Source organism: Pseudorasbora parva, chromosome 16 (genome assembly GCF_024679245.1).
Source record: "Pseudorasbora parva isolate DD20220531a chromosome 16, ASM2467924v1, whole genome shotgun sequence".
Taxonomy (NCBI): Eukaryota; Metazoa; Chordata; class Actinopteri; order Cypriniformes; family Gobionidae; genus Pseudorasbora; species Pseudorasbora parva.
In genome coordinates this window covers 34,383,302-34,505,197 of record NC_090187.1, presented here as the reverse complement: position 1 = coordinate 34,505,197, position 121,896 = coordinate 34,383,302, and the positions used below count along the sequence as shown (strand labels likewise).

General features: G+C 39.5%; 2 protein-coding genes and 2 long non-coding RNA genes across 6 annotated transcripts in view; all 4 read right to left on the bottom strand.

Moving 5' to 3' along the window:
* Positions 1–476: 476 nt before the first annotated feature.
* siah1 (siah E3 ubiquitin protein ligase 1) lies at positions 477–22,642 on the bottom strand. 2 transcript variants are annotated; one of them, XM_067420449.1, is made up of 3 exons: positions 22,300–22,642; positions 10,512–10,568; positions 477–2,485 (listed from the first exon to the last, which is right to left on the bottom strand). In XM_067420449.1, the coding sequence occupies exons 2-3, from the start codon at positions 10,519–10,521 to the stop codon at positions 1,635–1,637; spliced, it is 861 nt and encodes a 286-aa protein (XP_067276550.1). In that variant the 5' UTR covers positions 10,522–10,568; positions 22,300–22,642; the 3' UTR covers positions 477–1,634. The 2 variants fall into 2 exon arrangements, with proteins under 2 accessions (XP_067276550.1, XP_067276549.1); XM_067420448.1 differs by lacking the exon at positions 22,300–22,642 and adding an exon at positions 14,131–14,921.
* Positions 22,643–27,140: 4,498 nt separating this feature from the next.
* Positions 27,141–41,435, bottom strand: n4bp1 (nedd4 binding protein 1). The gene is made up of 7 exons (XM_067420446.1): positions 40,906–41,435; positions 35,166–36,694; positions 30,528–30,658; positions 30,318–30,414; positions 28,560–28,667; positions 27,897–27,998; positions 27,141–27,814 (listed from the first exon to the last, which is right to left on the bottom strand). The coding sequence occupies exons 1-7, from the start codon at positions 41,212–41,214 to the stop codon at positions 27,508–27,510; spliced, it is 2,583 nt and encodes an 860-aa protein (XP_067276547.1). The 5' UTR covers positions 41,215–41,435; the 3' UTR covers positions 27,141–27,507.
* Positions 41,436–46,739: 5,304 nt separating this feature from the next.
* On the bottom strand, positions 46,740–66,794 carry LOC137043490 (uncharacterized). Its single transcript, XR_010898496.1, has 3 exons — positions 66,447–66,794; positions 65,351–65,422; positions 46,740–46,857 (listed from the first exon to the last, which is right to left on the bottom strand). It is a non-coding gene; the product is annotated as an uncharacterized lncRNA (long non-coding RNA).
* A 5,204-nt stretch (positions 66,795–71,998) lies between these two features.
* LOC137043488 (uncharacterized) overlaps positions 71,999–121,896 on the bottom strand; it is a 160,005-nt gene continuing 110,107 nt past the window's right edge. For both annotated transcript variants that reach the window (XR_010898493.1, XR_010898494.1), the window contains 4 exons: positions 101,642–101,891; positions 78,442–78,567; positions 72,157–72,324; positions 71,999–72,081 (listed from right to left, as the gene is read on the bottom strand). This is a non-coding gene — a long non-coding RNA (uncharacterized lncRNA). The remainder of the gene's footprint in view (positions 72,082–72,156; positions 72,325–78,441; positions 78,568–101,641; positions 101,892–121,896) is intronic.

Genomic DNA, 121,896 nt, shown 5'->3' with positions numbered 1-121,896 from the left:
GGTTTTGCCGTTTCACAGAATCAAGATATACAGTTGTTGTAATGCTAGGTATAGTAACAGGCTGACTAACAACAAAGTTTTGCTTTTATATACTCTTGTGTACAGTAGCTACTTTTCTGTTCTTCCATGACAGTTGAAAGGTTTCTAAGGTTAAAAAGCAAATTCCCTATTATCAGTCTAGCTAACATGGACAATGTAAAGTATTAAATGACAAAACATTTAGTTGGTAGAGCAATTGTTTGCTTCAACCATGCTCACCTGATTAGGTGGAGGGGGAACCAATTGAAGTCATCATCACCATTAGCTGCAGCTTAGAATGAGGACTGAGAAATGGGTATGAAAAAGATAGATTTATTTACTGGCAAAATAGAACAAAACAAACAATAAAACAAATAAAATTAGAGATCAGGACTAGCAACAGTACAATGTATCCACAGAGATGTTTGGCTTTGCTTCACCCTATCCTTGCAAAAAAAAAAAAAAAAAAAAAAACACAGACATACAAAGAACAACAGCAACAAAAATATTGACTTACAAAAAGAGAAAAAGAAGACATTGAGGTCTTCCGAAGAACAACACTATCTACAAACACTGAAGATTAGCCACAAGGTTACAACAGCCTTTTCATTTCATTTTCTTATAAGTCATTAAAAAATGATAATTATGACAATAATCTCATTATAATAACTGTATTAATTGCCTGTTCCTAGCCTGATATTCAGTGCAGTGTTTACTCCACCGTTTGTAATGGAGGGCTTCAATCTCAAAAAACAAAACTTCTCACGCATACTGTACAACATGAATCTAGCCATTAAGAGTTTTTGATATTAAAACAAAAGTGTGGCATTGATAGTAAAAAAACAACAACAACCTGGCTTGATGTGCGAGTGCCAGGTTATGAAACTATCCCTTCAAAAACAAACAGGAGAAACACTGCAATGATAGGCAGAAACAAACAAGACCTCTAAAATGAAATCTGGACTTGTTATAACTTATCCAGTGGTCATGCACCAATTATCAGAACCTTTCTGTATCATACTCGGGGAAGGACAAATTAGAGGGGGGAAAGGGGGTGGGGGCAAAAACAAAATCTAATATTTGAACATAAACGTTAGTGTTTTATCGAAACTGAAATGTAAAACGTCTTGGGGAAGCAAAAACAGAAAAAAAAGGAAGAAAAAAATTTTGCTCCAAGGGTTACAATTTCTGAGCACACCCACCACAAAAATCGATCAATATTCCCGACCGCCATCCAGCTCTGCGTGCTGTTCCTCAAACCCTTGTTCCAAATGCCACATTCGCAAATGTTCATTCCACAAACGTAGCTTTCCTATACCTTCGAGGGCAATGGATGTTGCTCTCAAAAAAAATGTAGAATACATTAATTATTTAATTTATATAATATTGTAGCATAAAATTGAGAACCCAGGAGTAAAGTCCGGTCGGATGTGCCAAGCTCCAACCAAATACAGTTTTTTTTGATGACTACTTGGAACAAACAACAGCAAAACGTTCCCTAGGTTAGCTACTCCCCCGTCCCCCAAGCACAACTCAAGGTAGCCTGCGGTGTTTTGAAATGTCTGGTTTCATGTTTGTATGTGTGTGTGTGTTCAAGTATGCATGGCTGTTAGTCCTCAGCACATGGATATGGTGACATTGATGCCCAGGTTGCCGTTCTCTGCGAACAACTGGGCAATGGAGGTGTCAAACACCAGGCAGTCACTGTTCATGATGGCGGTGGCAATGCCCTCATGGATGGAACGTGGCGTCGCCTCCCAGGTGAGCCGCCGCCGGTGGCCGTTCAACTCCAACCGGTAGGCAAAGTTTTCCGCCTGTTTTCTTGTGCCGATCAGCTGCACGATGGCAAAGAACTGCTGGTGGCCGTCATATTTCTCCTGCTTCTCCAGCACAAGCATAAAATGGAAGCCAAAGCATGACTGCATCATGACCCAGTCCACTGCCCCAGGCAAGTTGATGTCTGTGGCCAGGAAGACAATATCCTCACCTTGTAGCGTGGTTATGGACTTGTGCTGGTGCAGCAAGTGAGGCATGACAGCATCAAGAGACCCCTGCCACTTGCAGGAGGCGCCAGGACAGGGGCAAGAGTATGGCCGGAATTCACAAAGCTCCTCGTGCTCAGCCTTGTCTGTATGTGGTAGGGTAACTTCACAGCCGGATGAGGCGTACTTGCAAGGGAAAAGGACCGAGTTGGCCACTTTCTCCATGGCCAAATTGCGGATTGACCCAAGTGGGCCTCTGCAAGTGGGGCAGCAGGTGAGTTTGGGCCGGCAGTTGCTACAAACCAAATGCCCGCTCTGGCACTGCAGGATGGGCGGCAGCACATAGTCAAAACAGACCGGGCACTCAAAGAGGCTGGCGAGGTCACTGTTGGATGCGGTGGTGCCCGACAAGGTTGGGACACGCTGAGAAGGGGGACACTTAGAGGTTCCTGTGGGCAACGCTGTGGCAGTCTGCCGACTCATTTCTAAAGAAAAGGAGATAAAGAAGAGAGTTAGCATGGCTAACAGACAACCAGAAAGAAATGGAGGAGCACACATTTACAAAGAGCTTCCAAGACCAGCTAAGCAACTGCATTATGCATGACAGCAGAGATCAGCTGGCATCTAATGGACTTATCTGAGCACTTCTGCTTCCTGAACATAAAGTAGACATTTTAGAATGCAGCCTCGGGATAAAATGTACAGATTTCTGCTGATTTCACCAGTATAAACCCCAAATAGAGTGACAGTGCTGTGAGCCAGGAAATGCCTGTTCTCCCTGAGTGGTTCAGAGATATAGCCATCTAGTGCCACCGATAAGTCAGACAAGAGCCTCTGGGGAAGACTCGGGGCAGCTATTTCTGGCATGAGTAAAATGCACAGATCTTCATGCCTCGCCCTTTAAAAAAAAAAAAGCCAGACATGGAGGGTGGACTCAGACGGCCAGAGCGCATGTCTGCTGCAAGAGCGTTCCTATGGCAACAACCTGCAGTGAGAAGTGTGAATGTGTATGGGACGACCTGTGGAGAGAAGTATAGGACTTAAGATGGATTCTTTCCTAATTCATGACAAAAGGAATGGAGTGACCCAGCTGTAACACCCTACCGCTAGCTATATATATATATATATATATATATATATATATATATATATATATATATATATATATATATATATATATATATATATATATATATATATATATATATATATATATATATACACACACACACACACACATATCCTACATCTAGAACGTCATTTAATAGGAAGCACAAGAGCAACTGTAAATCAGCACCAGGGAGCAAATGAAAAAGACTGATTGCAGATTTAACATGGACATCAATTAAGCGAGGAATAAAGAGACTACAGAACAAAGGAGCAGTGTGGCAGGATCAGAGCATAGTAAATCGTCTCATGCGGGGGAATAAGGACAGTGCCAAAAGGGAGGGTGGGGGTGTGGATAGACGGTGAGCTGTGCGTGTATGTAGGTGGCTTAGAATCTGCTAGTAAACACATCTGCTCTGATAAAGCCAAGTATTTTTAGCCCCCTCATCGAGCAGCTCTCAGAGTATAACAACCGAGGCCAAAATTAGTCCAGGCACAACAGTTAACACCACGTCCTCCCTGCCTTTCTAAGCATGTAGTCAAAGACCAAGGGATTAGAAGTGCCAAAAAAAAAAACTTGTTTCCAAATGTATCACTGCAAAACATATGAATTCTTAAAACGATTTACACATGTTCCTGGATCAACATCTTTTAGTCTTGGAACACCATCTCTATCAACCAACCAGAAGTCTCAGATTTTGGGAGAAGGGATAACCTTAGGTCCTAGAACAACAATAAATGATACAGGAACAGATGTTTTATTTAAGATATACATTTTTGTAAGTTCATGAGAATCGAACCCATAATCGTGGTGTTGCTAGCACAGTACTGCACAGTTTAAACAGCAGGAACACTTTCCTACTTGGAAGCCACAAGTCCTGTTGTGCATTTATAAATGAGCCCATGATACAGGAGGTGTGGTCAAATCCCAGACGAGCCTACAATGTATGTTCTCTACACAACTATACCAATTTTAAAGAAACAATTTTCAGGTGACCTGTCAACTTATTCCAGGCGTGTCCAATCCTGTTCCCAGAGGATCATTGTTCTGCAGAGTTTAACTTAAACCTCAATTAAACACGTCTGAACCAGCTAATCAGGGTCTTCAGGGTTAGTAGAAACTTCTGGCAGGTGTACTGGGGCAAGCTAAACACAGGGTTCATACACAGTTCTAACTACATTTCTATGACTTTCAGGTAAATATTCATGACCGAACCTTCCATGAAATGTAAAATAGGAATAATAATCCATATTCAAATGTCAAATGTCACAGCATATCTTAACAAATTAACGACAAGTGGTTTAATAACACTGACATACCAGTAAGATGGTTAGATAAAATACTGTCGGGCCCTAGCAATGGATTAACACACAATGGGAGGCAACAATGATAAATAAGTAAATAAAAGTGTCCAGTAACTTTACACGGTATTCATTTAGGGGCTCCTGATGCAATTGATTTCCAGGAGCATTTGGTTTATTTAGTAGAATGTTTAATGATGTTGTCGTTTGTCAAATACTTAAATTTAGTACTAATTATAGACTATATAGTATTATTACTATTAGATCATTACTAATATAAGTATATTATTAACAAAAGCCATCTTTACACTGATAAGGTGTAACAGAAGCAAATTTTAACAGGAACTCTGTCTAGCGCCCTCGCAAACATTACGGAAGCTGAAGACACTGCGACATGAATATCTTGCATCCAATCTGCACTTTGTTGTTTATGATGATGGGAGAATTTGCAAGTTTCAGTCAGAATTCTGCCAGAGCTCACACACTGAACAAAACTCTTAGTTTCAGTGATGACTAATCTGAATGATTCTGATTGGCCATTACACTCAACAGAAACGTGTGATTGGTTATAATGCTCAACGCACAAAAGGAAATCTGACTAAGGGTGCTTTCACACCTACCTTGTTTGGTCCGGATCTTCGGACTTTTCAGTTTGGTACGAACCAAAATTACAGGTGTGAAACCTCCCTCGGATCATGGTCCGGACCAAACAGACGAAATTTGGTCCGACGTCAAGAGGTAGTCTCGGTCCGGACCAAATTGAACAAAGGTTCGGTTCGTTTCTTGTGTGAAAGCATTTTCTGTATAGTTCGGACTTTCAGACCATTTACAGGAAGTTCTGGTGTAGGATTAGTGAAAAAACACAGATTAAACTCACAGCACATGCAGTGATGGAGCGCGAAGCATTTTAAACAGAACCGCTTGTGTAGTCATGTCAGCTCGCGTGAGCAGCGTGCTCTGCTTGACTATATGACTTTCGGTTTATTTATGAGACCGCTCCAGTTCATGTGCAACACAAATGATCACTCCGTCACGGGATGTTATATTATTTATTTAAGCTTATTTATTAAATTCAGGCAAATGATGAAACATTTATTAAAATTAAGATACAAAATAAAGCTTTCTACAAAACAAATCTAATGAAGTGGTCAAAATAATTTCTGACTCGATGTCTTTGCACATCTGTGCACGTTTCATAATCAATATAGCCTAGATGAAATTTTAAAATAACATTATAATATTTAAACATAACTAGGCTATAAAATAAAATACATTGTTTGGTTAAAAAGCCTATCTTCTAGGAGCTCCTCCTTTCCTGTCGGCGCCGATAAAATGTTTGCACAACGAGGACGTTCATTTGGTGAATTTGCCTCGAGTATAGTTGGTGCTGCAGATAGTAATGCCATAATATTAACATTATTGGCAACGATGCGTCTGTTCATTCATTCTTGTCAAAGTTTTTTTTTTTTTTTTTTTTTTTTATTCTTGTCAAAGTTACCCGCTGAATTGACAACACACTGACGTCAGACGCACGTCCGCTAACAAACCAATCAATGTTAAGATGCAGCCCACATAGATGATGACGACAGGACGCCAGTGCGTCATGTAAAGTTCTTTGGTGCGCTAACATAACTGCAATGTGAAAGCAAACCAAAAAGAACCAAATGTCCAAACACAAACTTTGGTTCGGACCTTGGTGCGGACTTTCAGGTGTGAAAACGCCCTAAATGTGGCAGTCGGGTGGATCAAAGAAACAAAGTTCGTTTACAAAGTTTTTTTTTTTAACCAGTAGTATCACTTAAACATACAATCTATTACATTTTTATTTCATATTCCAAACCAATTTCTATGACTTATCCAGTTCTCATGACTGTACAAACACTGACCGACCAGGAGCATGACTTTTGTTGAGGTGTGTGTTCACATCCAGAGCACATGTTCCCAATACAATGAGAGAAGCAAAGACTGTCTGCTTGAAGAGACAGTAAGCCAACCTCCCACCACGAAACCGAGCAACTGATGGCTTGTCGTACACTACTTTTACAACAGTGCTGGTCCATTAAGCTGAGGTTTTAACAACAGCTGAAGTAATGCATGTGCATCCCAGAGAAAAAAAGTGTAAATTAATTGAAATCTAAAGGGAAAGGAATAATATATGTCCTGTCAAGTTGTAGAGTTACAGTTTGAGAGACAGTGTTTGATTTGTGAGAAAGGATTATTTATGGACACTGACTTTTGTAAATGGTGGTTGGCAAGTAAGATATCCTTCTTCTGCCAAAGCTAAATATCAATCAATCATTGGGGAGAGAAGCAGCATTCCAAAGCAGCATGTTTAAACATCATGTCCATCCATATCATGACTAGTCTTATCTTAAATAACCTTCAAAGTAATGAGCAAGAGTCTCAATTAATCATTTAAAAAAGGTTTTATATCCAGTATGGGTTACTCTTTAGGCACACTATAATGTAAACCGTGAGGGTTTGCAATTTGCTTCTCTTGTCCACTGTGCCAAGAGTAGGCTCCCTACACATTTTTTGTGAGTCTAGAAAGCACTCTGTAGAAAAATTATATGACACATAAATAGTAGACTAAAAAAGAATTTTGACTTCACTAAGGATTCATTAAAGCAAAGTGTGGTAAGAGCCCTTGTGGCATTGCTGAATTTTCTCTGAATTTTCTATTTGTAAAGTTCTTCGTCTGGGAATCAAAAGAACAGTGGTGTCTTTTCTCCAGCAGTGCTGAGCTGCTATGTCAGTGGAAAGTTTGCAGTCCATCACATATAACAGGAAATCCTGTAACCCCAGAGGAAGTGGTTAGAGCAGACTCGTTGTTAGGTCTTCTAATGGAGTTAGGAAGAACAAAAGGCAATGCAACTGGCCTACGCTGCACAAGCTGAAGTTTAAAAATGCCGCAATATCCAAGACTGTTATTTTGTTTATCAGGTAGACAGTTAAGCCAGGTAACCTCTACATCAGATTAATGGAGCCTCAGCAAAAACATCAGCATTAATGCTAAGGGTAACATCAGCATTAGTGTTGTGCTGAGTCTAAGGAAGGCAGTTGGACAACTCCAAGGACCAAAAAAACTAAGCAAGTATGTGAACAAAAAGCTACATAAGGTCAATTATAGCTATCTACTTAAAAACAGGTTTAATGGCACAGACAATTACGATCCAAAAATCTGCATTATGTACAATGGCACTACTTCTAGCAATGCTTTGGCCAGGACTTTGTACCTGTGTTTGCATACTTGCGCCTAGGGCTGTGCAATATGGACAAAAACAACCTATTGTGATTTTTTGTTTTGTTTTCAATTTTAATCACGATTTCGACACAAAGAGACATGCTTTACAGTTATAAATGCATTACGTGTGACGTTGTAACACTTCCAAAGGAAACCAATTAGAGCTTTATCGAAAAGTTAACATGTCTCTAGAACAGACAAATGGCCTAAATAAATAAAATATATAAATTAGGGGTGCAACAGTACGGGTATTTGCACCAAACCGTTTCGGTACAGGGCTTTCGGTTTGGTGCACATGTGTACCGAGCGGTTCCAAATCTTTAGCTTGTTAACATTCGGCTTGTTTTAAGCGCGGAACACACTTCAGTCAAGAGTTCCCACATGAGCATATTAAATCAGTCCACGTTAACATGAAATAGAAGCGATAAATGCCATTTTGACGCTCTTTAATGTGACGTGACTGATCACAGTATAGGCGCGTCAAACGGTTAACAGTTCAAGGCGCGCGAGTGAACGCGATCATCTATTCCTAAAGAATAAACATGAATTAATGTCTCAAGGTATTTTGAGGATACATTTCAACTTACTGAAATGTAAGCTGTGTTGTGTAATCACTCAATCTGTGTTTCAACCGCGGAAAGACAAATCAGCCTGCAATGTCTCGTAGCATCACATTTACTTCAGAAGCCATGCGGAGTCATGTGGAGTCCACACTCCACAGCTGAGAGTTCACTAGAGAAACTAACTCTTTCGCTAAAAAGATGCACTATATTAGCCTATATATTCACAATATTAGCCTATATATTCACTATATTAGCCTATCACTAGTCTATATATTCATTATATTCTACTGAACCTGTTAGTGATGTCTGGATTATTTAATGTATGTTTATAAAAGTGTATAAATGCAACAACAAATTGGAAAACAATTATAATTAGTTTTAGAAGTTAATGCAAAAACTGCCTAATGTGAAGCTTATGAGTGTTGATTATTATATCTAAAAATAAATAGCTGAATTGAGGCTAATAGTTGGGCTCTGTTGTTAACCTTTAATATTTAAATGTGTAGCCTAAGTAAAGGCTCCCTATATTTACAGCATTATCTTTGAGGAACATTTAGTTATAATTGAATTAATTTAAGGACAGACACTTTTTTTCAGTATATATACACCACTGTTGAATAAAAATAAATAAAAAGCAATTCTGGAAAACTGCTGTACCGAAATCATACCGAACCGTGACTTCAAAACCGAGGTACGTACTGAACCGTCAGATTTGTGTACCGTTACACCCCTAATATAAATATAATTATTGATGAGACTAAATGAACTTAGCAGTGCTTAGGTCGCTCTCTCATATAGCGGTCTTTGAATTTGAAATGAGCTGCTAATAAAATGCATCATAAAACTTTTGATTTTGTGGATGTGAACTCCGTTAAATGAGCATATACTGCGGGTGAAGGTATAAGACAACCTGCAACTATCTGTGAATGCATATTAGATATTTGTGGATCTCACCTTTCAAAATTTCGCATAGACAAAAATTCTAAAGAGAGACCTCTAGCCTAAAATAATATTTTAATAAAACTTACAATTTTGTCATTTCATACTTGAAGCATTTAAGACCACATGAAAAGATTCATCTGTAGAAAATGTAACAACATTTCTAAGCAGCCAACATGATTATTTGCAAGCCAAGATATTGCAAGATGTTACCTCAAACAGTCATTTTCAATGACACAGAATGGCAAACCTCTACTACAAACATCTACATCAATTAAACGCTTAAATATAAATTTCTTACAATGCAGCACTTTGCAAAGCAAGAGGCATAAGATGCATTTGCCGCTGCACAAATTAATGGTAGTGCAGTGTGCTTTAATACATAAAAAAGGTTAGCAAATTCAAGTTTTATTAAACCCTGTCTTACAGTTTTATCAGACTCATGGATATGTTTGTGGTCAAAAGCTTTGTTCACTCAGTAGGTGTTACCCTTGGATTTAGGCTTGCTGCAGTGCCTGTAATGTGGTTAGTGGTCTGCAACATTCTGTAAAGGGAATTAGTTTTATTCCTGAGATCTAAAGTCAGTACTCAAAATGGATAATAAAAGCTTTGTGAGCTATTAAGATTTACAATTAAAGTTTGACTAGCTCTTTCACCTTCTCTGTAAGGCTTATATGTGCTGTGGAAACAAGCTTGTACAGTACACATGTATGATTGCAGAAGGGTTTTGTGGGATATATTCTGGGATACGTTCCAATAAAATGAACTGCTTTTGGTTTAGTTTCATTTGTAAACAGCATTCTGGTACACAGTTCTCTGGAAGAAGTAATTCTAGAATTGATGGAAGGCAGACAAGAGGTTCAGTATTCACAGCTCTGGTGGATGAAGAGATAGGAGATGCCTAGGAGGCCTAGAGGATGGTAGCATGACCAAAAGGCATAGTTTTTGTAGAGATGGATCACTCTGCAATGTCTAATGGTTCTGCCTGTGGTAACAGGCTCAGAGGGAATGGGAGTTTGAGGACAAATCTGTCCAGCAATTCCAGATGGGGACTGGGAATGAATACAGGCAAACCCTTACCATTTATTTTTGCTCAGATATTTCTCCATTTTCTCCACTAAGATGTTTTCCACATCCCAGTGAACTGAAGCTGAACTAAACATCAGCTGAACATGAATTGAAGCCTCACTGCCAAGAAATACTCAACCCTGTTGCAAGTTTCAACGAACCTACATTTCTAAAGGTCTGCACATTGGCAGAGGATTCTGCATGAAATACCCAAACAGTGCGAGTTCTGTTATTGTATTTTAAGAACATGCACAGTTGCACAGTGAGAACATAAAACAAAATACTTGCCTTCGTCCATATGATTCCCAATTACGTCTTTCTTTTTTCCTTGAAATGTGTGGACCTCTGGAAAAAAGAGAGAGAGAGACGTTTTGTTAGTTCTGTAACAGACTATAGCTGTTTCCATTCAAAGTTGCAAATGTAATTAGTGCGCAAAATTGTAATATCGCATAAAACATTAGCGAACAAAGCACTGTTTTTATCCAGCGAGTCAAAGAGAACATCACTTCCTGGTAAACAACCGCTTAAAAAACATAGGATTAGCCACCATATATAATCATTTTCATATATAATAAATTATTTGCGTCTCAGAGAAACTTGTGCGTCTTAAACTTGTTTTCAGAGGAAGATGCTGCTGTTTGGGAACGCAGTCATGCAAGACAGTTCTAGGAGGTAAATATACAGAACATCTTTGACAACAGACTTCTGAATAACCAAAGCAGCACTTCAGATGCTTTGCAAACCAGATGTTTCCACTGGTTGGTACAGTTATGCCGTTATATCGCAAAAGCCACGTAAAAAAAAAAAAAAAAAACTGCATCGAGAAATTTTTTCGGTTAATGAATTTCCATTTTGGTTTATGCGCATGTTTCCGCATCGGCTAGAAAATTTATACGACTCACATGAACACAAATGTTTGTTAGAATGCATGTGCATCTTGGCGCTTCCATTTAGCATTTTTTGACTTTCTAAATGACACCTTTATTTATTCTATATCCACTGTACAATACAATATGATAACAAGTGTCAATGAAACAGAGAACAATACAGGTACAAAACAAGTAGAACAGATATTTCTTCATACCGTGATGTTGAGAGAAACAGACACACCCGTTTAACAACCTCCTTTAAGTGCCCCTATGAATACAGCTAAGGCTATAGACAATATATCGATATTGTATAAACAATACAAAAGGAGGCAATACTGTTTATATTGATGTACATAAGTTGGGTACTACAAGCACCTGAAAAAAATTGACAGGACACAGAGTGAGCGGCTGTGGGGAAAGTGCATAATCCAAACAAAATGTGAGATGTAATTTATATTATTCAAAATAACTTGTAAGATTTATAAAGTTTAATTCAACGCAGCTTTCCCCGGCAAATGCTATGACAGATATTAGTGCAGTTTATTGCTTTAAGATGTGGCGTTTTCCTCTGTGCATAACTTACATTTCACAGGTATATTCTTCATCTGTAAATGTTGAAGCCATGCAAATATTTCCATTTTGCTATCAGGAGTGAAACAGGCCTTTAGCAAGCAAGTCTCCGCTATACTTGAATGAGCATTCTGACTAAAATATAGCCTATATTTTGCTAAAATATTTGTTGTTTTGGACACTAATAGATAAGTGTAATTTATTATACAGTATTTTACAGTAACTGTAAATTGACTATTGACTGTTATAATGGGGTAATTAAATGTAGGGTAATTTAACAATTAAGACTGTGCTTTTGTTTTTATTTATTTAATTGTTTTAATTTAGAGATACTTTCTTTTTTTTTTACCTTTTTTGCACATATAGCATAGCGTACATGATATTTACAGTCAAAACAAAATGTATTCACAATTATCACAGTTTATTCTGTATAGTTTAGAAAATGGTTATGACAAGAATTCAGAGTTAAACTGCATCAGAACAAATTTATCTTGATAATGTCAGATTACAATACCCCAATCAGCTGTCAGCTGTTAAATTTAAGTGCACAGTTAGATAATATCAATTCAGTTCAACCAATAACCGAGCAATGCTTCATTTTGTTCAGTGTGTGGTGTAAAAGGTTGCATTAGTAATTAAAGAAAAGGAAAAAAAAAAATTAAGCAAAACATGGCAAGGTCAAAGTGTCTAAATAATTTATAAATTTTACTGATAGTCCACAAGATGAATATTTTTGGGTATAATATGTCGGTTTACTTTATTTTGCCATCCTCCCTTACATAAATGAACTATAGTGTCCTGCGCACATTAGGAAAAAATATCTGGTGTCAATCTTTTTTGGTTTGACTATATTTAACCATATATATATTTAAAATCCCAAAAAGTAGACAATACAGTGTTTCTTAATTAAGGGAATATATATATATATATATATATATATATATATATATATATATATAATTTATTTATTTTCTAATGTGAAGCCTGTTAAAGCAGATGCTCACAGTGTGCAGGACTAATGCAGAGGCACAATGCCAGTTGGGCTTCACATTGATTTCTCCACATTAGGCCACACTTCAATATTTCATCAGAAGCCATTCAGAATGGAAGGTCGATCAACATGCATTAAAGCATCTGGTGAAATTATTCCGCAGATTAGGTGGTGTAGAAGTCCAAATCTGGCAGCTGGTCAATAGCATGGATCAGCATGCCCAAAAGCCAATGGACAGGGACTTAAAAGCTGAAAACTCAATTTAGTTTTGATATCAACATTTGTAATTGACTCAGCCGATAGCATGAGAACATCATGATATGGTTATGAATCCTTTAACAAGTCATAAAGTGACAATGTCATACAGAAAACTAATGCAGTCATTTAGCCCCTAGCAAAAAGCGTAAGACTGGGGGGAGGACACACCTAAATATGAGATTAAGTAAAGAAATATAAATGCATTACATTTCTTGTAGGGGATTATTGTAAGGGATGCTGTAACAAGTCAATGGAAGGTGACAAATTAATAAATACAATTATTTGAATAAACTTTGGGAGAGTAAAACAAACTTATTTAATTTAACAAAATAAGATTTAGAAAATTATAATCATGGCATTCCAATAAATATAATTCTTTTTTCCCCATCTGATTTTCAAAAACTAAATACATTTCATTAATTGAATACAATTCTAGCCATTCAATTACCGGACAGGCTTTCCTTGAGTCTCAAAATTGCATAATGAATTAGAGAATTTGAAATTGATAATGAAATGCTAACTATTCTTTAGCATTTACGCATTTATATTTGTAAAATATTTTAAAACTTATGAAGAGACATTGAAATCATGTCCCATGTATAAGCCACAGAAACACATGATCCTCCAGTCGGTGAGTCATAGTTCCCTGAGCAGGCAGACGAGTCACAGCCTGTCCTCACTGTACCGTCCCCCTTTAGTGTTCAACCCTCCACACCAGCCCAAAACTAATAGAGTGAACAGAAAAGCACAGCTGAGTACAAGACGCTAGAACAATGTACACAGTAGGTCTGATGACAGCTCAACTGAAGATGCCATAGACTGAAACTATGACTAGACCACAATCTCACACACAGACAAAGAAAACAAAATCAAGGATGAAAGAGGTCTCAGCATTTCATAACAGAGAAAAGAAAATGTGTGTTGTCTCTCAAAACAGACAACTTTTCCTTTATCTACAGTAGAAAGCATAGGAATGTAACCAGAAGCCCAAAGAAAACAAGGTTTATGTCAAAATGTCTGTGTTTTTGGGTCCATACAATGAAAAATCAATGGGGCCCAATGTTAGTTTAAACTCTGCTGACTTCCATTCTATGGACAAAAAAAAAACACACACATTTTTGGCTCATTTTAACACAGTGAATGAGAGATAAACTAAATGGCCTAGCTTTCACATGTGAGTTAGTGGTGGTAGTAAACAATGAAAGCATGTTTCTGTTACCTTTAGGTTTACTAGCAGTCCGGGCCGCTATGCAAGAGAAGAGCTTGAGCACTCCCTTCCATGAGTACACAGGCTGTAGTCTAACAGTAGCAGACATGGGGAGCAGATTGATTCTTCATCATGCACTTTACATAAAAACAAAAGGTCCCATAAGACAGGGTGCCTCCTTTCCCGTTTCACTCTTGTTGTCCTATAACCTTATTATAGTGGCACCGCAAGATAGAAACACAGCTCCAACAGGTCGCCTAGGGCCACTGCAAGGTATCCCCACCCCTAACCCCTCCAAAGGAGGAAGGGATGGGTCCCAAACACCAACACACTCGTGCAATTTGCGTAATTCCAGAGGAGAGCAGGAGTTTTTCTTCTTAAGACTTTCTCTTCACTAAAGAACAGCCAAGGGTGAGCATAAATAGTCGGTAAAGCGGGATGTGAAAAAAGAAAGAAAAAAAAAAAAGATTTGCTGTAATCTATTAATGTTACACAAGTAGATCCAGTTTCCAGAGCCTGGAAGGAGACTTAAAGCAACAATCCCAAGGAACAGGGGAAAAAAACTAAAAACTAGGCCCCCCCAACCCTAAAAGCACATTCCAGAACTCATTTGAGAGAGACCACTCCCAAGACTTTCGGAGTACCCCGTCAGCTCCGCAAGTGAAGAAAACGGAGAAGGAAGAAACACGCTGTTGCGCAGAGGAGCCGACTCTCAGAATGACCGCAGAAAGGAGAGTCCCACCTGCACCGTCACCACTGTTGCCTGTGGGTTGAGGAGTCAAATGTAAGCCTGAAGTCAGCATGCTCTCTCTCTCTCCCTCTGTCTGAGGACGAGAAGTGGGACCGGTTCATGGGCCCAGCCGTGTCAGATTACACAGCTCCTCCTCCTACTGCTGCCTCTATTCATGTCAACCAGACAAAGAGACTTTACAGCATGGCACCTCTACAACAGCCGGTAACTTAAACACAACAGTCCAAAATTACACATGCCGCTCATAAACAGCACTAACAAAACCACAAATGCATTGAAACGCAGCTTTATGGGCACTTAAATGTCTTTGAACCTTGAGACAGAGAGTGGCACATTACAACAAATCCAATATCGCAAGTCTTCACTGCTATAAAGAAGCCCAAGAGTGTAGAGCCACATCATACACCACTAAGTATCGCCTCTCACCACTACCCAAAATACCCCAGGACATACCCAAATGCTTAGAATGAGGCGGATTAAAACAATCTGACCTTTCGGCTCTTGAAACTGACTTTACGGCCCAGACGATATAGCCCCAAATCAGTATCTCATTGTGACACTACAGGGCTCTGACCATCTTGTGGCCTTTGGTCCCCTCGCCTTCATCAAAGCATGCACTGTAGAATTAACTAGTGATAACATTACAATCAAAACATACATTCCACAGTGCTATGCTCATGAGACCTCTTATTAAAATCCTTGCCATTATAGTCACAACAAATGGCGTTCTTCTTTGGGTTCTTAAGACAGTCTTTTCCTATTTATGTAAAAACATCTGTTAATCATAGAGCTGCTAAATTCAATGATGGACTTTGAAGCCTTTGAAATAATCAAAGACCATTTGCCAAGTCTTTTGTTTCAGTGTCACTACATTAACATTTGAAAGGGCAGATGTGAGGGGTCACGCATGTAAAATGGTTTTTGAGCGGTCCCGCTCACGTACTGTGTGCCTGAAACACCTGCAGGCATCCTACACTGTGGTAAAGGTGCTTTTTGTCATTTCTCACCAACTTGCGGATACATGGAAAAAATTCTTGCCATGTCTATAGGCAACAAAAAATAAAAGTCTTACATGATAAAATTGGAAAAATATTTTTAAAAAATATTTTCACAACAACAAAAATGGCTTCTTACATGTTAGTTATAAATGCATCAACTAGTCACTATTAAATCAAGAATTAATACTAAAGTAATGTAATATTGAATAAACTACTGTTCATTAATAATGAACATTTTTGTTTCTTCATAACACAAAATATACATTTTAATTCAAAAATGGAAAACAGGTCAAAATGTGTAGGCATCTCAATGAGACATTTTAAATACTGTCAGTGACTATGATCTCCATCTTATGTACGAGTAAAATAATAGATGCAGCTAGGGTGATTAAAAGTAAATCAAATTAAATAATGCAACCATACTCCTAAATCTCCAACCTGATGACAATAAATGACTTGTATGCTCCCGTGACAAGACGAGTATAGTTCCTCTCTGGAAACAAACACACCATGTGCTCCGCACTGCCCCCATGGGCCCAGATCATATGCTGACAGCAGGATGTTTTGTTAATGGTACAAATCTGCAATCATTGCAGGACAAGCACTTGTAAACAAAAGGGCTGAAGGCAGGGCAGAGATTCTGCTCAGTATTTCCATCTAAATGAAGACGGAGACATAACATTTCCATGCAGGTCACTGTGCTCCGGGTAAAGTAAACACCATAGCTCTTCTCCACTATAGCTGGGATGCAAAACAAGTTTCCAGTGGAAAATAATATAGGATTTTAAAAACAACAACAAAACACACATTACATGTGAAACCCCCACAATCATCAATACAGTTGTTTTGCATGAGACAGCTTTTGCCCTCACTAAGTCTGTCTAAACAGATGGCCTTTACACACTCCAAGAGCATTGTAAACACAAGCACTGACAGCAGGACATCCACAGTTGTTTCACATACAAGTGGTGTGAATATTAATACCACAGATAAATCAAAAGGCATACAATAAGCAAAATTGAAATTATCTCTGGCAGAAGGCCCTCAAACTCAATCTTCCACAGCCTATAATTAATATATTATGGATTACTACGACTATAGTCTATCATCTAGGGGTAAAGGTGATGTGACAAATCTTAAATTATGCACTTTTAATTCCAAAGAATTTTCATAATTCTCATCACAAATTTGTAGCATAACTAACAAAAGTTTAAAAAAAACTTTAAAAAAAAAAGTGAACAGTCAATGATAAAATAAGAAAAAAATAAAATAAAAATGTGCTGTCACTTTAAAACCAAATCTGCAAATCTAATGCTCTCTCATGCGCTCTCAACTTTTTATGTTCCCTTAATACATAAACAACTGTGTGCATGTATACAAGAGTGTGAATTTGACCGTTCAAGCCCAATAAGGTTGCAAAAAGAACCCAGTTCAGTACTGCATGAGCAGCAGTTTCAGGTAGACGGCATGGACATATACTGTTATTTCCAGTATGTCGCACACCTATGCTCCTCCAATTGGGCCACTCACTTCAAAAATAACACAGAAGCTACACATGAACACAAACAGGGGGAAATGAAGCATAACAAGCACATTTCATTACTGATTCTATCCCATCCATTATCTCTTGCTCATCGCTACGAGATCTTCTCAATGGACAGAGTCCATTAGAGCTCAATCCTGTAACTCTATATACAGCTCTGGGCAGGGACTGCCAATATAACTAGCAGCTAGAACCATTAAATAGATATGGGCACTCTGGACAAATAATGAGGCATTTTGTGTAATTGTGTTGTCATTTACACTAATGCAAGTGGGTTTGAGTCTTTGTTTAGCATCAATATTCATTCATACTGCATTTGCACTAATACCACCTAATCTATGACCAGAAGAGTTTCAAAGGCCACAAAAGTATGTTACTGTGGTAAAACCAACTAGTAATCGTTAATTTGAGCCATTAGTCGACTAATTGCATGTTTATATTAATTAAATTACTTAAATATATACTGGGGGCAGAATATAAGCCTATTCCGTATGTCAAAAAAAAAGCAGGGTCACATTTTAATTGTTTATTAGTGGTATAATTAGTGTTTTCTGAGTCATTGTTGGCTGCAAAGATTACGTTGATGATGCTGACGCCAACTCTGCAGTAGTGGACCTTTAGAGAGAAATGCACCTTTCAAACGGATTACATAATCAGAGTTTTTGTTTTCCATTTCAAGCTTTGTATAGATATATATCATGCCTGAGACTATGAACCTTAATACAGGCTGCGTTTCAGTTTATTTGTGTGATGCGCTCCAGTTCAGGGAGACGGAATGGGCAAGATTAGCGAGATTAGCAGAAAGCACATCTTGTTTGTTTTCATTATTTTACAAGTTTTGTTATTGTGAGTAATACACAAGTGAACATACACCCTTTACAGTTTGGAATGATGCATTACTCTTATGCGTATGTCCAAAAATAAAAGTTAAAAAAATGTAAGTTATCACGTTGGTGCCTCCATATCGTGCAGTAAAGCACACCATACTTTAGCTTCCACAAACAATTATATGTGACTAATAATAGCGTGCATTTATAGGTTAAGATAAGAGTAAGCAGCAGCCAAGTAAAGTTGCTACAACTTACAAGTTTTAAAATGATAAGCCATATTTGAGGTTGATGGATGATAGGCAAACATATGGATTTCCTGCCCAACATACAAAACATATGGATTTCCTATGGATTTTCCTTTAAATTGGATTAAAAACCTGCAAATGATAAACTTGTGTGATAATGCAGCACTAGACAAATCAGGGAAAGAGATAGTTCAGTCAACTGTCCTGAGTGTCATTTGTGTTGGCCCCAGGCCATTGGGCAGTCCATACTGTCGAGCCCTGAAACTATTTGAAGCAACTAAAACATGCTAATCTACAAAAGTGCAAAAAAACAAAAAACAAAGACGCATTGTGAAGACTGAACCCACCCACCTCCACGCATGTACACAAGCTCATACACAATGTAAACAATTAGGCTCCTTGTCTGCCACACTCAGACATATGTCCAACCAGAATTATGATCCTGTAGTCATGCACAGGTTGTTGTTTTTTCAACTTGGAAATACTGGTCTTTTACTTTTCGTTTTGCACAATTAATGTTTTTTTTTTTTTTTTTTTTTTTTTTTTTACAAAGGCTACATTAAATTACAGCCAAGTTAATGTTACATATTAAAATTAATCTATTTAAAAAAATGTATAACTGGAGCAGAAAACAAAAGGTTTTAATTTTTTTTATTCAGATTCAGATTTTTGCATGGATGTGATAGTTTTCACTGATGACAGGTTGAGAGAAATGCCCACTCGAAGATGAGCAAGGTGAGGGAGTCTCCGGGTGTTGGGTGAGACTTGTTGGTTGCAAAATTTCCATTTAAACATGAATGAAATTAGTTGTTGCAAACATCCTTATTGTGCCTTTAACTTAAAAGAAATAAAGATTTGACATTTATCGTAAAATGCATTGACCAACTGATATGAAAAAAATCGAATTGTGAAATTCCTAACAATACCCAGCTCTACTTCAAAAGAAGAAAATGCACTATAACGTCTGAGTTTCTAAACTACTATAGTAATGAATCACAGGACAGTGTTGACAGACGAGACTAGGCTCTCTTTTCCCACAGAAAAAAGCTTGCGAGCACTAAACTGAGATGTTGTCCATGTTATTCTTGAATAGTGTAAAGTCGCTTGAATATTCAAACTGAAATATTAAATTGACAGACTTTCATGAAGAGGCAAGCAAAAGTGATCTCACTTAGGTGCTTGTGCACGCTGTCGTGCATGTAGCAGTGCATATAAGAACGTCGATTAACTTACCTGTAAAAGAAACTGTATACAACATGCAATTGCCCTAGCAATACTGAGCATTCAGATTGTATAAACAAAGATAACTGCTCCTCAATATTTCCATGTGTGCAAACTGCACTTGATGTGACTGGATAGGGCAGAGTCACTAACTACACACGGGGAAAGTATTAACAAGATTTTAAAAAACTAAATAACTGACATGGGGAAAATGACATCGATTAGAGGCTCTGGGGCAGCATGTTGCCTGTTATGTCGTTTGCACTGCCTTGTTGAGCGCAGAGGCACTGAGAACATTATAATTATTTGGCACGCTCGTATTTTTTCAAATGTAACAGGATTAGTCCAACGAATCATTCGGTTCATAATGTGTACCCCGCCGAAAGCCTCGTACCAAATGGTTCAATACAAATACGTGTATCTTTACACCTCTAGTGCCTATGCTGTAGTAATTATTCAGTAGACATATTGGTGGCACAAGGGAGTAAAGAGAACAGTGATGTGTAAGGAAGTACAAGAGGTGGAAGAGATATGCAATGGGATAGAGAGTGTGAAACGGTCGATCTCTGCACTATACTCCTGTTTCAGCTATTCTAACCAGGGTCAGGTTACCTCACCATTACACAGAAACTGTGGAGTCTAACTATAAAAGACAAATGCGGTTTCTGAGGGGCGGGGAGTATAGGAGGGTGGGTTGCAGTGCAACTGCCCCATAAAGACTGAAATTATCCAAATTTATTATTGATCACCAACCAAAAATTATTAAGCAAATATTAATTTTCATAATACAAAACCAAGATGATTTAGTCAAACTAATATTTAGCCTTTTCTGCTTTTTTGGGGTTTCATTGGAGACTCCAATTCATGTTACAGACACTGGAGTTAAGGGTTGGGGGTGGGGGTTGGTCTCTAAAGAATAACACTCAACAATACACTTTAACAGAAAAAAATGTCTTGCAGTCAACACAGTATTTTAAATTTAGGCATTAGCCCAAAATAATAATAATAATGTGACCCTTTAGCCTGAAAAACAAGCCTTCTAAAGATCTGACTAAAGCGCACAAATCTCTACAGAAATAATCAATAACTTTGCGATGAACACTCCATGACATGAGCTCTAGTTCACTGCTGAGGTGTGTGAGGAGAATGAAAGTGGATGGTTGCATTTGAATGAAGCACCTGGAGACAGAAACACAAATCGAATCCATCCTAAAGCCAAGGCAGAAGGCTTTTTACATTTTTAACCTTCTGCGTTTCTAAAAAGCATTGTGAGCCCAGCTAGTATCCATTTAGGTTTTTAATAAATGCTGCCCGGGACAAGCCATTAATCCAATAGATATGTTAATCTGCAAATAAGATATCATAGAAACATGAAGGTTGATCTACAGTGCTTTAAACAAGAAGCCTGAAGGTTCTCTTAAAATGTTTTATATTTTGCAGTAAAATATCCCTACAGTACCTCTTTAGTGTTTAGAACAACCGTACCGTTCTAAAGACAGTAGAATAAGGTTAACGTTAGTTACAGAAGGGATTTGACCCTCTCCTATCTAGCTATTGCTTCAACCAACTGCAACTTAACCTCAATTACTGCAATCGATAGGGGAGGTGCTTAAATGGATCTTTAAGGATAAAGAACAACGAAAACAGTACAGCTCAATTCAGTCGACAAAGATGCAAGCAAAACATCTTCAAATAGCAGTCGCTTTGTAAACAGAACGGAGTGATGATCCAGACGCCAAGTTCAAGGCGGCTGTGAGCGCGGAAGCTTAAAATACATCGCGTGTGTAGCAGAGACACTGGCATTCATTGACATTAAGCTTCTTTAGGTCTCAAAGCAATCACATGCACACGCGCATCTGATAATGTACTGTAACATCTTAAGTTTGAGAGAGAGAGATTGTCGTGCCCAGACTCAACACCAAGTGTTGGTTGACGGCTAGCTTTATGCACGTTACCTTTAGGACTGATTTCTAAATCATCATATTACAGGTTATACTGACCATAACGGTGATTAAAATGGCTCCTACACCACATACTTACCCAGCTAACCCTGTACATGTGTATATAATGCCATGCTCCTTTTGCAGAGAATAATACATTTTCTCGCAGCCAAGCCATCTCTCTTACGCTTAGAAATTGTCCAGTATGATTCAATTTCAATTAACAAGGCCTCAAGCTTAGAACTACAAAAAATAAAATAGCATGTCTGCATGCATGTATCCGATTTATATCACCGGAAAGAACTCCAATGGTTGTATTATATTCAATTTCAACACATTTAACAGGGTCTCCCTTAGCACAAGCACAGAGAGCTAGCAACGCCGGGCTAATAATGGCTAACGTTACATGGACCAAATCTCGGCGTTTAAGAGAATGTTTTATTTTATTTTATAACTGACTACGAACGACACCAGATATCTTAACGCATTAACAGAAAAATAGGTCAAATACAATGTGCATTGATGAGGAACACAGTAAGTTAAAAAGGTTGATAGCATGGTCGGCTAGCCGCTTTTTAAGCTAGCTAGCTCGCTCGCTAAAATCAACAACAGAGCCATTATCCTCGAATGAGGGATTTAAACACTGCACGTACCGCTGGAAAAATATCCTTCTGCTGCCAAACGGAACAATTAAAAAAATAATCCACTACACGCCGGTCTTCGTTAGGTCCTCGTCCGTTAATCGTTTGGATGTTTGTGTTTCCACATTCGCTAAAAGGAGACGCTGCTGTCGCCCGGCAGTCTCGGTGTCGCGCACTGACTGAAGCTGTTGAAATATATGTTTTCACGGGAGCGGCGCTACAAGTCTACGTGAACGCGCTACAGCCACATGAGCGCGGTAAGGAGAACAACGTAGGCCGTTGGGTCCATCTATGATGTCTATGGTTGGGTCAACAACAGACTAGCGATGGGAAGGGATGCCCGTCTCATTTCTACGAATCGGTTCCCTTTCGAACAGTTCACCTTAAAGAACCGGTTCAGAAAACCGTTTCAACGATTCTAAAGCAACACGTGGTGTAGTGTAAAATAAAATAAAAGTAATACAATAAATGAATAAGTCCACCCGCATAAATAGCGTACTGTTTTGTAATTACGTGTTCTCAATGTATACTATTGGGTTATATTAATATTCAGCTAGATAAAGTCATTTGGATTTAAATTGCAAAATGCTTTTTTGCGTATCTCGGGTGAAAACCCTGGATGTTTTGATACAATATGCATCAGGTTACTGTTTAGTTGGCTTTAATGGCGTATGTTAGTTTGTCGGCTCCGGTGAGATGTTCGTTGCGAGTCGGAAAGACCTGATCCGACCGGGGTACTCTTTTACTGACATAGTGAAGTTCAGTTTAGTTCTGAAAATATGTTATATATACAAAGGAGGACCCTTGTTCGACACAAAAATATATTTGACTACTTGTAATGATTTAATGTGTAATGAATAGGCTACAGGAATTCAATGGATCAAGCATATTGGTAACAATAACTGTTATTAAGGTGTGTCAGGGATTTAAATAGTCTGTGACGTGCTGTAATTAAGCAAATAGTTCATTTTCCCATGCATGTCTATTTTTTTACTGTCTGTCTTCTTAAAGGTTCTTAAATTATTCATTGGAGGACTCCTGAGAGTTTCCCATCTAGAATGAGCAGAGATACCTTTACCTGCCATTAGGTACTGTGAGGTGTCCTATTATCACAATAATGTGTTCTACGTGTCACTTCTCATGAACAGACAGTGGTTTAGTGCAGTTAACAGCTGTTTTCTTTGTCATTTATATCGGGTAAATTCAGCTATAAATTTGAGCGCTAGTAACCTCAATGTTAAAAAACTAACACAATTTATCTGAATTCACCCCATATTATGAATAATATAAACAAAAACATATTTATTTAATTTAAACATATTTATATTTAATATTTGCATACAATAATGTAATTTTAGCTTGTATTCCATAGGCTATTTGTGGTCCATAGTTACAGACGGCAGGAAAACAATAATAGTTATTCATGCTCTGTCAGTCATTACCTGAAAACACATTAGCAGTCATCGGTAATATATAACCACTGTATTTACCTGAATTGTGTAAAACAGGTGTTGAAAGGTGAGTGTATAATGTGCTGGGGATGGAAAAAACACGCCTGTCTGAACCAAAATTCATTACTAATACAAACGTGGCAACCATCATCTATGACTAGACTAGACACACCTATGGAAATGTGTGGATAAATATAAACCTACACCTGTAGTTGTATATTAATAATGACGAATTATGAGTCATTTGTTAGAAATACATCACATGCATATTTGAGCATGCTTGGATTAGCTGCAAGGCACTCTAAAATAGGACAGTAGCACTCTTACTCTAAATTAGCCCAGAGCTCTTTTAAGTTTCCAAAATTGCCAACTCAGCCACTGAGAGGAAATGACATCATTGTTTACAGCTCTGCAGCAGATGGAGAAATAGGAGTGGCCCCTCCCTCAGCCACGGGAGCAACCAGTGTGCCACACACTGATGATTCAAAACAGTATTTAGTCGGTCTGTTTTTCCTCTATCCCTTAATGCAGCACCCTGTGTTAAAATCCCAGAGTACTCCTGCTCTCGTATCCCTGCTTGAAACATGCCCTGTCAGTAAACTCCTGAATATAGCCATTCCTTCTTCACATTAAAGCAGATATTTTCACATATAAAGATCCATTACTGACTTTTATATTGTCATACTTTAAACTCTGGTTCACAGACACTTAAGTTAATCCCAGGTAAAAATGCATGTTTGAGTTTTAACTGAAGCTTTGTTACAATATGCACACTAGTAATAGTTTTCTTCTTTATTTCTTTTTCTAGGGCATGCACATTTATGAAAGCTATTTAAATATCCTAATTGAAGGCCTAATCCTATATCGTATTGCCCTGTCTGTGAAACCATGCATATAAATGTCTTAATTCCAAAATGTGCATATTATTTAAGGGATATTATTCATGCATTTACTTAAAAATACTTTTTAGTCATAAAAAATCTACTAAAACACAGATTTCCACATTTGAGAGCAATCAATAGAATTAAATAATCATGACTAAACTCTAAAATTGTATATATTTAAGGGATATTATTCATGCATTTACTTAAAAATACTTTTTAGTCATAAAAAATCTACTAAAACACAGATTTCCACATTTGAGAGCAATCAATAGAATTAAATAATCATGACTAAACTCTAAAATTGTATATATTATTTTTAATCATTAAAAAGGTATTTCCCTGTTTTGAAAAACACTTGCAGATTTTGTCTCCACATTTTGGATACAGTCCATGACCACCAACTATCTAAACTATGACGTTTGTCTCTGGAACTAATATTCTCCACATTCCTCAACTCACTTCAGCCTTCCTACTAATGATAATCCGTGTTAACAATGCCTCTATTCAATGAAGTCTATCAGAACCAAATGTTGCATGCATACTTGTGCGACTTATGAATGACTAGCTGATTTCTTCTGATCTTCTGTTTAGTCAATCTTGCTTCCTTTATGTGCAATAAAGATCTGGCATCTTTGCCATGTTTGCAGTTAAAGATTAAAGGGCTATATGACTTCCTCACTGGTAATCCCAGCAGATGCTGCTTCCATCATTGCTGGTTTATCTTAAACCAGTGGGTTCAGGACAGTGGGGGAGGGCCTGTGGGGATTACTTTGACAAGTTATGTAAGCACACAGTCACACTAAAGGGAGAGATAATGAGAGAGAGAGATGGAGATTAACAGAGATGGTGGAAATATTAGCAGGTATAGGGAAGCAAGCGAAGCAATATTGGGGAGGAGAAATTCTGTGTTCCTGAGAATGCTGAGCTTTTCTGGAATGTTGATGGTATTTAAACCACCCACTCATGACTGGACAAAGAAAGTTTTTTCTCACTATGTTCTGCAGAAAAGGGGACAGACTGGGATAGGATGGTAAACAGAACGGTTTAGGTCTGGGAATTGCGGTCGAGGCTTCCCTAATCAAGCCCCCATTTTCTTCAAAACTCTTTTCACTCATTACTAATTACTGGTGGCTAACCAGATGACAAACAAATAAGAACCATTCAAACAGATGCAGACAGAAAGCATCTGCATAGCACAACATTTTTCTATAACGCTTTCACTACTTTTCTTAAAGAAAGATTCTTTCCCAAACATTGTAACAGCCTGCAATTGAGCAGTCAAATTAACTTAAAGGCATGCAGGATTTGCATATCGAGGGAGGTTTCAGTTTCCTCATCTTGTGCAACCTTAAAGAACCTGAGACGCATGTAAGGTCACGAAGGAAGGACAGGGACACCCCTATTGTAACGTTGCTAAACACTAGTTTCCCAAGACATGGTGCTGTCATTCATCTGTTGTCAAGTAATCGTGTCCGTACTTCAAATGGGGTTGGGAAAAGAGATATTTGGAGTATATTCAATGTTGGTTTAAGTCAGATTCATTACTCGTGTGAAGGCAAAGAAATGTGATAGCGTCACTGCTCATAAATGCTTCTCAAGGACTGACTGCTATGCATTTGTATAAGCTTAGTCTTTAAAAACTCTGTCGCCCCCTACCGTCATAGATGGTATTATGCAGATAAACCTAAACAATCCAAAAAGCTCATGCTAAAAACATGTAATCCTTTAGTATGAAAAAAGACAGACTATAGATGTCCTGATAAACATATAATTGGCCTTTATTAACACTGCCTTCCAGAAAAAGCAAAAAAGGTATTCAGCAGCCATACTGTGAGATACCCACAGTGCCTGCCGAGAGTGACGCTTCCGTGTTTAACGTCTATGCATTTTCATTCCAAAAATTGAATACCAATTCACAAAACGCAACGCTAAGCATATTTCAGTGATATTTTAACAACGAGTGAAAATACTGAACTATATTTTCACTTCAGTGGAAACAAAATGGTCAAAAGAAAACTGTTTTTCAACTGTGCATTGCATTTTTGTTCTCAATGTCCTCAGTCTTCCATTACATAATGAGGTTGGTAGAAGCTGGTAATCCCACAGCGCCCTCTGTTGTTCGTAACTGGGACAAAGGTTTAAATCAATGATGGCTCTGGTTTCCTGTTTGCTACAATATGATGACTTGCACAACAGGCAGAGAAGGGCTATGGAGCAATCTGGATTTTTTTTAGCCATTTAACTGTTTCAGTCTCCTGGGTCAAACAGGGAGACTCCAGGGATTCCTACAAACAATATACCATTTTGTCACCCTCTCCAGAGTTAACAGGAACTAAAATTAGTGGACAGGAAATGAGCAATTCTATCCTTTAAGCAGATGATAGGGCACTTCAGTAGGGCACTTTGAGTGACTGGAAACTAGAACTCATTTGGCTCAATTATGTCAATATTTACAAAACAGAAGTTACAGAAAGCACAACCATATAAAAAAAGCAAATTAACATTTGTCCTTCAGCAGTAATTTTAGCAGAGCGAGTTTAAAACAACTGTGTAGCCAGAACACCTTTTAGATTAGAGATTTCCAAATGAATAATTACAGGAAAGGAAGAATATTCTTCATGAATATTTACATCAAAAATGTATGCCTTTCTGACTGTACAGTCTCGAATATTTAAAGTTTGCGCTTAAACGATTTATAACTTAGGTTTTTTGTGCTTGCAGTCATATCTTTATCTAAATTAGTTGACAGAACAGAGTTCCTTGAACAAACCTTAAAAAAAGTTTGTAGCAGTGCTTTTCCATCATGGTATTCCTTAACAATAATTTAAAAAAAGCCCTGCGACCTCCATGCACAAGAGTGAAAACTAAATGTGTTTAAGTGTGCGTCAGCCCAGCAAGAGGCCCGACAGTGCATTCAGGTCCCTCATGTATGGGTTGTCACTGAGGATACGGTCAATACGCTGCTTTTGGTCAGGAAAGATGTCGTACAGCTTTCTTTTGAGCTCTGTAGTTTCAGAGGGCGACCGCTGCGGGGGTGGAGAAGGGGACGGTCGAGGAAGGTGCCAGTCTGGAGGGCCGGAGTGTGGCCAGTGGGAAGGGGAAGAGGGATGTGCTGTGGTCTGTGCTGCCGGGCCGTAAACTGACGGGGTTGCCCGAGGGTCTGTCCTCAGGGGGGGCATTAACGGACTACTTCTGTGAGAGGACAGAAAAGTTACGAGGAGTTACAGAAAAGACAGCAAATATGTGATAACCACTGGAGTGCTGTTAAACTCACCGACTGTCTTTAAAAAGAAACTCGTCTAGGTGAGGTCCATGCTTTCCAAGTGGGTCATCTGGGATCATAAAATGATCTTCTACGAAGGTGAACTGCAAGAGTCTGAAGAATCCATAAAAAGAGGGGTAAATATAAGCAGGGCAAACAGTAACTGAGCACACTAAAGGAGCATCCATGTACACTACCATTCAAAAGTTTCTTAAATGTATCTTATGCTCAGTAAAAACATTAAGTTTACTGCGAAATTTTGTTACAGTTTAAGATAACTTCTTTAAGATTAAATTCTATTTAATATATTTTTAAAATGTAATTTATTCATGTGATGGCAAAGCTGAGTTTTCAGCATCATTAGTCCAGTCTTCAGTGTCACATGATGCTTCAGAAATTAATCTAATATGTTATATTATGAATATTTTTTATTATAAACAATGTTGAAAACAGTTATGCTGCTAATATTAATCGTTAATTAAATTTATGTTTACAGGATTCTTTGATTGATAGAATGTTAAAAGAACAGCAATTATTTGATTAATAATTAAAAAAGTAATTATATTTACATGTTGGGTTAGCCCTTACTGACCCCAAACCTGGGAATGGTAATGTTATTAACATTAGGATTTAAGAAAAGATGGTCTTCTAGACATCTTGTAAATATGTTCTTACCTCTCCTGAATAATCCGTCTCCACGCTTCTGACTGGCTTACAAAGTCCCTCAGGTTGTCATTGGTGACAATGACCCCTCCGGTCTTCTCAGCCAGATGAAGCAGGAACCTGTGAAGAAAGTCATTGATCAAGCAGGGCTTAGAGAAAGAACCTGGGGCCTGTATAATTTGTGTAGAATGTATGGGTATGTAAAAAGGTTTTCCAATCCTGCCCATTCCTGAAATAACCAGAAATGAGCATACAACAGCAGTTAATATTATTCATGACATCAAATTTATATTTCCATATTCATACTGGCTTTCAGAAACATTAATAGCATTTAACGCTGCTAGAAAATAGAAAAAAAAACACAGATCAGGCATAACATTATAACATTAATATTGTGTTGGTCCCCTCTTTGCTGCCAAAATAGCCCTGACCCGTTGGGGCATGGACACCACAATGGGTCAGGGCTATGTCACTAGACCCCTAAAAGTGTGCTGTGGTATTTGGCACCAAGATGTTAGCATCAGATCCTTTAAGTCCTGTAAGTTGCGATGTGGGGCCTCCATGGATCGGATTTGTTTGTTCAGCACATCCCACAGATGCTCGATTGGATTGAGATCTGGGGAATTTTGAGACCAAGTCAACACTTCAAACTTGTGCTTCTCAAAACATTCCTGAACCATTTTTGCTTAGTGGCAGGGCACTTTATCCTGCTGAAAGAGGCCACAGCCACCAGGGAATACCGTTTCCATGAAAAGGGTGTACATGGTCTGCAACAATGTTTAGGTAGGTGGTACATGTCAAATTAACATCTACATGGATGGCATGACCCAATGTTTCCCAGCAGAAAATTGCTTAAGCCTCCGCCAAGCTTGCCTTCTTCCTATAGTGCATCCTGGCGCCATGTGTTCCCCAGGTTAGCGACACACAAACACACTCAGCAATCCACATAATGTAAACGAAAACGTGATTTATCGGACCAGGCCACCTTCTTCCGTTGCTCCGTGGTCCAGTTCTCATGCTCACCACTGTTGCCACTTTTGGCAGTGGACAGGGGTCAGTGTGGGCACCCAGACTGGTCTGCTGCTAAGCAGCCCCATACGCAACAAACTATGATGCACTGTGTATTCTGACATCTTTCTGTCAGAACCAGCATTAACTTCTTGAGCGATCGGAGCTACAGTAGGAACACACAAGCCAATTTTTGCTCCCTACGCGCATCAATGAGCCTTGGCCGCCCATGGCCCTATCACCGGTTCACCACTGTTCCTTCCCCTTTTGATAGATACTGACGACTGCAGACCGAGAACATCCCACAAGAGCTGCAGTTTTGGAGATGCTCTGACCCAGTCGTCTAGCCATCACAATTTGGCCCTTGTCAAACTTCCTCAAATCCTTACACTTGCCCATATCTCCTGCTATATCCCACCCACTGTAGTTACTGTGATGAAGAGATAATCATTGTTATTTACTTGACCTGTCAGTGGTCGTAATGTTATGACTAATCTGTGTAGAAGACACGCACTGTATATATCTGTCTGTAAATATATGTGCAGATATGAGACAGCACATATTTTTACACTAACTTTATTTTTTACTATTTCTATATACCTTTTGATGTCCTATCACTATTTCTGTGACTGTGCTTACACAACTATTTAACATTTGTGTAATTTCCAGAAACATCATTGAACATCTATGCAAATCAATCTAATCCACAAGCTAAATACTATTTTGTCTGATAATGTGTTGAGGAGCAGCTGGATCTTGTACCTGTCATCATGGGAGGATATTCTCTGTCCACACACTTCTCTAGACGGGGTAAAAGAAAGGAGTCGCAGGTTCTCCAGCTGGATCAGAAAGTGTTGTTCTGTAATAATAAGGACAATGCATCCTATTTTTGACTGGAGATATAGTATGTATGTAAATAAATAAAAACAGATGTTTTGCTGAGCTAATGACAGGAGAAAGCTGAGCTCCTACCAGTGATGTTGGGGTCTTTCTTCTGTCTCCACTGAGGAACAAAGACAGTGATTTCTCTGTGCCCTCTGCGCCAAAAGGCCTCAACAGCGATGGCAATCCCACGGCAAGAAAAGATCCGATGGAGTCCATGTCTGATGAGAGAAAATAGAGAGGGCAAAGGTCATGATAAGTTTGGAATAGCATACCTTTAAATTAGCAGCATGCAGTATCTACACGTTGTACAATGTGTGAACATTTTCTATGTTCACAGTATGTTTGGATGACCGACTGCTTATGCCGAAATGTAGTCCACAGTGCAACACTTTCCACTTTGCTCTTCACTTATGGATGTGCATCCATAAATATCAACCACAACTTGTGTTTTTAATCTCATTCTAGATTTATATTTGACATAATTGCAATTAAAATGCTACATTACTAAGATGACAAATGGATGACAGTTGCTAAATTAAATAATGTAGTGAGGTCATTTGTAAACAATGTAACTGATGTTTATCATTGCATTCTGCATAAAGAAATTTAAATAGTAGGCAGTTTACAATACATTCAAGAGTGTAACCAGTGTAATACAATCACATTCAAACATGTAAAATTCACCTAGAAGGCTGATTAAATAACCAAAGACCAAAGTTCCCTCTTGAATATCAATTTGCTCGATCAGGAAACGGCTCTGCATTCAATTTCACAATACATCTACCACTGATAGAGAGATAAGTTCATATGTAAATGCATTCGAGAACAGTGGTCAACCATTTTTACTTCCTTTTACATAGACAAGTCTCGATTAGATGCAACTGACGCAAAAGGGTGCAAAAATAGACACACATCTCCATCTATTCAGAACGCTCAGACAGAATAACACGCATACAGATGTGCCGCCGTGTACACACACACCCACCCGTCCACACACAGACACACAAATGAACCACAGAGGGGTCACAGGGAAGTTCCCTCTACGAGAGAAAGTTATTTTAAACAGGAAGTGTTACTAAATCGACGACCGTCGACCGTTGACGTAAAGAGTCAGATAACTTTCCCAGTCTGGAAATGTAAATTGCTAATATGCAAAAAAAAAAAAATTCATTTCTCCCTTGTATTTTTGACAAAAAACACCAAATAAAAAAACCCATGTGGTTCACCTCTACTCATCCATGAAGATATTATCCAATGATTGTAGATTCTGGCATAGACTGCGGAACGTACCAAAAGAAGGGAGGCACTAGAGTGGTGTGGTTTGCAGAACTTCGCACATTAGATGAAAAGCACAACGTCTCTAAAACAAGAAAACATTTCATTATCCTACATTATAATTGTCCCAAATCCTTGTTAATGTAGTCCTAGTCTGTGAGATTGTACATTTTAATATTAGAAACAGTAATAGTATAAATTAGATGCCAGATATATTATATATTCATTCTTTTAAACTTAAAGCTGCAGTCCGTAAGTATTGCCTCTTTGTCGCCATCTCTGTTTGAAACCTGCATTTAGAGTTATTTGCGGAATTATCATTTTTGCGTGGATTGTGCGTATGCGCAGATGAAACTAATGTTTCTGTGGCTGTTCATTCATCTGAATGTCATTCATTTAATGCACCGGTGTCGATACTGTACTTCAGAATCACATACTCTACGTCTTGGAAGTATGACCAAAACAAGAACTTTTACCTGAAAATGTCCTCAAGTAACATGTCTGCCACTTTTGTTCTGACCAAGTGAGAAAAAAGGCTTTACAATAAATCGCGCTACCAATGGTGACTAAATCTAACGATCGCATAGCTCATATAACAAACTGTGCGTATTATTATTATTGCTGTTATACTTTGTTCTCAAATTGTTAATGTTAAAAATATTAGCATTGCGTGACTATTTAGTGGTAGTTAGTCGTTTGACCGAATCTCTTGAACGAATGATTCGGTGCTACATCAAATACATTCTAACAGACACTGGTCGCCACCTACTGGCCTGACAATGTAATTGAAACTAATGTTACGCTTCAAACAAAGTTGGTATCTATGGTCATTTAATCGTTGATCAATGATTGTTGCTGCAACATTAGTGTTTATATGCAGACCATAAACTTTTAACCCAATACTTTATTATTATTTAATGTTTGAAACACAGAAATACCAATACTGTGTAGTTAAATAGAGTGTTTGTGAAGAGGTTTCAAACATATACCCTAACTTACATGACCGCGGCTCTCTCTGTGTCATTTAAGAATAAGATTGCATGTGTTTGAATTGAGATTGCGATCTATTAATGATTAATCATGCATATTAATAGGCCTATAGCCTATGTATTTTTGTGTCATATATTTGTACCAGACCTTAAGTAACCTAGGGTTACAAAATCTTGCTAATCTTTGAGTGGACATTTCTCTGAACACACCGCAAGTAAAAAACAATGCATAAGTAAATTATTTTGATAGATATACAGTTAAAAAAAATGTATATTCAAATGTTCAACCAATGTTCAACCATTGTTATATTCAAACATTAACAAATTTAAATGTGCAAAAAAAATAAACAACCGGTATTTCACAGTCAAGTAGCAGCAGCACTGTTTAATCGAATAGCCTCACACGTCCCGATTCTACATAGGTGTGAGGAACATTTCCTTCGAAAACAATCATACCACCTGAGAAAACAGAGATGTGAGAAATGAAACTATAACAAAATCCTAGATATATGCCAGACCAGAGTAACATCATTACAGCAATATCAGTAACTGTACAAACGTTGCCCCAGTTTGAGCCCAAGACCTTTGGCCTCTCCTTCACAATGACGCTATCTGTCAACTGCAGGCTATTGAGATCCTTCCTGACCTGCTATGACAGCAGTTCTTGGTAACTGCATATTTGGGCTGCTATGGCAACAAGATTTCACCTGAGGATTCAGATCTCAAATATCATGCAAGCATACAAATCAGCCATGAGAAACCCTGTGTGAGCTGTTGTCTTCAAGACTGGCTGAACATGTGATAGAGTTACTGTTCTGTGATCTGCATGGATAATATGCTGTAATTAGTTACACATACACCTTTTGTTTCTTACTATTACTTGAGTGGGAACGTTTCTTCAAAGCCAAAAAATACTCCATGTTTCACATCTTTCTAAGTATATGCCCACACCATTTGTTGAAGTAAAGGTCTTGAGTTATAAAAACTCCCACCTAACAACACCTTATCCCACGATTTCTATCCTCAGTTTGACTTCACCAGTAGGGTCTAAAAAGAGATTTTTCCCTTTATAACCCTTTATAACACCTCAGTTTCCACACTAGTATTTCAAAGAAGCACAGTCACCTCCGGTAAGCCACTTAAAGGGCAAAATAAGGGGCTGACAATGGGAGAGACCCACTGAGAGGTTGCCGTTTAGGTGGGAGGGAGGAAGGGGGTGTGATCGAGAAAGACAGAAAGGAAAGAAGGGGGTTGCACCTGGTTTTAGGTTGTCAAACACAAACATTTACAGACTAGAGTTCATAAACACTCACAGACCTTACTGGAAGTGACTTACTTTAACCTTTACTCACACTCAACAACACAACATTTTCACACTCCCTCAAATTACCTCCAAAAAAGCAATTACATGTGTCCATTAAAATGGTTTCATGCTATAATTGCGTCATTTAAATGCTGAACTTGAAATAATGAATACATCATGCAGTTTTAGTAAGTCTTTTAGTAAGGTTTTGTAGGGTCACCTTAGATGCTGTCATTTACCCACTCATCATTTTCTTTCTCCCAAGGAACACAACAGGAGAAATTTTAAAGAATGTTCCACACAGTCCCTTTTTAAACAATGCAAGCAGCAGTGACCGGGATCTGTCAAGCGCCAACGCAAAATCTTTTTAACAGTTATACATTACCATCAAGGCAGCCGTAGTACATGTGTGGCACATAGAAGGCCTTGGGACTAAGAAAACATAATGGTGGTGTAGTGTTTACCTCTTAAGAATAGTATGGATCATTTTTATATTTTGCTCAATGTAATTAAGTACTAAAAACTTACTCTTATTATTTTAAACTCTCATCATGAACACAAAAAGTTAACTAGTAATTTCAAAGCTTTTTTCTACACCAATTATTTACCAAATGATAACATTGTTTATTATGAAATGCTATTAATATACTGATTAATAATGGTAAATGTATGGGGGGGAATCATCTAAAGGCGCCACACATTAACTTGTCACAAACATGGTTTAGTTAAAATGTTTTCTGTAGTGTTTTAGCAAATGTATGCTTCTTTGTTTCTGCTATTGTTGTTAAAATAATTGTGTCATTTGCAGGTCTAAATGTTGTGCTTTAGTGTCTTTAGCAGAAGAGAGAACAAACACACATGGAGGGGAAAGGGCTTGAATAAAGCTTGTTTGGCACTAGATAAAAATATTAGAGTATGCAGCGCCGAAAGACCATTGGCGTAAACCACCCGGCACGCTTGTGGTGTGAACCACTCTGTTGTTTGACACGCTGATTACTTTTAGAAAAAAAAATGGCGTAATTATGTCACACAGTCCAAATGGAACCAAATCAGTCCCTGGAACCGGACTGTGGCCCGCCATTTGAATACCACTGACCTACATGAAAAAATAAGAATTGTCATTATCCCCAAAAATTATACAATTTGATGGAGACTTACGCCATTGCCACATTGCTGCCATCAATGATGACGTGTCGCAGATCTGGGCAGCCTGGTTCGTTCTGTAGGACAAGTCGGTAGGGGGTTCGCAGGGACTGCTGAAAACGAGACATGCCGGTGAGGGGTGCAGGTTTAGAGGTGCTATGTGCCTCAGGGCGAGATAAAGGTGCCCTTCCAGGGAGCGTCTGGTAAGAGCAACCTGGTCGTGTGTCGGTGGTCCGGAGAGGAGGGCCTTGAGAGGAGCTGCGGAGATTGGTCACACTTTCCATCCGCATAGGAACCATTGTTTGAGAGCTACCGCGGGGTAGGTAATCAAACCGGGACTCTGATTTCAAATCAAGTGTAGCCATTCTGGGCTTCCTCTCGATCTCTGTGAAGTCGCCATCATCGTCATCGATGATGATCACTTCACATATGTCGTTCTGTGCACCATTGTTTCTTTTAAGAGTGGATGAGGCCATTGGTATGCAGCTTGTCTGGTTCTTCTGAACTATGCCATTAGTACTAGGAGGTCTAATGTTTTCATTGCACTTGATCTCTGCGAGAGCTCGCATCTGCACCCGTTCCTTCTCTTTGAGCCTGGTGGAGGTCAATGTAGACGAGGCGTTTACGCAGGGGGATAGGCTGGTTGTGCAGGAGGTGCTTTGGGTTCCTTGCGTGCTCTGGGTCTTATGGGTCTCCTCCACAATGCGTTCCAGCAGTAAAAACGTGTCCTCTGTCTGCCCCGTCTCCCGTACCACCCGCTCCACCACCTCCTGCTGGTAGCCCATGGTTCGGAAGAAGTTAACAAGACAGCGCAAGTTAGTCTCAGGACTCACTGCCTCACTTTCATTTGTTGCTTCACTAGCAGCTAGTGTCCCCTTTGCAGGCGTAACAGCAGAAGTTTGGCTCGGCTCTCGCTGTCGTTCTTCCCACTGCTCCTCTTCTCTCCTTTCCAGCGAGTATTGCCGCTTAGTGTCCCTTTGCTCGCTTTCAGAGGACCGTCGCTTGTTGCAACGTCCGTTGAGACCAGGCATAATGTCAGGAGTGATCACAGGACCTGAGGTTTTGTCCTCAAAACTGGCGTCAAGGATACGGTTGGAGAGGTCAGTTACGGGTGTGCTGGTCTGAGAACGGTCCTGCTCAAGGTCTATGATAACTATAGGCTGCGTGGGGCTTTGAGCCAAGCCCAAAAGTTCCTCTTTGAGGGCACTGGGCAGCAACAGCAGCTCCATTGCATATTTATCAGCCCGGTCCTCCACAAAAGTCTTAAAATTGCGCTTAACCAAGGGCTCCCTGTCAGCAGGCAAGCTTCGCTTCTCCTGAAAGAGGGCAACAAACTGCTGAACGCGACTTTGAGCCATGACGACGGCCTCCGCAGACCCGCTCAACCTCAAACGGCCTGGCTCCAGAACTTGAACCTCTGCACTCGTGTCTCTAAGCAGTCGGTCCAAAAAGAGTCCACGAGCACCAGTGAAAATGCAGTGCATGTCCACTGGGTACCATTCTTCTTTTTGAAGTTCTGGGTCACACAGGCCTTTTACATACTCCTGCAAAACAATCCCAGCAGAAAAGGATTACAACACATACATTTGTAAAAGATTCAAACTTCACTTCTACATGCAGTAGGGGTGACATAACACAAGTATAAATGCTTTTCTCTAGAAAAGTTTCTTTAATTTAAACTAGGATGCATATATGATTTGCCTTGAGGGCCCAAATGACCAAGAATTGCATCATCATTCTAGGGAGATTCCACATGTCTATTATCATATTGACGAAAGTGTGAATACATATCCAAGTATGCAAGTATGACACTGCACCCAAATGTAGACTGCTACTGGCTAAAACACTGATCTACTCTGTTTTGCTTATAACAATGTGCCAACACTGAGCATAAGTGAATGCATAATGCTAAAATATTGGTATAAATATTAGTGAAATTACCAAATCCTAAAGGCTGATATTATATATGTGTGTGTGTGTGTGTGTGTGTGTGTGTTATTTTATAATGAGATAATTTTTTTAATGAGATGCACGTATAAACCTTGCCAACAAAGGTGAAACTTTCACCCTGTGTTTTTCCACCAATAAAAGCGTAATGGAAAATAAGAGATTAAGACACATATATTAGTACTGTTGTAGTGTAAAATAACAATTATATTATTTTTTTATAATTTTTATTTTACAGTGAAAGTCTTGAGTAACTTTTCATATATTTATTAGGGGTTCAAGCACGAAGTGCTGAACACCTATTGTATTTGTGCTGATTTTTATTATTATTATTATTATTATTATTATTATTATTATTCTGCCGTAAAACTCATCGTGCAGACCAAACCGTAAATGCTAGAGACTTCAAACTTTGTCAATAGGTAGTCCAAAAATCGAGGAGAGGTTATCAAATTATGAGCCAGATTGGCCAATAGGTGGCGCTACAGCAACCAAAAACGCGAAATGGCTCATAACTCCTAAACCGTTCATCCTAAGGGTCAAGTGTCTTATATCATTGGAAAGCTGAGACCATGACGAACAAAACGTATATCTCCGATTTCATTTCCGGTATGCAAATTTTTCCGCCATTTTGAATTTTGTCAAAAACCTACTTTTGCGAACTAGTCCCTGGTTTTTTGACATATCAGAACCAAACCAGTGCCAAAATGTTCTCTCTAGTCTGAATATCAATAATTATCAAAAAAAGTTGAAATTTTGACTCATGAACGAAAAGGGGCGTGGAAATGTACATTTAAGGCGGAGCCTATTTTACTAAAGAGGCTATAACTCCAGCAAGAAATGAGATATCTTCACCAAACTTGGTACACATGTGTATGGGCTCAGTCTTTGGTCACGATAAAAAAATCGCGACGATTGGCCACTTGGTGGCGCTATAACATGGAAAAAACACAAAAAGGGCTATAACCACGCGACCGCTAGTCCGATTGACTGGAAAATTGGTATGCAATGTCTTGGCCCAAGGTACCATGTCTGTCTATGAGAACATTGGCGTATCTCAAAAAACATGGCCGCCATCGGCCAATGAAATTTGAGCACCTATTAGACAGGGTTAACGAAGGTCGATCGGAACAAAACTCAGTGGGCATGTTTAACTCATGGTCCTAGAGGTCTGTAAGAATTTTGAAAGAAATCGGCCACTAGCTGGCGCTAACGAGTTTTATGGCTCTGCAATCACGTGGCGTTGCACACATCGGCAAAATATGCATATCATATGATAGATCTCCTCATGTTGAACAACTTTGCCTCCAGAACCATTGCTGTCAATCAAATCATTAAATAAATATTTGCAATTATGTTAAAAACCTACTTTTGCGAACTAGTCCCTGGTTTTTTGCCCGACCGGAACCAAACCAGTCTAGGACAATTCTCTGGACTCTCTAGATCAATAATTATCAAAAAAAAGTTGATTTTTTGCATTTGGATGGCTATAACAGAGCCATTTAGAAAAGAGGCGTGGCAAAATACACTCAAAAGCCTATAAATCCTAAGGGAAAACTCAAAACTTCACGGAAATTGTTGGGTATATGTGGCATACCATGTTGAAGACACATGCAAAGTTTTATGGAGATCGGAGTATAGGGGGCGCTATAAGTGTTAAAAAGCTTTGAAAACCATGTATTCCCTATGGTGAATTGCCTGTAAATGGTATTTTCCATCTTTGTAATCAAGTGGGGTTAAAACAGCCACATAATATGCATATATTATGATAGATCTTCTCATACTGAACAACTTTGCCTCTAAACTAGTCCTAGGATTTTTGCCTGATCGGAACCAAACCACAGCAGTATGATTCTCTGCACTCTCCTGATCAATTCATATTTAGACTTTATAAAGTCATTATTATAATATTTAAAATCACATTTTGTCAGTTTATCACTTCATTTCACCTGATATCTCTCAAATTCATTCAGTGCTTAAAAGCCTTCCATGCAAAAGGTGTCAAATGCTTAAAAACCTTAAATGGCTTGAACCCCGCTAAATGCTGCTCGCAGCTTTAATTATTATTATTATTGCTACTACTTTATAGTCATATTGATATAGTATAAAATCACAAATAAATGCAATTTTTTTTTAGAAAAAAATGCTATTAGATATTTCCCCAAATCACGTAGCCCTAAAAGTACTATATTCTAAAATGCTCTAATGTGGGTTACAAATGATGAGCACACCTGGGCTTCTATGGTATTTCTTAACTTAATAGTCATCATATTGACACGATTGTGTGGCTTTCAGTAAGTGGGTAGTAAGTGGGCCTGGGTAGCGAATAACTACCAGCTGAAGAGCATAAGTTGGAGAAGAAACAACAACAACACAGGAACCCCTTGGGGTGGACCATTCTGCCACATCTCTGCTGAACTTTTAATTTCTTTGATCTGAGTGAGCACAGTTACGGTAAAAGAAATACTCGTATTACAGTACCAGTAATGACACTAGGTTAAAAGCCACTACACTTAGTAGTAACTAAAACCGAAAGTGAAATACACTGGGGGCATCCCATCTTGTCCTGACTAAGCAAACAGATCTGTTAAAGACCCATGAGAACATTCATGACACAGTTTGGAAGAGAAGCAGACATCGGGTTATTTTAATTCAAACAGGAAGAGATATTCAAAAGTCAGTGAGATGTGGAGACAAGAGCTTTTTTGCCTGCTAATGTGATTTGAGTTTTGTGGTCGGGTGTTGTTATATTTACACCTGAGAAAATTTATTACAAATAAATCAAAAAGTTTAGACAAAGAGGAAGCGGACATGGTGGCGAAACACATCCACTGAGTGGTTTCCGTTTCATGGCTTTACAATAAGGATATTCCAGGATTACTGGCACTGGTGGTTATAATTTCCTTATTAGATCGGACTAGAATTGCAAACAATGGGATGTCAGAACTAGGTGATGACGTCGAATGTGCTCAGTGAAAAACCACGTCTTTTTTTGCTGTATAGCTAACTCATTTTTTAGACACCACATTAACGGGAAACATCTGTGAAAATGTACAGGGTTGGATCATCTATAAACCTTTGGAAAGCTTAAGTGTTCTTCTGTCTGATAAGACATTATGAAATACACTGATCTATTTGCATTGGTCATGTTGGATCTATGTCGTTTAGCGAGAACTTGAAATTTGGCCATTGTGATTCACAGGTATGAATCACAGCCTTGCTGATGTTCCATCAATGATACATCATGATTGGGAATGTGATATTACTTTTATACATCAGAGCTATAAAAAAGTAAATAATATCGATTAACTAATGTTTCAGACAAAAACTGGCCACCGTTTATAATTTCCGCAGAGGAAAAATGGATTCAGTAAAGCCAAATCATCAAGCTTTGCGTCTCACCAAGTAATGTGAAGACCAAAAGACTGAACTTAAATGGCTGAGGACTAAATATCAGTCCTCTTTGAACTGTTGTATAACTTTATTTACATGCTCATTTGTCTGAAAATGATCATTATTAAAGTAGGTTAAATAAAAGACAAATCATTTTAAACGCAAAAAAATGATTTTAAACACATAGCACACAAGAGATACCATTAGTCTTGGTCTAAATGTCTAATAAAGACAAACATGTTGTCAAACGCAGCTGAGTTCAGTCTGACATTAGCTTCCTCCAGCTATTATGTTGCAAGTTTGCCTTTAAGGTCAGCAATTTCCATTCAGACAGTCAAAAAAAAAGAAGAAGAAATAAATAAAAACAAGCAGTAACATTGTGTTTGAATGTGAGTAACACACTATAAACATTTACCTTTGCTTTAAACACATCCTCCTTTTTCCCCTTCAGCTGGAGCCAGATCTGTCTTGAAGCCTTACTTCCGTGGGCTCCAGTGTGATCCAAGAGCCCAATGATCGTGAAAGTCACTTGGAAAACCTGTTCGACCTTCGGTTTGCTGCATCTGAGCTCGGCCTGCTTGTCCTCATGCACCGTGAACTCGTCTACGGTGAGCGGCTCTGACTGCGTTCTGCTTGTGGTCGGTGACTGCCTTCCTCCCGGCGGCTCAATGCAGGTTACCTCGGTGATTCGCTTCATCCCGAGGAGGGGCCGCGTTGTTGACATTTTATTTTCAGCTTTATCAATCTATGTTGCCCACAGCGACTTCACTTTCAAAACCACTATTTGTAAAATGAATCGTTTACCCCTTTCATGTTAGCTTTCCACCCGCTGTCTCCAGGCGTTTGTCAACAGCGCTGTAGTAACTGTGTTTTGACGTTACTCTCGGTTAGCCTGCTAGCCTAACATCTCAAGCCGTCGCACCCGGAAAACCCCGCGCACGTCATCAGCAGACGACGACGTTGTTGATATGTCATTGCATTGATTGCAGATAAGAGTCTGTTGCAAGTTATAACCATAGTTTATGCAAAAATACCATACTTAAGTTATTGTTACTACTGTAAAACTGTATGTATTAAAGTTTTTATTATATGTGGGTTGTTGACATATTTATTTATCTATGTTGACATTTTCACTTTCACACAAGATAAAAAAATATATTAATATTGTTGTCCTTATTTAAAATGTTGTAAGTGGTTAAACATTTAGTTGTCTTACATAGGCTTATTCATATAAAAATGCCTTTGTCTTTAGATTTTTTGAGCCAAATCTTAAAATTGTCCTATGGTGTGACGGTCTCAGGCATGGTTCAATAAATAATATATAGTTATAAAGTTATAATATATAGTTTATTTAATTAAAAAAAAGTTATAAATTTTATATATATATATATATATATATATATATATATATATATATATATATATATATATATATATATACACACACACACACACACACACACACCCTCCATAATTCATTATAATTTTCTAATTAAATAATAAAATAGTAATTCAATAATTATTTTATCATTCATTAGGAGAACTTTGATTTCACCTTTATAATTATTCCATCATTGTTAGTCTTATTATTTTTCATAATTAAAAATGAATTAACTACCAAATGATGTGATTCAAAAATATTTTTCGTTACACTAGTATATGATTTGTTCCTTTAGCAAATACTTAACACCTGTGTTTCATTAGTTGTTCTGGGCCTTCATTCTCATAACAAGCAGGTGCAATGTCTTCATCTCTCAAAAGACCTGATGGGCTTGTGGCCTTGAAAAAATGAAATGTTGTTCTGGGCCCTTATTCTAATCTCTCTTCATTCCTGGGAAATGTTGATACCCTGCAAATATAGTTTTTTTGTTGACAATGTGTTAGTGGATAGAAAACACATGACCTTGAAGAGGCTTACTGGATGTTAGAAAGGTGGTCTAGACCCTGAGTTACTGCTTAACTATAGCAGTATAGTTACTGTTTTAGCACTTTGAGATTTTGTTTAATATAAAGTGCATTATAAATAAAATTTATTATTATTATTACATCGGTTTAAACATCCTTTCTGACAGAAAAGTCCAGAATCAATAGTTCACATGATAAACTCACCCTCATTTGGAAGCCATCCAAAAACTTTGATAAATCATAGCTATCACATAAAACATCAAACTTACGGCATACTAAATTAAATATACATCTAAAAGTATATTAAAGGGGTCATAAGATTGCTCTAAAAATAACATTATTTGGTTTAATGCAATGTGTTTATGTGGTTTTAGGTTAAAAAGCCATTATTTTACACATACTGCACATTATTTTGGAACAGAGCTGTAACTAAAGCTAATTTTCTAATTCCCCTCCTTTGGAAGGCCAAATAAAGTAGTTTGGCTTTCGCAATGAAATGACTACAGCGAGAATAAAAGTTACGCCTTATTTCTTTGCCTTTACAATTGGGCGGTGTTATAAAACTCTGCCCACATATACTGATGTAGAGATGTGGGGGTGTGTTTGAGCGAAGTATTTTAGGAATGGCTGAGCCTTAACTTTTACAAAGAATACATCTTTGGGTTTGAGACTTTAAGCTTTGTAACTCTGATTTTATAGATGCACAAACAGCTACATATCACACTAAAGAAAAAGGAAACCAAGAAATGACATCATATTTTCCCATTCAGTCATAATTATGACATAAAAATTAAGGTGTGCTGTGGTATCTGGCATCAAGATGTTAGTAGCAGATAATTTAGTTCCTGGAATCTGCGAGGTGGAGCTTCTATGGATCGGACTTGTTTGTTCAGCACATCCCACAGACGCTCGATTGGATTGAGATCTGAGGAATTTCAAAAGTCAACACCTAAAACTTGTTGTTGCACTCCTCAAACCATTCCTGGACCATTTTTACTTTGTGGCAGAGCACATTATCCTGCTGAAAGAGGCCACAGCCACCAGGGAATACCGTTTCCATGAAAGACATGGCCTGCAACAATGCTTCGGTAGGTGGTACGGGTCAAAGTAACATCCACATGGATGGCAGGACTCAAGGTTTCCCAGCAGAACATTGCCAAAAGCATCACACTGCCTCTGTCGGCTTGCCTTCTTCTCATAGTGCATCCTGGTGCCACGTGTTGAATCCCAGGGGGATGATGCATGCACACCCGGACATCCACGTGATGTAAAAGAAAATGTGACCAGGGCACCTTCTTCAATTGCTCCATGGTTCAGTTCGTGCTTTCGGCAGTGGATAGGGGGGGTCATCATTGGCACCTTGACTGGTCTGCGGCTATGCAGCCCCATACGCAACAAACTGCGATGAACTGTGTATTCTGACACCTTCTATCAGAACCAGCATTTACTTTTTTGAGAAATTTGACCTACAGATGCTCGTCTTTTTCTTGGCCGCTCGTGACCCTGTCGCCGGTTCAAACCGGCTCCTTCTTTAAACCACTTTTGATGGATACTGATCACTAGGACCGGGAAAACCCCATAAGAGCTGCAGTTTTGGAGATGCTCTGACCCAGTTGTCTAGCTATCACAATTTGTCCTTGTCACACTTGCTTAAACCTATACACTTGCCCGTTTTTCCTGCTTCTAACACATCAACTTTGAGGACAAATTGTTATTTTGCTGCCTAATTTATCCCCACCCACTAACAGGCGCCGTGATGAAGAGATAATCATTGTTATTCACTTCACCTATCAGTGGTTGTAATGTTATGCCTGTTCAGACACAATTTTTTGTCCATATAATAAGAATCAGTGGGGTCCACTGTTGTTTCTGACTTTTTGTAAGTCGCCAGTGACTTATAAAATATCTTCTTTCAAAATTGCAATATTTCATTTCTAAATAAAATTGTTTTAGTGAAATCTTGAAAGTTACTGTGTGATCCCACCTACTTACGTAATCTGCATTTACATAAATGATGGCACACTCATCCACAGAACTGGCATAAAACTTGAACACCTGAGTTTCTGGGTACAATTAAAACTTGTGCATCAAAAGAAGTACTTTTTCCTTTCAAGCTCTCAGGGACAGAGAGTGTGTGGGCACTGCATCTGTGCAGAGGAGGGAGGGGCTGAAGAGGAACTAGAACAAAAGTAGACTGTTGTAAGAGTGCAAGGCCATGAGGCAGTTCGCTACACAAGCAGAGGCAGTAGTTATACAGACCATTCACGACAACAGTCTGTTATCCACTAAGGGCCATGGCAGAGCGCTCTCTCTCTAGAGACGAGAGATGACAAATATTCAGACAGCACAAAAGAGTGCTCACATTCAGACACATGCAGTTATGTGAGCTCGTGTGAGTACACCCACACATGCAAAGTTGTGAAGGTTACTTAGGAAATGTAATAGATTACAGATTACTGTATTCAAAATGTAATAACGTAACTATTCCAATTACTTTATTAAAGTAATGTTACTGATTACATTAGATTACTTTTCTAAATTTCAAACGAATGTTTTCAAACGATAATCATTTTCAAACATTTAAACCAGGCAGGGTTAACCTTACATTAGTACTCAACACTGATTACTGTCAGACTTTCTAAGTCATTCATCACTTGAATTAATTAGTAAATATTAAATGATAGACTACAATGCTGAAATTATTGTAATAATAGAACTGACATGGTTACCAACCTTATTCAAGGAGGACAAACATTAGCTATATTTTCTGTAAATAGAAGTGTGGCTAGTAAAGATGTCTTTAGCTAGCTAGCTATAGCAGACTAGCTAATTTGTCATGAATGGAGATTAACATCGTCAAATAAACTACAGGATATGCACCAAGCAATACAGAGCTAAAATACTACATTAGTAGCACGGTGTGCAGGCGGGAGTAGGCAACACCTTTCCTACTTTATTTAATGACTGCAGATGCTTCCTAAGGTGAAAACTTCAATCTCAATAGCATTTTACCAAACTGTTATATTTGTGCCCTTTTTGATTTCTGGATGAAATTATTTTATCATGTTCAGCACTGCAACACATTTTTATCACTCACCATGGCGGCAATTTTGAGCTTTCAGCTTATTGGCAGATGTGTGCTGCAAATGAAAACGAAAATCAAAAGCATCAGAATATCACTTCTTTATAGTAGACGGCCTAGTAACAGGCAAACAACAAATTAATATTATTCAGCATAACCTAGCTTTTCACAAAAACATGTCCCCCTTTGAAATCATTAATATTTCCATCAAGTAACTGTAATTTAATTACACTTTTTTTTTCTCAGTAACTACACTTATCTTGTAATGAAATTATGTCATGCCATTAAATGTAACTAGTTACTTCCAAACACTGCATGTGTCATACCACAGACAGCAATAAAGTGTTGGCCCACATTCAGGCTACATCTTGTAGATGTGTATTTTCAATCTAAAATTCTGTATAATTCTTAAAAGCAAATCGAAATTAAACCTGACACAAGTTAGACCAACATCACATCCATTTTGGAACATATACTGCAAGTAATAAATTAATATTGAATACAAATTAGCCTTAATCAACAGCAATTGTGGCATAATGCTCATTATACACTCACTGGCCACTTTATTAGGTACACCTGTTCAACTGCATGTAAACACACATATCTAATCAGCCAAAGACATGGCAGAAACTCAATGCATTTAGGCGTGTATACATGTCAATTGGCAGAAACTCAATGCATTTAGGCGTGTAGACATGTCAATACGATACGATCTGCTAAAGTTCAAACTTAAGTGAACCTGTAATGGTTGTTGGTGCCAGACTTTTGAGACGGTTTGAGTATTTCAGAAACTGCTGACCTACTGGGATTTTTACACACAACCATATGGCTAAAGAGAATTAACTAACAAAGAGACAATCTTCAGTGATTGCAGTTCTGTGGGTGGAAATGCCTTGTTGATGTCAGAGGACAGTGGCCAGACTAGTTAGGGCTTAGAGGCAACAGTAACTCAAATATCACTCGTTACAACCAAGGTCTGCAGAAGAGCATTTCTGAATACACAACACGTCAAACACTGCACTGAAGCAGATGAACAACAGTAGCAGAAGAACACACCGGTGCCTCTCCTGTCACATAAGAAAAGGAACCTGAGGACACCATTCACACGGGATCCCCAAAGTTGGACAGTAGAAGATTGGAAAAATGTTGCCTGGTCTGATGAGTCTTGATTTCTGCTGCAACATTCAGATGGTATGTCAGACTTGGGTGTAAACAGGTGTGGATCCACCCTGCCTTGTATCAATGCAGCATGAAGCAAAAAACAAAGGCTCAGATCTTCTCAAAATGGTTTCTTGAACGTGACAATGAGTTCTCGATACTCAAATGGCTCCAAATTGGGATGTGGTGGAACCGGAGAGTCACATCATGGATCTGCAGCAACTGGGAGATACAATCAAGTCAATATCTCAGCGGAATGCAGCACCTTGTTGAATCTATGCCACAAAGAATTAAAGCAGTTCTGAAGGCAAGAGGGTCTGAAGGTCCAACCTGGTACTAGCTATGTTTAATAACGTGGCTGGTGGGATTATATATACATATTTAAAAAACCTGCCAATAACATAAGAAACAACAACAAAAAAATCTGTCTTACTGCACAGTCTTTTTAAAGGCTCAAAGGTGTATTTTTGTACTTTTATTATTTGTCCACCAAGCTATCATTTGTCATGAGTGTTTGTTTTATAACCACTAGATGGTGCACTCTCTCTCTCTGTCTCTCCACATGCATTTTGGACCACGTCTGCCTCGATTCCCTTCCAGCTGCAATGTGTGTATTGAGCGAGATGCAATTCACAGATCGATATGTTTCATTATTTGGAGTCCAGACGCACAGATCAGGGGAATACAGTTTTTTATTAAAGTTCACAGAGAAGAGATGTAGTGTTAAACAGTACAGGAAAAGGAAAGTGTGTCCATCCAGTAGGAGATGGGGAGAGTGACTGTAATATCTATGATACCAAGCTGTCTTTCCTCCATATAGACACACGCATCTGAAATATTGGCAAAACTACTATTTAAGAAGAAGGCACGGATCAGTTTGTGTGCAAAATATTACTTAATGCTGCTGTTATGATTTTGACATTCTGCCAGGCAGTTGGTACCTAAACACACAAACACACTCACACTCCTCATACCCCCTCTTATGCACATTATGAATCACATCTGTGTGTACACAATAACAAAACAGGACTAATGCATTTGCCAAATCTTCTTTCCAAAATTCTCCTCATTTGCATACAGAAAACAAAACAGTAATTTATAATAAAACCAAAAGCAAAAGATTTGTTCAGCAAGATTGTAAATGGACCATTGTAAGTTGGGCATTACCTGCTATAGGGCATTCATTAAGGACACAGTGCAGGCTGTCTCTCTGGCTGGCTCTCAAGCTGAAGGCAGCTGGTGGCCTCTCGGCCGCTGGGCCCGGTCTGTCTTGACCCTGAACACATGGTCCACTTAAGCTCTGATTGGCTGGGCTCAGGACACAGCTGTGCACAGCACAGGTCAACGGCTGAATCAGCTGTTAATCACGGGAATCAAACTCAGGCAAATCTCTGCCTTAACCTGTTAACTGTCAGCGTCCTGGTAGCACTTATTGCCTTTCCCCCTATTTGACAAATTTTTAGAAACCATCATAAAATAGGTATCATTCATCTTGTGAAAACCATTTGGAAACTGGACATTTCCTTATCATGGAAGCGGTTTAAAAAATGTGGGCGGTGTCATGTTTAATGCATTATTTTAGAATTAAGTCTTTTTCTGACAAGCTGCATATTATTGGAAAGGTCTGAGAATCAAGGTTCTGTATTTGGCCATGAGTCCAGAAGCGGTGTTTCCTAGCCTGTGGTTTTCCCGCTGATCCAACCCTCGACAGAGAGAATCACATAGGGCTATTTTTGATTGGCCATTGGGTTTTGCTGCACAGACCTGGCCACCCCGGATAGAAGTGATATTGTGACGGAACAGGGGTGGGTGTTGGGGGCCTGCCCCTTTAATCGTGAAAGTGCCTTTTTCGATTGCACCGCAGTGGCCCCGCGAACGTGATTTTTATTTTAAAATAAGTGATTCTTAGCGAGGGAGAATATCACATCAAACTGTGCAAATGATTATTAGTGTTATACTTTGTTCTCAAATTGTTAATGTTAACAACATCAGTATTGTGTGACTACCTGTGTTTAGTGTGTATTCTCGTTAGATTTCAATTTATGTACAGTCTAATCTTTTGCTTTTTACTACGGGTGAATCTCCAGTTGTCACTGATGATTGTCGTTTGGACATTTCTGGACAACAATCTGCCATCAAAATGATAAATTGAATTGTTCCGGCTGCTGTGAGAAAAAGGCTGTAAATGTTCCTCACATGCCAGAGCCAACTAGCCCGGACTCCTCCTTTATGTATACAGAGACGTGACATGATGCAAAGGCCACGGAAAATCCACCAGTACCACTCAAATTACACACATTATTACAAGCTCACCATTATGAATTGGCCTAATGTAAAGAGACAGTTTTGAACACTGGCTGGTTATGTACGTGCTTTGAAATTTCGATCATTTGTAACAACAAACAAAAAGTAATGGACTGCAGCTTTAAACTTTTAGAGCTTTTTTACACTTTCAATACTCTGTCTTCTTTAAAAAGAGTCCAACCATTGGTCTGTTTTCCAAAGCATTCATGTATTACAATTATTTAAGTTTCACATATGATCATAAAGGGGGGTGGCAGTTAACAAAGTATGTCAGCTACTCCAAGAATAAAGGTGAGTATAATAAATGAGAGCAGAAAAAAAATGCGGTTTTTAATTAGCGGTTTTCACTCTTTTTCCTCAGAATCTTTTATTGTGATCTTCCACTTGCTATCTCAGTCCCATTGTGAGTGAGAAAAGAAGGAGGTGGGTGGTGACTTCACAGTCTCTCTTATAGGAATACAAGGCAAAGCCACCTGCTGCTTTTTGTTGAATATAAAGGGAAAGCTAGTGGGGTAGTGATGCCATGTCACATGTCCAACTGGAGCTGTGTGAATCCTCCAAGCATTTTGGGCCCGACCACCGAAGGGAGCTCTCGAGAACATGAAACAGCAGAAGACTGATTCGATTATTTTAAGAGGCGGCCAAACACACACACACACATGCACACTATGGCAGAAAAATCTAATTTGCTTCTCCGACATGCAGTGGTGTACAGAATACTGACGTACAATAGTTAAAACAAGAGAGTGACCAGAGAAGTGTGTTGTCCCTGTAGGTGTGTGACTGTGACAGCCCAGATGTGTGTGTGACAGGTGTGATGGACAGCCCACTAAACCCAGCTCAACGTGCCCGTCCGGTAGAGAGGGAAATAAATATAACACCACATAAAAGGCAGATCATGAATAATAAAACAGCCATAAATTCCATAATCTGGCCAAATGATTTATGAATTTACAGTGTGAGATGGCCCCGGCCAAACTGTAAATATTCATGTGACAAGCGCTAAGCTCTATTTAATTGTGATTAATGGTAATGCATGGAATGAGGCCTCATAACTGCCAGCCTTTATTACAGGCAGCTGGCTGAATGCAAATGTTATTTCGAGTAAGATTAGGGAGACAAATAGGGTCTTTCAGGCGGTCCTCAGCATCCCGTACAAGAACAGGCTCATAAGATTCTAGAGAAATTGTACTTGGTTTTCCCAGCAGGACGCCTGTTGATAAAAAGTAAATTGTCACACTACGCCTGGTAAACGCTTATTGGAGTGAAAGTACCAATTGCAGTGGAACTACATGTGGTTTTGTTTTTGACATTTGACATCACACTTCAACTACTTTTGCTTTAGTTGGTCCTGCTTCAAACCCAGATTTTATAATGGGCATCAAGTTGTATACACGGTCCTAATACATTCAATAGGCCCAACGGTTCTTCACAATGGAAATTGATTAACACGACAGGATGAGTAGGAAAATGAAACATTTTATAAATGTATTAACAATAGTAGACATCTGATACCAGCCTAATATTAGGTTTATCCATATTAGGTGACAGATGAATTGGAGCTAAATACTGTCATCAAAACACATTGCAAATGTTGTGTTCCTCCTTTTAAAAGTTGATAAGGCTATTTATTTAGCTTTTCTAAGAACTATGCATGATTATATGGTTAGTTGCATTTGATTAATTAGCATTAGTTTTTTTCTTGTGACCCACTAGTTGAGCTTTTAGAGAAATATTTTAGATTTAAATATTTTTAGATCTTAAAAAAATGAAATGTCAAGTTTTTTTTAAATCACCTGTATACTTATTGAACTCTAGGTTGAAAACATTTTTTTCATTGCCTTTGGTGTTGAGATGTAAAGTTTTTTTGTTTATGTATGTTGTATAATGTTTATTTTCTTATATTTTAATTATTCAGTCAAATTTTCTCGATTTTAGTTGTTTTCAAACATTCTTTATTAATAACTAAAGAACTCCTGTCTTCATACTTTTGGTTGTCATTATAAGATCTTCAGAAATGAGCTGAATTATGTGAGAGTCTTTTAAACTTTGTCAAAGACATTTAGGGGAAAAATGAATTGCAGCACACCAACGCAGATCGCAGAACATTCTTACACCTCGTTTTCACCTAATGAGGTGTGGCTCTACATTAGCCCCTAAACACATCATCTTTACTCTGTTCTAACATGGGAATAAAGCAAATATAGCAACATACCTCAACCAAAAACAGTTGAGGATGAAGCTGCATGGAGCTGTGAATCCAGCATCCACAACATGATTATCTCGATCCAATCGATATTCACAGAGTAGCAAACAGCCTGAGGTGGGTGTTAGAGTGACGTGGGAAGGTTAGACTTTGGGATGGTATCCTCACTCTTGAGGGAGTCAGACATCCACCAGTGGCGGCCCACCCTGCATCCTGTGCTCAGGGAGTAAAGGCTCTGCAGGGGCTGAATCAGCAGACATGCCTCTTCTCCTCAGCCACAGATTTAGATCTGGCAGCTGAGCTGGAAGGTAATTGGCAGCGTTGCTGGGAATGGCACAGTGCTCGCAGGTGAGGGAGGGGAGGGGAGGACGGTGTGTGCCTGCTCGCTGCTCACGCCAATTGCAGTGGTTAGAGGAAGCCGGCCACGGACGGCAGGGGAGGCGGCGACGGTGCGCACTCGTCAATGAGCGTGCAGGGGAGTCGCCGGAATGAGAAGTAAAAGTCCTCATGTTACCTATTCTAACACGCCAACCCCACCCTACCCTTTTTATTTTTCACTCCATCCCTTTTCTCTAAACTCCTACTCGCTCATTGTATTTCGCATTCATCCATTTGGTTTCGGCCGTCTTATATGTTAACCCCACCGTGTAGCTTTTAATATCGTAGATGGCTTTTTTAAACCTGACACTGCTCCAGAGTGACACCCCTCTGTGAACTGCAGGTGGACAGAATAAATGAAAATGAATAACCAAAAGGAACTAAAGCATGTTCATTTATGGATATCATACCACTTCACATGACAGGTTTTGAGTTAAGCACAGAGAGAGTGATTGCCGATTGCTCGCTGAACTGCTGTAAAAGCGGAGACGTACAGCTCTAACAGGTTATCAAAACAGCAGCTTTTAGTGTAACAAGCTATTTTTCACTGCATTGCTGTTTTTCTTCTGATATAATAGGAGTGAGGGGTAACACACATGGTTTAAAATGTTACACACATGTCAGAATGACAAAACTTAGTGTTTTTAATAGCTGCCATCTCAACACTATATAAAGAAAAAAATAGGCAAAATTAAAAAATCTTTGGAAGATATCACTGAACATTTATTGAACCAGCAAAAGTAAATTTCTTACTGAAATACATTTTTGATCATGTTTTTAGTGTTATATAAAAGAGGCAAAACTGCTATTATTTTAATTTCCTATCTGTTTAGATAGTTCTTTAATGCTGATCTAACCAACAGAAGACACTAGCCGAGTTTAAAATCCCAGTTGCACATGTGGAGCATGTTGTTACACTGCGTTACATTGTGCCCATGCTATTCTGTAATGTTAGCGATATAATTCACATTAACAATTTATATGAATTCTACTGAGAAACCATGAGTTAAAGGTGAATACAAGACAAAATTAGCCTGACAAGACCCACATCAAGATGTTTGGTCTGGAAACTCACCATAGACAGGGCTCAATCCAAGGGGCGGGATAAACGGTTGTCTATCAAACTCCCTCTGCACGGCGTGCACGCAATTGGATAGCGCTACAACCAACCAGACCAACGAAGGTGAAGCAGAGCTAGTTGACAGATTAAACTTTCGCCGTATCCGGTCGGCAAAACTCCGAACACATCTTCCCCTTTTTAAGAATGACTTCAGTGCCGTTCTGTTCTTTTCTCAGAGAAAAGCTTAACTCCAAGTCTTCCAGAGTCGCGGTCAAAGCTGATTCGAAAGACCGCCGTTCGCCAGTTTCTGTGTTTACTAGAAGCACGCAAGCGCAACTCGGCAGCCATTATGTTAAGCTCTGCCCACCAACTCTATACACAATGTGTTTGGCCCGACCAGAGTTTGGCTTTTACAGCTCAGAACTGTATTGAGAGTTGCTAGATGACACTCGCGGCAGATAAGATTTGCTGCCGCTAGGGATTTCTAGGCTAAGACAAAATAACAACACCCCCCAATTAAAAAGTGTGTTGGCTATTTCAGAGAGGCTAGCAATAGCAAGCTCGCTTTGAAATCCTAGCCCTACGGCAGCAAAGTTCCTTGATTATTACGCAGGAATAAGAGTATAGTTCCTAGCCATGTTGACCTAGAAAATTGCAACTTTTCATTTTCCGTCGGTCTTAGTAGACAATGTAACTATACACATGACAACATGTAAAAAGGAAATGTTGGCGTTATTTTGTCACTTATTGAGCAGTAGGCTAGATGGAGCAGTCTTTGTGCAAAGCTAGGTGGGTGCGTCAGCAGAATCATGACATGCACAGAGATGGGAATGGTATGTAAGGACTAATCTAACTCTGGGGATACCATGAATAAGCTAAAGTCTCAAAATGTCCTTGTGTTCCTTTAAAGAGCACCGACTTATACCACCTGATTGCCAGAAGTTCATTTTAGCATTGCCAAAGAGACATGTAAATCCCAGTCTAAGACAAAAACATCTCCAAGTAAAACGTCACAGTTGGCATCTTTTAATTATGGTAGTTATGGTGTGAATGCAGCATAAGCTTGTTGGTTTGGTTCAGGATGAACTCTTTTGGGGGCACTCAGTGACTGAGGTCAAACACTCTGCATAGCCTTACTGAACGGCATGTGAAGTCTGCATGAAATACATATATGTTGACAGGCAGACAGAACATCCTAAAAATGCAGTCAGATATTTTTTTGGTTCTAGGACTTCCATAGAAGATACATGTACATTTTCTTCTATTATTAATTGCTATCAGAATGTGAAGGATAGCAAAGAAGTGTTTATGAAAAACATTGCCTACCCTACCTTTAAGTGCCATACTCTGTAAGGATAAGAGCAGCAGAGTGGTAGGGAAATTTGCACGCGAATTTGTGTCACTCAAACCATCAACACTCGTTCCAGACCACTCGACCTAACCGACCCACTCATCTCAGACCCCCTTCCCAAAACAGACCCTCTCGCCTGTTTTTCCTTCTGTTATTTCCTCCTCTTCTCAGGGTCCAGCTCAGCATGGAAGAGCAGCCACTGGAGCCAATTAGCAAAAGCACTACAGAGGACTTTTACTCAAGGGTTGATGGGCTCATTAAGCATTAAGAATTCATGACATTTAACTCCTCAACATGGCGGGCAGAAAGCGTGGATGGCTTTGATTGGATGGACAGTCTTTTCCCCCCAGCAATCAACAAAAATAGCCCTCTCTCAGCTTTGAGAGCTCAGGGATAATTAGGGGTGCACAGATCATTCTTACCTGGGTGAACAAAGTGTGTGTGAGAGAGATATTTATGGCACACAGGTGTGCAATTCTGTACTGATGGAAATTAATAATCTATGAAAACAAATACGCTTGCACATCCACGTGCAGTTAACTTAACTGACTGATTATTGACTGCCTATTAACAGTTAATGGAAGCTTGCAATAATGGGAGGCTATAGAGGTTATATTGCGCCCTGTGGAATTCAACATAGAGAAACAGTTTTAGGATTTTATGTGATGGTAAGGTCATGCTGATTTCATATGGTGAAAGAGCTGTCCCCCAACGTTTATAAAAGGCATCAACACCTATAAGGCATCGCATTATAACCTAATATTATATATTCCTAATATTGTGTTCGTCCCCCTTTTGCTGCCAAAACAGGCCTGACCCGTTGAGGCACAGACTCCACTAGAGCCCTGAAGGTGTGCTGTGGTATCTGGCACCAAGATTTTAGCAGCAGATCATATAAGTCCTGTAAGTTGCGAGGTGGGGCCTCCATGGATTAGAATTGTTTGTTCAGCACATTCCACAGATTCGTGATTGGATCTGGAGAATTTGGAGGCCAGTCAACACATTAAACTCATTGTTGTGCTCCTCAAACCATTGCTGAACCATTTTTGCTTTGTGGCAGAGGGCATTATCCTGCTGAAAGAAACCACAGCCACCAGGGAATAATGTGTCCGTGAAAGAGTGTACATGGTCTGCAACAATACTAAGGTAGGTAGTACGTGTCAAAGTAACATCCACATGGATGACAGGACCCAAGGTTTCCCAGCAGAACATTGCCCAAAGCATCACACTGCCTCTGCCGGCTTGCCTTCTTCCCATAGTGCATCCTGGTGCCATGTGTTCCCCAGGTAAGCGACGCACACTCACCCAGCCATCCACCTGATGTAAAAGAAAACGTGATTCATCAGACCAGGACACATTCTTCCATTGCTCCATAGTCCAGTTGTGATGCTCACGTGCTTGGTGCTTCGGCAGTGGACAGGGGTTAGCGTGGGCACCCTGACTGGTCTGCGGCTTTGCAGTCTCATACTCCGCAAATTGCGAAACACTGTGTATTCTGACACCTTTCTATCAGAACCAGCATTAACTTCTTGAGCGATTTGAGCTACAGTAGCTCGTTTGTTTGATCAGACCACACGGGCCAGCCTTTGCTCCTCACGTGCATCAATGAGCCTTGGCCGCCCATGACCCTGTCGCTAGGTCATCTCTGTTCCTTCCTTGGACCACTTTTAATAGATAATGACCACTGCAGATACTACACACCCCATCATAAGAGCTACCATTTTGGAGATGCTCTGACCCAGTTGTCTAGCCATCACAATTTGCACTTCTCAAACTCGCTCAAATCCTTACGCTTGCCCATTTCTCCTGCTTCTAACACATCAACTTTGAGGACAAAATGTTCACATGCTGCCTAATATATGTCAACCAATAACAGGTGCTGTGATGAAGAGATAATCAGTGTCCTTTGTGGTTCTGATAAAAAGAAAATAATAATGCCACGACATAACCTATTGTAAGTCATCAGCACTGAGGGTAAAATTAGTATATTCAGGATTTATGCATGCGTGTGCTGGTTTTAAGGAGGTGGCAGGCTATGTGGGGGGTACAACAATAATCTGACAGAGATTAACCACTTCATTTATCTGTTCCATCAGCTCCTACATTAATGATGTTACCCACAACCAGGCACCTAGGGAGTTTTGGGGGAAAGCAGCAGTGCTATATTATATTATGCATATTCTCATGCCCCCAAGAGATTGATATATCAAGGATATCCGAAGTTTGAATTATTTGGTTGCTGTATTGTGTGTGTGCTCGCTCTAATACTACCGTTTAAGAAATAACACATACAACAAGGTTTTCTTCAGAAATCAACTAGAGAGAAAGACTCAGATGAGAGAAATATGATAAAACCGCTTGCACCTGCATCGGGTGGAGGATGCTGTGGGATGGAGGGATGGCAAATTATGCAGTCTTTTCCAAATTAAGTTTTTCAACGTGCTTGTAGAGAAACAAGTTCTTCTGAACAGTAAATCTCACTTTATGTTTCCCTCAGATGTCTAGAATGATATTTACAGCTTTTAAATATTAAACATATATTATTGAAACACCAGATGTCGGCAAACAGGATTAAACTCTCAAAAATGTCCAACTGTTCTCTTTGTTACACCTCAGAGCAGATCTTTTCATCTCATTTAATTTCTCATCCATGTCTTTCGTTTGATCCACCCCCCTTCTCTTTATCTCTTTTCATACCTCTTTTCCATCATCCTCACTCAATCACTCTCTCTGTCTGTTAGCAGTTACCATGTTTGTTTTAAAGATTTTCCTCACTGCAGCTCAAATGGTTCGGATTTACTTTGCCGCTGCTGTCATTCCACCTGATTCACTCCATCTAAAACTCTAACAAAAGGTGTAAAGATCCTGATGCTGGTGAGAATGAAATAATAACAGCAATGCCAGCAAATCTTTTTCCACGCGAGGAAACACACAAAGAAATATTCAATAATCCTTTTCCACATGAGGAAATATATTATACAAGATATATTCAATGTTTAGAGAGTGATGTTTTCACCAGTGAACAGCATGTGCAAATAAAAACTCTCCTTTTTAAATATTTATTTGCGATTAATATAACATATAGTTTGCATAAATATAACAGTTCAATAAACAAAAAGTAAAAAATGAGAAACTTACATTTTAGTGAGCCAATTTTTTTTTGCATGAATCTGCAGAAAAACACTGTTTTGCTTGTGCTTTGGCTCTTCGTGACTGTGCATACAAATATGGTTCTTTCTCATAACTAAATAGAGAGAGAGTGATTATCCTACTGCTCACAAAACATTAATTATTAGACTTAAAGGTAGGGTAGGTAATTTCAGTCGTGGCCTAATGGTTAGACAGTCAGACTGGAAGGTTGCAGATTCAATTCTCAATACTGGCAGGAAATGACCGAGGTGCCCTTGAGCAAGGTACCTAACTCCCAATCGCTTCCCAGGTGCCACCGCATGGCTGCCAGTGTACCGGGTGTGTGTCCACAGTTTGCAGTGTGTGTGTGTGTGTGTGTGTGTGTGTGTGTTCACTACTCCTATTGTGTGTGTTCACTAACATGGATGGGTTAAATGCAGAGGTCAAATTTCAAGTATGGGTTACCATACTTGGCCATCACATGTCACTTCTGGATAGGCTAGTAATAGCAAGCCAGCTTTGAAAAGTATAAGATCCCTCCTTCCTTTCAGAGCATCTCCAAACCACCGTCCTCCAAAACATATACACTCACCTAAAGGATTATTAGGAACACCATACTAATACTGTGTTTGGCCCCCTTTCGCCTTCAGAACTGCCTTAATTTTACGTAGCATTGATTCAACAAGGTGTTGAAAGCATTCTTTAGAAATGTTGGTTTTTAGTACATTGAACTCATTGTCATGTTCAAGAAACCAATTTGAAATGATTCGAGCTTTGTGACATGGTGCATTATCCTGCTATAAGTAGCCATCAGAGGATGGGTACATTGTGGTCATAAAGGGATGGACATGGTCAGAAACAATGCTCAGGTAGGCCGTGGCATTTAAACAATGCCCAATTGGCTCTATGGGGCCTAAAGTGTGCCAAGAAAACATCCCCCACACCATTACACCACCACCACAAGCCTGCACAGTGGTAACCAGGCATGATGGATCCATGCTCTTATTCTGTTTACGCCAAACTTTCTGACTCAACCATCTGAATGTCTCAACAGAAATTGAGACTCTTCAGACCAGGCAACATTTTTCCAGTCTTCAACTGTCCAATTTTGGTGAGCTTGTGCAAATTGTAGCCTCTTTTTCTTATTTATAGTGGAGATGAGTGGTACCAGTTGGGGTCTTCTGCTGTTGTAGCTTATCCGCCTCAAGGTTGTGCGTGTTGTTGCTTCACAAATGCTTTTCTGCATACCTCGGTTGTATCGAGTGGTTATTTCAGTCAAAGTTGCTCTTCTATCAGCTTGAATCAGTTGGCCCATTCTCCTCTGACCTCTAGCATCAACAAGGCATTTTCGCCCACAGGACTGCCTCATACTGGATGTTTTTCCCTTTTCACACCATTCTTTGTAAACCCTAGAAATGCTTGTGCGTGAAAATCCCAGTAACTGAGCAGATTGTGAAATACTCAGACCGGTCTGTCTGGCACCAACAACCACGCTCAAAATTGCTTAAATCATCTTTCATTCCCATTCTGACATTCAGTTTGGAGTTCAGGAGATTGTTTTGACCAGGACCACACCCCTAAATGCATTGAAACAATTGCCATGTGATTAGATTAGATTGTGCCATTGGTTGATTAGATCATTGCATTAATGAGAAATTTAACAGGTGTTCCTAATAATCCTTTAGGTAAGTGTAAATGCACACAGCAAAGTGTCACAAGATAAGAGACGGCGTTAAATTACCTTATGTCTCAAAGCACATAACATTACAAAACTAATGAACATAAACAACTTGCAAAGATCTTACTTATACCACCTGACTGCTGTAGATTAATTTTGGCGTTGAAAGCACTGACATTGGCAGCACAGCACTACAAGAACCATGATGAAATCACCCTTACCAATGCATAACACTTTAAAATATATTCTGTTTGAGAGCTATATGGCAATTTAACAGTTCAATTATATGACTTAAAGGTGGGGTAAGTGCTATCTGGTAACCATTGTTGGTATTTCAAATTACCAAAACAAACACGCCCCTACCCCCAAAAGGGTCTCGCCCCTATTTTGATAGCTCCGCCCCACACATACGTAAACCCAGAGGCATCAACACCTATGGCAGAATCTCTGTGTATCTAATCCAGGTCGAATATTCAATGAAAAAGTCATCCTTTCTATCACAAAAACACAAACCGTTCTTGTGAACAACTCGATAGTACACGAGCAAGACAGTCCAGCTAACGAACATATTACAATTATGACAAGATTAGAGCTACAGCAATCACAAAAACACACAAACCATTCGCATGAACAACTCGATAGTACACACGCACACAGTCCAGCTAACGACATATTACAATTATGACAAGATTAGAGTCATAGCGATCACAAAAATCACAAACTGTTCTCATGAACAACTCTATAGCACGAGCCGACAGTCCAACTAACGACAGATTACAATTATGACAAGATTAGAGATAGCGATCAAACCGTTCTCATGAACAACTCTATAGCACGAGCACGACAGTCCAGCTAACGACATATTACAATTATGACTGGATGAGGGTTATATAGATCATGAAAAGAGTAAACAAACATATATTAGGAGTATAGTATCTTACTTGTCGGAGACATTGTGTGAGCTGATGCTTGAAGCACACGTGAGGAGATTTAGACGCTCCATATGGTGTGGAAATGAACGGGTCTTTATCATTGCTGAAGTGAGCCACAATGCGATCGCAAATGGACTAACAAGTGAACATGACACACGAGCATAGTCAAGGAGCATATATTAGGCTAGTTCTTGGCTAATGTCCGTCATGTGTGACTCGTGTGTTTTGAATAATGACGTGCACAGAGCGAGAGCGAACGCACTTCTCACCATCAATAGTAGACACGCCTCTTACCTGCTGATTGGCTAATTCAGGCAGGTTTTGCTAAAAAGTTTAAGCTCAGTACAAACTATTCGTAAACCAGCGTATAGTCTCCAGAGCGATACTGGTCATGGAAGTAATAAAAGGGAGAATGCACACTTTATGAAGGTTGTTTTATGGATATAAAGTTTACCAGTTTATTAAGCACACCCTAAATGCGTACAGTATGTATATATTCGTTTACTGTTAGTTGTAAGGAATTTTTTGTTGTTGTAATTTTCTGTGTATGCTTATAATGCAAGGGAGAGAGAAAGTTTATGGATAATACTTTAATGCGCACTTCTTGTACTGTGTTTTATTCAGCTACAGTAATTTTCTGAAGTTAAAACAGATGCTTCATCTTTTGTGCGATGAACAATAAACCTCATAAAACTCATGAGTAAAGTTTTGGCCATCATTCGGACAGGGTCCGCTAGTGTTTGCCAACCTTTTTTCAGTCATGGCACCCTTTAAAAATTTTCAAAATTTTGTGGCACCCCATCACATACGTTACAATAGGGGGGTAAGGGTACAGACTGCTCACGGTTTGGTTTGCATCGCGGTTTAAGGTTTTCACTGTTTTAATACGGTTCTGTATTTGCTAAGTTCAGGGAAAAAAGGACTGCTGTCAAATAAAAATTAAGAAAATAACAAATAAAGAACAAATAACTTAAATACAAGCAGCAGCACAAATAAATACTATCAAGCAAAGATACCGATAAAATAAACAATGCTTTTCAGGTTTTCTTAGGTAGGTCTAACATTAGATTTTAGGTCCAGAAACTGAATAAAATTGAATAATCAAATGTAAAATAACTGCATTTTAAATTAAAATTAATCCTTATTAAACTTACAAAAGCTATTCATTCAAGAGCAGTGAGGGATGTCCTTATCTTTTGTTTGACATTAAACAGACAACAGTAAAGGATACTGCCCCTTTAAGACCTAATGCACGGATATGCGTCATCTTTATCGACTGTGTGTGTATACAGTTCACTTAAGGCATATACTTGGATACTTATCAAGATGGACATGTTGGCATACTTTTTGTGTGAGTTTATCCGTTCAAGTGCAAGACTTGAAAGAGACCTCAATATTTGGGCGCTGTGAGACGTGTGCACGCTTTCGGATGAGTGCACAGAGACAGATCTTCTCACAGTGCCCGCGAGTTCTCACTCGCGTCTTCTGGCACTACGCGCATGGGATGAAGGCAAAAATGACTGGTCATATTCGAACATACGGCAGCACTCGCATGCATTGAACAAAGTTTACTAAGAAAGACTGTTTTGCCACGTTTTTCTTTTATTATCGCTGTTGTAATGTATCACTGAGGAGCCAGCACATGTATCCATCAACAGAAACATACATAAAGCATTATTGTCATGTTACAGTCCATATTAAAGATACGTCATCAGATGTGAGTTGAACCGCGGTGCAAGTGCATGCCGGCACCTTTAACACGGCACCCCTACTCACAGCAGACAGCACCGCAGGGAGCCGCGGCACCCGGGTTGGGAAACACTGCGCTAGAACATGCTTGTACTAATAGTGGATACAAGCAAGATTGCATAAGTTTTAACATAAGTTAAAACCAGAATTAAACTTAACTATACCTGTTCTATCTCCATGGAGCAGATATATTCTCTGGCTCTGTAGGCATTGTTATCCGAGTCTGGTTCGAACTGAACACCCTTCTGACATGTTCGGCTTCAACAATTGAAGCTCCGCCCTCTTCTTGAAAGAACAGGCAGGGAGCACCAGGTCATTTGTATTTAAAGAAACACACACAAAAATGGTGTGTTTTTGCTCACCCCCAAAAAGTGCTATAAAACATGATCTGTGAGATATTGTTTGCTAAAACTTCACATACACACTCTGGGGACATCAGAGACATATTTTACATCTTGTAAAAAGGAGCAATTTTTGATGGAAAATTTAATTCAGTTTAACAGTTGAAATACTTTTTTGAAATACTTTATTTGATTCTTCAAATACATCTACACTGCGTCCTTTCTTCATACTAAATCTCACCATGCAAAGGCGACAGGACCCTGGGGCAGTGTTTATTTCAGAATAGATGGGAAGCAATTAAAGGGATGTTCACCTAAGTGTCTCTGTGACAAGAATAGGTACTTGCTACAGACAAACCAAAGACAAATCAATACTGCTGGGAAGACGAAAACAGCATGAGCCAGAGCAGTGGAAAAACAACCTTATAGCACAGCCCTCTGCGTAATTGTGTGGGTGCTTGCATGAATTGAATGAACAGAGAAGATAACATGTGAATGTTATGTGAACTGTGAGTGTGTGTGTTTTGGACAGCTGTAGGCTGGTTAAGCAGTTCCTCTGTTGCCCAGGATTGTAATTGAGCTGTCAGGAGCGGAGAAAGAAGTGAGTTCTGATGGAGGACATAGACTCAGTGAGATCTGAAGGAAAACTTTCTTTTACATTTTTTGTGTGCATGTGTGCGTGTTGTCATAATGCAGAATCATAGCAGTGAATTAATGAGTGATTTAGTTGTGAATCTTTCCATTAAAAAAAATCTATCAAAATTGGTCAAAAAGACAGGTGTAAACAGGGTCTGAAGGACAGAAATGTAAAATTCAACACACACACAGCACACACACAGCACACACACGCACACACGCACACGCACACGCACACGCACACACACACACACACACACACACACACACACACACCCTCCTGTTCGAACCACCCTCTCTAAGCAGGACTCAAACCCGAGTTTGCCGGCATGAGAGTCTGACACACTAACAAAGAGGGTAAAGGCATAAACAGTAAAAGAAATGGACATATCGATCCCATAGACTTCAACGGTGGAAAATGAATTGAATTAGAAGCATTCACTTCCTGATGGCTGAGCAAACTGCACAGGCTCAGACTGAGCTTGACAACGTAGATTTCACGTGAGCAACCTGTCTGACAGTTGTAGGTCTTCTAGTAGTTGTGGAAAGTGAAATCTGAATTACGTTGTTTAAATGTTTTGTCCTGTTGCTTTTGGCTCACTATGGGCTTCTACCCCCTTGACTTTATTGGACTTTATGTCTCCACGTCCTCCCGACTGCCTCATAGACAGTAAAAGATTGCTTCTGAGCATCTCCTCCTGGTAATTTCTCTACTGTGCGACAGAGTCGCGTTGGTTATGACGCAATCGTTAGCCTATTTTTTACAAAAACAGCTTCTATGCGGCAATAGTGTAAGATACAATGTAATGGAGCCTTTTATGCATTGTTGTGTTTCTTTATAAATAAACAATGGACAAATAGAGTCTTTAAACGTCTCAAATGTAAAGTTATTCACTGTCAAAGTGACTCAAAAATGAATGGGATGTCAATGGGATGCTAACAGCAGGTGATGGCTTGGTTAGCAATGCCCGCCCCTATGGGTGGAACGCTTTCCGAGCGCTAGATTACCCCCTTGGGTAAAGGCTGCAACCTCTAGTGTCAGTCGTTAGAGCATATCTTGAGATCAGAGGAGTGAGGTTTACTCGTACTAGCTGGCCTCCGTTATACACACACACACACACACACTCTGTAACTTCAAAAGCGTTAATTGAGAGTTAAATTGGGGGGAGAGGCCGAAGGGAAAAGGCTGTTTTAAACTGAAGGAGCTGTCTGCTCTAGTCTGACCTGTACATGGAGGTGAGTGTATTAATACTTGGCTTGTTAATGCATCTGTGCAGTGGGAGAAAGTGACCTTTTCTCACAGGAACTAAAAGACTCTAATTAGCTGCTGAAAGGGAAGATCAAATCAACAGCTGCTATACACATGGAAGGAAAATATGAAACCGTGCTCAGAATCCACATAGAGACGACAATATTCTCAGCATGTTCACAACCGTACTCCATACCAATGCCATTTTGAACTTACAACAGTAGAATATAATAACATTTTACAACTAGCAGCTATGTTAGGATATAATTATTTAGCAAAAGGATTTAAATTCGGCATGAAACAAGTTACAATCCTTTTTTCTTCCCTATTGTGACTTAGCAAAGTGAAATGCCTTCTCGAAAAAAGAAGAATTATAGGGTGGAACTTGATTTTGACCATTGGGAATTGATTGGATCATTGCATCGTTGTGGTTTGCTATTGGTCGATCTCACGTGAGTGACAGATTAGCCCACCCTCACACTGGAAAACGCATCATCAAAGAAAGGATGTTGTTGCAAGAGGGAGGGGAAGCTATTTTGATTAAAGATTTCAATGGTCATTTTTTTATAATTATGTGCACAAATTAATAATTTATTGAAAAGCTGCAATCTTCCATAGGAAAAAATATGTCAATTTTTATTTCAAAACTGTTTTACAAAACGGACTCGGGCCGAGTCCAATAACAAACTTGTAGCCAATCAGCAGTAAGGGGCGTGTCAAACTAACAAACTAAAATAACAAACCTTTTACAATCCTTTTGTAAATAAAATTTTTAGGCTTTAGTGCTAATTTAATTTATGTTATTGTAATTATGCTTTCAAAAAGTTGATTCTGCGCTAATTTGATCAAATATTTTTTTTCTGTTGGAGATTTAAGTAGCAAATGAGAATCACTAAAATGATTTAATATATTTTGAGACTAAGGTCTTGTTTATGATTTCTGTTCAAAGTAAATAAAGCAACTGTTTTTTAATAGCAGAATATGTAAAAGTATGGTATTTAAAAGGCATATTTAACATGATAATGAACAGCTGATGACTTTAACATTTGTTGACATGATGGTAAATATCATATTAAGTTAGGTGTCCGCCTTAGAGTTAATCATCATATGTATAATAGAAATATGATAATAATCATATCATATAATACAAATATATTTAGCTAGATGTTACTACTGTAAAACTGTATTAAATTATTATGGGATCTCATTCATTCAGTGTTTTCAGATTATTTACTTAAAAATAGTTTCTGTACTCTAAAAATATTTTTATGTTAACATTTTAATATTTACTGAACAATAATTAATTATTTTATTCATCAAAATAAAAATAAACTGCAAACTTTCCGCTTTTGCAAAAGTATAAACTTTTTCTTTGTATTGCACCCTGATGCAACTCATTTATATTTATAACAGAATTTATTACCTTTATTAAATGGTTTATATGATTAATATGGTCTTAATAAAATATCATAAATATGATGTATCTTATAGATATTAGTATTAACTCATAAAATTGATTATAATCTGAAATACAGTATTTAAAGAGTGACAAACTGTCAGCTAAATATTCCTATACAGTATACACGCTGGCAATGCTGGAGCTTTAAAACCATGTTTGCAATGTTGAAACAAACAAACTACCAAACTATTAATTCCGCGGATCAACACCTGCCTGTAATGTGGATTGCTGTTCGTAATATACCTGTTAATGGGACGACATTCTGTAACTTTCGTCACCACAGAGAGCGGACACAGCCAAAGACTTTGAGCGATGCTGTGGAGAGAGTGGGAAAACACAGAATTTTTAGCCAGCGGAACAGAGGGCTTTTATGGGAATCCCCTGGGGGTGAGGAAGGGAAGAGGGCAAGAGCTTTAGCTGATTAGGGCAAAGGGGAAGTGGCTCTAACCACCGGGCCACCCCCCTGTGCACGGCCCTGCTCCTAATATATGTTTGTTTCCTCTTTTCATGATCTATATAACCCTTATCCAGTCATAATTGTATTATGTCATTAGCTGGACTATCGTGCTCTTGTACTATCGAGTTGTCTTGAGAACAGTTTGTGTTTTTGTGATCGGTATAACTTTAATCTTGTCATAATTGTAAAATGTTAGTTTGGAACTCTAATCTGGTCATAATTGTAATATGTCGTTAGTTGGTTAGTTGTGTACTATCGAGTTGTCATGAGAACGGTTTGTGTTTTTGTGATTGAAGGAGTGACTTTTTCATTGAATATTCGACCTGGAATTGAATTTCTGTGAATTGATGCAATTGAATAAACAGAAATTCATTTTGACCAACTAAAAAACTCAGATGTGATCAGTCACTAGGAAATGTTCAATTGGAGACCTGAATTGTTTTTTTACAGTGTAACTTTCAACCGCTTTTAACACACTCAAATGTATCTAATGTGATAAAACAGTGCTGCGTTTCCCCACATACACATGACTGAACGAAGCGGAAGCGGCTGTCTGCGGCATAATAAAGCTCTGCAAAATTGTTTTAAATAAGCAACCTCTAGCGGCGTAAAATTACATATTTTGGCTTTAATACGAAATACACAATCGACTTGACTTTACTGCAAAATTATCATTATTTTAATTCAGCCATTGAACTTTTCTATACTGCACAAAAGGTTCTTGTGTAAAAATGTTCTTTAGATTGAATGATTTCTTTAAAAAAAATAAAAAAATCTGCCTATGCAAAAAACAAAACCTGGCGTAACCTCTCATTTAAAAGTCAATTATTCAAAAGTTCAGTCTCATGTGGCAATAGTTCATTTGAACCAAGAGCGACTTACTCAATCTGTGCCATCCGCCTGTTCCCATAATGACTTGCTTCTTCACAGAGCAGTGCCGCAGAGTAGTGAGAGATTGGAGGGAGTCTATAAGCAGTGTGCTAGCTGCACTAGGACTCCCTGAAGTACGGACAGGAGAGCCTGGAGAGCAGAGAGGGCCTCTGTCAGAAACCAGGAAAGTGCCATGCAGATATAAATTAGCCTATGTTGTTGAAGGGGTCCCCAGCTGGCTGCCTTGCACGCGGAGAATAATTACACCGATTTCCTCTTCCCCTCCCTTCCACTGCCACACATCAGAGTCACCAAGTTGGAAATAAAACCCTGTTATCCTTCTCTCACAGCTGTGCACCTTAGCCTGTTGATTTATATCACACACACAAACACAAGTTACTAATTGTCTGTTGTTCTCGTGAGGTAACGGTTCAAACGAGGGTAAGCCACAGGTGAGGAGAGCTAAAACAAAACTGCTATCTCAGAAAATGTATTTAAGTTTAGACTGTTTCAAACTCCCACCGTCTTGCCGTTCCCACCTGTCAAACATTTTAATTATCACGTCTCATGGCATCACAGACAACACATTCAAGAGGAAAAAACGCTATTCTTTGAGTTCAAACACCTGGAAAAGAGGTGTTGGTTGTTAAAAGTACTTTCGCACATTTTAACTGATTTTTTTTTTTTACTAAGAATCTTTCACATTTAGAAACGGTTGTTAACCGAGAGTCAATTTTCTTCTGATTTCCTTTTATCAGGGGCCAGTTGGAGCCTCCAACATTTGATTATTTTTATTTAGTGAAATGCAATATTTTTTTACAACAATTACAAATGTTATCTAACAAAAAAATCTTATTGGCTAGCCAGAAGATGGTTTTGTTACATCCATGGCATGCCCAAAGAAATTAATTGTTATAAACCTGCTAATAACAATTATGTCATGGATGTAACAAAACCATCTTCTGGCTAGCCAATAAGATTTTTTTCCACCCCAATCACAAAAACATGAAATAATTTTTTCCATCTTGATGAAAAAACGCATACAATAACTTTTATTTCAGCATTTACTCTCCGTATCTAGTAATGTACAACGCATGGTGGGAAGGGGAAATCCTGTCCCTGGTTTCTATAATGCAGTTTTAAAACAACTAAAATCATTTATGTACTCTCAACTCAAATTGATTAAGTAAAGTGGCTAAAAATAATTGCTTTGGATTAACTTATTTTTGGCCTGTACTTAACTGAAACATGTCCTTTCAAAATAAAAATATTGAGTTGAGCTACAATGCAACTGTTTCAAGTCTGTTTAACACAATACAATTATGTTTGAATGAGAAACCTTACAATGGCGTTAAATGAAAATGATTTTTTAAATAAAGTGAACAGTATTGATATTTTTTTTGAGTGAACCACACAGAGAGAATGTTCTTCTCTCTTATCTGAAAAAAAAAACTATTTGAATCAGTAAGATTTTGTAATTAGTTTTTGTAATTTTTGAAAGAGAATATCACCAAGGCAGCATTTATTTGATAAAAAATACAGTGCAGTAAAATTGTAAAATATTATTACAATTTAAAATAACTGTCTTCCATTTTAATATATTTTAAAATGTAATGTATTTCAGTTATGACAAAGCAAAATTTATTCCAGTCTTTAGTGTCATGTGATCCTTCAGAAATCATTCTAATATCCTGATTCAGTGTTAATGAAAAATGTATTATTATTATCAATGTTGAAACCAGTTGTGCTGCTTCATATTTTGGTGGAAACCATAATACATGTTCATGACCCTTTAGAAAGTTTAAAACAGCATTCATTTGAAATAAAATGTATGACACTTATTTTTTTACTCATTTTTGACATAAAATATAATAAGTTATATGAAGTCTTATGTTCTCCAAGGCTGCATTTATTTAATCAAAAACACAGTAAAAACTTTAATATCGCAAAATTGTATTTCAAATTAAAAGAACTGTTTTTTATTTGAATATATTTTAAAATTAAATGTATTAATGTGATAGCAAAGCTGAATGTTCAGCAGCCATTACTCACTCACTGTCACATGATCCTTCAGAAATCATTCTATTACTATTCTAATTGTTATTATTATTAGTAATGTTAAAAAGTGATACCTTTTTCAGATTCTTTGATGAATATAATGTCCAATGAACAGCATTTATTTGGATGTATTACATGTATTCATTAAAGCATCTATTAAATATCACTATATATCACTAATATGTCACTATTGATCAATTTAATGCATCCTTGATCAAAAGAGCATCCTCTTTATTTTAATCTTACCACAAATGTTTGAATGGTATCGTGGTTTCCACAAAAAATATTAAGCAGCAAATACTTTTTTGGCAAGCAGCAAAAAACAGCTTTGCCCTCAAAGGTTAAAATTACATTTTTAAAATAGAAAACAATTATTAAAATTTCACAATTTTACTGTTTTTACTGTATTTATGTTTCCAAAGTTTTGACAGGTACACTATTTCGTTTTTTCCCCTTCTTTTTACACATGGAAATTAGTCTTTTTAGTTTGTGTTGTGTTTCAGTGGAAGCAATCATAAAGGTAATTATTCACAGAGATCGTATGACTCGATACCTGAGTCACCATGAAATCAAAATCTTATTTTTTTATGGAATATTACTGTATTCATTATAAATTATTTATCTGTACACAAAATTCTGTTTTACAAATTAATGTGCTCATGTAATCTTTAATCCAAATAACTTCCCTTCTCTCTTGCAGCGACATCTCTTCTATTTTCTGAAGATGCGTTTACTGGCGTGAGGGCTGGACATCCTGTCACTCACATGACATCACGATAGCAAACCACAAACATCCAATCAGCTCTCAATGGACAAATTTAAGTCCTGTCCTACATTTTTTTCTTGTATGATAAGCCGTTTCACTCGTATATATACACACATCACAACAGAGAAGAAAATACTTCTATCGAATTTAAGAACAAATGGTGAAACCTAATTAAAACACATCTACTTAAAAACCTAACTTCCGAGCCCCTTGTGTGAACTTTACATGGCAAGCCAAGAAAGACCACAGATATAACCAAACCAATTACAACAACACTTTTTTGACTACTCAGTCAGTGTCTTGTCCAGTGGTTGTCCTTTAATGGATGAGTTTGGAAAAAGGACAAAGGCAGGACAAAGGGACAGGGCTTGTGGTGAGATGGACAGGGAACAGGGGCCACCTACCTCGTCCCTCTCCTCCCATCACCGATTCTGTTCTATTAAAGTTATTTATTCCTTCTTTCTATTTTAAGCCTATTTATGCAGCAAGCAACTCCTCATTACCCGCCAGTGGCTCTGCAGGGATGACAGGAAAGGATCCCCTAAAAACAGAACGAGGGATGACCCCGCCCTCCCTCTCATCCCCCTCTTCTCTCCACGCATCGCTAAATTGCCTATTATTTCTCCATTTCAGGCCGTCCCGTGTCCCCTCTGACGGCACGTTAATGACAGGCGAGGAGAGCGTCGACGCGCTTCTCCTCGCTGTGCAGACGCTCATTAAACAGAGAGGATGCTTAATGCTGTGGAGCTGAGCAGTTTAAGACAACGCAAAGAAGATTCCATCTGCCTGGACTCCACTTCGACTCGCTCAATGACTTCTCAAGAGCAAAGCAGATGCGGCACCAGTCCGAGCCCCAGAGGACAACATCTCCCACAATTCCATGTGAATATGCAGATACAGTTAAAAGCACTGCCAAGCTGTTGATGAATATTGAAAAGATTAGTGTGTCGGGCATCCCTCTGTCCTCTCGTGTCCCTGCTGACTCAAAGTTTAGAATTAAATGTATAAATGGATTGAACACTCCTTAGAGTACGAGAGTCTATGAGAGAAGTATAGCCTACTGTTGGTGACAATTGGCTTTGTGTCTTAATCAGTATCGAAAAAAGAGCCCCTTCCCACTATAGTCTCTATAACTAAATATAAATTCAGGCATAGGGAACAAATACACACAGATATATGTCTATGTGCCATGACAATGAGTCAAAAAGTTATTACATATCATAAACAACAACATTTATTTTCATATCAAACATGATTGGATCAAACATCTAATATATATATATATATATATATATATATATATATATATATATATATATATATATATATATATATATTTATATATAAATCATTCAGGTGTTCCAATCACTTCCACAATGAATCGGTAGGCCACGTAAAATCACAGAGCAGGGTCAACACATGCTGAGGCGCACAGTGCGCAAAAGTCGCCAAGTCTGCAAAGTCAATAGCTATAGACATCCAAACTGTATGTGGTTCAGATACTTCAGATTAGCAAAAGAACATGCTTAGAGAGCTTCATGGAATAGGTTTCCATGGCCGAGCAGCTGCATTCAAGTGCAATGCAAAGCATCGGTGCAGTGGTGTAAAGCATGACATCACTGGACTCTAGCAGTGGAGATGTGTTCTCTGGAGTGACGAATAATGCTTCTCTGTCTGTCAACCCAGTGGGCAGCGCTGCATTTGAACCGATTTGAACGCAGAAATGACGGGAAGCTTCACAACATCGCTTCAGTCGCGTCTCAAAGTGGATTTCCATGCCACTGTTGTCACAGGACTTTACCAAATCATACCAAAGAACTGTGTTTTTGACGGAGCGGTCCCAGCGATAAAGGTTCGGTCCTGCTTTGAAAGCAGCCGGTGAGTAAAACTGCTTCAAATGTCTGTGCTGTTGGCTATCGTCGCGTGAGTAAACATGTAAACGACACGATCGCGTGCTTTGTCATTCAAATGCGCTAACGTTACTCCATTGCTGTTCTCTGTATAACGTTACGTCCTGCTGCTGCTGTTTCTCCTGTTCAATTTATTTCAGCCTCCGAATGATTCTGGATCATTATCTGTATTAGCGGAGCTCGATAGCCATGAGTTTCTCCACGCTTGAGGACGTCACCGCTTTGTTCGCGATCGTCATTCTTTAGCTCCGCCCACTCGATACGCCTCCAGGCGCTCGGTTTTTTCCGGAAAGACTCGGTACCGCCTATATTTCTTTTATAAATATAATAAAACTAAAGACTTTTCGGAGATATGAAGGATGCAATACTACTCTATAGGTACTCAAGATTGACATGAGATTGACTGAGTGTTTCACCCCCCCCTTTAAAGTTCATGTGCATGTAAGGGCAGTATATATATATGCATTTGTATGTGTGTGTGTGTGTGTGTGTGTGTGTGTGTGTGTGTGTGTGTGTGTGTGTTCTTGTTTAGATTACATTGTGGTGACCAAATGTCCCCATAAGGATAGTAAAACCTGAGATCAGGGACCAGCCAGCGACCCCCACTTTTCAAAATGCTTTTAAATCATACAGGATGAGTTTTTTTGAGAAAGTAAAAATGCAGAATGTTTCCTGTGATAGGTAGGGCCAATGTAGGGGGATATAATATACAGTTTGTACAGTATAAAAACCATTAAGTCTATGGAGAGTCCCCACAAAGATAGTGAACCAGACGTGCGTGTGTGTGTTTGTGATGTAGTTTATATGAAATGTATCAACAATACAACATACCTCAACAGAGTCACTCAAGTGCTGTCTGTTAATGACGTTTTTTGTTGTGTGTAACTTCTACTGATATCCTCTGCTCAGGACCCTGTTCAGGGAACACAGCTTATGTTATTCAGCAGTGGGTTGGACAAGAGCATCACAGAGTAAGTAAAAATCATACCTGCTGTGTCAGCCAAGTGCTGCATCAGTTGACCCGCTGTAATGCCACACTATGCATCCTGACCTGTGCTGCAGAGACATATCCATCTGTCAATCACAATGACCGCACTTGCATGACCTCTGACCTCTGCTGGGTTGTGTACCGCAGTCTGCATCATCACTGTCAGCACTGTAACGTGACAGGAGGTCCTTCAGGGTGGCAACGACACTCATTTCACTGTCAAGTATTTTCATTTTAATATATATGTAGGTCTATATATTTAAAAAATATATATATTTTCCAGAAAAGCTGTATGAATAGGTATGTAAAGTTCCACAATGACCCTTACAAACATAAACAAATATAGATTTTATTTATATGCAGGCACAGTCTAGACAGTTTTCCTAGTATAGAGAAAAAAGTTGTATGGACTAATTTTCAGAAGTGGCAATTGTGCAAATAAGTGCTGGCAACTACCTGTGGTATGATTAAAAACCACCACTGGGCAAAATTACACAGGTGTCTAATCAGCCAGACTGCTGAATATCAACTGGGGTCGAGGTGAAGTCTTTAAGATTTATTTAACCACTAGAAAAAGAAAAAAAAAGTTTCTCAGTCCACAAATCATTCTTAATTATTCTGCTGATTCATAACAAAGGGAAAATATTATAATGAGTCACTGCTGTTCTTTGTACTTTGCGAGAAGGTGAATACTCATATTTCAGCCATACATTTGCATTAATTCATATCTCTTTAAGCTTGCATTCCCAAATGTGATAAAGAACTTGCTGCAAAATAAATAAAACAGGGACGAATAAATGAGAGGGGTTAAGGTATAGAAAGACAAAAAAAATAATAATCACAGGATAAAAAAGAAGGATAAAAGTGCACATTGAAACGGGAGAAAAAAAATAAAGCTGTAAAGCTCACATTGATACTGAATATGAAGGAATAAATTAATATGATAAGGATATTTATGAAGTGGAAGGGGAGCAAAGGAGGAGAGCAGATTTACGAGGTATCGAGTGGAGGGATCAGATGGAGGGATGAAGTGATAAGTGGAAAAACGAGTGAGGCACTCTGTTTTTACAGCGGCAGTCAAACAATGGCGTTCAACAGCGTTTAGAGTCGAGCGGGGACGGCCCAAGGCATTTAACTTTTACAGCACAGATGATGGAGGGAGTGTGTAAGTGTGTGTGCGAGCAAGACATCTTACATCCCGTCTTAAAGCACTATGCTTTCGCTCTTAATCTTTCATTCGATACGCACATGCAAATCTTTACCCTCACCGACATAAATACACATTCAGAAGGTATTGCTGCTCACAGACCTCTATATCCATTTCTATTACCAAGACAGACACACACACACAGAATCCCTGATGAAAGTCTCCCACACTTCAGGGTAGATGTCATGTTTCAGTGTAGCAGAAATATATGGCACATTAAAAATGAATGGAGAAAGGTGGAATGTCTTGGATGGAACGCTGTGTTATACCTTGCAGTGCTTCCTCTTTGGCGTACCTGCTGAATTTTTCACTTCTCTGTGTATCTCTCACTTTCATCCTGTATCTTACATTTCAACAGTCTGTTTGTTTTCAAGGGTCACGGTGTGCCCTGGCATTATGATCAGCACTAACACAGCGAGCTCCCTTTCAGCTTGCTCTCACAACACCAGGTGACCTTTAGAAAATCTGTAAAGATCACAACAAATATCTCAAAAGGATTTCCATATATAGAGACCTTCCAGGTCACATATTTCTTTATGTAAACTGCAGCGGCAATCATCTACATCATGCCTCCCCACCTCCCTCGCTTTTCGATTGCTTCCATCTTGTTTCCTTTCTCCTATCCGGCTGAGGAAGTGTCTTTCGGAGCATGCGTGACCAGGACATTTAAGAGAACCGTGGCAGCGGGGGGCAATTTCAAATCTCTTTCCTCTCATCAAACAGTGAGAGAAGGCAAAGAAGGTCACAGAATGATGGGAGAGGGGAAAGAACAAGGGTTGGTCATGATGATTGATCCAGGAATGAGAACTGGCAACAAGAAAGTAGGAGCCCATCAGAGGAATGGACAGAAGAAGATGGGAGGAGGAGGAAGGCAATAGATTATCTGATACATATTTAAACTTGCCCCACTTCATTCAATTATGAGACTGTGAGAACTAGTGGTGTCACTCAAGCCTTATTCAGACTGCCTGATTTGATGTGCTTATCCAATTGAAATCCAATCAGATTTAGAAAGTGTGAACAGGGATTCCGTTTCGAGCTACATTCATATATTTCTGGAAATCCGTTGCTGCCGCATAAAAAGCAATAGTCCAGCGCGGCAGCAGCTACACATTGTCATGTTGTAAATAAGACAACATCTGCATTGTAAACTCCTCTATGTTGTGGTTGTTGTTTCTGGTGTATAGGCCTACATACCAACGCAACATCATTGCCATAGAAACCAATGTAAAAAAGAACAAAACAAAAGAGCAGCATGGACAGACATCTGAAAAGATGTGATACACAAAGTGGATGGTCAATGGGCCATCATGAAATTTTCACGAAAAAATACAAGCAAATTTGTAGCGTAAAATGGACCTTTGTGAAAACTCTCCTACGGATTCGGTACTTACACGTGTGTATATTAATGAATTCCAAACATTTGTAAACAGGGCGCGCGTGCACGCTCATTCATAATTAGCATAATCCCCGCTCATGACTTATAACTACAAATTACATTTTCAGGAACGCTGTGGAATCTTCTTAACTTCCTTCTCAGGTTTGGCTCCAATATATTTCATCAATTCTTCAAAATGTGAACATTTTCATGAATCCGAAAATTTGTCAGAATGGCTTTACAAACGATTTACACAAAAATTCACTCTACTTGTGTTTTTAATGAATGAGGCCAAATAATTTTAGATCAGATAAATAATTGAATTTGGACTGACATAATGAAAGTGGTCTTAGGCCCTGTTTACACCTGGTATTAAGATGTGCTTTGGTTAATCGGATCACAAGTGGATGACTCTAAATACAGGTGTAAACGAGGTGTAAAAAGTTTTGAGCTTGTCCTCTTTTGACCACTTCCAGAGGTGGTCAAAAACTCATTAGACCAGATTGCTCTCATAGTGTAAACGCTTGTGTGGTTCACTTTCCACCTACTGACTTAGTGTAAACATTATGGAAAACGCGCTAGCCATATGGGATTTAAACTTCGACAAGATTGTCACTTGAAGACATTAGTTTGGATTGAAGACAAATGCACCAAGCACAATGTCCTCTCACCATTCCTGATTTCTAACACGCACTTACCACGTTCGCCATGCCCGTCATCTACTTTTGCGTTCATATGTAAATTGCGCAAGCTTATTTTGTTTATTACACAGAAAGATCTGAAGAAATCAGGACATGAAATCAAATGAGTAAAATAGAACAAAACATATCGCAGGGACTTGGTTCTATTTGTTGGTTGTTTATTGGATGGAGGCAGATCTGAATGTGAGCTTGCAGTCAACTGTAAGAAGGTTTTCTAATTAAAATACCCAATAGGGTTTAGTTTATATCATAGCTCAGCCAGAGCCATTGAACCCGGTAAGACCGCAGTTTCCCCCTAAACATCTCCATAATGCTTTAAATGATAGTATTCTGTGCAGTTCAAATAGGTCCAATGCATTTTCTGGTCTGCGCAGACTTGTGCATTTGATCCACTCTGTGCTATCATTTCTTTGGACTGGAGCAGACTGTTTTGGTTCGCGTGAAACCGGACTTCATACACCCCAATGGAAATCACACTGTCCGAATCATTCACCATCCTCTATATAGAGCAAAACTATTTTAAGTTAAACAAAGACTGAAATCACTACATTTGGAAACATAGATGAAATTCTCAAGATGAATGCATATCTTAAGGCTAAAGGTATAATAACAAAAAAATCAAGTCAAGAATCTAAGTGTGATTTTGGAGTCAGACCTGAGTTTCAGTAGTCATGTTAAAGCAATAACTAAATCAGCATATTATTAACTGGAAAATATTGAACAAATTAGATGCTTTGTCTCCAGGTAGGACTTAAACTCGTTTATGCTATCATCACCAGCTGGGTGGACTATTGTAATGGCCTTCTCACCGGCCTTCCCAAAAAGACCGTTAGACAGCTGCAGCTCATACAGAACGCTGTGGCCAGGATTCTGAGCAGAACCAGAAAATATGACCATATCACACCAGTCCTCAGGTCTTTACACTGACTTCCAGTTACATCTAGGATTGATTTTAAAATACTATTACTTTATTGTTTTTTTTTTAGTATTACTATTTTGTTTTTCAAAATATTTACTTTTTGTTTATAAATCACTCAATGACCTGGGACCGTAATACATGGCAGATATGCTGATTAAATACAAACCCAACAGATCACCCAGATCATCAGGATCAAATCAGTTAGAAATACCAAGAATTCGCTCAAAGCAAGGAGAGTCTGCCTTTAGCTATTAAACCAGCGCAGTTGGAACCAGCTTCCTGAACGGATCAGATGTGCTCCAACAGTAGCCACATTTAAATCCAGACTCAAAACACATCTGTTTATCTGTGCATTTACTGATTGAGTATTTCATTTACTGATTGCACCTTATCTTATCTATGCATCATCTTTTTATTATTTTTATACTGTAACTGTTTTAGTTTACCTTTGCTCTTATCTTTGGTTATTGTTATTTTATCTATATATCCATATACTTCCATCTAAGATTGGAGTCCCCAAATTTAGAATAAGGCAGATATGGATCGATTTCTCACCATTTTATTTTTTATTTACAACTCTTTAATTGTCCTTGTTTTTAGTTTAATTCTTACACATGGTAATCTTATTTCTTATGCATATGTTACCACTACTGTAATTCCTTTCTATGCATTGCCATTGTGTGTGAAATGTGCTATATAAATAAAATTGCCTTGCCTTGCCTATACATTTGCCGTTCACCATGTAGAAAATGGTAAATATAAGAACATTTCAGCCGCAGCTTCAGATTTTATAATGTACATGGTTCAGATTCTAGAAAGCATTTGACTGGACAAAAAAAAAAAAATCTGATGAGAAGCTGAAGAGCAGTGTGATGTCATCAAAATCATTGATGGCAAAGTGAGAGACTGTACATTTTGAATGCTTATATCTTCTAGAATTGTTTTGGAGCACACTAGCTTACAGAGTTACACACAAACGTATTCATACTAAAAGCCAAGAAACTTACATTTTGATTTCATAGGGACTTTAATATCTGTTATTTTGATGTTTGCAGTTTTGTATTTCAATGGTGATAGCTTAGATTTCCATATATCATAGAAGAAATGCAGTCATACAGGTTTGGAATTTGTCGTAGAAAATGGTTATCCTAATTTGCATATTATATAGTGAATAACTGCTTCAGGGCACGTTTTAACAATATGGGAGCGATGTTGAGAAAAGATGTCACACCGGTGAGCGTATAAGGCCAAAGCAAATTACAAACGGTGGCAACTAATAATCCTCTGCATTCAATACCATGTCTCCTCATCTCACTCGCTGAAGGCTTCAGCCTAAAGCAAGTCCTCTGAGAGTGTGTACATTTCTTTCCTTTGGTCCGTAGACATGCGCCCCCCCTCTCTGATAAAGACTGATGCTCTGACTGAGGTTCTTAATGGTGCTGGGACACATACATAGGTCAAGAGACGCCTCTGTTGTTGCCGACTCATCTTGACAGGCAGGTGACAGAGATTAATAGCACCTCTATTGACTGACTAACTTGCAGTTCCTTATCGTTGGCTTGGCCCAAGTGCACAGCGCTGTTATTAGAGGTATAATTGCAAAGACATTTAAAGCGTTTTCCCTTCGGGGATGGTGGAATCCAATAAAGCTTTCATAAGAGTCAAGGCAAGACGAGGCATTGCGCTCCCTGCGCACACACAAAATGACTACGGAGGGCGAAAGACGGGAGAGATCCAGTAAAATTGTCTGCATCAAGACAATAAGTGATTTATGGTGCATTGCACAACTGGTAAAAGCTGATTTATTAAAAACACGGAGAATCTGTACATATGACAGCTGTCATCATGTCATATACGTAGTATAAATGTAAGCTCTGTCCCACATATTGTCTACATAAAATAAAAAAAACAGAGTATACGGCATTGTTTTAAGGTTGGTAAACATGAATATGTATCTGAAATAGTGTGTGTGTGTGTTCAATTTTGTTTTGTGTAGGTGGAAGATGAAACAGGGAGGGCTGCTGAATATGCAGGGATAATCTGGGCTCTAACTCAATTGTGCAGAAATAAAGTTAGCTACCTCAGGGGAGCGAGAGCCAGGGGTCAGGATGGGCCGTGCCCTCTCTGTCAGCAAGCAGACAGGACGTAGGGGACACAGGGAGCCGCCGACCCTCTCTGTCCAGCCCTGCGAGGACATCAGTGACACCTGAAAACCAACAAAAACATCACATTTTATACACTTACCCTGCAGGGTGCTAACTATCCATCAAAAGTGAATAGCGAGTTATTAAGAACAAAACTAATCCTAACAGTTACATTAATAATTATTTTTCTAATTGTACAGATTTTTTGTTTTGGTACAACTCCATTGTCAAATGATGAGCTATTTTCAATTAAAATAGTTCTTGCAAAAGGTGTGTTTACAGAGACTTTGCCAGCGTTTTTGATCATTTTCACAAAAATGTCATAGCCCCCAGAATATTTTGTTGTATGAATATCTGAACATGCAATACATCAAAAGAACAGACCCTCTGCTTTTAAAAAACAACCGTTTTATTCTAGCTTTTTTTTATGACCACTTGTGGGTATTTTTTTTTTATATAAAAAAGTTACATTTTCAGCAAAAGGCTGAGAAAATTATGTGTTTTAGACTACATCCAGAACGATGAACCAAACATATGGGGTAGATCAAGTTCATCAACACTCCCAACAGCTTCAGTCCTATAGCTCGTCCTGGGTCATTCAGTAACAGTTTTGAATTATATGCGGTTTAATGTCGCGTTATTTTACATGTGCATCTTCAATATAATTATGATATTGCTTGTTTCTGCTGCTTCTTCGCAAGTTTTTATCAGGAGATTCAGTAATCTTTCAGAAGATGTGTAAAAGTGCATGTTCAGTGCTGTTCATGAGTGTCACGACCGCAATCACCGACAAACCACTGTTTCGTTCTTCGCTGTGGGGTAAAAAAAAAAAGTTTGAAATACGTGAGCAGTGTTAGGCCCAATACTGTTAGCTAACATCCTGATGCTGCTGACAGCGGCATTCAGATGTAAATACACTCACCTAAAGGATTATAAGGAACACCATACTAATACTGTGTTTGACCTCCTTTCGCCTTCAGAACTGCCTTAATTCTATGTGGCATTGATTCAACAAGGTGCTGAAAGCATTCTTTAGAAATGTTGGCCCATATTGATAGAATAGCATCTTGCAGTTGATGGAGATTTGTGGGATGCACATCCAGGGCACGAAGCTCCCGTTCCTCCACATCCCAAAGATGCTCTATTGGGTTGCGATCTGGTGACTGTGGGGGCCATTTTAACCCATTCACACGGGGCGTCAGCATTAACAATTGCCATTTACTTTGAATGGGTGAGGTCATGCATTGCCGAACTGAATTGTGCGTTCCATTGCATCACGTCACTGGCATTGCTTATGGTAGAAGTTGAAAATGTTTCGTCAGCCAATCCGATTGCCTTTATGCAAATACTCTAGTGGGTTGCAGTCCCAGCTGGAAAGTAATGTGATTATCTGTTGTCACTATGACGTTCGTGTCAGCAACAAGCTTCAAACACCCCCGTCAAGCGTCTGTACCTTGTGAATGCAGTGTTACTGCATGAGGTGGAGGTGCAAACACGATTACTTGTAGTTTTTTCCCTGATAACAGCAGAAACAACTTTAAATACTTATAATCATTTTTAGTCATACAGACAAGAGTAATGTGAATGATTACATTAAAAAAATAAACAAACTCATTGTTTACTTGCCTCACAGAATCATATAGAAAGCTTAAAACTAATTAAAGTGGAAAACAACTGTTCTTAGATTATGTAATCCATATGGTTGTGTTTTTGAATCACAAAAATAAAATAAAAATGTGTTTGTCTCATAACTGTCTTGAATCAAACTACAGTGATTGCATTGTATGCTTTTTATTCACCAATGAGAACTGCCTCAAGTCATCCGTTCTGTAATTCGACTACACTGTTCGGCATGTCTGTTTTACTCTGACAGATCTTCCCGCGCTATTTATTCAGTGAAGCCGAAACACAGCATCTTAGTACTGTGTTTTGTCTGCAGTGATGGAACAATGCACATGTGAGAACGTCATTTGGTTCCGGTATCCTTTTTGAAAATGGAACTGGTTCTGAAAAAGAACCGGTTCTTGGTTCTTAATTTTACTATATGGTACAGTATACGGCACTATATAAACATATTAAAAACATGTCGTGTAGTGAAGCTCACAAGGACATACAAGCAGACAGTCTCATCATCCCGTGGTTTAACACGCACTCCACTGAACTGAGAGCACATTTCTCAGGCATCAGTTGAAACGCGCACGCTTGCCTAATTTCCGTGTAATCTGGTTAGACTGAGCCCTGCTCCGACCTTGTCACACTCTTCACTGCTGTCGTTCTGCCACTGACAGGAGGTGAAACGCCCGGCATTAATATAATAAACTTGACGTGTGTCTGTAAGTGTGTGAGGTAGATGCAGAGGGATACTGAGAAGAGGGCAGGGACAACCAAAGTGCAGAGTTTGTGCAACTACAGCCTCATGTTCGAGCCAAGACAGACATAATCAATCAATCTCAGGGTGTCAGTGCTTGTAGTTTTGGCTGCTCCCTTGGTGCAGTAGCTGTCAGATCTTGTCATTTCTTCTCACTTCAATCAGGGATCCGTGCTTGAAGGGTAAACTGAGCTACTTGAGGTTAAAAGCAGATTGTTAATATAATCGGGTCAAAGTGTAGTTTTATTGAACCCAATAATAGGACCCATTGGTTCAAACAGTTTGATCAATCAAATCAAAGTAATATCGTTGTATTATTGCTCATAAAGTACTTGCACCTGGAGGAATCAGAAGAAAGCTCTATTTTCACAGACAAAAGCTGTCGCTCTTCAAATTCCTTGCCCCTTTATTTTGTCAAGCTCTATTCAATTCCAATGCTTTTCATACATATGACTTAAAGTTTCCCTATAAAGTTCTGGAGGTCTCCAACAACAGCATCAAAGGTCAAAAAATTGTTTCATTTGAATTTTCATCACAATGTTCAAGGATTCTCAATTGTCTCGATGATGAATCAGTCTCTCTCTAAATAGTCTTGTGTTAGTGAGGCCAGCAGGGGGTGCTCACCCTGTGGTCTGTCCTTTTCCACCAAGGCAGTGCTGGTGCCAGTTCGGAGCCAGAGCCTTCTTTGTGTTTCCACCAAGCGGCAACCTCCCGCTATCTCTCTTGAAGCCAATACAGAAGTAATGTAAACTGCAATTTATCGACTGGCCACTAGAGGCAGGCTCCAGAAGGGAACTTTACAGCAGAAAAAAACATGTTTACAGCCTGGTACAAATTGTAGTTTTGGTCTATACGGCTAATTTTGACCTTCATGACAGCTGTGAGGGGGGGTGAATTTTTTGATAACTCATTCGTTTTCGTTATAAAAAGCCTTAAAAGTTCTGCATAATTAAGGGCGTGGTTACTTTGAGTGACAAGTGGATAGCCATTTATCCGCCATCTATAGTCATTGCGTCACCTAAGCTCCGCCCACATCCCACCCCTTTGCCCATTTTCTGTTATCCGGGAATGACACACGATGACTCGCTCGCAAGATGGCGATGTCCAGCTCGTCTCTACTTTAAGCTTCAGAACGGCTTATCGGAATCCTATGGGTGACGTCACGGACACTATGTCCATATTTTTTTTACAGTCTGTAAAAAATGGTTTCCACACCCAAAGCACCAACTCAGAGCCAGGAAAAGTGGTTCTTAAAGGAGTACTTCAGCGCTGGGAAGATTAATCTGTATTTAAACTGGGTCATTAACGTAGTAGAAATGTGAAATTATTTTTTAATTTAGTGCTTTCTAGACTGAGAAAAGACAGAAAACGTATTTTTGTCTCATGGGGATGAAAGACAACAATTCCCAGAATGCTTCGCTGCCCGGTGAGGCCATTCCCAAAGCCACCTACTAGATTATTGAATCACTGATCACTTTCCCACCGCGACCGTGTTCATTTTCATAAAATCAGTTCAGTTAGAGAACAGACACTAAAATTAAAATCTGAACGTGTCTGTTCAATATGTGATTTAGCCGCTGAGGGAGTCTCACAGCCCAAAACGCTGCAGGAGTCAGATATATTGACAGTCATGGATGAGCTCGTCATGAGAGCTGAGATAAACGCGTCCACGCCATAGATTCACAGCGCATGTTCAGTCTTCCGCGTTTTCAGTTCATGCCTTTGAAAGCTTAACTGTCATAGGAATTAGTACTTTGAGAAGTTGTAAGACTTACTTTGCTCTGCTGGCCGCACTGTTTAAACATGAATGCCTGAGGCTGCAGCTGCATCTCCCATCCCCCATACGTGAGTTAAAAACATGTGGAAATGGCTCCCTCTGCTGACTGTAGTCTTTAGCCTCTGGCCAACAATTCCTCCGATAGCGCAAATTGATGATATTTGCGTCATGGGAGGAATTTTTCCAGAAATAAAATGCATAAATCTCTTGTCTCAGAGGAATATGAGGGGGAAAGCACAATCATTTGAATATACTCCAGGGTCTCTACTGATACAAAGCCATATGCTAATCGCTGAAGTAACCCTTTAAGTAGCACCAAAACATTGCTGGGCTAGAAGAACCGATTACTTCAGGCGCTGGGGGCAGGGTCAACAAGATAAAAAACTTGAGAACCGCCATTTTTTAAATAGCAGCTAATGGAGCTAATAGCTGCTGTTCGTTTGTAATCAAATTACAGCAAACTGCATCAATGCGTTGGATTCGCTGTGTTTTGATGCCAATGATTTAAGTTGTCTTAAAGCCATGTGAATCAATAGTGATGCAATGTTCGCCATTGTTGATGGAAGGCTTGTTCGAGATGCATCGGCGCTGTGTAGACTGATTGTCGTATGACAATGAGTTCAGCGAGAGCATATGACTCCTTATGCTTTTGATTCACTCATGCATTTTTTAAATATCATACGTAGGTAGGTCTGAACAGCGTCAATGCATCTAGAACATGCCTGGTGTGTTTGTGTTTCCTGCTGCCTCGCTTGCGTTGCTGAGAAAGGTGAGAAGTAAACAGTGACATAAGACCTAGCTCTGTTTTGGCTCTCAGCATGTGGAAAAGCAAAACAGTTATTAGAAGGCTCCTCAGTCGAACCAACTATGAACTGGCACTAGGGTCCTAACACCCCAGTATAGTGATTGGGACACTACACTGTAACAAGCACCGTCTTTCAGATGAGATTTTGAGGTCCTTACTCTCCATCTTCATTAAAAATCCCAGGATGTCCTTCGGAAAAAGAGTAGGGGTGTAACCTGACATCCTAGCCAAATTTGCCCATTGGCCTCTGTCCATCATGGCCTCCTATTCATTTTTCTATCCTAATTGGCTTCATCACTCGGTCTCCTCTCCACCAATCAGCTGGTGTGTGGGGAGCGTTCTGGCGCAATATGGCTGCCGTCGCATCACATTGGTGGTGGTTGAGGAGATTCCCCCTTCATTCCCTACTTTCTGCGAGCCTACTCTGCTCTGATTGGGATTGGTCTACCGCGTACACAGTGAATTTAGAAAACAAATGATGAAGATGTAGATTTTACACCAATCCCAGGGTGAGTCTGAATCAATGATGAAACATCAGAAGAACTAGTTATTCAACCCAAACCTTCGCGTGTAATAAGTGGATGGCAATATGTTAATGTTTCGTTGTGACGTCACAACAAAACGGCTTGTAACTCATTTGAAAAATGATTCGTTTAATCGACTCTCAGCCAACTCTTACTTTTGCGAGACAATATTATATACGGTGAACTTTCAGATTTAAAACTTTGCAGGTTTTCATTCACGTAAAGGGGGGGGGTGAAATGCTGTTTCATCCATACTGAGCTTTTTACACTGTTAAAGACTTGGATTCCCATCCTAAACATAGACAAAGTTTCAAAAACTAATGTTGGACATTTGATGGAGTATTTCTGTGTCAAAAATACTCCTTCCGGTTTCTCACAAGTTTCAGAGAGTTTTTTTCGAGTATGGGTCGGCTTGACGTCGATAGAGCAGAAGGTCCTTGTATGGGCCGTACGGGCTCTTCTCCCGGAAGGGTGCGCGCGCGACTAGAGCGAGAGAGGAAATGCACGGCCATAAACACTCTATCAGCTGCAGATCCACTCATCCGTGAACACTTCTGAGGCGCCCTATGGTCGCGCCACGCTCCACTTTATTCCTATGGATGACATCAAGCGACTTCAACGCTTCAGCACAGCATTCCGGGAAAGCAGCGCTGCATTTGAACCGATTTGAACGCAGAAATGACGGGAAGCTTCACAACATCGCTTCAGTCGCGTCGCAAAGTGGATCTCCACCATTCACTGCTGTCAGGACTTTACCAAATCATACCAAAGAAGTGTGTTTTTGACGGAGCGGTCCCAGCGATAAAGGTTCGGTCCTGCTTTGGAAGCAGGCGTTGAGTAAAACTGCTTCAAATGTCTGTGCTGTTGGCTATCGTCGCATGAGTAAACATCAGTAAACGACACGATCGCGTGCTTCGTCATTAAAATGCGCTAACGTTACTCCATTGCTGTTCTATGTATAACGTTACAGTAGTCTGACGTGCAAAACCGGTTTGCTTGCTACTACTATGGTTTAGTCGCATACAATAGTCCATAAACCGAATCATGTCCTCATAAACTGCGAGTAAAGACACACAAATGTTGACAGGCCACTAAATACAGTACATAACACAGAGACGGATGTCCTGCTGTTGCCGTTTCTCCTGTTCAATTTATTTCAGCCTCAGATTTGATTCTGGATCATTATCTGTATTAGCTGAGATAAATAGCGATGGGTTTCTCCACGCTTGAGGACGTCACCGCTTTGCGCTCGTCATTCTTTATCTCCGCCCACACAATATGCTTCCAGGTGCACAGTTTTTTCCGGAAAGACCCCGTACAGCCTATATTTCTTTTATAAATATAATAAAACTAAAGACTTTTAGGAGATATGAAGGATGCAGTACTACTCTATAGGTAGTCAAGATTGACATGAGATTGACTGAAACTGAGTGTTTCACCCCCTCTATAATGAAAGGTTATTTTCACAAATCAATTATAGGGGCGATTTAAATACACATCCTCTGTGATGTGATGTTTTTCAATTCTGATTAAATAAAAAAAAATGCTTAAGGAATTAAATTCTTCTAAAATATCATGTAGGATGACTCCCCAAACATAAATAATTCATGATACTTGTTTAAATAAATAAATCTACTTTGCCTGAAAAAAAAAACTATTTTATAAAATGTTTAAGAGAAAAAAAAAGAAAAAAAGATTAGGATTTGTACACTCTTATTTGTCATTGACCCAACTATTTTGGCTATCAAAAAGACTATTACCCTCACTTCTGGTTAATATACTTTTTTACATCCATTTCACAGAATTCCACACATCGTCTGTCTGGGCTTGATGATTTAATCAGGAGCAAAAAGTAAACAAACATAAAATCAATTTATACAGAGCTTGTGACCTTTAACTGGAACTTTACCAAAGGTGAATGCTGCGATGTACATAATGAACAGAAAGCCATCAGGAAAGGATTTCATTATGTTGTAGGAGCCATAACATAACCATAATGACACATAAACACCAGTATGACACGACATCTGTTTTAAATCCTATAGGCATTGGAGTAAAAGTACTGCAGATCCCTACAGGAATCACTCACAGCAAGTGAGACAGAGAGAATCTCACATTTTTAAAGATGTGAAATAGAGGGCAATTGTCAATGCCAAAGCATCCTGGAAAACAGCCTGTTAAAGAGCTTTGCAAATGAGTCTATCGACACACTTGCACACACACCGTCACTTCGAGGTGAGACAGATGGACAGGCAGTCTGGATGAACGTTTCTAGGAGTTTATCTTCATACATCTTAATGCAAAAGCCTTGAGACATCATTGAGAATCATTTACACCCCCCAAAGATGAAGGTGATTTAGCATATTCAGTGATTTCGACTACTGTAGCTTTCATTATTGTCATGCGATACCACAAGCTACCTACAGGAGGTGCATATTCACTGTGCCCACAGCATATTGTCACATAGGCTGCACAAAGCTTTTTGAACAAGTCAAAAATATCGACAGGAATTAATAACAACCCCTCCTAAAATATATGCATGGACTGCATGAAATAAAAATCACTTGTGAGAAATATTTAAGAATGGTGCTGCATCAAATTTGTATTTTAAATTAGAAAAAAATAATTGTTGACTGATATGGTTTACGTTAATTCTTATAAAAAATGTTGATGCATTTATGTGACGGTCGTACTCGTACCGTTGCTGCGACTTTCAAAAGGCACTTAAGAAAATGGTCTCATGAATGAACATGGTAACAGACAAACTTCACAGTGGCCACAAAATGAATGAACCTTTATGAAGCAGTTTCATGTCTGCAATAAAGCCTGGCCTTGTGGAGATGCTACGTCTATTGTTCTGTTCACATTAGCTGCCCCCTGGCTCCACTGCAATGAGAAAAGTGTAAGAAAATCTCACCTCTACCCATCACATCTTATGAACAGCTGAGCTTCCCCTCCCTGCTACTCCTACACAATCATACACACACACACAGATGCCAACAGATGTATGAAGGAACGTGTGAGATATATAAGAGAATAAAGCGATTTAGAGCGGAAGCTCAGAGAAGGTGAGGAGAGTAAATGAAAATGGAGGAGGACTGTGAACAAGTGATAGACAATGGTGAGGAAGAAGATAAGGCAAAGAGGTCAGGTAACCAATTAAACTATGTGCACATGTACATTTTTATTTAGCAAGGATGCATTCAATTTATCAAATGTGACAGCAAACACATTTACATGTATGTGTACAATGATAAAAAAGATTTTTGTAAATGCTACAGAAAAAAAACTTGTAATTTCTACATGAAAAAGATAGTTTAGGCAAGAATTTAAACAAGTTAAATCTATCAATCACCTAATAGGATAGCGCTACAACCAACCAGAAAAACGTGAATTTGGTTGTAGAATGATTTCAGTGCTGTTCTTTTTTCTTTTCTCAAAGAAAATCTTAACTCTAAGTCATCCAACTCTGCCGTCATTATGTTAAACCCGCCCACCGACTCTATACACGATGTGATTGGCCTGACCAGAGTTTGGTTTTTCCAGCTCAGAAGTCTATTGAGAGTTGCTAGACTACACTCGCGGCAGATTAGATTTGCTGCCGCTATAGGGTGCGTCTAGATTTCTAGGCTAGCAATGTTATGCAAAAGGCATGAAAACAACTAATATTGCGTAAAAAAATGAATGGAGATTATCGAACTAACATAAGATTTGTGAGTAATTTTCAGCACTTTAGTAATTTAAAGTGAACTCGGTCAGATAAAGGCTTATCAAGGAATGTTTCTGTCAAAATGTTTTAGTTAGGATATAAAAGGCTAGAAAAATGTCATTGTTGAGCAGCAACGTTTGAAACTGCTGGTGTCTCTAGAGTCTCAAGAACCCCTCCAAGCAGGCAGGCAGTTGCGCGTAAAGTTGCATTTCAGCCACCTCTAACCAAAGCTCACAAAGAGAAATGTCTTCACTGGCTATAGAAATACTTTGTCAAATGGTTGTATTGCGGTTTTGTTTTTTGCAGCATAGGATAGTACATTGTAAGGCACTATCCTTCTGTTTATGTCATAGCAGAAAATGGTCATATAAACATATCATGCAGAAATCATTTTGACAAACTTAGAGACCCTAAAGGGACCTTCCATCGCACTTCCAAATATTCCAGCCCAAATCATCAACCACTAGTTCCTTGTCGAAATGGGGTGGCCTTTCACCAACCACCCAGAATTCCATCCATTGTAGTATGTGTAGTACACGTCAGTTAATTAAAAATGATTTTAATGTATTTCTACAGCCAGTGTAGACATTTCTCTATGTGAGCTTAGGTTAGAGGTTGCTGAAATGCAACTTTGCGCACAACTGCCAGCCTATTGAATTCAAATAAATTAATTAACGAGCGAAAGAGAGAGAAAGAGAGAGAGAGAGAGAGAGAGAGAGAGAGAGAGAGAGAGAGAGAGAGAGAGAGAGAGAGAGAGAGAGAGAGAGAGAGAGAATGACCTGCCCCTGTACAGCGTCTCTGTAATAGTAAAGCTGTGAGTTTAATCACAAAAACAGTGAAGTTATCACCTTGTTGCTGAGAAATATAATGTAGCTTACAGTAGCGGAGCTGTTTTATTTATATAATTCACGGGGCAGAGGTTGAAAACATGTTTCTGTGTGCACAAGAATCAGACAGACACAAACTGAACAGCGTCGTCTTCATACTGGTGTGATAAATCTGAGGCTTCAAGCAAAGGAACTAGATGAAATATTTGAATGCTACCGATCCACAATCTCTATATAAATAAAGGTGACTTGACTAGTCAACACAGATCAACACAATAGGTGAGTGCCGACTGGTGAGTGCCGACTGATCGTTGCTGGCAAATGCATTCTAGTTTGAACATTTTTTCTGACTTTGATCTGTGCCATCATGTGTGCCATCATAATACCACGAGATCAAGATGACACCAGTCGCCGCAGTTGCCCCATGATGACACATTTATTACCAAAATAAAAATGACTGGTACACTTTATTTTAAGGTTCAGTTATTAACTATTAACTAGTTGCTTATTAGCATGCATATTACTAGGATACTGGCTGTTTAGAAATTAGTAATTATAAAGCACATATCAATGCCTTATTCTGCATTATCTTATACTACACCCCTTAATTCTACCCAATACCTAAACTTAATAAGCAGTAAATTAGGAGATCATTGAGACAAAAGTCGTGTTCCTCAAATAAATGTTAAACGGCCATGAATCAGTGAATCGATCAATGATTCGGATCACCAATGTCACGTGATTTCAGCAGTTTGTCACGTGATCCAAACTGCTGAAATCACGTGACATTGGCGATCCGAATCATTGATCGATTCACTGATTCATGGGCGTTTTAATCTTTACTTGAGGTTTGAAAACAAACACGGAAGACAAGACTGATGCTGAATAAAATCGTTTTTGTCAAATAGTTTTTGTTATTTTTGGACCAAAATGTATTTTCGATGTTTCACGAGATTCTAATCAACCAACTGATGTCACATATGGACTACTTTGATGATGTTTTTATTAGCTTTCTGGACATGGACAGTATAGTGTGCATAGACTGCATATGCTCTGGGACTAAAATATAAAATATCTGTGTTCCGAAGATGAACAGAGGTCTTACGGGTGTGGAACGACATTAGGGTGAGGCATTAATGACATCAATTTCATTTTTGGGTGAACTAACCCTTTAATAGTGAATATGTGTTCCCCATACTAAAGTGTTACCTAATGATTTAACTCCTCCTCACCTGCAACCGGCAAATCTCATCTGCCAATATAGTTTAACTTAAACACTCCTAATGACTCAAGGCAGAACTAAATCAACTAGTTAGTTTAAACTATATCTTTCAAGGACACACAAGAATAGATAAAGAGGGTGAATTCATGGACGTTCTTATAGATAGAACAAAAAGCAGTGAAACTTAAAATGCATGTTTAAAAGGCTGTTTTAAAATGTCCACCTTCACTGCTATTTGCGCTGAAGGTGATCTAGATCACTGTCCCTGTCTGCCTGCTGACCGAAGACTCAATTAAAGCTCAGTGCTCACTAGTGAAGCACCCGGGCCATCAGACCAGCTAATTAAACTACAGGCACTTACCATGGGAGTTAATGGCCTTCAATTATGAATGAAGAGCTGAAAGCTCAATCAGTGGGTTGAATGAAAACCTTGCTGGTCACAAAAGGGCACAATGTCTTCCCTGATCTTCAGAACCCAAAAAGGACCATGTTTTGTTCAAAAAGAGCAGCCTTGAAGAGAGAGAGAGAGAGAGAGAGAGAGAGAGAGAGAGAGAGAGAGAGAGAGAGAGAGAGAGAGAGAGAGAGAGAGAGAGAGAGACAAAAAACACAGCAGAAAACATACAGTGGGTACAGAAAGTATTCAGACCCCTTCAATTTTTGACAGAGAGAGAATGAAGTTAAAGTGTGTAAAGACCAGAATCAGCCAATTTGAATAATCATTAAACAATATTGTTGATATAATTGTCCTGTTTTGATGGATGCTGGATACTCACAAATCAGTGATGAAGTGTGTTGCTTTGCTTGATTAGGCATTGAGATTTCAAGAGTTAGTAGAATGATTTTTGCTAAAAAAAAAAAAAAAGAAGAAGAAAAGAAAGAAAAAAGGACCAGGACCAGAGTCGGGAACCACTGGATTAAGGGGTCAAGGTTAGGATAATTCACCCCTTCTGGTAGATGCTGTAGAACTACACCGCCTGACTCCTAAAAAACATCTTTCCCCAATTGACTACCAAAAGCACAAAAACATCTTTGGTTCCCATGCATCCAGATGCTAATGGATAGCTTTCTCCAGGTATTACCTTTTCAGTTTGACAGGATTTTCTACTTTAAAAGTACCATGGGAAGTTTACCTTCACTTAACATTTTCTCCTACTGAAAAAGCGTATTTCCTACACTAAACAGACATTGTTTTCATTTCATGAGACTCTTAATGATTTATGTAATCTTTTTTGGATAGCCTATAAGAAAGGCAGGTTTTTCCTAATATAATAATCATTAAAATAGAACACTTTACACATAGAAAAAAACTCATAATTCATAACAGCTCTTGATATTACGGTAACACTTTACAATAAGGTTATGTGTTAAAAATAGTTCATTTATTAATTAACATGAACTTACCATGAGCAATACATTTATTACTATATTTGTTAACGTTGGTTCATAAAAATACAGCTGTTCAGCGTTTGTTCATGTTACATCACAGTACATTAACTTTCGATTTAAGATGAATAAATATTTGAACTAAGATGAATAAATGCGGTAGAAGTGGTTCAATGGAACTAATGAAATTGTATTGTAATGTGTTACCCATTCTACTTTATACTTGCTGTTATAAAATTGTATCAGTTATTGTAATTGCAGCATTTGTTATATAGCTATAATTGCATACAGGTCCTTCGTAAAAGATTAGTATATTGTGATAAAGTTCATTATTTTCGTATATTTCGTAACTTTCATATATTTTAGATTCATTGCACACCAACTGAAATATTTCAGGTATTTTATTGTTTTAATACTGATGATTTTGGCATACAGCTCATGAAAACCAAAAATTCAAAAAAAAAAAAAAAAAAAAAAAAAAAAAAAATGTATATTTCATCCGACCAATAAAAGAAAAGTGTTTTTAAATACAAAAAAAGTCAACCTTCAAATAATTATGTTCAGTTATGCACTCAATACTTGTTCGGGAATGCTTTTGCAGAAATGATTGCTTCAGTGCGCCGTGGCATGGAGGCGATCAGCCTGTGGCACTGCTGAGGTGTTATGGAGGCCCAGGATGCTTCGATAGCGGCCTTGAGCTCATCCAGAGTGTTGGGTCTTGCGTCTCAACTTTTTCTTCACAATATCCCACAGATTCTCTATGGGGTTCAGGTCAGGAGAGTTGGCAGGCCAATTGAGCACAGTAATACCATGGTCAGTAAACCATTTACCAGTGGTTTTGGCACTGAGAGCAGGTGCCAGGTCGTGCTGAAAAACTAAATCTTCATCTCCATAAAGCTTTTCAGCAGATGGAAGCATGAAGTGCTCCAAAATCTCCTGATAGCTAGCTGCATTGACCCTGCCCTTGATAAAACACAGTGGACCAACACCAGCAGCTGACATGGCACACCAGACCATCACTGACTGTGGGTACTTGACACTGGACTTCAGGCATTTTGGCATTTCCTTCTCCCCAGTCTTCCTCCAGACTCTGGCACTTTGATTTCCGAATGACATGCAAAATTTGCTTTAATCCAAAAAAAGTACTTTGGATCACTGAGCAACAGTCCAGTGCTGCTTCTCTGTAGCCCAAAGAGGCTTGTCCTGGGGAATGCGGCACCTGTAGCCCATTTCCTGCCCACGCCTGTGCACGGTGGCTCTGGATGTTTCTCCTCCAGACTCAGTCCACTGCTTCCGCAGGTCCCCCAACGTCTGGAATCGGTCCTTCTCCACAATCTTCCTCAGGGTCCGGTCACCTCTTCACATTGTGCAGTGTTTTTTGCCACACTTCCCACAGACTTCCCACTGAGGTGCCTTGATACAGCACTCTGGGAACAGCCTATTCGTTCAGAAATTTCTTTCTGTGTCTTACCCTCTCGCTTGAGGGTGTCAATGATGGCCTTCTGGACAGCAGTCAGGTCGGCAGTCTTACCCATGATTGCGATTTTGAGTAATGAACTAGGCTGGGAGTTTTCAAAAGCCTCACTAATCTTTTGCAGGTGTTTAGAGTTAATTAGTTGATTCAGATGATTAGGTTAATAGCTCGTTTAGAGAACCTTTTCATGATATGCTGATTTTTTGAGATAGGAATTTTGGGTTTTCATGAGCTGTATGCCAAAATCATCAGTATTAAAACAATAAAAGACCTGAAATATTTCAGTTGGTGTGCAATGAATCTAAAATATATGAAAGTTTTTTCTATCATTACATTATGGAAAATAATGAACTTTTATCACATATGCTAATTTTTTTAGAAGGACCTGTATAAGACCACTGATGGCTCCTTATTGCCATGCTTAATATAGGCAAATGTATATTATTATAAAAACTAATAAAAACAATCTATAGTAGTTTCTATCAAAAATCACAGCCATGTGTGTGCTGCTGTAAAATAACATTCATTTCCTGATCTGCGTTGTTCACTCTCTTGACTTGAAGAGCGTGCACTGATCGGACAGGCCAAGTAATACAAAAATAATATTCCAACCAATCGTGGGTGGATGAGGGATATATCACTGTTTTTTTTGATAAATACGTTTTAAGAGCCCTGTGAGAGTCATTCCGGTTGCCGCTTTCATAACAATCTCTCACGTGAACTGACAGGGGAGCTTAAGCTCATTAAATATGCAAATCTTATCCAATCCTAGCCGTGGGCGTTTACTTCCAAGTCTACAGTGCGGCACACCCATCAAAACTCAGCGTTCTGGAGAGAGCCTCAAAACCAGTGTAGAAAATAGCCTATTACTTATTCTTCATGCTGTTTTTAAGTGTAAAAATTGACATCAGGCAACAGTATAAAATAAAAAAACCAGTTCATGACGCCTTTAAATGAATCAGGGTTTAGTTGCTGCAGAGTTGTGTGTTTCAGGTGAACTACTCCAATGATTGAAAGGGAAGCAAGGATTGCATTGCTCATGAAAGCAGAGGAAAAAGCTAACTAAGTCTAAGGTTGGTCTCCTCATTAGAGAAGACCACCCACCTCAACCCAAACTGGAGAGCCTTTAAAGAAGACATCAATTGAAAGGACTCTCCATCATTTTTCTGGCTCAAATGCCCCCACGTGGAGTGCCCTCTGTTTGACGATGCCCCATTGTGCCCAGGATGATCCACACACACACAAACCACTTCACTCACAGACAGCATTCAATACGCCCAACTTGGCATTAAGCTTTTTAAAGGTCACACGGCATTATGAGCTATATTTATTTGAAAAAACGGAATGCATTTTTAAATGGTTGGAATTATAAGTAAATTTCAGTGTCATGAAACATTACAAATATCTCAACCAATCACAACTATTCATAGCAAATCTGATCATATCAAGACACCATTATCAATTACAAACCAAATAAATATCAATTACACCATTTAGGTATAACCAGTAGGAAATAAATATGAGAATATTATATCAAAGTTTCTCACATATCACAACTATGAATGCTCCATAAGTCACTTTAATTAAAAGTGTCAAAATGCTTGTGCAAAGACATGATATTATTTCTTAGTGTTTAATGTCATGCACACCTTCTGTTTTATGTGATCAATAGCACACTTTAATGTAAGCATATTTAAGGCATTATAAATGTGCAAGAGATTAATTGAAATCCAACTAGTTAATTGTGAAAGAAAAACAGAAACATTTAGACAGCGTGAACTGATTGAAAATTCAAATTGAATTGGTGAGAGCGAATGGCCGATGACAGCAAATGCTGCACAGGATGATCAACTTCACTTCAACTTAAACTCACACACAAGGAAGTAAAGAGAAAAAGACAGAAAGAAACGGAGGGAGAGCAAAAGAGAATGCAAATGAGTGGAAGAACCGCTGAGCTAAGCTTTAATGGCAAGCGGACGTTTGAATTCACCATGGAAGCCTTTTATATTCTTGATAAATGGAAAATAAATGTTATTAATTCTGTGTTATAATGGCCATTGTGCAAATGACTGAATGTGTTTTTCCCCTCATTACATAACTCATCAGGATGACTTCCTCATCAGGAAGTCAGGCGCAAATAAGAACAAGTGGCACTTTCTACAAATTGGGTAAAAAAATAGAGCCTAAAACTCTTAAAAAATTAAGCACTCCCCCACCCCCCCCCCCCTCTTCTTTTTCAACAAATGGTAATTGAAGTGGCTAACCTTCAGAAAATGTTTGTCAGCTTTAGAGAGTCAAATTAAACATGGCATGTTTTAATTTATATTAATTTGATATGAATCCTTTTGAGGATATAGTGTAAAAATCATGTAAAACGAATTTGCAGGAGAATATAGTGAAAAGAATAACATTTGTGTTGCAAATTATACATATTTATTGAATATAATGCAGGTCTTAATCCAACTTAATACCTAAACTTAACAACTACTTTACAAACTAATAATAAGCAGTAATAAGGAGTTTATTGAAGCAAAAATCATCATAGTTAATGTGAATTGGACCCCTATCTAAAGTGTGACCAAAATATATATTTTTATATATTTTTTTTAATGTTATTACAACAACAAATGACATCTCAACTTGAGAATACAGATGTTTGAAATTACTTTTCATTCAAGGTTTCTTTTCTTTCTTGAAGGAAATTTATACATTTATTTAGCAAGCATGCATTAAACGGATCAAAAGTGAAATTCATAAAAATATCCTAAAAAAATGGATGAACATTTAAAACATATTTAGAAACACAACTATTTTCAACATTGATAATACGAAATGGGTAACAGTTTAGTATGGAGAACACATATTCACCATTAACTATGACTTTGCCTCAAACTCCTAATTTGCTGCTTATTAATATTTAGTTAGGTAGTTTTTGTAGCGTTTAAGTTTAGGTATGGGATAGGATTAAGGGACGTAGAATATGGTCATGCAGAGTAAGGCATTAATATATGCTTTCTAAGTACTAATAAACAGCAAATATCCTAGTATTATGCATGTTAATAAGCAACTAGTTCCCTATATCGAGGGAACTCAACACTGCGTCGTCGAGTGACGACACTCTGGGAACGCCCCCAGCGTGACGGCTCTGAAGTATGAATGAAATCAGCCACCAATCCGATTGGTGCAACGTCGTGACGTAACCGGCGACGGCGTACGCGGAAGCTATAAGAAGGCGCCGCCCCAAACAACAGACAGTCTTTGCTCTTCAGCGAGGCGCTCTGTGTGAATATTGTTTGTCTATTTACTGTTGTCTGTCTGATTATCAGTCCCTCTCTGAGAAAGCATGGCAAGCGAGCAGTTTAGAAGGTGTGTTCATCCGTGCCCGCGCTTCATTACGGGCTCGGACACACACCAGCTGTGTGTGCAGTGTCTCGGAGCGCAGCACGCTCAGGCGGCGCTTGAGGGTGCCGCCTGCAGCGAGTGTGAGAGGCTGCCGCTCCGGGTGCTGCGCTCACGGCTGGCCGTCTTCACCGAAGGCGGTCAGGCTCGCGAGCCCCGTGGGTCTGGTCCCGCGTCTGTTGAGGCAGCGCGGCGGCGTAGATCCTGGGGCTCACAACTGGATCTCGCGACGGGAGGCGGGCATGCTGAGGCATCTTCCCAATCCTCGTCCGATGATTCAGACGCTCTTCCGCCTCGTGAGGAAGCCCGCGCTGCGGCTTCTTCCCACGAGGTCGATAACCCAGTGCTGATGCTGTCTGATTCCGAGGGATCAGATCAGTTCAGCCTGGAGGCGGGCGGAGTGCAGGTGAATTCACCTCTTCACTCTCCCGCTCAAGAAGAGCTGGTGGACGTGCTGACACGTGCTGTGGCCAAACTCAGTATCGACTGGCCACAGGAAGAGGTGGAAGTCCAGCCTGTGAGCAGGTTGGATGGACGCTTCTTCAAAAAGCGTGCTCAGCCGCCACGCAGGGGCTTGCCGTTTTTCCCGGATTTGCACAATGAGTTGTGCAAATCATGGGGAAAACCATACTCATCGCGCCTATCGACACCCCCAGTTCTTGACTTCGGGTGTGTCGTGGGTGCGGCTGAGGCTGGTTATGGGACGCTGCCTCGCGTCGAGGAGGCACTAGCGAGCTATCTGTCTCCCGAGGCAGCAGCGTCCCTGAAAGCCCCTGTCCTGCCCACCAAGCCATGCAGGGACACGTCGTCCCTGGTGGGCAGGGCTTATCGAGCGGCCGGTAGAGCTGGTAGTTGCCTGCACACCATGGCGGTACTGCAGGCATACCAAGCTGAGCTTCTCAAAGAGCTCGATGAGGGAGAGGGTCCGTCTCCGGACGATATTACAGAGCTGCGGAAAGCTACCGACTTGTCTCTCCGCGTCACCAAAGAGACGGCCCGTGCTATCGGCCGCTCTATGGCTGGCATGGTGTGCGTGGAGAGGCACCTTTGGTTAAACCTGTCGGGGATGAAGGAGAAGGAGAAATCCTTCCTTCTGGATTCCCCGATAGCTCCTGTGGGTCTCTTCGGCGACGCAGTCAATAGCGTGGTCGAGAGATTCCAGGAGGTGAGGAAACAGTCGGCGGCTTTCCGGCAGTATCTCCCTCGCCGCCAGGGGCCTCCTGTAGCCAGCAGGGAGGTCTCTGGTGGCCAGTCCCGGCCCTCCACCAGCGCCCACAGACAGGCGCAAAAGGAGAGCGTCGCTTCCCGCGCCCCTCCCGAGGGAGCCTGGCAAAGGAGGCGACGTTCTCGCCAGAAGTCTTCTAAGCCGAAGGGCGACTTGAGGGAAGTCCTTCAGGCGAAGAAGTCTTCTGGCAAGCGGTCCTAGCTGCGGCGGGATCGCTCAGAGCTGGCCCTCCCGGGGGCGGACGACCGAGGTCGTTCCGAGCCCGCAGCTCTGGGGAAATCGATGTTGTGTTCCCGCCGTTAACAACGCTTCGGGCCTCATCGTTTTCCCGCGTACGTGCGCTGTCCCAGCCGCCTCGAAATCGACCTGCGGCGGGGCAGCGAATGCGTGCGCACACCGAAAATCCTCCCCGACTAAGCTCTGCCGGGTGGCCGCTTCAGGGGGTCGGGCAGGGGGTTCGGTGGGTACCAGAGACCAGCCTCGAGAGGCTGGTTCCCCTAGTAGAATATATCGGCGCATGGATGTGCCTCCCGAATATTTCTGCTTGGGTCCTGAGTACAGTGGGAAGGGGGTACAGATTGCAGTTCAGAGTTCCACCACCGAAGTTCAGCGGGGTGGTCTGGACTGTGGTCCCCCCGGCCCAGAGGCAGGTTATGGAACAAGAAGTACAGTCTCTGCTGGTCAAGGGGGCGATAGAAAAGATCCCTCCGCCAGACAGGGAGTCGGGCTTTTACAGCCGTTATTTCATTGTTCCCAAAAAGGGTGGAGGCTTACGTCCAATATTAGATCTGAGGTACTTGAATCGGTCTCTGAGGAGATTCAGGTTCAAGATGCTCACAATCCAAATGATCGTGAATCTGATCCAGTTCGAGGACTGGTTCGTCACGATAGATCTAAAGGACGCATACTTTCATGTCTCCATCCTTCCTGCCCACAGGAAGTTCCTGAGGTTCGCTTTCGGGGGCGAAGCGTACCAATATCGGGTGCTTCCTTTCGGTCTAGCTCTTTCCCCTCGCACCTTCACGAAGTGCATGGATGCAGCTCTGGCCCCTATGAGGCTGCAGGGCATCCGTGTGCTGAATTACATCGACGACTGGCTCATTATGGCAAAGTCGCGCGAGATGGCGATTCGGCATCGAGATGTCGTTTTAGCCCATCTCAGGTGCTTGGGGCTGAGACTGAACACGGCCAAGAGCGTGTTGATACCCGCCCAGAGGACTACGTTCCTCGGGGTGGTATGGGACTCAACCTCGATGCGAGCGAGCATGTCTCCCGCACGGGTGGGTTCTATACTGGCGGAGGTCTCAAGGGTGAAGCTAGGCCACAGCCGCACTGTGAAGCAGTTTCAGAGACTGCTGGGACTCATGGCAGCAGCATCCAACGTAATTCCCTTGGGTCTGCTATACATGAGGCCCCTCCAGTGGTGGCTAGGAACCAAGGGGTTTTCCTCGAGGGGAAAACCTTTCCGTATGATCAGGGTAACGCGCAGATGCCTTCGTTCCCTCGTTATATGGAAGGATCCGAGGTTCCTGTCCCAGGGGCCTGTGTTAGGAGCGTTATGTTGCAGGAAGATCCTTTCAACAGACGCCTCCCTCACGGGCTGGGGCGCGGTCATGGAAGGCCGGTTCATGAGGGGTTCGTGGGGACCCCAACATTCCTCCTGGCACATAAATTGCTTGGAAATGTTGGCGGTTTACAAAGCTTTGAGGAGCTTTCTCCCAGACCTTCACGGCCACCATGTCCTGATACGATCCGACAATACGTCGGTGGTATCGTATCTCAATCACCAGGGGGGTCTGAGGTCACGCCCACTATGCAAATTGGCGCTTCAGATCCTCCTGTGGTCCCAGGGGAAACTGTCGTCTCTCAGAGCGATGTATGTCCCAGGGGACCAGAACCAGGGAGCGGATGTCCTGTCGAGGCAGGGGCTGAGGCCCGGGGAGTGGCGGCTCCATCCAGAGGTGGTGGAGGCCATGTGCGAGAGGTTCGGCCCAGTGGAAGTGGATCTGTTTGCTTCCGTAGAAACGACCCACTGCCCACTGTGGTTCAGCCTCAGGCCTCCGGCCCCGTTAGGGCTGGATGCCATGACACAGACGTGGCCGAGGCAGCGTCTGTACGCATTTCCCCCGATCATTCTGCTCCCGGGAGTTCTAGAGCGAGTCCGCCGGGAGGGCATCAGCCTCCTATTAGTGGCACCCCGGTGGCCGTCCCGAGCTTGGTTCTCCGACATTGTGGCACTTCTAGACGGGACCCCGTGGCAGGTCCCTCTGAGGAGGGATTTGCTGTCTCAGGCAGGGGGTGTGATTTTCCACCCCAGGCCAGAGTTGTGGAACCTCTGGGTCTGGCCTCTGAGGGGGCACAGTACCTAGAGGAGGGTCTGCCACAAGAGGTCGTTGAGACCATTCTCAGCTCTAGGGCTCCCTCTACGAGGAAACTGTATAGCCTAAAGTGGAATGTCTTTACTAGCTGGTGTAGAGAAAGGGGGGTGAACCCAGTTGACTGTGCAATCGCTTCAGTACTGGAGTTCCTCCAGGACCGTTTCTCCGCTGGTTTGACCCCATCCACTCTGAAGGTGTATGTGGCAGCCATAGGGGCTTTCCACTCGCCTTTGGAAGGGGGCCCTTTGGGTAGACACCACTTGGTTGTGCGTTTTCTCCGTGGGGCTAGGAGATTGAGGCCTGCGGCTCATCCCAGAGTCCCGGCTTGGGACCTGGCGGTGGTTCTGGAGGGGTTGGCTGAGGCCCCCTTCGAACCATTGGAGTCGGCTGAGGCGAGAAATCTGACCCTGAAGGTAGCATTTCTCCTCGCCATCACTTCTCTGAGGAGAGTGGGGGACCTCCAGGCGTTGGCGGTCACGCCTACTTGCTTGGAGTTTGCCCCGGGCGGGGTGAAGGCTATCTTGCATCCCAGACCGGGCTACGTGCCCAAGGTCCCTTCTTCAGGGAGGGGGTCGGTATTTCTTCAGGCTTTTCATCCTCCGCCTCACGCGACGGCAGAGGAAGCTAGGCTGCACCTGCTCTGCCCGGTTAGGGCATTGAGGATCTATCTAGACAGGTCAGCTCAATGGAGGAAATCGGACCAGCTTCTGGTGTGCTTTGGCCCCCCTAAGAAAGGGTTGCCTGCGGCGAGACAGACTATTAGTAACTGGATCGTGCAGGCGATAGCCACGGCTTATCGGGTGCGCAATATGCCTTCACCCATGGCCGTGAGGGCTCACTCTACGAGGGGCTTGGCCTCCTCGGTGGCCCTCCTTTCGGGAGCCTCACTTATTGAGATTTGTGAGGCGGCGGGTTGGGCTAATCCACACACCTTTATAAGATTTTATAAGCTGGACCTCCCGGCTACGCCGGGTGCTAGAGTGCTTGCGTCCTGAGTGTGCCTGGGATCCAGCTTCACACCAGGATGGGCGTGTCTCGGTGTGGCATAGTGGGTATTGACGTTCCCAGAGTGTCGTCACTCGACGACGCAGTGTTGAGTTCCCTCGATATAGGGAACGTCTCGGGTTACTATTGTAACCCTTGTTCCCTGAGAGGGAACGAGACACTGCGTCTCGTCGCCACACCTACACGTAGAGCGCTCGCTTCATCGCAAAGGCTGTCTGTTGTTTGGGGCGGCGCCTTCTTATAGCTTCCGCGTACGCCGTCGCCGGTTACGTCACGACGTTGCACCAATCGGATTGGTGGCTGATTTCATTCATGCTTCAGAGCCGTCACGCTGGGGGCGTTCCCAGAGTGTCGTCACTCGACGACGCAGTGTCTCGTTCCCTCTCAGGGAACAAGGGTTACAATAGTAACCCGAGACGTTAACTAAACCCTAAAATAAAGTGTTGCCAAGAAATGTTTTTTGAGCACCAAATCAGCATAAATGATTTCCTGAAAGATCATGTGACACTGAAGACCGGTCTCAGTCAAAGTCCTCTAATTTAATATTAGATGTGCATGTGTGTTTGTCGGCACCCATGGGTGTATACTTGATATCTGTGTGTTAGCATGACATTTGATTTCCCATCCACGCTGAGAGCGATACTTCTCTTGTTTAATGTTTTTTTCCTTATCCTTTGAACTTCACAGGTCTGTCGACACCAATTTCCTCACAGTCAGAAGCAAGAGGGTTTTTACAGAAGCCCAACACCTGTTGTTTGTTTGGCTTACACAACAGCATGCGGCGTCACAGACAAACCTGTGGCACTTCCTACCTCTCTCCATCACACTCTGATCTCTTTCCCCCTTCATCTCTATTCAATCTGATCCATCCATGAGATGCTTCGTTTTTCCTTCCTGATCTTTCTTTCTTTTCTTAAATGCTAAGACTAACTTTAGCAAATGTCTTTGCCAACCATGAGCACATCAAACACAATTAGCGTTATACTGTATAAACACACACATGCAAACACACTCTGACAAATTAGGTGCAGACCGCTTACCAAGCGTGTTCACAGCCGCCCCCTGCAGCAGACTGTTGACTCCCTATGGCAGGCTGTAGGGTCGTGAAGGTCATGAGGTGGTTGGTCTGGGCCGGGCATCATGGGATAGCAGCACACACACACACAATTAAATTAGTTTGCACTTGGCACTCACTGCATCTGCCCCAAACCTGTGTATCCCGCTGATTTAATTTCCACTCCTCTTCTGTAGTGAGTCTCTCCACTGCCCCTTGAAGACCACTCCATCCACCTTTTACAGAGAGAAAAAAAGTGAGAGAGATTGCACATTACTATACTCTTACTCACTGCTTACTATACACACTGTACCCCAAAACAAGCAAGTGGAGTAAAAAAAAATTGGGCACATATCGCTTTTGCATCTTGATAATATCTGTGGATATGTCCTGATAAAATGTGTGATTGTAGTATTAGGCCAGAATAAAATAAAAGTACAATACAAGGACAGTAAAATAGAGCTAAAATGTGCTAGAAATCATTGGGCCAAGTAATACAAAAATAATATTCCAATCAATCGCGGCTGGATGAGAGATTTATCACTGTGTTTGTTTGATGAATACGTTTTGAGAGTCCTGTGACAGTCATTCCGGTTGCCGCTTTTAAAACAATCTCTCCTGTGAAGTGCAGTAAAAAAGTGGGCACATATAGCTTTTGCGTCTCTTTCGTCTTGATAAAATGTGTGGTTATAGTATTAGGCCAGAATAAAATAAAAGTACAATACAAGGACAGTAAAATAGTTGAGCTAGAAATCCTTGGGTTCGTTCTCAAAATGGAGACAGCATTTAGCTAGTGCTAGTCACAGCTGGAATCAGCATCCAGAAAATGTCAGATGTGCCCCGACGGCAGCCACGTAAAAAAAAAAAAAAAAGCACATTTGTTTAGTGCATTGTCTGACTAAGCACTGTGTTTACAGTACTGCATTTTATTTATTTATTCATTCATTCATTCATTGAATTGACTTTTATATCTAAATTTGTCTTTTTCATTATGCTACAACATTCTTGGTAACAAGGCAGAAATGTAAAGACACATCAAAGCAAATCATAAAACATAATAAAATCTTAATTTATAAAAAAAAAAATCAAAGACTATAAGACTAAATATATTTGTTCTGTAAATAGAAGAAATAGCTGGTCAGATATTTATGAGTTGATGAGATATTTTTAGGTGAGTAGGATACAAATATTGGACTTCTACAAACCACACACAACCGTTGGGGTCAAGCACAGTCTTTCACCATCCACACACGCTCATTACTGGCACGCAGCATGGAGAAAACGCTCCCCGTAGGCGAAGCTGTCTGTCGGAAAAAAACCCTCTTTTGAACATCGCCACGTGCTCCCTGCGCTCTTTAAAACTGATGTGTTAATGCAATATCTAGTTGTCTGCAAATTCAAAACTATCATTATTTCACAGTTCTAAGGGAGCCTGGCAAAGAAAGCACGAGTGATGGAGGAGTAAGAGAGAGATGAGAGCAGGGAGGCGTTCCTGATCAAATGCATGGTGAGGGCGGAGGTGGAGCAGGATGCAGCGTTATGATTCCATTAATTGGGGGCTTTCTTGCAAATGACCTGAAAGCTGCAATTACCTTTCACAGAAGGGCTCCATTATGAACATCTTACCCGTGACACACACACACACACACACACACGCCTGAACTATTTTTTTACGTTCCCAGTCATAGACTGCAAATGAGACCTTTTAGTCGCAAGCATTATGTGCACAGCGGTTTATATGTTCTTTTCTGTATATTTACACCTTTACACAAACCATACACCCATTACACATATCATTCAATCATGCATTGCTTTTTCTCCTCCATTCCCCCTCTATTCCCTCCGCACGCGCACACACTCCGTGGAACAGATGATGACATTAGTTGCGGGAGTTGGCTGGTCTCCAGGTGTCCCGGTGTTCTGTAATATTGTCACTCCCATATTTCACTCCTCCTGTCCCAGCCTCTGTTAAAGCAAACTCAATCAACCCCTCCTCATCCCAGAACCAGCAGTGTGTGCTTTCCCATCTCCACAATGCATGAGGCTTGTGTTTGCTTTGAATATACGGGGAGCAGGGTACACACGCCAAAGTATACTGTCTCTCCTCGGTTGGTGAATGTATATATCACAAGCTGTATGTGACTGTGTTAGTCATTGTGGAGGAAAGTCACACGATTCCGAACTTGGAGCCCTCTCCTCGGACAACATGTCAAATATGCATACTATTTAGTGGTGCATACTATCCACTATACATAATCTAACTTAAAAAAATATTAAAGAAAGTTAGTTAGTAATTTCAGATTTTTTAATGTTCCCATACCATCTCTAAATAATGTTTTACATTTTTAAAAATGTTTATTATGAAATGCTCTTAATACAGATTAATAATGATAAGTGTATGGAAAAACGTCTAAATCTAGTTTAGTGAAGAGGTCAAAGTAAAAATAATTGTTCTCGTTTTCTGAAGCATTTTAGCAAAAGTACCTATTTTGCTGCTCACATGTAGCTGCTGTTGTTAAAATAATAACCGTGTCGTCAGCAGCTCTTACACTTAAAAAAGAAATAAAAAAATCAGGTCTCCAATTTTTCAGTTGGCCAAACTGAATTTCTGTGAATTGATGCAATTTAATCAATTAATTAATTTAAATTTGTGTCATTTCTTATATCTTCTCTGAAACATAAAAGATATTTTGAAAAGTGTACTAAACTGAATTATACTACTGATCACGTGTCAACCTGTCAAACTGCTGAAATCACGTGACATTGGCGATCCGAATCATGAATCGATACACTGATTCATAACGGTTCGAAACTTTGTTTTGAAATCGACCCATCACTATATAAGTCGTTATTTATTTATTTACTTTTACACACAAAAACTATTCTCGCTGCTTCATAAAATGATTTTAGAGCCACTGTAGTAAGATGGGCTTTGTAACGACGCCTTTAGTGCCTTTTATGGGTCTTGAGAGAGGAAATGACATTGGTGTCAATGAAAGGCTTTCTGAGCCATTGGCTTTCAACAAAAATATCTTCATCTGAGTTCCGAAGATGAACGGAGGTCTTACACCTCGTCGGTGTTAAACGACATTAGGGTAAGTAACAGAGGTGTGGACTCGAGTCATGTGACTTGGACTCGAGTCAGACTCGAGTCATGAATTTGATGACTTTGGACTCGACTCGACAAAATGTACAAAGACTTGCAACTCGACTTGGACTTTAACATCAATGACTCGTGACTTCACTTGGACTTGAGCCTTATGACTCGAGAAGACTTGTTACTTTTTGGCAATTTTTCTTTCACACGGCCGCGCTGCTCTCAGTGAAAAAAAGCTGCACCTGTATGCATTTAGAGAGCACGCGCTGCCAGCACGAGTCACGACATCCAATCACTGTAGTCCCACGTTGGTTTGATTCGACAGTATCCATAGCTACCAAGTCCGCGTATAACACGTGACTTATTTGGGCTTCTTTTTTTGGCAAGTCGCGGTAAAAAATCTCGAGTTGCGGGTCGCGGTTTTTTGGGCTTATTTAAAAAAATGTGGTTGCTTGTTAGGAAAATATGACAAGCAACTTCGTTTCTTTACATTTATGGTCGCTGTTTTGTCCAAATACATTGCCTGACACTGTCTTCTCACAGCTAATAGACATAGTGCAACGATACAAGTGCTGTATTCATTCGTCCTCATACATCCCGCCTCCTTCCCCTCATTGAAGAAAAATTGCGTTCAACGTGCAGGCATGTGATGTGATGTTATAAATGTAATGATAGTTCGTAGACGTAAATAGACGAATACATTTTATTATTATTTTTTACAAACAATGCAACCAGCAGAGATATACAGAGATGGAGAGGAAACAGGAGGTAAGCCACCTAATTTAATTTTAAAAGTATTTTTTTTATAATGTAGGCTATTTATTATGACTATTATTATTTGGCTATTATAAAAATAAATAATAAAAAAAGTAGGCTACTAATAATAACAGTAGGTATGGTTCAAATGTATATTATTATAAACATATCTCTATATTGCAGCGCTCTCAGTGTTTTCCAGGGCACCAACTCCCAATCATAGACTGTAAAAAAAGTGCATAATAATCCTAAATAGTAGCTATGTGACATTAGTAATTTTCAACACTCTTTAGGGCAGTTTGCACATTGAGATGCAGAGCTTATCCTTTTTACGGTTTATAGTGTGCATGTTCACCACTGCTCCTTATATGTGTGCAATAACTCCGACTGGAGTTACCATAATCCTTCACGTCACTTTTTCTCTTTTTCCATCTCCAAACCGCTTCTGTTCACAGTCTTTATTGCAACTTGAAGAATTTTGTAAAATCCCATCTGTTTTTGCTTTTTAAACTCCACGAGATTTCAATTTAATATGTTGCAGGCACATTTATTGATACATTATTAATCATAAATTATACTGATGATAATAAATAATATAATAATATTGGGCTTGTTTTGGGCCCCCCACCCCTCTAGGTATTCTTCATACCTGAGAAGAATATGAAACAGATGTCAGAAAATCTATAGCCTCACATGTTGTATTTGAACTCTTTACTCATATCAATGTTGTTGTGTCAATATTCATTGTCTATTATACACTACGGTATACAATTATATTTCAGTTTCAGTGTATGCAATATTAAGAATATTTTCACTGCTTCAAAAGTCATAAGAAAGCCCTTTCCCTCCAGAAACTGAAGTCATATGCTTTGCCATGGCAAGCTGGCATAAAAAGCATAGCAAAACAAAATAATTGAATAAATTAAATTATTAAAGCAAACCAAATTAAACCAAAAATAAGCTAAACAATATTCCCATAATGGCCCTAAGTTTAGGCTAAAAGGACCCATATCTATTTGAAAGTTTAACTGTTTTGCAATATGAGGTCAACACAATACAGGACTGAAGCCGCTGTGCATTGTTCTAGTGCAATATGCTGTTGAAATACAAGCATTTTCTGTGAAAATTTACATTTTCTGTTTTTTTTTACTGTATTTGCTTAATGTCATTGTATAAAAAGAGGTTTAAATAAATACAAATCTTACAGACATACATAATTTGTATAATTTTTATTTTTGTGGTAAGATGACTTGAAGTGACTCGAAACTAAAATGGTAGGACTTTGGACTCGACTTGAGACTTGTTGGCTTTGACTTCTGACTCGACTCGAGACTTGCCTCATCTTTGACTCGACTTGACTCGGGACTCGAGGGCAAAGACTTGAGACTTACTTGTGACTTGCATAACAATGACTTTGTCCCACCTCTGGTAAGTAATTATTGACAATTTTCATTTTTGGGTGAACTAAACCTTTAAGGACTAAAACAAACGGCCGGTAGTCACTTCAACACGCTTCTCATGGGTTAGTGACATCACTAACCCTAACATTTACATAAACCTTGCCTCTGGGAACACATAACAAAGGCCATGTTGAGAGGAGGAAGAGTTATGTAGTGTTGTTGCCATGTTGTCGAAATGCTGAACCTTTCTAATCATAATCCAAATATAGCTCTTGTGCTGCACATTTTATGGAGGACAGCAGTTCCCACTTTGAAAGCAGAAGCTGTTGTTTATGGGCCACAACCTGTAAGTATATATATTGCTCTTTGTTGATGTGTTTTCCATTAATAGCTTCTATCCTTATTTTTATGCTGTAGCAAGGACGTAAACAAAGGTAAATGCTGTTTGGCTCCGCTAGCCAGTTACCTAATTGCTAATTAAAATGTATCCAACAAACACCTACAAACTTCTTTTTAACCCCACTAGCAAACTTATAATGGTGTTTATTGGCATTTAAGTGATCAGTGTAAATGCAGGCACGCTAAACATGGTTATGTGTTGAAATGGCCACTGTAATAAATCCATGATTAGTCTTCTTAATGGTGTCATCGTTCTGGCACTTCGTTCTCAACAGATATTTGGCTATTGTTTGTATAAAGACAAAACTAACAGTGCTATACAGTCAGTAGCGATTACAGTCTGTAATTAAATAATCCCTTCGAGAACTGTAGTATCATTTGTTAGAACGATTATAAGCAAAAAAAAAGCACAAAAGCAATCATTTATTCTTGTGTACTAAAGCTTTAATGAGGCTTAAACCATACAGTATATCAAAATCTAACATTAATAGCATTTAAAATATGAGTGTTTCTACAAAGTATGAGACGACTACAAATATTTAAAAAAACATCATTTTGAAACGTGCACAGGTTCTGCTCGATCCTATTCACTAATATTCTCTGGGTCAGATTCGGGCTCAAAATGATAAGGCAATGTTGTTGCTGACGCCATTGATTTTTACAATACACCTGCATATGCAATTAACCGTAATGGTAAGGGCGCTACCGCGACGTTTCCAGACAACGTGCACTAGGCGGTTAGCGAATCACAAGTCTGGGCCAGCTTACTAATTTGAGCCCATTGTGTATTTCTGAGGGGGGCTTCATAGAACCAGGACGCTATCCGGCTACACTGAAAAAAGGTTTTCAAGCAGTACTTCATCCAATTAATAATTTATCTTTCAATTCAATTCACTATTATTTGTTTTATTTTTCAAGTAAATTTTTTTTAGTTCAAAACTTTGCTAAACCTAAATACTTTTCATTAAGAGTTCAACTAAGAAATATTTGTTTTGACGAATGTAAAGTTTTAAGGTTACACTCAGGCCCGCGCATGCGCATTAAACACAGATCTCGACCAGTTATCCGGCCGCGCTGTTCAAATCTACGATCGCAGAGCACTTCACTTTCCTGCAGACCTTCACCAGAGAAAACCAAGTTTCTTCGTGGATAAACTCTGGTAAGTTAAACAACCATTTATTATGTGATGCTGTATTTAGTAGTTTGTTAATTGTATGCCAGATATTATGTAGCAGCTCTAACGTTACTGACTTTTCTCTTAGTTAAATTGTTAACTTGGTGTCAGGTAACGTTAACGATAGGGCCTATAGCTCCTCAGTTTACATTAACTATAGTTAACATAATTTACCATGTCGACGTTAATCATTGCCTGACCGATTGCTAAAGGGAACATAAGTAAGAAAATCATCAAATTTTACCATGGTAAACGTGAACGTTTAAGCGTTGAATTGAATATATCTTTTGACAGCGCCATTTTTCACTCTGTTGAACGACTCTCCAGTCACTCATTAATATTTTTTTAAGCTTCGTAAAATACTTTGGAATGATTATAAAAATAAATTCTTGATGTTTTAACGTTGTCTGTTCATGTAGACATTTTGTACGGCGCTTGCCTACATAACGTTAACGTTAGTAATGGCGCTGGAGACCAGACCACATGTCTGATGGCGATCAATTTCGAATAATTTGCGATCTTGCTCCTTACTCTACTTTAAGGTGAGACGGAGTATTAACGTTAAATATTCCTTGCACTTTTTTTACTGAAACTAAATATAGTTTAATGTTACAGCTGATAGAACACTGGTGTGAATATGGCGTAATTATATTTACACAAAATACATATACATAACGTTATATACATATACATATATTACACACACACACACACACACAAGGGTATAAATACTTCGGACATGTAAATATGTCATTCACTTGTCAGGGTAAAATATGTGCTTGTCTGGAAAAAAATAATATTTATTTTGTGTTCTGAAGCAATCAGCTTGGACATTTTTAAATCTGCATATTTGTGATATTTCCACCTTTTTATAAAGGGCATTTTCCCTAATCTTATTAAATAAGATTTTTCTATGTTTAAATTTATAATTAAAATATAAAAACTAGAATAAGACACTATAGGGTTGTTAGAAAATCAAATTACATTTTTATTATTATTATCCACTATCAATTGCCCCTTAAAATAAATTCAGAATCATTCTTATATTTTGGTGATTCCCTAGTTATTTTTTGTTATTGACCTATTTATCAGCTTGTCCGGTCCGGCAAGTTAAATTCTTTCACTTGCCCTTAAAGAAATCCAGTTGCCCCAGACAAGCATTTATGTTAAACCCTGAACACACGCACACAATGAATGGGTCGACTGAACCAGTTATATACATCTTTACTATCTTTGCAGGATACTGACACTGCTACAAAGAGGGAGATTGTACTTAAATGTCTCGTCCTTAACATGGGAGAAGCAGTGGAGGACCTCATCAAAGATTTCCTGGTAAGGCAAGGTTACTTTCGAAATGTAAAAATGGTAGCTAAGGCTGTCCACTTTAAAGTTAGCTGTCAGACTGTTCAGATGTATGTCTGAAAACAGTCTGAACGCTAATTTCGTATAGAAAAAGCAATTCCTTTTGCAAGTCCCATGTGCTGGTAAATTTTTGTGACTGTTAAAGGGGTGGTTGATGTATGATTTTACTTTTTTATTTTTATTTAGTTGTGTAATGTTGCTGTTTGAGCATAAACCAAATCTGCAATGTTTGTTTTAAGATAGTGTTTATTAAAGGGATAGGTCATCAAAAATTAAAATTTGGTGTTTATCTGCTTACCCCCAGGGCATCAGAGATATTGGTGACTTTGTTTCTTCAGTAGAACATAAATTACATTTTTTTTTAACTCCAACTGTTTCAGTGTGTCATTCGTTTAATGCATGTTAATGGGGTGTAATTCTATGAGAGTAAAAAATAAAAACATGCACCAACAACTTCATAATAAACCGTGCAACTCATAATACCTCAAATACAACACCATGTCCAACAGCCGTGAGTGTGCCATCTCTTCCACTGGGTGAGGTCAAAATACACAATATGGTTTATCTCAATGGGATACAAGCGGCAGAAGTCTCGCCCGTATTTCTACGCCATATCGTGTACATTTGACCTCGGTGAACAATGTGAACGATGGAGTACATAGTGTTGTTTTTGAGGTAAAAAATATATAAATGCTGTTCAGTTTCTCACACAAACCAATCATTTCGTGTCTTAAGACATCGTTTCGTCATGAGCCGCAGGGTTTTAGAACCAAATACATATGTTTGTGTCTGATTATTTTGACTCTAGTCCAGTTATAAAGAATATAACCACCCCCCTATATTATTTTCCAGGTTTCGGAGAAGGAAGGGGCTGAACAAATTCTCCAACAGGAAACCATGGCCATCTTCGTCATCAGAGATGCACAAGCTGTACCCAAAGACATTGGCATCATACTCGAGGGACAAGAGGTTCTGAGCAAGTTGGCATCAGTCGCAAATGCTGTTTCCATTCTCCTGGGCCTCCTTTATTCTCTCAATCTAGAGTATCCCAAGAGTTTGAAACTGACATTTGAATATATCCAGAAAGTCATCATGGAGCTAGACCCAAAAGGCATGTCCAACAAAGTGAGGAGGCTCTATGACCAGCTCTACAATTGAGCTTAATGAGGGGCTCCCAGTTTAAACCTGCAAGTTGCAGTACTACGTTCTGCAGCATTCTAAAAGCTGCTTGTTTACGAGACGGGACTTTTTAATTCCTGACTTTAACAATATTTGTTTTTACAGTTGGATAACATTTGTAGCCTAAAATACAATGAGAATTGAGATAGTGAGATGCTTTATACAGCTTGCATTTCCCTAATTCACTGCATTGTTCTCAATTTAAGGCTGTTTTCTTAGGGCAATGTTTGCCTACAAATCTGACCCTTAAATACTTTTGTGGATGTGAAAGTAAAAGTTAATAAATATAGATGCCTTAAATTATTGATGTGTTTTTGATTCATTTTAATAAGAATAACGGGAAAAAATGTTTGATTAAAACTATATTTTTATTTGTTTAAATTTATTTTTATTTGTTTAAATATATTCTATTAACTCAAATGAGAAATATTTGTTTAATTAAATCTATATCTATTTGATTGGATAAAGCAAATAATTTCTAATACATATTTCTTAAATGAGAAAACAACTGTTTAATTAAATCTATATATTTTTGTTTAGATCAAAAATCTAATTTAAATTAATTAACTTTCTTCAACAAGAAAATTATACTTTGTGCCAAATTATATAAATTAGCTTTTAAAGACATAGAAAATATTGTTTAGGGCAAGTAATTTATTTTTCATTGGCTCAAGATATAAAATATAGATGTGAACCATTACCCTAAATTTTTTTAATTGGTTGAATGAAAATCTTTTTTCAGTGTATTTTTACTAGAAAGGACACAGCTGTGTAGAATAAAAGGTAAAATATGTGAAAAATTATGTGGTTTTTTTTAATGAAGCATGAACCCATGTTACAGTGCACCCCATAAACACAATCAAGCCTTTAAAAAAAGCTGATCAACCACCCCTTTAAAATAAATGTATTCAGATAAAAAAAGAAAAACAAAAGAAAAGTGATATGATGTAGAAATAAGGGCAATAGTGATAGGGCAAAATATGTTACCTTAGGCTATTTATATATTTTTGTTTAAGAATTAAGCAAACACTGCTATGAGCAGTTGACCATTCCACCACTTTCAGCATATTTTTATAATGTTGCAAGTATTTTTCTATATTATTCTCATGATAGTAAATAAACAGTGAGCATCCACAGTGTTGGATTTACAGGATTGAATTGTGTACATCGGTCCCACATAAATTCATTAAGTTAATCAAACTTAATTTGTTAATGTAACTTCAACCCCCCACGGATCAGTCTTAGTGCATTGTGACAAAACAATGTTTGCAATAAAATATATTGACATATTCAAAGGTGAGCATATTCACTTGAAACATCAATGTCGATCATGAAGTCAACTGCTGTTCCCTAGCCAGTGGCATTTAGAGTTGGCGCGGATGCCAGCCGAACTTAGCCCCGTCCACAACATTTAAGGTCGGGAAGTTCGGTCTGGACTTGATCCATTGTGGATCAACTATGCTCGAACCAGAGCAGTTTGGACCAATCAAATTTTCAGGCCGGGCTTTATACGATGATGGACAGATGATCAACAGTAATGTAATCATCAATGTCACCAGAGCGCGCTTGGGTTGAATTCATTCTAATCCTAAATGGAGAACTTGTTCGTATATGCATTCCCCTTTACTATTTCTCTCAAAAATGATGATCGTGTTGCTAAGTACTCTATGTATCCTGAAATTATTTTTACACCAGCAAAGATCGTTTTCACTCATCTTCCTCTTCTACTTCTTCCAGCTATGTGCAGTTGAGTGCTTTTGACAACTATGTGACGCTCAAGTCAACATATGCCACTTACTCCGTTGCTCTTATTGGTTGTAGGTCTATCTAATTGATTGCACAGGCATTTTCTTACCTGGATTTAGTTGAAACACCCCATATTTACAGCCCAATGGAAAAGTATCAGACTCATATTCTGATTAGAATGAGTATAAGGACGTCAGGCTAGTTTAGAGTAACTGTGCATCCTTAATGAAGGTACATGACACACAACTGAACATCAGCTAAAAATCACACCGAACAAAAGACTGTGGGGTTCTACCTCCGGTTCACTCCTGGGACAGCTTAGTGTGACCCCGTCAATCAAACACACCTGGTCTGACAGTCCAGCTGCTCTCTGTTTCTATGGGAACAGGGGATCTTGGTGAGGAGGGCATGCTCTGAAACTGGTGATCATAGACACATTCACTGAGGGAAATCAGTCAGTTCATGCATCTGTTAATCAAACAATCAAACAGTCAGTTTCAACATTGGATCATCACCTTAAGCCTTAAGGCTGAAACATACTCCGCAAGAACAGAGAAAAAAGTTCTCGCTCCCAGGGCTGCGAGAACAACATGACATCATTTTGTTCTCGCAGTCCTGGTTTGGGAGTTCTCGCATCTTATTCTCGACACATTGTCTGAGCAGAACGTTTTTCTCGAGGGTGTCCAAGAACTATTGTGTAATTGGTCCGGAATTTAAAGGGGCGGGGTTAATGCGGTGAAATGTTCGGCACCTGCTTTTCTCGCGAAGTACGAAATGGACTGGCCAGAAAGAACTTTGCTCTTGTCCTACCCACCTGAAGAAAACGAACAAATTTCTTTGTTCTTGCAGAGTATGTTGCAAATTTTAAGGGGACAGATTAGTAAAGAAGTTATTGATTACGTGTACAATATTTAACAGTTTACAGCCAATGGAACAACGAAAGAATGGGAATGTGACAGGTGTATGAAGCAGCCAGGTGTATGAAGCAGCCAGGCAGACATAGTTCAGTCCAATCTGCTTAATAAAGAAGTAGTGTGGTAAGTCTGAATGCCAAGGGCAAATACCTGACTATGTAGGACCGTGTTTGCTTGTACGTGGCATAATAGGAAAAATGGCTTAGGAGACTTTCAAGCTGCAGGGAAGCCAGTCTGTTAGAGGCTTCCACTTAACCCAAACAGATGTTCAGACAACTGCGCGTGTGTTTTTGTGCATCTACATAATATGACCTCTGACAAAGTGCAAAAGCATTTTGTGCTGACGCAGCTCCCTTGAAAGAGAAATTGTTGTTCTAGTAAAACCACGCCCCCATTTACACATTCTCAAACACACACCTCACCAATCTCTTTGGCCCCCTCTATCTCTTTCTCACACACACAAACACTCTTTGTGTTTGCTGAAGAATATTGAAAATAAATGTCAGTGATCCCTCATCCCTCTCCCCTATATGCACTGAGCTGTTGTGACAGTCTTTTAGTAGTTCTGCTATGGCTGCGATTCAATACTGAATAAAAATAAATAAAAAAAACGGTTTAACAGATCCCCACCCCCTTGCTCACAGCGGGTCACCTGTAGGACAGCATCCATATTGTTATTCCCCCACACAGCAACTGCAGCTGCTGAAGAATTTCAAGTTCTTTTTAAAGTAGCACTAAAATATTCTTTAATCAAAACCTGTTCTAATGCTCTACTGACCACTGAAATGCACCTTCCTGATTTGACGGTTTTTACGTTGGAAGCAGTTTGAATGTCTTGAAGGCAATAAAATCAGGAAAATAAATTTAGTGTGAATTAGCATGTTGTTAACATGATTTCACATGCTGCCTACCTGTTTTAACCAAGCCGGCAGTCTCCCTCTCAGATACTGAAGCTTTCGTACCTCGATCGCCCCCCGGTGACCAGTCCCAGTATAGCCGCCCCTCTGTGTTTTCTAATGGACGCGAGGCAAACTAAATAATAAAATTACACTTTGATTATTTTTTCCCCAAAGTTAGTTTATGTCACTGAAGGCAGTTATCGTCACGATGATTTCATTTCAAGTGTTCGTTTTTAAAATAAGTTTAGTTTTAGTTAGTTATTTAATGCTATAAAAACGGGGGGTGTGACGTCATGATTGACAGCTGAGACTGACGGCTTCTCTGAGTGAAGTTGTCACTGAGGCACTAACAGACTTTTTTCGGAATTTTTGGGAGCAGATTGGAGCTTTAGCTTTAATTTCTACATTTCCATAACTGTTTATTTCACACCAAAATAATTAATTGTTCTGCATCTGCGAGAGTGTGGGCGGGCTTTTTATATCGCAGCTGTACTTCCTGTTCTACTTCCTGCGCTCTACTGCGAAACTCTGGTCCCGAAATCGCTACTGCGCAGACTCGGTCCCAAGATGTCCGCGCCCGTGCAGGCCGCCTAAAAGCTTCAAATCTGCCAAGCGGAAACGGATGATGTCGAGTCGTCCATATTTTTTTACGGTCTATGTATTTAACATGTTGTTGTCATGAATTAACATGTTGCTAGCATGAAATAGCATGTTGTTAACATGAATTAATTAACATATTGCTAGCATGATTTAACACTTTACTAACATGCTGTAGCAAGTTCTTTGCATGATTTAACATTCATCTAACATGTTTTAACATAAATAATATGTTGATAACATGATGGTAGCATGTTTTAACATGTTAGCATTAATTAACATGTTTCTAACATAAATCAGAACGTAATTAACATGATTTAATATGTTGTTAACATGTTTTGACATGAATTAACATGCTGCTAACATTATTTAAGATGTTGCCAGCATGCTTTAACATGATTTAACATGTTGGTAATATGAATTGGCATGTTGCTGTCATTTATGTGATGCACATTAAAATGTAAAAGTATTCAAAACGTGGAATTATTTTAAAAACCTTAAAAAATAAAAATAAAACAATAAATAAAATAATACTGCTTTTGTTTGTCGTCCTCTTAGATGTGAAAAGCAATCGTGTGTTATAAAATATAGAACTGTCTGCTTTGTGTCATTTATAAATGATGTGGGCCCACTGATAATTTCCCTACAGGAACATCAATTTCTGGCAGCTCTGTTGTCTCCAGAGTTAGGGTTAATAATAGCACTTGCACCGTGGAATTTGTAGCTAATGATGGCAGAGTAGTTTTGCATGCTCTCTTCATTTGTGGTGAAGCAACATGATTTGGTAAATATCAATATAGCCCAAATGTTCAGCACAAAAAAGCCCTTAAAAGCAAAGCTCAAAGAAATAGAGATGGTAAAAGGTTCTCAATACCTTGTAAACTTGTCTTGACTGGTAACATTAGTCCAGATTTCCACAAATCAACAGCGTGTTTGAGAGACAGGGCAGTGTGTCATCCTGACCGCGGAGGAGTTACCGGATGAGATCTATGAATAACATGTGAAGGTGGGTTGTAAAGTTGGGTCGTTTAAGTAGTATTTTTGTGAATTGGTAAAACACAAGACGGTGAGGTGGTGAGGAGAGGATTGAGGGATTTCAGCTGAGCTATGGTGGGGCATAGGGTCGATTTCTCGGCAGGAGGATGCAGTAATTGCTCGCGGGGCCTTAATGAGTCCGGCGGGCCTGAAGCACAGCTCTTCATCCAAGAGCCAGACAGGTGGTCTGCTCAGCCTAATAGGGAAGGGACTGGCCCCTGATGTGACATCAAACCCAGCCTCTCACACCTGCCACCCCGGTGTGTGTATGTGTGTGTCTAAGCACCAGACAGGACTGAAGCAAGAGGAAGAAAAAGAGAGAAAAAAACAGTTCTTTAGTAATAACTCCCCGTCAAGTACTCTTTTTGGCGGCCTGACAACAGAAAGCAGAATCTATATTCTGTCTGTGAAAAGATACAATTATATATATACTGGACTCGTTCGCCTAACACCCAGTTGGCTGAGATATATAACTGGACTTAAATATAAGTACAAATAAAATGATTTTAAAACCTGAACAACATCAAGCATTGTTTATCAACTTTTTATAGCTCGAAACGATGCTTGAACATCCCATCATTAACGACTTTGCTCAACATACTGTATTTAACAGTCCCTGTGGCTTTGCAGCTTTACGACGCTCTGAAATTTGAGCATAACTGATGTTGTTGGTGGTGCTCATTAACGGTGATCATCGTTAAGTAGGCAGGCTTTTCTCCAGTGAAATGTGCACCTCTACAGCTTTGCGTTGCAGTGGAAGTAGGGCATGACGTTAACAAATGTCACTAATGCATGCTGACAGACACCAGAGTATTACTCAGAGCCCATCATCGCACAACACACAACACACAACACCAGAGGGACGGCCAATAGCAGAATCAAAAACACACATTTGAGTGTAACGGGCGTGCATATTCGCTAGTACTTCTGCACTGATCTTTATATATGGGTGAATTGTTCTATAGTTTAAAAATATAAATAAAAACAATATTATTACATTATATAAAAATGATATACTTCCATATAAATTACATATAAACAAAATAAAATATAGAAATGAAAAGATTTTTAAAAGAAAAAAAAAACTAACCATTATAAAATGATTCACTAGGCTAATGTTCAATATTTGGGGAAAAAGGAAAATACAACAATATACTGACTTCTAAAAAATAGTTTAAAGCTTAATGTACTGTATATCTAAAAAATGACTCATCTGCCAAAAATAATTTAATGTCTATGAGTGATCTTAAATTGGGGTATGTTGTAATTTTGTCTAATTATTATAATTATGTATAAAATATAATTATAATAAAAAGTAAAAAAAATAAATAAAATAAAAACTTTTCAGGAGAGTACTTAAAAGGTTAGTTCACCCAAAAATGAAAATTCTGTCATTAATTACTTACCCTAATGTCTTTCGACACCTGTAAGACCTCCGTTCATCTTCAGAACACAAATGAAGATATTTTTGTTGAAATCCTATGGCTCAGAATGGCCTTCATTGACACCAATGTCATTTCTTCTCTCAAGACCCATAAAAGGCACTGAAGACGTCGTTACAAAGTCCATCTCACTACAGTGGCTCTATAATCATTTTATGAAGCGACGGGAATAGTTTTTGTGTGCAAAAAACAACAACCACAAAATAACGACTTATATAGTGATGGGCCGATTTTAAAACAAATTTTCAAACCATTATGAATCAGTGTATCGATTAATTATTCGGATCGCCAAAGTCACGTGATTTCAGCAGTTTGGCCGTTTGACACCTGATCCGAATCATGAATCGATACGCTGATTCATAATGGTTCGAAAAAAAATTTGAAATCGGCCCATCACTATATAAGTCGTTATTTAGTTTTTTGCGCACAAAAACTATTCCCGTCGCTTCATCAAATTATTCTAGAGCCACTGTAGCAGGATGGACTTTGTAACAACGTCTTTGGTGCCTTTTATGGGTCTTGAGAGAGGAAATGACATTGGTGTCAATGAAAGCCTTTCTGAGACATTTCAACAAAAAAATCTCCATTTGTGTTCAGAAGATGAACGGAGGTCTTATGGGTGTAGAACGACATGAGGGTAAGTAATTAATGACAGAATTACATTTTTTGGGTGAACTAACCCTTTAAATATCTACATTGCTGCTATGCAAATTTAACATTACACACAAATGGTTTAAAAGGACCCGTATGCTGCACCACCTATTGTTTAATGTGGCGCTTCAAATGCTTTGTGATCTTTGAAGCATTAACAGACTCTCAGGCTCTGTAACAGCAGACGCAGCCATGGCAGCCCAGCGCAGCGGTCTCGGCGTGTCTAGGTGTGTGAGAATCTCTCTGCAGGTGTGCCGGGTTCAGCTCCGTCAGACCCAGCCGCCCTGTTCCCTTCGAGAGACTGATCAACAGATGGCATCGCGGATCTGCCCTACAGGAGTGGCCTTCTCTCTCCCCCGAAAACTCAGCACTTCACCCCATCCAAACCCAGCCCCCCCGCCGCACGGCTTAATTACTGCCGCCGCTCTCCGCTCTGTTCTCCCAGAGAGCCGATCGGCCGGAAGAGGGTACGACGTTAGGGAGTGACTCAGCTTAGCTTGGAGCAGTTGCTGAAATGGTAGGGGGTTGAGGGGGGAGCTGCAATCTGGAGAGGACTAGGGTGAGACTTTGCTCTCGCTGCGCAGAAGCATTGCAGTTCGGGATGAGGTAAACAAACAAAGCCACATGCAGAGAGACGTCTGGGAATGTGTATGTGCAGTATGCTGCGTGTTTACATAGATTTCAGCCTATTTTTTACTTAATAGTTAATTGGCAACTAATTTCAAACCTAAAACAGACAAAAAATTGCTTATGTGGGGCATGTATAAGCTAGTTTAGCAGCAGTAGGCGCGGATATGTGTGGTGGGGAATGAGAGGTGCCTAGAGCTTAAGGCAGAACAGATGGAGCGACTGTTGCAGCAACCAGAGGCGCAAAGAGGGGTGGAGCGCTGCAGCCTCTGCCAGCCAACTCCAGGATGGAGACCCCCATACAGTCTTTGTGCCAGAGTGCATCTGCATTTGATTACAAATATGTGAACTATTTGTGAGTTTGGAAATGGATTTAGTCCCTAAAAATCACTCACTTGCAGATGGCTTAATAATATGTGTATGGCTGTGTGAGTGAGTTTGATTCTCTAATGAGCGTCTGGATGGGGTGTTTGATTGCTGCAAAGGCTCATTTGAGTGTGTGTTTGACTGGGGAAGGAGGGAGGGTTAAGCTAAATGAGCCACATTAATAACCTGTGTCAGCAGGTCTAAAGAGCAGAAGTGCTCTGGATGACCAGGGGAAGCAGGTGAGGGAGCAAACAGTGACTCAGTGGTATCATTCTCGCTATTTATGAGCAAGACTTTAAGTGAAAATCTATGCAGAAAAACGTATATTTAAACAATAAAACATCTAGGATAACATTATCGTATATAAAAACTGTTTGGGTGTATATTAATATTGATCATGGTCTTGTTCTATGTCTTTCTATCAACAGATTCAGCAATCAACAAAATGGCATTTTTAAATGGAAAAAGTATTGGGACATCCCTCCAAATCACTCAAGTGATTCATTCAAGTGTTTCAATCACTTCTATGGCCATGGGTGTATAAAATCTTCTACAAACCTTTGTGAAAGAAACATTTGTCACTCTCAGGTGCTCAGTGAATTTAAGCTTGGTACCATGATAGGTTTTTAACTGTGCAAGCCCATTTGTGAAATTTCCTCACTACTAAATATTCCACAGTCAACTGTTAATAGTATTACAAAAAAATGTAAGCAATTGGGAACAACAGAAACTCAGCCACGAAGGGGTGGGCTGTAAAATCATAGAGCAGGGTCAGCACATGCCATGCCACAGTGCGCAGAAGTCACCAACTTTCTGCAGAGTCAATAGCTACAGACATCCAAACTTCGTGTGGCCTTCAGATTAGCTAAAGTACATGCATAGAGAGCTTCATGGAATGGTTTTCGTGGCCAAGCAGCTGCATCCAAGCTTTACATCACCAAGTGCAATGCAAAGCTTTGAATGCAGTGGTGTAAAGCACACCACCACTGGACACTAGAGCAGAGACGTGCTCTCTGTAGTGACGAATCATGCTTTTCTGTCTGGCAATCCGATGGATGAGTCTGGGTTTGCCGATTGCCAGGAGAACTGTACTTGCCTGACTGCATTGTGCCATGTATAAAGTTTGGTGGAGGGGGGTTATGGTTTGGAGTTGTTTTTCAGGGGTTGGGCTTGGCGCTTTTGTTCCAGTGAAAGGAACTCTTAATGCTTCAACATACCAAAACATTTCAGAAAATTTCATGCTCTCTCAACTTTGTGGGAACAGTTTGGGGATGGTCTGTTCCAACATGACTATGCCAGTGCGCAAAGGGAGGTCCATAAAGACACGGATGAAGAAGTTTGGTGTGGAGGAACTTGACTGGCCTGCCCAGAGTCCTGACCTCAACCCGAAAGAACACCTTTGGGATGAATAAGAGCGGAGATTGCAAGCCAGGCCTTCTACCCCAACATCATTGCCTGACCTCACAAATGCACTTCTAGGAGAATAGTCGAAAATACCCATAAACACAAACTCCTAAACCTTGTGGAAAGCCTACCCAGGAGCTGTTATAGCTGCAAAGGGTGGACCAACTCCATATTTAACCCTACGGATTAAGAATAGGATGACATTAGATCCTATTTTAGGTTAGTCTGAGATTAGCTCTGTTCTAGGCTTCTCATGGGTCAGTTTTGGGACCTTTACTCATGAACATGTTCAATAAATTCAACTTAAGACATACTTAAAAAAACAAAAAAAACAAAAAACAGCATTAGCTTGTTGATGTTTGATGATTTGTTTTCTCTCTCTTTACATTCATCTATTGTATATTGTTTATTTTGTAATTTTAGCACTTTGAGAAGCTTTATATTATGGATTATTATTTTTAGGCAGACGTCATTTTAGTATATGTCTATATTTGAAAAAAATAATGATTTTATGGCATTCAGTACAATTTGAATGCAATATCTTTTAGGATTCAAAACAGTTTCTATGCATTCTCTCACACAACTCTTTTAAGTCATCATTTAACCAAGGGTTTTAGTGCTTTTAGTACTTAGAAATGTCGTAGATTGAATGGAATTTTAAGCAACGATATGTACTTTATTGAATATATATTCTTGTTAAATTCTGAATCAGATCACCTAAATGTTAGACCTCTCATGAAGTAATTATTGAGTTAAACAATAGAAGAAAAACAAAAACAGAAGTGAAGTAATGGAAGTCATCTAAACTGGAGTCTAACATTGACTTGGAGGAGGTTGTAAGATAGATGTGTCTGAAAGATGTGATAGATGTGTCTGACCTCTCATCTTCCCATGTATCAGACCATGTGGGAAGGTGGATAGTGGTTCATTCCTGTAGCAACCTGTGATGGTGATAATGATAAAGACAATGATAATAATTATGAGTGTGTGTTGGCGTCTGAGTATGTGTGAGTGATTTTGGTAAATTTAGCACTGATGACTCACTGGGCGGATGTAACGCCCACCTTCATCTGCAGGGGTCCCCCTGTCCTGTTTGAGAGCCCATCTCAACTATTCTTACATGTGTATGTGCATGATAAAGTAATGTAAATACACTGCCCTATGTTGCTGCATCCGAACACCCATTTTCCGCT

Coding starts and splice junctions, on each gene's coding strand:
- n4bp1 (XM_067420446.1), bottom strand. CDS start 41,214: ATGTCAACAACGCGGCCCCTCCTCGGGATGAAGCGAATCACCGAGGTA. Junction 36,695..40,905: donor AGGATGTGTTTAAAGCAAAG/GTAAATGTTTAT, acceptor ATTGTTTTGCAG/GAGTATGTAAAAGGCCTGTG. Junction 30,659..35,165: donor GGCAGCAATGTGGCAATGGC/GTAAGTCTCCAT, acceptor TTCTCTCATCAG/ACATGGACTCCATCGGATCT.
- siah1 (XM_067420448.1), bottom strand. CDS start 14,227: ATGTCTGCTACTGTTAGACTACAGCCTGTGTACTCATGGAAGGGAGTG. Junction 10,569..14,130: donor GACTGCTAGTAAACCTAAAG/GTAACAGAAACA, acceptor TCTTTTTTCCAG/AGGTCCACACATTTCAAGGA. Junction 2,486..10,511: donor TGGGAATCATATGGACGAAG/GCAAGTATTTTG, acceptor CCTTTTCTTTAG/AAATGAGTCGGCAGACTGCC.